General features: G+C 46.7%; 3 protein-coding genes across 5 annotated transcripts in view; 2 read left to right on the top strand and 1 right to left on the bottom strand.

Annotated features, from left to right (window-relative positions):
• SLC16A1 (solute carrier family 16 member 1) overlaps positions 1-2,867 on the bottom strand; it is a 15,559-nt gene extending 12,692 nt beyond the window's left edge. Inside the window, exon 1 of one of the 2 annotated variants that reach the window (XM_084220793.1) lies at positions 2,809-2,867. The gene's annotated coding sequence lies outside the window, so the exon portion shown is untranslated. Of the gene's footprint in view, positions 1-1,216; positions 1,238-2,808 lie in introns of those variants that run through there. The other variant, XM_084220794.1, reaches the window with a different exon arrangement.
• An 18,980-nt stretch (positions 2,868-21,847) lies between these two features.
• Positions 21,848-44,720, top strand: LRIG2 (leucine rich repeats and immunoglobulin like domains 2). The gene is made up of 18 exons (XM_084220476.1): positions 21,848-22,061; positions 27,104-27,175; positions 27,672-27,746; positions 28,238-28,372; positions 28,892-29,035; positions 29,166-29,309; positions 30,081-30,224; positions 30,458-30,601; positions 32,758-32,838; positions 33,660-33,731; positions 33,871-33,939; positions 35,409-35,572; positions 36,785-37,105; positions 38,165-38,446; positions 39,659-40,108; positions 40,583-40,732; positions 41,606-41,884; positions 42,774-44,720. The coding sequence occupies exons 3-18, from the start codon at positions 27,676-27,678 to the stop codon at positions 42,998-43,000; spliced, it is 2,877 nt and encodes a 958-aa protein (XP_084076602.1). The 5' UTR covers positions 21,848-22,061; positions 27,104-27,175; positions 27,672-27,675; the 3' UTR covers positions 43,001-44,720.
• Positions 44,721-66,865: 22,145 nt separating this feature from the next.
• Positions 66,866-121,749, top strand: MAGI3 (membrane associated guanylate kinase, WW and PDZ domain containing 3). 2 transcript variants are annotated; one of them, XM_084220836.1, is made up of 22 exons: positions 66,866-67,257; positions 91,980-92,096; positions 93,512-93,631; positions 95,056-95,265; positions 96,535-96,709; positions 97,497-97,576; positions 98,795-98,852; positions 99,896-99,990; positions 100,591-100,779; positions 102,141-102,740; positions 103,732-103,763; positions 105,505-105,658; positions 106,136-106,227; positions 107,725-107,917; positions 108,623-108,808; positions 110,555-110,740; positions 114,145-114,238; positions 114,327-114,447; positions 114,956-115,099; positions 116,538-116,676; positions 117,887-117,976; positions 118,387-118,524. In XM_084220836.1, the coding sequence occupies exons 1-21, from the start codon at positions 66,936-66,938 to the stop codon at positions 117,934-117,936; spliced, it is 3,357 nt and encodes a 1,118-aa protein (XP_084076962.1). In that variant the 5' UTR covers positions 66,866-66,935; the 3' UTR covers positions 117,937-117,976; positions 118,387-118,524. The 2 variants fall into 2 exon arrangements, with proteins under 2 accessions (XP_084076962.1, XP_084076961.1); XM_084220835.1 differs by lacking the exon at positions 117,887-117,976 and having other exon boundaries at positions 118,387-121,749.
• Positions 121,750-141,756: the final 20,007 nt, after the last annotated feature.

Genomic DNA, 141,756 nt, shown 5'->3' with positions numbered 1-141,756 from the left:
AGAGACCCGCAATGCCAGCCAGAGACAGCTCCGGGTGTCTTGGCAAAGCAGGGGGCTGCAAAATCACAAAAAGCCACAGCAGTTACCATCAAACTGAACTGGCTGTCCCTTCCCTAAAAGCAGGAGTCTGAATTTTGATCCCAGCCACTGCCATGTTATTGCTACCTTCAAGCCCTCAAACCACAGATGAGTAAGCACAGGGATGGAGGTGGGACATGCACACCAAGGACTCAAAAGCACAAGAGCGGAGGTGGGAGAGGAGGTCACACCAAGGACCCAGGAGTACACGGATGGAAGTGGGACACTCACACCAAGAACCCAGCCCTCAAACCAGGACCAAGGCAGCACTGGGATGGAGGCAGGAGAGACCACACCGAGGGTCCAGTAGCACTCCGGTGAATGTGGTTGCAGTAATTAACTACAGCCCCACACGAATTTTCCTCAGCTACAGAACTACTCTGCAGCGGCTCTAAGGACACAGTGAGTCATACCGATATCACTAGTAAGAGGCTCCCACTTTAAGAGCCTATTATAGACTGATTCCAGAGAAAGAAATGGGAAAAGCCAAAAAAGTGCAACAGTAGATTTGCACTACTGGGCTTAATGAGATGCACCTCCCAAGCCTATGTGCAGCTTTTCAACTCCTCATAAAGGAGATATAAAATGACAGCGTGAAAGTCACTGGGTATTTCCCACCTTAGCTGCCAGACAAATCAGGCCAACTGTGCCAAATAGGAGCCAAGAGAAAGCACATGCGACTATTCACACCTTTTGCAGGTAACACCTCCTGAAAGGGAACAATGTTTCACACCTTCCCAAGGAGCTAGGACAGCCACAGCCACCCCCACAGAGAGATTTGTCATACACTAAGACAACTTGTTTGTAATTGGGAGGTCCTTCACCCCAGCGGTTCATCTAAGACCAAGGAAGTTCCTCACCAACAAAGGCACTATCAAGAGCTTGGGGGAGTTCCGTTACACCCAGCACACCCCTGCTCCCTGTCCTGGCCCATTTCTCAGCACTGCTCCTTTCCTTCCAGATACAGCCAAGGAAACCTCAGCGCAAAGACACCCAGGAGAATCTAACAGCACTAAATTACCTCACTTAGCATGAAAATGGGATGCCTGTGCACCACAAAAAGACTTAAGGCTCACAGAAAGGCACAAAACCAGAATCATTATACCTGCTTCCTTGTGATGCAACTAAGAAAACCCACCTTTTTCCTCAGAAAAAACTTGAAGCTGGAGAACATGAGTAACCATTGTGCAAAAGGTCCACACTTAAGGGGCAGGGTGTGAGCACTCAGGCCATTTACTGTTTCAGGACACAAATCCCATCTCTCCTGCCGAAGACATAATTCACAATTTCCTTATGATCCTCCTGTTCACACTCATCCCCTCTGCCTGAGTCAACTTTCAAACCCTCCGGCATTGTTCATTTTCATGATGCATTTGTGCACCCTTCAGCTGCAGGACTCCTGCCCGACCTGCAACACCCACCCTGGGTGAAGCATTCCAGCAGCATGTCTGGAGCCCAGACCTGCTAAGCTCCCCGAGCATCTCACCCTGGGACCAGAGGGCACCAGGCTTCAACCAGAGCAGACCCCAGGACCAGAGCCGGTAGGTGCTGGCTCTAGGAGTGTTCTGACAGTCCCTTGCTGCCCAGCATGTGTAAACTACCACCAGCCACCACTGAGCTCTAGCAGCCCCAGCTTTCTACTTCTGGTCATCACAACGCCTCACCAGCTGACCGATTTGCACACCAGAGGGTGGATGCATGCCCCAAACACCTACGGGGCTATCATGACCTTACTACCACCTCCTCCTTGAGCAAAGCAGAAATAAGTGCTAAAGGCACTGTTCCTGGAGCCGGAGCACGGTTCCACAGTCTATCCTGCACAGACAGCAGGGGATCACGGTGCTGAACGCCTTGGGTGACTCACCCACCTGAGCAGCCTCGAATGCCCGAGGTCCAGCTCTGAGCACCTGCCAAGAGGAGTCACCTGAAGGCCGGTATGAGCGGCATCGTGATGCAGGGCTCACCCAGACGCTGAAGGCTGCAGGAGGCACCCCCGTGCACCCCAATACCGCAGACCCACTCCCAAGACACGGCTCCCACGCAGCTTCCAGGCCCTCCCTGCCTTTATCAAGAGCCACACTCACACAGTGACCACCTCCTTCCTGCGCCCCAGAGTTTATCGAGCACCCTCAAATGGTGCGGAGATTCCCCCGCGCGGCCCCACAAACACGCTGGGGGAGCGGCCTGAGGGGCCGGGCAGGGGAAACGAGGAGCTCCCCAGGACAGGGAACCCCCACCTCGGGGCACCTGGGCTACCCGGGCCCCCCGAGGCCACCATCCATCCTCACCGCTCGCCGGGAGAAGGAGGCCAGGGAAACCGCCACCCCAGGGCGCTACTGCCGGTAAGAAAGGACCGAGGGCGCTCGGGGCAGGGTACTGAGGGATCCTCACCACGCGGCCGTACCAGAGCGGGAACAAAACATGGCTCCCCCCTCAGTCCGGGGGCGGGGGAGACTAGAGCGGCGGTTCCAACGCAGCCAAAAACGCCGGTGAGGAACCAACCGGCCACCGAACGGACGGGCTGCGCGACCGGCCACAGGGGCGGCCCCCCGCCCTAAGAACGGCCCAGGACCACCACCGGCTCCAGGACCTCACAGCCGAGCCGGCAGCTGCGGAGCCGCCAGAGTGCGTGGGGCTGCCAGAGCCGGGGCCTGATTCCGGGGCCCCCCTCGCTCTCTCGCCCCCTCGCTCGCCCGTCCCGTCGCGCCACGTGGGCCGCCCGCGCCCTACCTGCGGGTGCCGCCGCCACCGCCGAGTGCAGCCGCCCCCGCCCCCGCCGCTATAAGGACGGAGGGGGGCGGGGGCGGGAGCAGGGCGTGCCCGGCCACGCTCCGCCCCCCAGGCGCCACGTGCGCCTCGCGGGCCCCCCCCCAACCCCTGCCCGCCTTCACGAGCCCCGCGGGCCCCGCGGGCCGGGCCGTGCGCTGCAGCACGTACTGCCCCGGCACGGGCTACCCCGGCACGGGCCGCCACGGCACGGACCGGCCCGGCACGGGCCGCCACGGCACGGACTGCCCCGGCACAGACCGCCCCAGCACAGACCGGCCCGCCACGGGCCGCCACGGCACGGACCGCCCTAGCACAGACCGCCCCAGCACAGACCGGCCCGGCACGGACCGCCACGGCCCCACGGACACCCGGTGGCGGCGGGACGGGCTTTGGGGCCGAGTGTGCTGGGAGGCCGGCCCGGATGACACTGCCCGGCGCAGCGGCAGCGTGGGACTTCCCTGAACTTGTCCCACGGAGTGACTCGGCGCAGGAGTTCCAGCCTCCCTGGGCAGGAACAGGGGGTCCCCTTGCCCTCATCCCTCCCGGTGGTCCTGGAGACGCTCCCGAGAGTCCTGACCCCACTCGTAGGGTTCCTGACCCCGCCATAGGGGATCCTGGCCCGGCTCCTGGGGGGCCCTGACCCCACTCCAGGAGTCCTGGCCCCATTCCTAGCATACCTGGCCCTGCTTCCGGTGGTTCTGGACCCCTTCAGATGCAGAATGCTGCACAGTGTCTGTATTAAAAACACAGCAGCACCTAAAACTCCATTAGAATAGATTGCCTGATGATTGTGCTTTTGTGTTCACCACAACATTTCTTAGCATTGCCAGCCCTTGCTGGCAGCTGTGCTCCCATGAAGGTAAGGACACACTGCTGGGGGGTAGGGGGCATTTGTGGTGATCACAGTTATTTCAGCTGGGCCTTTGTACCCAGAGATGTGAAGGAGCTGGATGCCCTCACCATTTCACTTATCCTGCACAGTTTGGTTCTGCAGGATGAAACAGTCCCAGGCTCTGCGTGCCAAACGGTGCGTGGGAGAGGTGCATGGGAGAGGCCCTTGCTGGCAGCATGTTCGATCCCAAGCAGAGCTCCTCATCTCTGGATGCAAACCAGCCTGTGGCAGCCGTGCATCCCATGTTCTTCACTCCCTGTCCCAAGTCCTGCACAAAGGGACTGTTACCTGGGCATGTTTTTCTCTGGCTGCTGTCTCCCAAAGCCTAATGATGTTACTTGACTTCTGAGTCGCATGTGTAATGCTCTAATTTGTTTCACAGCCAAAAGAAGAGTGGTGTAGTTCAACTATGAGTCAGGGAAGGGAAAGAAGGGAATAAACAGTGAGGCTCAACAGATGGAGACAGAGCAGCTGTGGGGAGGTACCAGCTCTTCCATATCAAAGGAACCACTGCTCCTCCATCACAGCAAGCATGGTCACGGGTGTACTCTGAGCATGTTGAGGCACTGAATGGACCAGGTGCACTCAATAAAAGGCCAGGTACTACAACCAACTCTTTCACCCACTTCTGAGGTGAGACACCATAACCCAAAGAGTGAGTGGGAGGATCTCTTGATCCATCTGTTCCTGTGTGACTGAGCAGGGAGAGGCCTGTGCTCTGTTTTGCTTAAACAACAAGACAAATAATAATTCAAAGGGGCAATTTTGGATCAAACTCAAAGTGCCACTTGGCTCTGCTGTTAAGATCCTACCTAGGCTCAAGTACTCTGCTCTGCTGGGGACGAGCAGTGGGAAGTCCTGTGGTAGATCCCAGATGGGACATGATCTTCCAGTTTCCTTTGAGAAGACCCAGTGCTGCTGGGATGAATAAAGCCAGAGAGCATGTCCTTCATCTGGCACTGATGTGCAGTGCCTCAGTGTATGGGTTTTAGAGCAATGTGCAAAACAAGAAGCCAGGGATGGCAAAGCTCAAGTGAGTAGGGAGCTGCCAGAGCAGTGATGGACTGGAAGGGTAGGTGAGAAGCTGCAGGACATCTCTGCTGCTCCTGCTTCTGCTGCTCCTGCTGCTTCTCCATCTTTCTGAAAATGGGAAGGAGTTCTTCCTGCTCTGTGTTGCTGCATTTTTGTCTCCTTTAAAAGATGGATTTAATAATAATCCTATTAGGATTTTTTTTCTTGTGAGGAAAACAGGATATTGTTTCAGGATATCGGGCAACAAAGCTGTCCTTGAAAAGCAACACTAAGCAGCCTCGCAGTCCTGTTTCTGACTGCATTTCTGGTGGACACTAATCAAGCTCAACATCCGGGACAGCCAAACCATTTCATTTCCAGAATGTGAGAGAGGCCTCAGCAGAGCAGTACAAATTCAGGTTTTCTGTTTTCCACTGTAAACATTAAGGACCTCTAGTAATCTCAAAACATAATCACTAGTTCTGATTTCTCTTGGAATTAATGTCTGTAGCAGATGTAGAAGTCTAGTCCTCATCTGTCATGAATACGCATGTCCTGCTTGATAACAGAGGTAACAACATGAGTCCAAATCCAGGAATTCTTGGAAATCTCTTCGGAAAGTCTGTTCTATTGAGATATCCATCCTAGTTTCCTGACTAGGCTTTGGAAAAGGGTTTTCTGAGCTTTTGGATTGACATTTCACTTCAACTGAATTTCCAGGCTCTGAGTTTACCCATAACAGTAGCAGAAGAGAAGGCATCAGATCACTGTCCTTACGGAATGTGCAAGTTCTCCTCCATGGATGATACAGGTACGACATTGTTCAGGGGTGTATTGGTGTAACAGCCTCTGCCATTGTTTAGAAAATAATCTGCCTTAGAAAGAAAGAGCCTGCTAAGATGTTCAAAATGGCCACTATTGCCATGGAAGACCTCTGTGGTTGTGTTCATTTTTATGCTCATTTAGATCAACACTTTTTACCTGCCTGGGCTCCCATTGCTGCATTGCCACCTGTGTCAGGTTCTCACATATGTTCCCCAGGGGTGCAGACCAGCATTTAACAAGATTGTGTCTCCCCAAAGATCCCCCTTGGATCCTGACACTTGTGGCCATGTCAGAAAGACCTGCATTTGCCAGCAGGAAGAACCCCATACTTGTTACCTAGTGGCAGTGGAGATAATTCTTTATCAAAATTGGCATTGGGCCACCATGTGACCAGTGAGTGGTGAGACATACAGTGATTTACCTCATGAGATGATGTGAGGCTAGCAGAAAGAGGATAATCTCCTGCAGTCTTTCTCAGAAGCCCTGACCAAAAGGAAATGCCACCTCACTGTGAGCTCCAGGGGAAGGGGAGTGAGGAGGATGGTGTGGAGTGGTGGCAGTCAGAAGCAAGTGGCAGCAAGTCAGCTGGTCCTGCTGTTCCAGATGGGAAGAGGGCAACTGTACCCTGTAGAGAGCTTTGCCTGCTACATTTGCTTTGACCTGGCTTTGCTGCATCCTGCCTAAGAAAGAGAAGGCTGTGCTGGCTCCAGCTGCATCCTGGCAGCTGCCAGTCCTGCTCTTTGCTGCCAGGAGAAGCATCCTTTCCTTGGAGGGCTTCCCTGGAAATTAGTGAATCTTGACCACATGGAGACCACATGGCAAAAGCTGAAATGTCACCATTGCTGTAGTCCTCCCTTGTCCCTTGCATTATGCCTCTTCCTCATGCTCTGGGGTAAGAGCTCCCTGGCTCTGTTCAATGGGCCCCTCATGCTGCAGCCTGCACAAGCACATCACCTTTTGCCAAGGAACTTATCTGGCACAAGAAATAGTATCTCTGTTCCTCCTGCCCCTCCGTTCCTGGACCAGAGGAGAGTGAGGCTGTTCAATGTTCTTTTTCCAATACTAATTGAATGCTCTGTGAGGACTCACTCATGAGGGTCTCTGCTCTCTCTTCAAGTAGTGTGTGGGTTGCTGTCCTTCCCTGATTGCTATCTCATATGTTCCCACTGCAGTAACTTGTTCTTTCCACATTCTCCTTGCTTCTTTCCCAAGTGCTGGCTGCCTGACTAGCACGTCTTGGCAACACCAGTCCTCACTCAAGCAGGTCCATCCTTCAGGGTCTGTAGCCAGTGCTGTCAGTGCCTCCAGGCAGGCACAGGAAGGGGCTGGTGTTTCCTCTGGTGTGAGGGACTTGGTGGGTGAATATCACCCCAGAGAGTGAGAGCTGACTGGAATGGAGCATCACCACAGAGGAGACACAGAGGTGAGGCTGCTGGATGAACACTCAGCTGCATCCCAGCCACACTGCTGTGTTTTCTTCAAGCTGGGGTCACCCAAACCAGTCTGACCAGCACAAGATCCTGTTCTGCTACATACACCACATGCTGGGATCATCTTTATCCAAAAGCCTTCTGGCAGAGCTGGGGACCCCTGAGGCAAGAGGCAAGGGTACTTGGTCAGGCCATGGTGGTGGGTGTATTTCTTGCTCTGTCCAGCTCTCCCATGGGATCTCCACTGTCCCAGAACATGCTGTTTTAATTACTCTATTCCTGTTCTTGGGGTGGGGAGGAAAAGGTGGGGGCTCAACAAATAATTTAACCATATCCTGCACCAAATAACTTCACATGTCAAAAACACTAGCTCACCTGCATTTCATTCTCTGTTGTATCCCTGCCCAGAGTGGCTGTTTCCTCCTGCATAATCCTGCATAATCTCTGGCTGTCAAGAGGTTGGTGTCATTCCTAGCCATGTCTCTTCATCTTCAAACAGGATTCAGCATCTCTTCCTCTCCACACAATGCATCTTTAGGATCAGTTTCCACTGCTGATGGGTTTGTTGACTGGGCTGCTTCTAGGAGGATGCTACTTTCAGTGAGCTTGGGGTAGTTTCACCATGGGGATGAGCTGGAGCTTGGGGCTGTGCTCCAGTTCTGTTTCTCCTTTGCAGCATCTGTAGCAACTGTTTTCTTGGAATATTGCACAAAGCCAGGCTTCTCTCTTGTAGTACTTGACATCTTTGGTCCTGCATCATCTCAGGAGAGCTTGGGGCACTCTTGTAGGTCTGAAGAGGAAGAGAAAGGACTGCAGGCAGCCTGAGAGCCAAGAGGTTTGATCAGCTGACCCTGACACCTGTGAAGATCTCTCAGTCTCTGGCCATGCTGGTCCCACTCCCCAGTTGCTCTCAGGCCACTCCTGCTTCTAAACAGGGCCGCACACTCCTGCCCCAAGGTACGCTGTGGTTGTCTGGCCTGACACTCCCCTCCCAAGTCACAACATGGCTGGGATGGCCATTGGGATGTCCCGACCCCACAAGTCCCTGGGGAGGCAGTGAGTGCTGAGACAAGTGCATGCTAAGAACAGACAAAAACACAAACCCCAGTATTTGTTGAGAAAGCTGCTCAGAATTGCTTTGGCCTTGATGAGCCTGGAGGATTATTTTCCTTAGGTATTTTTAGACTGGATCCTGGCAAGTACCAGATGAATGGGATTTCCTGGCTTGAGCATCCACCTGATGGACAGCATGAAGCCTGCTTCTGCCAGTCCACCTGGGAGCCCTGATTGTCAGTGCATCAGTGCCCTGGGATGGCCAAGATGACAAACACTTAGGAAGGAAGGCACTTGTGAGTGGGCCATGACGTCACCCCTGGGCCATATGTACAGTTCCTCAGGGCTGAGCACCTCTCCATCCTTGGGGAAGGCACTGAGCCCCCTCCCTCTGCCAGGCCAGCACCAGTGCAGATTCCCATGCTGCTCTGTATCCTGGGCTGCTCTGTGTCTGGAAGACTGTCAGGGAATAAAGGCAGAAGCTGCAGTGGGGAAGGCAGGAACATGCTCCCATTCTCCCGCACCAGCAAGGGGAGTGCAGAGCCCTCAGGTGAGCTCCTGGTGGTTCAGACTGGGTTTCTGAGGAGGACTGCCTCTGGAGTCACACCTGTGCATGTGCAGTGAACATGACCCCACTTATTGGGCCAAGGGGAGGCAGAGGGAACAATAGTCTGTGTGACTCTCCCCTGGCATCCCTACCCAGGTGCCTTGAACTCTCTTGCCCCCATGGATGGCAGCAGCCTGAGGATCCTTCAGCCCCATTCTCCCTCTCTGGGCTGGCTCAATACCTGAACATTCCCCCAAAATAGCCCCTCAGAGGCCATCAGAAATGAAAAGAGTGAGAAAGTGGTACCTGCACCATACTGCCAGCAAGGGCCCAGCTGGTGCAGCTGCCTGTCTCTTTAAATGCCCAGTCCCCAGCCCATCAGGCTGCATGGAGATGAGCAGGGAGACAGGAGAGCCAACACTGGCAGTTTCTTCGTGGCTGTGTGTGTCACTGTTTCCATCTTCCCCTTGCTGGCAGGGCCCAGTGGCGGGACGGCCACAGTGTGCTCACATCCCACACTATGAGCACACAACCTATTGTGTGCATGTGTAAATACATATTTGTGCTGCTTGTTTCCAAATCCCCTCTTGTTCTGTTCCCAAAGAGCCTGGACTGACAATGTCAGGAAAGCCTCTGTCTCCCTGGCTTTGTTTGACCATGCTTGTTTGGAGGAAAGATCCCCGGAGAGGAGCTCACTGCTGCTCTGTGCCCTGACACAGGTTTGCTCCTGACAGGGAGCGGGCCCCAGGTCTGAGCAGGGAGGACACCCTGCTGGCTCTGATCCCTCACAGGGCCAGCCCAGCATCATTTCTGACCCTGGGCAAAAGGGAGCAAGGAGCAGTGCCTGTGGCTGGCTCGCTTGGAGATGGTTCTTTCTGAAGTGGGTCAGGTGCCCTCCCTGCACAAACACAGGCCAAAGTCCAACACCACCAAAGTAGACTAACAGTTGGAGGCAGCCCTTGGCCCAGAACAGATTTTGGGGACTTTGCCTTTTGCTACCACAGAGATGGGATTTCATGCCCTCCTAGCAGTGAAGCTCAGGTCAGGATGCAGCTGGCTTGTCCTTGGGAAGCTGCTGCATCACTGCCACATGCACCCTCCCTGCCCATCCCACTAGGATGATCTCCCCACTCTGCTCACCCACCCTACTTCCTCTGCCCATTCTGCAGGTCATCACATCATAGAATCACAGAAGCATTCAGGTTGGAAGGGTTACTTACAAATAGTTTCATTCCACCTCCCCACAACAGCAAAGATGCCGCACACTAGATCAAGTCCCACTCTTCTCTCTCTGAAATAGTGTCATCCATAGTGGTGACCAGAAATAAGGTTGTTTTGGGGAAGAAAATACATTTACATAGCCCAAGTCCTACCTTCCAAGTCAATGTTACTGGAGATAAGCTTTGGACACTGTGAATTGTTCATCAAAACTAGCTCTCACCAGCAAATTCAGTTCCACCTTCTCCACGCGCTGTTTTGTGTTGGGTTTGCACACACTCTATAGGCAGGAGGAGTTACATAAAGCAATTGAATTAGTCTTTGGTGCAAGTCAGAACTTCTTCAACTCGGCAGGTACCCCATGAACTGACTTTTGACCCATTGTGGCGGTACAACCACCCATGGCTCAACAGTTACATAGGCACAGGATGGGCGCACCATGCTGGCTCCAGAAACTCTCAGCAGAAAATAGTGCAATAGCCCCAGTTAAAAATCCCTGATCTTCCATAATCAGAGAATAGGGTTAAATGTGCCTAATAAGCTCATCCTAAATTGCCATTACTGCTCTAATAATAGTTGATAAACCAGTCTTTTGTGGGACAACAAACATTTCTGTTATTCCCCAAGCCCAGCTTGGGGATAGGATAAGTAAAGCCAGCTCTTGTTTTAAAGTAGGAGGTCATGCTTCCTCTTAGGATAAAGGCACTGCTACCCTTTCCCTGGTTTACAGGCTTAAAGGAACAAAATTGAGTGCTACAAAATGTCAAAGAAAATTAGATTTTCAAGGAGGAACAGCTAAAAAGAAGTCAGACAGACTGGCAATGAGCTCCCTTCACATGTGTGTTTAGCAGATAATTTGTTATCATCCCAGTTCAAAGTTAACCTGCTGGAAAGCTGCTGCAGGAGAGTTGACCGATCTGCAGTGTTTCTGATTTTCATGTTTCAGTTGGGCACAACCAAAAAACACTCAAAAAGCTTGTTTTTGATTAAGCCTGTTGCTGCTGGGTACAAATACTTACTTTCTAGGTGGAAGTTCATTAGGGCACAAGCACCAAATGTGATTAATCACACAGTGCCCAGTGCCGTGGCTTGGGTGGTCACAGCTCTCGATGCTGCCCTGTGATTTTCACTTCCCTGTCCTGAGCTGGAGGGATGAGGGGGGAGGAGGAGGAGGATGACAGAGTTTCCTTATACACTCTGTCTTTGGGGGTTCAGGCACTAGCCCAGGTGGGCCAAAGTCTCAAACCCCTGCACCGGCCGCCCTCCTCTCTGAGCAGCACCATGAGTCCCCCCAAGTCCCCATTTGGCTCCAAATGCCCCAGTGCAGGGATTCAGGGACTCCTTCAGCTCCTCCTTGTTGGGCCTGCGGCAGGAAGCTGTGGTCAAGGCTGTTTGCCTGCCCCAGCTCATCGGCTATTCTTACCTTGCGGGGGTGAGCTGTGTTTTCACTGTCTCAGAGATGGGATTTGCCTGTTATGCTTTGGAAAAGCAGCCAACTGTGGTGCAGGGAGCGGGAGGGGAGGCACGTGGTCTGGGCTCACAGCAGATATTTGTCATAGGGCTAGTGGCAGCTGCAGACCTCGCTTCCAGGTCTCCTGCAGCATCCCAGCCCCCTTTGCCTTGTGGGATGCCCTGACCACGCTCCCCTAGGATGCCCAGGGCTCAGGTCTCACAGGAGGGAGAGTTTCCCTCTAAGTGTCTGAGCTCTGTCAGAACCAGCCCAGCACCTCTGCTGCATTCTAATCTGCATGGCCACCTCTTGCCTCTGCCTCAGGAGCCCATGCTGGGGGCAAGAACCTCAGCCCCAGGGCAGGAATGGCCACACTGCCACCTGCCAGTGTTCCTCCTGCACCCAGGGGCTCAGGTCTCTGCCATAAAGCCATGGCACCCTGTCCCAGCCTCTTGTGTGTCTTGGAAAATCCCAGATCCCAGCTGTCACCAGCCACCCTTGACTAAATGACCCCTCCTCTGCTGTCTGGTCTCAGATCAAGCCTAAGCAAATGTACAGGCTGGGCAGGTCCCCATGGGGCCCAATAGGGCTGCACATGCACGTGGCTGTGTAATGCCATAACGAGATTACCCTGCGACATGAGGGTTGTGAAATAATCCACAGTATCATTCAGTAAATCCCAGGATCCAATTACCTTTCCACGACACCCCTTCCTGGGCATGGGGAGTCTAAGAGGCCACAGCCTAGTGCCCTGCCCTTCCAACAGCCTCCTGCTTAGCTCCTCCACTCCCCTGCACCTCTCTACCTCCTTGTCATTTAGAATTATCAAAGTTTGTGTTTCTCTGCAGGAGCCCTGACCCTCTGCCAGGCTCTGCTGCATTTTCACAGCCTCCTGTTCGCTCTCCAGCACCGTGCTGACCTCCTGCCCAGCCAGCCCCGGCTCCCTCACCACCCCAGCAGTGCCCATCCTGGTTGAGCTGCTGCTCAGCTGGCTCAGGCAGTGATTCCAGCCTGCCCAGGGTGGGGCGAAGGGCCAGTCTGGCTGGTCACAGGCCCACAGTATGCGGGAGTGCTGAGCAGGCTGCAGTGTTGAACCCAGAGAGCTCCGGCATGCACCCTGCCTCCCACAGCAGCAGTGTTGTTTGCAAACATTGTTTTTCCAGGTCATTTTCCTTGTCCTGGCAGAGCTGCTCCCGGGAGCCAGAAGATCCCTTTCTGTGAGAATAAAGCCTGGGGCACAGGTACAGCTACACTGGGCAGCCCAGCAGTAGTGCCAGGGCACGCACGGTGCCCCGCGGCTGGCGCGGCGCGCTCCACTGCGGGCGCCACGGTCGCTCCTGGCCCTGGCAGGTGTTCAGACACCAGCACTGTTGCCAAGTCAGGCAGGGAGTGTGGCCAGCTGCAAATTTCAGCTTCGTTTTTGGAGCCTTTGAATCACTGGCCAGCCGCCAGGGTTGTTATTTGTTAGTCTAAGTATTTTTTTCCCAAGTGAATTTCAAGCTGGTCAGAGGAGCCAGACCGAGGAACTTGGCAGAGGGGCCTTCGGTATCCTCAGTGCCGGGGGAGTGGGACTGCGGGCAGGATACTGTGGAGTGGTCTGCCCTGCCCAAGAGACCCAGGCAGCAGAACAGCGGGCTGCATCAGTGCTGGCAGAGCCTTCACACAAGGAAATCTTTAGTTTCACTTCCCTTGTGGGGGAACTCAGATGAAACTCACACTTACGGGGTGGAATCCATGGATCAACCTGCTTGATACAGAGTCTGCACCTCTGTACATCCTTAATGCCGCACGGGTCTTGGTGAGGTTTCAGAAACTGTGACCCCAGGTGTGGATCCCTAGGGTGAGCAGGGGATTAATATCACCCATTTCTGTCTGAAGAAAACCAGAATGCCACCTGAGCCAGAGCTGAGGCCGTACTGAGGCTGGGGCTGTGTCCCATCTGGATACCAGAGCCCAGGAACTCTAACTCTGGCCCTGCTCTCTACTGCTATGCTGTCCATCCACTCTCTGGCATGGGGGGCTGCGCTGAACTGCAGCTTTGTGCTTGGCCAGCTTGCACTTGCTGAGCCCAGGGTGCAGGCATCTTGCTGGGAAAAGCACCTGGCTCCCACACCCATTCATGTGAAGGTTTGGGCAGAGTTCACAGGGAGCTCATACTTACTGGAGTGGCCCTGTGTTCCAGGGAGACCCACCACAGCACCAGTGGCAGCAGCCCTGGCTTCCAAGGCTGCTGTGAGGAGAGACAGGAAACAAAACAAAACAGGGGCAATTTTCAGGGGAAGAAATTGCTTTTCTGCCCTGGAAACGTGAGCCTCTGGCTTCCAGAGATTGGGAAGCAAAGACTTTGGGAAGGAAGGGCTGGTGGGTCCTTAGGAGAGCAGAGAGCCATGGGGCAGGGAGCTGTGGAGCAGGAAGCTGTGGGGCAGGGAGCCATGGGGATAGGGATGAGACAGCGGCCCGAGGGAAGTGCCAGCAGGAGGGAGCCTGCTGGGATCTGTCAGGGACAGCGCACAGGCAATTGGAGCGTGTCCTGTCATTCCCCCCACACTTCCCATCTTCCCATCACCTTTCCAGCCATTGTTCAGCAGCCCCGGGGCTGAGGCACAGCATGGAGAGGCTGTTTTTTCTCCCTTCCTGCCCCTTCACCTCTGCTCCCACCCCACCACCTTGCAGGTGATGTCTGAGCCCTACCACCAGGCCACATGCCACCAGCTCCTCAGGAATGTGGGTCTGGGGCACCCTGTGCTCTGCCTGCCCCAACACCCCACCACTGCGGGGAACAGCAGCTGGTTTATCCTAGGACAGTGTGGCAGCAACCAGCATCTCCCCAGGAGCACATCCATGGCTAGGAGCAGGGCCAGGATCCAGCTCCACACAGACAGAGACACCCACAGGAGTTAGAGGGGCTCCGTGGGCCTCTCCGTTTAGAGGGATAAATCTTCCATGATCCCATCTCCAGGAAAAGCCATTTCTGTCATGTTGCCTCATTGTCCTGACATTACATGATGGATTTTGTAAAGAGACCTTTCTGCCAAATTGTCTGAGTGTCTTTTCTGTGGCTCAGCAGTGGCCACTTGCTGGCCACTGCAGCCACATCAACCTGTCTCTTCTAAAGGCAATCCCAGCCCACCTGATGGCAGATTGAAAGGCTGTTCCTGCCGACAATGGGGAATGTCAGCGCCTACCCAGTACATGGCACAGTGGCCTGCAGCTCTGTGCTGGGGGGATACTCCAGACCCCTGGAGATTCCTCTGTGTGCAGGGACCCTGCTGACATTTCCCAGCACAGAGCTGGCAGCCCATGAAGCCTCACAGACAGCACAGGGGGCACTTGGGAGCCCCCAGCGCCACAGCTGCAAGTCCCACACGAGCCTGAAAGATTAATGACCTTTTTCTAGTGTTTGCTTTAGGCAGACGCTCGTGCTCCAGGGCTTTGCTCAGATAACAGTCTGGTATGAGAATAAGCTCCCCTGGTGAGGTGCAATTTGGAGAACTTGAATAGAGACGACAAAACTAGTTGCAAATAAAGAGATTAAGATCAGTATTTGTCCTTTTCTTTTCCTTTTTCCTTCCTAGTGGAGCAAAAATATTCCTGTTTATTGCTATAAACCCTTGGGGGTTGTGTGGTAAACTCCCTGTGGGAATTACTGTCTCAAGAGATCAGAGATCCCGAAAACATCCCCTTGCCAAATTTACAGTTATCGTTAGTTTTAATTAGCCTTGTTTATCTCTCCCTGCAGTGGTATTTGGGGAACTAGCTCAGGTCAAACACGGGGCAGTTCCCTTATTGTAACCAGATATTCAAAATCTCCTTTCAGGCCACACCAAACTGTCACAATCTGGACACATTCCTCAGGCCTCTCCTGGAGCCTGGCTCTGGGCTCCTGCATATCTGCGAGGAGGAGTAAATGGTGCTGAGAAAAGGCCAGGAGAAGAGGAGACCCTGTTATCCCACTCCCAGCATAGCTCCAGCAGCCCCCAGCCACCCCAGCCACTCAGCTGCAACGCCTGTGCACTCACACCCTCCCTGCTCTATATTCTTCCTAAGAAAATAAAGCATCACTGTCCTATTAATTATGTGAGTTCTGGAGCAATATTTTTCCCAGAGTCACCTACTGGTTCACGTATTCGTTTTCCAGGCAGCTTAGCCAGTAGCCTGGCAACACGGTGACCTTATGCTCTGCTCAGCTTTGAGCATTTTATTAGCCACACTGGACTCTCTCCACCGCTCCATATTGCTGAGCCCCTCATTAGTACAATTAATAAGCCGCTGCTGTCAATTCAATCAAATGCCAGGCTCGACAGCAGGAGAAAGGTTTGGCAGATCAAGTAGGGGAGATTCTGGGCAGCACTGGGAAATTGTAGGAAACCTTTCATCTCCCCCAAGGAGCCGAACAAGAATGGAATTGTGGGATTGGGATTCTCTCAGGTCATGTTTATTTATCGCTGGCTCGTTAGTATAATAAATCAGGTCCCCTGTCACTTTGAATGAACTCATAGGTTTGCTAGAAGGAACTTGGCAGAACACCTTGATATTATTAGTGATGGTGTGGACAAAGCCCCTTGAAAGGCGATGCCCTGGCTGGGGTGCGCGGGCACCTCACACGCACCCACTCAACCCCACACTCCACCAGGGACTGGCGCAGTCATGCCAGGGGGCCAGGATTGTCTTGGGACACACCACCCAGCATGTCCCAGGTACTCAATAGTCACAGGAATGGAGGATTCTCCCTGCTCCTGTGCTTGCTTCAGGAGACGTGCATGGTGGGAGACATCCCCGTCTTGGCCTGACGTGTGCCGCCAGTGCGGAGCGCTGGGCAGACAGTGTGGGTGACGTTCTGCGCTGGCAGTCACGTGGATCAGGCACACGTGACAGCACTTTGCCTTTCACACCTTTCTGTGTCCTGCCAGACTTTGTCCTGGCTCTGACGTCGGTGTGCTCTTTGGATCCCATGCTGGCTCCAGGAGCTCCTGCCACAGCAGTGGCTCCACCAGGAGCTCCACCTCACAGCAGTGCTGGGAGTTGCTGCAGCTGCAGGACAGATGGGTGGCAGGCAAAGGCCTCGTGCTCACACTGGTACTCGCTGCACCAAGGTGGCTGTGGCTCCTGAGCCTGATCCCTGTGTCCTCTGAGCAGGACGTACTAGCAGCAAGGGACCAGGAGGTGGCTTTCACATTTCACCTCCCCCTGAAGTGGGCACATCCAGTGGTTTGCCAGAAATGCTGGAGGTCACAGTCTCCTTGCCTTGATCCAGTGCTTTTCCACACCAGAGAAGGGGATGTGCAGGTTCGTTCCTGCATTGGAAATAATGCTGAGTGACAACAGGATGAGTTGTGACTGGTGTCATAGTCTGAGTATCCTAACAGAGCAGCATCAAAAGTGTATGTCCCAAAAGGCTTCCTTAAATAAATTCCCCAGGAAATCCTTTGATCTGGTCTGATAGTGAGAACATAAATTTGAGTATAGCTTAAAGGTTACAAAATAGCTGTTCTGGTTTATTGTTTAATATAAAATGGTGTTTAGTCTCCCTGATGTGATAAATATTAAACTGTTCCTAATTTTCTTTTCATAGACCTTCTCTATGAAGACCTTCACCTTTCACTTTCACCGCAAGTCAATTCTATAATCTTTGAACTGGACCTGCACCACTCTTGAAATGCAGGGATTCCCAAATCAGCTGTGTGCTGTTGAAGCATGCCCCATCTCCATCCCACCATGTTCCTAGTCCATAAGAGCCTGGGAAGTTCCTGGGGCCATGCTCCCACTCATTAGCTCTCTTGACTTCAGCTGACCTATAAATGTTAAAGGAAAAAAAACAAACTGCTGGGAGGGAGAGGAAGGGCTGTAGGTGTTGGCCACATGTCAGTGGAGCCAAGCCAGACTCCAGCTGAAGATGCTATTGTGTTGCAGTGATTTCCCTGGAAAAACAGGCCTGGAGATCTCCTTACTGTTCCTGGGAAGCACTTGATGACCGGGAGGGTGTGGATTAGGGGCACCCGGAAGGCTGTGGGGGTATTGGGGGCTTTTGACAACATTGTGAATGTGACCCTGAGCAGATGTGACTACAAACCTGCAGGACTGGACAAGGCACCAGTGCCCAGCTCCAGCACACATGTCTGGTAGTCCCAAGGATCAGCTCTGGTTCCCAGACAGATAGTGGGTGTCTGCAAAGACATGCAGGTGCTGCACTTGGAGAGGTCCAGGACACAGGCACAGCACTCCTGGGCTGCTGCCCATCAGCAGCTGCAGATTGGTGGTCCATTGGCCACCAAACCCATAGACTGGGAACCAGGAAGAAGATTATGGCAATGGGGGTGTCTCCCGTGTGTGCTCCAAGAAAGACCTGTTTGCCCTGGCCAGGCCCATGGCTACTGCTCTTTGGGCTTTGTCACCCCTTTCAAGGGCAAAGTTCAAAGTTCCTTCCTGGTTTGTTGACAGAGTGGATGTGAGAAGGTTAGTGTCCTGCTCCTGGAGCAGATGCACAGCAGACTGCTGCATCCCAGGGGGGTCCGGGGGAGGCAGTGCCACTAGCTCCCTGGCACTCATCCCTTCCTCCCAAAAAGTGCACTGGCCTGCATATTGGGGCCATGGGCAGACACAGCCAGGATCATCAATTTGCATCCCATCCCTCTGGGCTCTGGGGTGGTGCAGACACCCTGGGAATGGACTGGAGGAGACAGGAACATTCCAAGAACCCAGACAGACCTCAGCCATCTCTGTGCCGTGCAGAGGGTCCGTGGGTGATGGAGTTATCCCCAAAGTGCCAGCCCTCTCCAAAGCTTCACAGGCAAATCACTGCAATGTTTTTAAATGTCTGGCTTAAACCACCACCCAAGCATCCCATGCATCCCCAGTCACTGCACACACTCAGCATGGTACATGGAAAGCTGTCTGGGGACACAATGCTGTCCCTCTCCTGCACCACAGGGGAACCTCCTGTATCCGCCACCCCTGGACAGTCCATAAATGCCCCCTCCCTCCTTATCTTTCCCTGAGCAGCAGGGGTCTTGGCATCTCCTTAGCCCATTTCCTCTTCCAGCTCCTGTTGACACAGTGGCCATGGGAGAACAATGGGGCCAAGAGCAGCAGAGAGACAACCTGTCTGTTCCTCTGGCTGTCCGCTCACTTTCCTGGGCACAGCTGGGCCACAGGGGCCTGCGGCACAGCTGATGAGGTGGCAGCACCAGGGAGAAGCTGGGCAGGGTGACCCCACAGGGGGGCCCACAGCCTGAGCAGTCTGGCACTGCCCCATCCCACCACTGCAGCACTGGGCATCCCACAGCATAAGGCCACCCTGCACTGCCTAGATGCTGGTGGAGATGTCCCAGTGAGGAAAGGGATGCAGAGGTACCTCTGTGCAGATGAGAACAGGGCTGAGAGGGCAACAGGGGCAGATAGAAAAGTGGCTGGTCATGGATTTGGGGGAGAGAAGAGGGTTTTTTGTGAGTTATTGGCCAGGCTGGCATCCTCTGCCCTCAAGCAGTGTCATTGGCACAAAAATATTAAATAAAGAGCTCGTTTCATGCTACACTTGTCAAGGCCAGCAGGTTTAAAAACTTCCCCGAATTTCCAGCCTGCGAGGAGCAGGGAGGTAAGCTCAGCCTTATCTGGAGGGAGTGCTTGTCAGGAAGAAAACGGTGCGCTCATGAGGAGCGGCTGGACGCCCAGACGGAGGTGCGGCAGATACTGTTCAGCCAAGGTCAGAGTCCCGCTCCGACCCAGCTCCGACAGTCCCAAGGGCGGCATGGAGGGAGCAGACGCGAGGGGCCGGGCGCCCAGCACCTCGCAGCGCCTCCGACAGCCTCCGACACCCCCAGCCCGCGGCCGGCAGCGCTTGGCTGAGCACCCCGAGGCCACCCAGGCCCCTCTGCTGGGGCTCGTGTGCCATCAAGTGGCGAAGGCTGTGCTCCAGCACAGGCTGAGCCTTCCCACGCTGCCGCTCAGCGCCGCGAAGGAGAGGACCGTGCTGGGTTGGAGCCTGGAAAGCATCTCGCCGTGGAGGACCCGGTGTGGCAGCTGCAGACAGCAGCGGGATGCGCCGTCTCCATTGCCATCCCGCGGGGGAGGCATGCCCAGGCGAACGATGCTCCTGGCAGGGGCGGGGAGCCTCCTGCTGCTGTAGCGGGATCCCAGGCTTCCCCTCGAAATGCTCAGGAAGCAGTCCAGATGTTGGGAGGGGAGAGTGGCCCGAGGGGGATGAGCAGGGCTGGGCTGCAGCAAAGCCTCCTGCATTTTTCCTAGGGATCCAGGATCTGTCCTGGGGAGTGGGGAGACTCCTCATCTCAGGGAGATGTTCAAGTCCTTCCATGGCAAGTCCCTGACTACTCCATCTGTCTTGTCCCAGCCAGGGACAGGAAAAGGATTGAGTGCCTCTTCCATTTTAAATCACACTGACACCGATGGCTGGGCTGGAATTACCTCCAGCAGGGTTGTTTCAGCTGTTCCCTTGGTGCCTGCCCTGCCAAGGCTTGTGCCCACTTTAGCACGGTCAGCAGCAATGGGCTTTGGAACACCTGTGGGCAATCCTGGGCACACGGGAGGTGTTCTGTCTATAGCACTCAAATGGATTCCAGAGCCATAGTCCCAGAGAACCCTCAGAGGGATGTCACGTCTAAATGGATACTGTGGGCAGCTGCGCAGCTCTTGGAGCTGTGCTGGACTGGGACTGGCAGAGGGAGCAGGAGAGAGAGTTTAAGAGAATTGCCTGAGAAGGCAGGGCCCCCAGCAGTGGCAGTTGTAGCTTGGTGAACCACTGCAGGCTCCTTTCTGCTCCTAGCTGGTAGGAGCAGCTCAGCAATTAAGACTGGCTTCTATTTATATGCAAATTTCTGCTGCCATGGCAATAATCTTATAAATGCAAATTGCACTGGGAACTATTGTTGGAGAGACCTGTGCAGGGCCCTGGACTTTGTCTAAGCAGATTCTCCTAACCGAGCTCCCCTGAGCCTGTGGCAGCTGGGGGCAGCACTGCCAGTGGCCACCCTGATGCAGGCAGCAGATTCCCACCTGGAATCATCCCTGTCCTTGCTCAGCCCTTTTTGCATAGATCATAAAGAATATCCTGAGTTGGAAGGGACTCACAAAGATCATCGAGTCCAACTCCAAGCCCTGAACAGGACACCCCAAAATCCCACCCTCTGCCTGACAGCATTGTCCAAACACTCCTTGAGCTCTGGCAGCCTTGGAGCTGTGACCATTCCCTGGAGAGCCTGTTCAGTGCCTGACCACCCTCTGGGAGAACCTTTTCCTAATATCCATTTTAACTGTCCCCTGACAAAGCTGCGAACATTCTCTTGGGTCCGGTCATTGGTCACAGAGAGCAGAGATTGGAGCGGCACTTCTGCTGGCCGCGGGAGGAAGCTGCAGCAGATGCTGATGAGGTCTGACCTCAGAGCCTCTTCTCTGGGCTGAACAAACCAAGTGATCTCAGCAATTCCTCATCCAACGACCCTCTCACTCAGTATAACTCCCTAAGAGAAGGGTGTAGCCAGAGGTCAGGACAAGAGGAAGCTGTGCCAGGGGAGGTTTAGATGGGACATTAGGAAGAATTTCTTCGAAGAAAAGGTGATTAGACATTGTAACAGGATGCTCAAAGAGTCACCATCCATGGAGGTGTTTCAGGAACAACTGGATCTGTCACTTAGTGCCATGGTCTAGTTGACAAGGTGGTATTCAGTCACAAATTGGACTTGATGATCTTGGAGGTCTTTTCCAACCTAAATGATTCTGTGACCTTGGCGAACCTGGAGGCCATGGCCATGGCAGTGGGGTATGGGAGCAGTCTGAGACCCCCATTAGGATGTGAATGGCATGGAGGGGCTGCAGAGGGCACACAGTACTGGGCACACAGCCAGTGCTTTGCTCTGTGCCCAGGTGTTGTAGCCAGGCTGGGCACTGGTGATGCCCAGCGCTGGCGCTGCTGGTGTGATCCAGGCGAAGGCCTGCATGTCTGTTTGCCCTCGTGCTGGCTGTGGAAGCACAGATCCGGGCCATGGTGCCAGTGGAGCTGCACAGCCTCGGGTACACCTCAGCACAGGTGCGCTGCACCCACAGCCCGGGGAGAGCGTGACACCCTCGCGGCAGCACCTAGTTCGTGGGGGCACAGAACGGGTCCGTTTGGAAGGGCAGCGGTGGGCCATCGGACCCGTCCCTGCAGACCCCGACACCCCCGACAGGACGGGCTGCAGGAGCCACCGGAGGAAGCGGATCCCCGGAGCGCACCCGCCCCAGCCGACCGAGGCGTACCGGGCCCCTCCCGGCCCCGCCCCTGCGCCGCCGAGCCAAGGCCTGGTGGGAGGGGCTTCAGGTGGCACCGCCCACTCCGTGCCTGCAGGCCTCGGGCCCGTCCGGGCCGCCGGCCGTGTCGCTGCGCATGCGTACCCCCGCCCCGAGAGCCCTGTCTGGGGCGCTGGGCGGGGCTTGAGGTGGTGCCGCTCTCCCCTGGCCCCGCCCAGCCCGGGTGGGAAAATCGGCCGGAAGGTGGGGGGCGGGCTTTGTGCGCGTTGCGGTGGCTCCGGGCGGGGCGGCGCGGCCGGGCCGGGCCGGGCCGGGCCGGGGGATGCGGGGAGCGGGGCCGGCCGTTCGGGCCGCCCGCGGGCCGCCGCCGCGGGGCCGGCCGCTGTTCTTGCTGCTAGCGGCGGCAGCGCTGTGTGCGCGGGCGGCTGCCGCCGAGCCCTGCGCCGCGCCCTGCTCGTGCCGCCGCGGCCTGCTGGACTGCAGCCGGCAGCGCCTGCCCGGCGGGCCGGGCCCGCGGAGGATTCCGCCGCTGCCCGCCGGCACCACGGGGCTGTGAGTGAGCGCGGCGGGGCTGCGGGACCGGACGGGCGGTGGGCTGTGCACAGGTCTCGGCCTGGCGGGGGTGCGGGCCAGGGGCCCGGCGGCGGGGGCGGTGCGAGGTCCGGGCTGGAGGGCCGGCAGGGCTCGGGGCTCGGTGTCCTTACCTCGCTCTGTAACTCCTTACAGACGGATGCAGGTGGGTGGGGGTCGGGCTCTCTTCCCAGGTAACAAGCGATAAGACAAGAGGACCTAGGCTTCAGCTGTGCCAGGGGAGGTTCAGGTTCGACATCTGGAGGAATTTCTTCACAGAAAGGGTGATTAGGCATTGGAAGGGGTTGCCTAGGGAGGTGGTGGTGTTCAAGGAATGACTGGACCTGGCACACAGTGCCATGGTGTGATTGACAAGGTGGTGTTTGGTCATAGGTTGCACTCGGTGTTCTTGGAGGTGTTTTCCAACCTAATTGAGTCTGTGATTTTGTCCGTGGGATGTTCTTACAGAGTCTGGAGCGCTGCGGGCAGAGCGGCCCCGGCAGTGGTGCGCCAGGGTGGGTGGCAGCTCTGCAGGTGGGGGTCTCACCTGGGTGGGGCAGAGGGGCAGAATCGCCCCCTCCTTTGCTGCTCATGCTGGGGGATCAGCCCAGGGCTGCACGTTTCTGTTCAGCTTCTCATCCACCAACATCCACAAGTCCTCCCCAGAGCTGCTCTTAATCCATTCTGTGTCTGTCCTCTGTTGTGGCTTTCAGGATTTTGGCACATGAAGCATCGGTGATGTTTTTTCTTCACTAGTACTACTCTAGCAGTTCTGAATCTAAATGAGCTATAATGTGTACCAGCTGTTTTAAAATTAATCAAAGCCTAATTTTTCTCACATGATCAAGTCCCTGATGTGCTTTTCTCTATTAGTTCTGTGATACCATTTCAGCTGGCACTGAGGACTAAAAATTCTTCTTTTTCCTAATTCTCAAATTACTTGCAGGTGTTGCTTCCAGTGTGTGTGTGTGTGTGCGTGTGCAGTTTGCTTTTATTTTCACTTTTTGTTTTTAATAAAGCCAGCAGAACAGAACTTGGTTTTCATGATGGAAGTACTCAGGAAACTCACTTCATTTTTCCTCTGAAGTTATATATGTTTTGTGGCAAACCTGGTGGGTGATGAAAAGGCTTGTGAAGTTAGGGAGTTAGGAATTTTTTTTTTTGGTATGTCTGCCTCTTAAAACATTAGTTTCTTTAGAGCAAGGAATGACAGCCATGTGTGTAGGGGCAGAGAGAAGCACAATGCTGGTGGTCACTGCCTCTAGTCCCATAGTGGCATGTGTGTTTATATATCCTGGCAACCAGAGAGACGATGAATAGAAGTAGTTCAGGTGTCAGTTAATTAGTTCAGCAAGTTCTGTTCACTGTAGATTTTTTGGGTGAGCTCAACTGGCTGCCTGCATTCTGCATCAACACCTTTACAGTGCCACAGTGTGCTCAGCTTGGCTGAATTAGGATCATTCTTCATCATCCATAATCGGTTTGGTATGTGTGTTCTGTTTTATTTACTTAAGAGATGAGTACCACTTAAGCTCAAAATGAATGTTTAGATGATGTTGTATACAATACCAGATGAATCTCTAAAATACAAATTTTACATGTTTGCTCTGTATTCTGCACAGCTTGGGCCTCCCAGTTACAAAGGCTCCTTAAAGGATGGGTTCTTTGGTTTTGGTTTTTCCAGAACAAGGGAATGACATCTGGCTCTCCAGAATAGCAGGAATCTTAGCTGTGTGATTGAATGATCTCTAAACACAGAAAATCAGCCAATGTATTTCATTCTGTATTTTTAGATCAGTTGGTCTCTTTGAAGAAGAAAAGCGTTAGTAACAGAATGTAGATATAAATAATGTCAGAATCACTTTAAATATCAACTCTACCCAACTTCTTGAAAGAGGACTTATTGTAATGAAAACTTTGTTGTAGTTCAAGTCTGAGTAATTATAGAAAAACACTTGCCGTGTGCTTTCTGAATTGAAATCCTAATTTCTAACTCAGTAATTAGACAGTAGGCTTCTGCGGGGGGTAACTGGATATCAGCACATCCTCATCACCCTGGCCCCATGGCTGCTGGTGTTTAGGAGGAATTTGGAGGAATTCAGTGTCCTGAATAATTTTAGCTTTTGGTCAGTCCTGAAGTAGTCAGGTAGGTGGACTTAGAAGGTTGTTGTATGTTCCCTACCCAGCTAACGTATTCTATTATAGTCTTCCTGAAAGCCTTAGAAAAATCAAGTTTCAGTTTTCTATGTGTATTAATCTTGCTTCCAAGAACTATGTTAGCTCCCGCTAGCTGTGTCTGACACACAGGTTGGTCTGGCTCAGAACCTGTGGCCTGGTTTTGCTCATTAGTGGAGTATCTGCACACCTTGAGGGGTGCAGTGTTATCTTCCATGTCCATTGTCTCTTTCCTCTGTTGCACACTGGTTCTTTGGAAACAGCACGGCTTAGTACTTCCTGCTCTGCTTAAGCACTCTGCTCCAAGATTAGACTGCCAGTACTGGCTGGGTGCCTGCATGTTTGAAAAATTCAGGAAAGTCTACTGCTGGGATGTGGGATCATATTTCCCTCCACCTGTCTGTGCCAGGCTCCTGTGGGTGCCCTGGGGCTGGGGCTGAGCGGGGTTCAGGGGAATGTGGGCATCTGGAGAGAGTGTCTTGAGCATTCAGCCCCCTGAGGTGGGAAGCCTGCTGAGGAGCAGCTCATGCGTGGTTGTTTTTGTGCTTTCCCTAGTGTTTTGGGCTGGCTTGATTACCACATGTACTGAGGAAGCAGAGCTGCAGAACAGTTCTGCAACTGGCTGCAGTTCTCTCCAGGCTCTCTTGAGTCTTTTTTTTTAATTGTTTCCAAACCTACACTGCTCTATCTGTATAATTTGCATCTTGGTGTAATTAAAAGAATACATTAACAATTGCCTGACTTGCCATGATACCTAGGATTTTAATAATTCAGCAGAATTTTTACACTGAACCTGAGTGAAAGTTAGCAACTGTAACTATACTGTAGTCTGTCAATTGTCAGTCCATGTTGTCTTTTAGTAGGCTGTGGTCTTACAGATCAAAAATAATCTGCCAGAGCTCAAGGAGTGTTTGGGCAATGCTCTTAGGCACACGGTGGAATTTTGGAGTTGACCTGTTTTGGGCCAGGAACTGGACTTAATGATTTTTGTAGGATCAAGTTTGGCCCTTGGTGTATTTGGAGTCAAGCACAGGCCCAAAGCTATTGCAGGAACAGAGGACCGTGTGGATGCTGTGGCTTGTCCAAATCTGGTTGTCACTGGAAATATTTTCAATTATACTAATTTGCATTTTAATATTCATTTTAACAGATAAATACAGTTTTGGTTGCAAAGTGTGATTTTGTCTCCCATGTCAGCATAGCTGCTGCCTGTCTGATAATCTTAAAACTAACTGTAATAAAGACATAAAATGCTACTGCAGCAATGATGAAAGGATCAGTGATACAGGACCTTACCAGAGGAGCTCATAGGGAGGGGAACAGCTTTGCTGAAAATAGCTTGTTATAGCTCTCTCCTTGACATCAGAATTCGAAATGGGGGGGGAAGCATGATGCCTTGCTAGGCTAGAACATCTATCTGGTATAGAACATTCTGAGCTAGAAGAGACCCAAAAGAATCATTGAGTCCAACTCTTGGCCCTGCGTAGGACACCCCTAAATCCCACCCCATGCCCGAGAGCTTTGTTCAAATGCTCCTTGCGCTCTGGCAGCCTTGGTGTCCTGACCACTCCCCTGGGGAGTCTGTTCAGTGCCTGACCAGTCTCTGGGGGAAGAACCTTTTCCTGATATCCAACCTAACCCTCCTCTGACACAGCTCCAGCTGTTTCCTTGGGTCTTGTCACTGCTCAGAGAGCAGAGATCAGAGCTGCCCCTTGGGAGGAAGCTGCAGACCCTGGTGAGTTCTGACCTCAGTCTGTTCCTCTCCTGGCTAAACAAGCTGAGTGACCTCAGCTGCTCCTTGTATGGCCCCTTCAGACCCTTCACCATCTTCATAGCTCAGAGACATAAGCTGTGTCCAGTTATTTTTGCACTCACCAACAGATTTCTGACTGTGGTGAGGGCATCAGTCTTATTGTGCAAGCATAGTGGCAGTGTCAGGTCTGTTCAGACACAATGACTCAGGCTCTAGGCGTGATCTTTCGGAGATTCACCTCTGTGCTGGACTTGTACCAGCAAAAAAATGTCACATAGATGGGTTTGTTTCACCTTTTGGACTGACATCTGCCTGTCCTTTCTGGTGCGGCTGGGACCATGTTTCCATCGCAAACCTGATTTTCTTGGTCCATCATGACTAGAGGCAGCCTGTGCTCGGAAATGGATGCATCTGTTGCATTTATGCCCCAAGTCCAAGGCAAAAGTAAGATACTGTGTAAAGTTAGAGCAATGGGAATAGCACAAACACCAGTGTGAGCATTAAAGCTGGATTGAATGGCTTTTGCTCATTGAAAGAGTCCTACTCCTGCATTTGATTCTTATAAGTAAAACCAACTGGTGCTAAAGCATCTGTCTGTAAGATTCCCAGCCTCAGGGTTCTCTCCACTTCAGCTTGTTTGGGAGTTTCTTGTATATTCCTTTAAAATAAGCCTGCCTTGGCTAGTCAGCATCTTCAGAAAGCTGAGAAAATCGGGATCATGCTGCAGGAAGCAGTTGAATAACAGGCATTTTGTAAGAAATTACTCTCGTGTCCCTGCAAAGTTTTTCCTTCCTGTAGTGGACAAGTGTTGTTAATAAAGCTCTGGATTAAAGCCAAAATTCTCTGGTCAGGTACAATTTTTTTATCAAGAAGCTTTAACAAAAGTTTTTTGATTAAAACAGAGAAACGACTATTTAGACTTTTAATTGTGAGTGACCACTAAAACAAGCTCTTTTCTTTAGTGAAGGAGCAACTGTATAAAATACATAAATGCAGTTTCAAACTTGAGATTGCATAAAGTATACATGTTTTGTGATTGTTGAGCTTTTTTTATTATTATTCCAGGAACTAAATAACTTTTTTCTCTGTTCTCTAGGGATTTAAGTCATAATAATTTATTATCATCCAATTGGAGCATTGATTTGTCTGTCCCTACTCTCCAAGAAGTGTAAGTTGTTTTTTATGAGGATAAAGTCTAAAGATATCCTATGTAATTCTAATTGGAATGTTTTATTGCATGTCAAGATACCTGGTCTGTCTTAAAGAAATAGTCAGTGCAAGTTAATTAAAAATTGATGCTCCATGTCAGCAGCACATTTTATGTATAAAACTATTGTGTTGTGAGCAGAAACCTTTCCCATGAAAGATCAGAAGACCAGTATTTTTAAAGAGAAATGAGGAGTATTTGTTTTGGCTGTAGCTGATTTTAAGTAAAAGAGAAGTAATAGTATCCATGAAAATAAGAAAAGCTAGCATGTTTCACTGTTCAAATTGTTCAAATTATTAGTACTTAAGCTCTTGGGGAGTCTTTTTTGTCAACTACTAAGTATTGTTAATGCAGTAAAAATTTTAAATGCATTGATATGAATTATTTGTGCAGTATACAGAAGGATCTTTCTCCTCTTTAAAGTGTCAATAATTTTTTTTTTTGCCCTCTGTTTAAGGAAAATGAATTACAATGAGCTAAGTGAAATTCCGTATTTTGGAGAAACAACTTCCAATATAACCCTTCTCTCATTGTAAGTAATAGCTCATCTGCCTTTTTCTTGTTTAACAAATGGGAGAACCATGTTAGAATTCTGCTACCAAATTGTAGGAAAACATCTTTTTTCTTGAAATACTGCTCATGTGGAGAGCATCAGGGAATATGTAAACACTCTTTAAAGAAATACAAATCAGTTAGACAATCAAGTCACCCTAAATTACCAATAAAATGCAGTCAACCAAGGCAGGCAGCTTTGAAGGGGCGGGATTCAGTCCAGGAACTCCCCACAAGGACCAGTTCATCTACAGGCCTCAGAATTTGAATCTCTTTATATGTCATGGTGGCAAATAGCTCTTGGATTTGCGGTATTGCTTTAGGAATTAACACTTTTGTAAGCATGTCGTGCATGTCCCATTCATGAAGCTCACTAGTACTGTTGATATACAGAGTCCTGTTGCTGTTTCAGCTGTGCATCCAGAAGGATGAGATGTTGTGATAATCATATTTATTGCTGATCTTTTCCAGGGTGCACAATACCATTCCAGAAATAAATGCTGAGCAACTCCAGGTCTATCTTTCTTTGGAAAATCTAGATCTTAGTTCTAATCTTATATCAGAAATTAAAGCCTCTTCCTTTCCACGAATGCAACTGAAGTACCTGTAAGTATGAGTGATCTACTGTCTCTGGGCTTGCTGGCTGTACAATGATAGTGTTGGAGACCTCATTTATTCTTAAATTAGTGTCTTAAAGTTGACATCTTTACACAGCTTTGAACTGGCAGCAGTGCTTAATGGAGCTACAGATGTCCTTGAAACAAAATAGTTTTCATACCAATCTGTATTGTATTTTCCCAAATAATGCTGAAAACAGTACTTGCTGTTGTCAGAATGGAAGTACATAAGCCATCAGGGACAGGGAATGATTTCCTGTTTGAGTAGATCACTGTGGACATTGTGTTAACCACTTCTAACTGAAACATAGACATGCTGTAAAAATCAGCTCCTCACACCTATTCCTTTGGGAAAAAGGATTTAGCTTGGTGATTTAGATTCCTCATGTGACTTCACAAGGGTCTTGGGTTCTGTTAATCAGTGGTTGCTCTGAGGTGCTTGTGCCATTGTGTTCATCAAATTCTCTGTGTTCTGAAAGGCCTCCTTCCTTCTTCCTTTCTTCCTTAGGAATCTGAGTAACAACAGAATAACTACTCTAGAAGCAGGTTGCCTTGATAACTTATCTAGCTCACTAATGGTGATAAAACTGAACAGAAATAGGATTAGTGTGATTCCACCAAAGATCTTCAGATTGCCTCATGTGCAGTTTCTGTAAGTAACAGTCTTGAAAACATCCAAACAACATTTACAGTTGAGATGTTAATCTCAGCCTGTTCTTGACTTTCACACGGTGATGCTTGTTGCAAGGTGTCTTAATATTTGACTGTCATCTTTATGAAAGGGAACTGAAAAGGAACCGGATTAAAATAGTGGAAAGTCTTACATTCCAAGGATTGGAATCCTTAAAATCCTTGAAAATGCAGCGCAATGGGATTAGCAGACTAATGGATGGAGCATTCTTTGGCCTGGGTAATATAGAGGAATTGTGAGTATGCCTGGTTGTGGAATTTTTTAGCATAAAGAAAATGGCTCTGGGGAGTTGTGTCCTGTATGGTTTCCATTGCATCAAGGCTGTGCTGAGATTTTGAGGAAATCATAGGAAAAGAGTATTTTCCCATTATTTTTATGTCATGTCTGGTTACTTCAGAAGTGGTAAGATACACTTTCCCATTCCTGGAAGTGTTCAAGGCCAGGTAGAATAGGGCTGGATAGGTTGAATAGAGCAACCTGGTCTAGTGGAAGGTGTCCCTGCCCATGACAGGGAGTTGGAATTGCAAGATCTTCGAGGTCCCTTCCAACACAAACCAGTCTAGTGATTCCTTTGTATTGGTCTTCTTTCCAGCGTCTTCCTACATGCTGATCAAGAATGTTTGCCTCTGTAGTTGCTTTTGCTGGTTTGAATTTGCAGTCTCCATAACATGGGGTTGTTCTTTCCTCCATGGCTTTGATGGTGTGAACAAAAGGATGTATGATGCAGTGTTAGCAGAAGACTTCTTTTTAAAGAAGTTATTTTTGAGACTAGAGATTATAGTTTTGTTTCTGCCACTTGATCCCTGCAGCTGGTGTTTAGTTATTCAGTTCTTCATATACTTTAGTTAATTTTAAAAAATTCAACAGGATTGAAAGAATCGTGCATTTTGTGTTGTCTAAGGCTTAAAGTTAGTAAGTAATTTTGAGATCCACAAGGTGAAATTTTGTAAGTTGATGTTTCATTGATTATCTATTTGGCAAATGTTTTTTCTGTCTAATTCATTAGAGAACTGGAGCATAATAACTTAACAGAAGTAAACAAGGGCTGGCTGTATGGGCTGCGGACATTGCAACAACTCTATGTTAGCCAGAATGCCATCACCAGGATAAGCCCAGATGCATGGGAATTCTGCCAAAGACTTGCTGAGCTGTAAGTTCTGGGCTACTGTTCATTGGGGATTTTTGAAATGTTGCAATTATTAATTGGCAAGAATGAATTACCGAAGGAAGTACTCAATTTCCTTGCTAGGCCCATGGTAATGATGTAGTTTAATTATAAGTATTCTGTTAGAGAAATTAGAACACAATAGTTAATCAAGTCAGGTAGTATCTTAAAAATTAATCTCCCTGCATGCCTTTAAAGTGTGTGTTGAATGTTTTCAGAGACTTGTCATACAATCAGCTCACTCGCCTTAAGGAATCTGCCTTTGTGGGACTTGGTTTGTTGGAGAAGCTAAACCTGGGTGACAATCGCATTAATCACATTGCTGATGGTGTCTTTAGAGGTCTGACAAATCTTCAAACCTTGTAAGTACAGAAGACTTCAAACAGAAGTTTCAGTTTAATGCAGTTTTACTTTAAGTGGAGCTTTTGGAAGTAGAGACAATGGATATTGAACTGTGTGAGCCTGAGATCATTGTTGGTGCTGTCCTGCCTGCAGGTGTGGTAGGGCTGATAATCTTTTGGCATGCCAAGATGACAGAATTCCAGCCCAGGTAAAACAAGCCTACCACTCAATTGTGGAGGTAGTAAGAAACAATGACTTGGTGACCTTGAGTGCTCAGATGTGTGTCCTGCGGCTTCTGAGAGGTGTGGATACCTTGTGTGTCCAGTTGTGGAACAAATAGCCTGGAGCTCTTTTTTCTAGGGAGGTTCTTTAGGTTTGGAACCAAGAAACCAAGGACTGAACCCTTCTGTGCTGTAGAAGGTGTGGTTTAGCCTATCTTGCTCGTGTGCTGACCTCACAAACATAACAGGGGCTATAGAATTGCTTCTTGCTGTTGAAGGCACAGCTTTGCTCTTGCCAGGACCTTTTCTGGCAGATCTTGGATATTTCTGAAGAGACCCAGTCCTGTCCCAAGTAGATCTGAACAGTTGTAATTGTCCTAAACAACAGTACTCGAGAAAGGAGTGAAAATTTATAACCCCTCTGCCACTTCATTAAATGAATGCTTAAATAAGCAAATTCACCAGAGAGATTCATGTAAGCAGTCATACTCTGTTAACCTTAATACAACCTTTTAATGAAATAATTAAACCTAATTTCTTAGATTTAGAATAACATGAAAAAGAACAGGAGCAGATTAATTAGTAGGTTGTCCTGGGCTCTCAGGGATGTCAACAGTGAGGGCCTGGCCCTTTGCTTTGGGACTGGAATGTGCAGGATGGAGAGCAGTGGTGATTAACAAGGCTCCAAGCATTAGTGCCCAGCCAGGCATGAGGAGCCAACTCCTCTCTTACACAATGAGGGGTTTTCTTTTGGGCTGCTCACTCATTTTGCTGAGTGGTCTGAGTAGTGGAGTGTAAAAATACCTCAAAAAACAAGAGATACTGTGTGGTTTCAGTTCCATTGTTGGTTGTGTGCTGGTTGTTTGGTGCTACAGCTGGTGTATGTATTTCTGTGTGTGGTTTTAACAGGGCTTCTATATTTCAAAGTAAGAAAAATAAGAAAATTGTGTGTTACCACTGATGGTATCCTGGAGGTTGATCCCAGTCTCTTCCACAATGGCCTTCTACACAGTTTACAGTCTCACATAATGGAAAAATAGATGCTTCATTTTCCCCTCATTAGCACAGGGAAAGAGGTGTTTATATGAGTGGTATATACAGTAGCCTGTGTATGCAGCTAGTTTTGTGTCAGTTGACTTGTTTGGAAGCTTCATCTAGCTGTTGATAGAATATCAGGTAAAACACAGGGCAGACTATTTTTTATTAGCATGATTTCCTTTAAATACACACCTCTCTATGCATGGTGGTATCAAAACAGATGTTTTTGGCTCAGTCCATGCCATTCAGGCTAAAAATGCAAGTGGATTTATTTCATCTTCTTTCTGAAGAACATTTAATCCTCTCTAAACTGTATTGGCGTATTGGTTTTGCTGTTCAGACCTTTCTTCTCCATGAGGGGCTGAAGTGCTATGCTGAGGTCAGTCAGAAATACCATTAGCTGATAACAAGATTTGTGAGCAGAATATCAACTTCATCTTGAAAAGCCACTAAGGTGTGCCTGGCAGGCCTACGCTGTAGCCTGGGTGTAATTCCTTATTATGCTAATGCTGTTATTAGCCTGTTACTTGTGAAGATACTTGCTGCTGGTGTATTGGTTAATTCCCTTACATGAACCAAATTGCTTCAGGAGTTGCTTCTCCCAGCTCCTGGCATATAGTCCACATGCCAAAAGTCCAAAAGTGCTGGTCAGACTGGGGCATGTCCTTAAATGCCACATCAAGAAGTTGTGCTGCAGATTTTGTTTGTGGTGCTTACTGCAGCACTTGTTATGAAGTTTTCCCTTTTGCTCCTCTGCGGTGAGAAATTAATCTCCTGACAAGTTTAGTTTTGTAAAACATTTGAGACCTTCCCAGTGTGCCAGAGCCCCATACCTGGCCTGTCTTCCCCAGCTCACCAGCAGCCCTGGTCACAATGATGTTCCAAGTCTTCTTTCTGAGAAATGTCTTCTCCTGCAGGGACTTGCGGAACAATGAGATCTCCTGGGCCATAGAAGATGCAAATGAAGCTTTTGTGGGACTCAGCAGGCTGGATAAACTGTATGTATTACAAATTAGGGGAACAACGGCACTTCCCAGGCATGCAGAGAGGGAGAGGGCAAAATATTGAGAAATTTTCAGTCAATGACATGAGGCAGAAAGCCTTTCTCACAGGGTTTCCACTTGTGTGTAAGATGTAGTCTTGGGTTTCTTGTTCAGGAGCATTGGATCCATGTTGCACTGCATTTCCTTACAGCACCAGTTTGATGAGATTAAGCATAAGTATTTGACTGCATTTATTATTGAACACCTCGCTCCCTCTGTGTGGTGATTGTAATTTCTTGTGCTTCTTTGGTTTGGGTAAAAGTTACTACTTATCAAAAAAACAACCCCAGAATACAAAGTATTTTTGAGCAAATTTGAAACACTATTGCATTTTAAACTGCTTGATACTTAGACTGTACACTTTACATCCAGTGCCACGTGTTTTGTAGGAAGTTCCATCCTGTGTAGTTACAAACGTTGTTTGTAACAAAAAGCTTGATGTAAGGGTGCAGTCCGGGAAGTTGTGTGATGGTTGCAGATTGGTATTAGGAAGTTATTGCTTTATTCCCAAGTTTGATTTATTGCTGTTTCATCCTTCTGACTTAAATTATCTTCTGACACATTTCTAACCCAAATCTCTAAGTTGAAAATAGGAAAGAAGCGCTGTTCTCAGGAAAATTAGTTGAGCCTTTAAACTAAAAAGAATAGTATTTCATCCTGTATCTCAGCTAGAATTAGAAAAAAAATGTAGTTAAGCATCATAGGGTATTTCTTTTGGGTCTTGTTTGTGAACTCATATTGACATTCAGACTGGTTTCTGGGCCTTTTTTTTTCAGAATCTTGCAAGGAAACCAAATTAAGTCAATTACCAAAAAAGCATTCTCTGGTCTTGAAGGACTTGAACATCTGTAAGTATTTTAATTTGTAGAACTCCTAATTATTTGTCAACTTCAGTCTTGTGTTCTCTGTGAGATTTTCAAGTATTTAACTGAAGGCAGCGTATGAAATCACACTGACTCCTCATTGTGCTCTTTGCTTAACTTACAGAGATTTAAGCAACAATGCAATAATGTCCATCCAAGAAAATGCCTTTGCCCAGGCTCAGCTGAAGGAGCTGTAAGTTAATAACAATTATTTAGAGATTCTTTACAAGCCCTACCTTGGAAAGAATTCTTCAGCCATTGTAGGGTTGTTTGAAGTTGTCTGAAGTGTGCCTGCTTTCATCATGAAATATTTGCAGCAATGCTGGTAAAGTATCAAAAAGCTGGTAACAGAATATTTAGATTTAAAGTTCGATAAAGTCTTCAACTGCATTTCCTTATTTGCAGTTAGGAGGAGTTAACTTTTTCTTGCAGTACTGAACCATTAAGCTTTTCCTATCCTATGATTTCGCAGCAGGCTCAGCGCTGCATGTAGGCAGTGAACAAAACAAATAATTCATCAGGAATCTCTCAGGGGGATTAGGAAATCCTGTATTCTTCCTATTTTTGGGGGCTAGGGAAAAGGCTTTAAAATTCACATCTAGACAAGATTTTCTATGTGCTCAGCAGATGTTTAAGCTGATAGGGTCTCTTGTGGTCTTCAGACATCTGAAGTAGTATAATGTGAAATGACCTTCACACCCAAGACTAATACTACTGTAATGCAGTACTTTCTGTGAGATAAAGTCTTTGACTGTTGTAATCTGGTCTAAACCTGTTACTCCATTAGTTAACCTTGACCAGATGGACTTAGTCTGCAAGATCTGCCACTTTGAGGAGACAATTTCAGGTGTTAAAGTTGCCTTCTCTGATGTATTTTAAAAATGAGTCATTGATATGTGCAGGCAAAGAGTAGGATGGAATCCTGGCTTGTTTGGTGCCTCTTTTCTCCCATGACTGACTGCATCTTAGGACAGATCACTTCTTGTTAGATGCTAGACTGTCTCAAGTCAGTCAAACTCGTATTTCAAGTATGGCAAACAAAACTCAGCCCCCGATGTCTTGAAGTCAGTTCAGAGGTGGCATCTGGCACTCCAGTGAATGAGTAATAACACTTAGGAAACTTTGAAAGCAGACGGTAGGAAAGAGACCCATCATTGTTTTCTGTTGGTAGGTTTTCTGTGTAGCAGAGAAAAGGAGTGGTAGTTGATATCTGTATGAAATATTTAAGGCCAAAAATGATTTGTTTATCAGCTGGCACTAAAATAAGAATTGAGGCTTTTGCTCATTTCATAATGGCAGTTGTGTTTAGTTTGAAATATGGAGCAATGTGCTGCAATGTTATGTTCTTGTAATTGCTTTAAAGAGGAATGAGAAAATTGTAAAGACAGGCTTAGTGGTTTTGGGATTGCTTTTTTGAAGTTGAAACTCGGAGTTTATAGTCTCCTGGATTAAAATGAAATGTTAGGTTTTAATGCTGACATAGAGGGACTGATTCTAGCATAAATACCCAAGATTTTATAATAAATGCGCATAGATATTAAATAATACTGTAAATCTGATATGTCTGTATGTGTATGCTTTAAGTTGCTTTGCTGTGTGAAATCATGTGTATGCATGTGAAATAAACTTCACTCACCCTTTTGTTTTGCCCTGTTTCTGCAGAGTGTTGAACACAAGCAGTTTGCTTTGTGACTGCCAGTTGAAATGGCTGCCCCAGTGGCTCAGAGAGAGCCATTTGCTGCAGGCTGTCAGTGTCAGCTGTGCTCACCCTGAGTGGTTGGCAGGACAAGGCCTTCTCAGTGTGGACCCTGATGACTTTGTTTGTGGTTTGTATTTTTAGTGACTTTTGATACAAAAGCACAGTAACACAAGTCTTGTAGCTGAAATCAAGCTGTAGTTCTGAGGGGGTCATGGCCGTGGTGCCCATGTACATCCCTGAGTCTGCTGTGAGTCTGGGGTTTAATTCTGCATCTCTTTGCTCTGTTTTGTGGTGTTTGAGCACTGAAGTTAACCCAAAGGAGTAGTGCTGTTGGGCATTGTTTTTTATTATTCAGCTTACTAGTAAGAATGGATTATGCTTTCATTCTCCCTGCTTATGACTACCTTTAGCTTTGTGAGGTCTGTTTGACACTTTCTTCCTGCTTCTTGCCCATACCAGCAGAATATTGCAGAATCATAAATAGTTTGGGTTAGAAGGGGACCTTAAAGGGACCTAAACCTTCATCCAGTTCCTACCCCTGCCATAGACAGGGACACCTTCCATGAGAACAGGTTGCTCCAAGCCCTGCTCATTCTGGCCATGAACTTTTCCAGGAATGGGACAGCCACAGCTCTGGGCAAAAATTAGAGTAGTTCAGGCTCTGGCACATTCTCTGGTGCTCCATAACTTTGATGTGTATGGTGGTCTCAAACTCTTTGCCCAGAGTCTCCGTGAAGCCTGTGGCAGGCCTGATGTATCCTTTTCCTGGTGAGCAAATTTATAACAGTTATTTGTGTATGTGCAATTCTTTCATTGCTTTGGTGGCAAAGGCTACAATAGTAATCCTGTAGGTGGACGCACCCTCTTCTCCACTCCACTACAGAGCTCTGCATGTGTCTGTGGGAGTGTCTTTGGTGAATTGATGGATATGGAAATCAGTTTCATTGAGTGGGATGAGTTAGTGAAGTTCCAGCTCTTGTTATGCTTTGTGCTTGTAGAACTTCAAGGCTCTTCAGGGTATTTAAACTATCTGAAAGTAAGTCTCAGTCCTTCATAAAATGGTCTGGCTTTTCAGCTGAGCAGGATTTTTGAGTGTGATCTAAATATAGCAAGTTTCCAAAGTTGGACAAAAGGCAGAGCTGCTCAGCACCGCACTTCTACGCTGATTGTTTTCAATGCTGATTCTTCTGCCTCCTTCACAGCTTGACTTCCAGATCAAAATAGCTGAATTTGTGTCCCTCAAGCAGGACATCTGTGCCCAAAGTTTTGGTTTTGTTTACGTTGTCTTTTGAGTGAGTTTTCTTGCAATAGTAGCTGATCTTTGTGCTTTTCTTTTTAGATAATTTCCCTAAACCACAGATCAGAGTCCACCCCGAGACCACGGTGGCCCTGCGAGGCACAAATGTGACCCTGATGTGCACTGCTGTGAGCAGCAGTGACTCACCCATGGCCACGGCCTGGCGCAAAGACAGCGAGGTCCTCTATGATGCTGACATTGAGAACTTTGCCAGGTACCAGCAGCAAAGTGGGGAGGTGCTGGAATACACCACTGTCCTGCACCTCTTCAATGTGAATTTCACTGATGAAGGGAAATACCAGTGCATTGTCACCAATCACTTTGGCTCCAATTATTCCAACAAAGCCAAGCTGACTGTCAATGGTAAGTGGTAATGATAAAAAAAAAGGAGAAATGCTCTGAACCTAAAACTCCATTTAAGTACCTACAAGTCTGTTTTTCACTAAAGGTGGCCCAAAATACTCTTGCAAATATCAGTGGGATTTAGATGTATCACACATAATTTTATAAAGCTGGAAAGAAGTGATTTTTTTTTTTTTTTTGGTGGATGAAAAGCCTCTGTTCACTTTTTTGAAAGTGGCATTTATCTCCCGTGCTTTATTAGAACACAATTAGTTGTTCATCCCATTAATTGGAGGTGGAATTCTTTAAACTAAAAGCTCCCTCTACTGTCTCCTCAGAACTCCGCACCTTTCCCACATGTTTGTAAAACTGGGGAAGACTCATCAGAAAATAAGTGGTAAAAACTCTGAAAAGTCAAAAGTGAAGTCTTTTTTTTTAGCCATCATGATTCTGCTTTATTTTGAGGGAAGGGGAGGTAAGAAGACAATGTTCACATCAGTCAGCAGGCCACTGGTCCCCACAGTACCTCAGAGCTGAGGTGGTGAGATGGAAGTGTACCTTCCCTGTTAGCAGAGAAGAAAAATGTGGCAAAGACTTTTCACTTTATTCTTCCCATAAGAAATCATCTTCTTCACACATCTTAGAGGACCTTAATGGCTTTAAACTGAAATAGAGTATGTTTGCATTGGGTATTAGAAGAAATTTCTCCCTGTGGGGTTGGCGCAGGTTGCCCAGAGCAGCTGTGGCTGCCCCATCCCTCTGAGTGTTCAAGGCCAGGCTGGACAGGGCTTGGAGCAATCTGGGAAAGTGGAAGGTGTCCTTGGGCACGTATTGTCTTAAGGGTCTCTTCCAACCCAAAGCATTCTGTGATTCTGTGAACACTGTAGATACTGTATTTAAATTTTGGGAGAAAGGCTCTTAGAAATAACCATTGAAAGTTTGTGCAGTTCTTCAGAAGAATCTGTTGCTCTCTATTATGGAGTGTTTCAGATACGTTTTCAAATTTCCTCTCTGTTGTGGAGCTTTTGCTGCACTTTACCTGATGATAAAAATGCTGAATTGATGTCCCCTTTGTTCCAGAGCTCCCTTCTTTCCTGAAAACTCCCATGGATCTCACTATCCGCACCGGGGCCATGGCCCGGCTGGAGTGTGCTGCCGAGGGCCACCCCCCTCCACAGATCTCCTGGCAGAAAGATGGTGGCACAGACTTCCCTGCTGCAAGAGAGAGGAGGATGCACGTAATGCCTGAGGACGATGTGTTCTTCATTGCAAATGTGAAGATGGAAGACATGGGGATCTACAGCTGCATGGCCCAGAACATCGCAGGGGGACTCTCTGCCAATGCTACCCTGACTGTGCTGGGTAAGTATGACCGGCCTGTGCTGGCAGATGGATCCCTGCACATCTGCAGTGGAAGTGTAGCTTAGCTATAAGTAGCAAGTTGAAATGGTGGAGAATGAAGTTGAAATACAAAGAGCAGCACTTGGTGTGATGTTTACACAGTGAAGCTTTAGAACATGAGCTGCCTGGTGGAGTTGGAGTTAGGGTGATCTTTGCAGGGAGCTGAGGGGCATATGTTAGTCCAGCAGTGTAGATCAGGTAGGTAATTGTGTTGCTTTATAGCAAATTTTGTCGCAGGTAACAAACTTGCCACAAAGAAGACCAGTGGGATCTTGGGATGCATGAGAAGGAGCATTGCCAATAGGTCAGGGAGGTGATCCTGCCCCTCTGCTCAGCCCTAGTGAGGGACATCTGGAGGGCTATGTCCAGTTCTGAGCTCCTCAGGACAAGAGGGATGCAGAGTCCCTGGAGCAAGTCCAGAGATAATGAAGGGACTGGAGCATACTCTTACAAGGAAATGGTGAATGGTTGGACTTGATAATCTTAGAGGCCTTTTCCAACCTAAATGATGTCATGATTCTGTGAAAGGCTTATGGAACTGGGCTTGTTCAACCTTGAGAAAAGATGGCTGACAAGAGGAGCCCTTTCGTCGTGTGTCCATGTCTGCAGGGTGGGGTCAGAGGCTGTGCTTGGTGCTGCTCAGCAATGGGACAAGAGGCTATGGGCAGAAACTGATGCACAGCAAGCTCTGCATGAAAGTGAGGAAGAACTTTACTGTGCAGGAACAGGCTGCCCAGCATGGGGTCTCCCTCACTGGAGGTGTTCCTGGGTGCAATCCTGTTCTGTGTACTCTGGCATAACCCTGCTTGAGCAGGGAAGTAGGACCAGATGACCCACTATGGTCCCTTCCAAGCTGACCCATCCTGTGAACTATGCTGAGTAATAATGGAAGGTTAGTTCCTTCCAGAGTGCAGCTTTTTTTGAAGACACTGACTCTTAACATTATGGCCAAATTTAGAATTGGACTGGCATGGCTTTCCCAAAGCAGCTGCCCCATCCCTGGAAGTGCTTGAGATGCCTGGATGGGGCTTGGAGCAACTTGGTCGCGTGGAAGGTGTCTCTGTCTATGGCAGGGGATGGGGCAGGATGATCTTTGAGGTCCCTTCCAACCCAAACCATTATAGGATTCCATCATTCTTTAAAGTTATCTTACAATTTCGCTTTTTGTCCCAGAAACTCCTTCCTTCATGAGGCCTCTGGAGGACAGGACAGTGACCCGAGGTGAAACTGCTGTCCTGCAGTGCATAGCTGGTGGCAGTCCTGCCCCTCGCCTCAACTGGACCAAGGATGATGGTCCCTTGACAGTCACCGAGCGGCATTTCTTCGCTGCAGCAAATCAGCTCCTCATCATAGTGGATGCAGGACTGGAGGATGCTGGGAAGTACACGTGCATCATGTCCAACACACTAGGCACTGAGCGTGGCCACATTTACCTAAATGTCCTGGCTTCCCCCAACTGTGATTCTTCCCAGAATGCCATTGTCCATGAAGAGGATGGCTGGACAACAGTAGGGATCGTGATCATCGTTGTTGTGTGTTGTGTGGTGGGAACGTCCTTGGTGTGGGTTATTGTCATCTACCACATGAGGAGAAAGAATGAAGACTACAGCATCACTAACACAGGTTAAGTGTCAAATCAACAGTCTCTGGTCCTGTTTTTAGTCCAAAACACTTGAAATTTCTGCATTTATTACAAATGGATAAGATTAAAGAACTGAAGATTTCCTTCCAAAATCCCTTCAGGGTTTTGCTCAAATTCCTCCATTTTAGAAGTTCTTTTAAATACCAGACGTGTGCTAATTCCATTCCTTATAAACTAGGTTTGCCCTGCATTGAGGGAAAACAGTAAAGTTTGGAAGTAGATATTTGAATAAATTTAGAAATGTTTTCAGAGCCTGGAATAATAGGTGTAAAGTTTCTTTCTGGCCCTGTCAGCTTTGAACTGGCTGTCTGGATTTGTAATTACTGAGGTAGAAAAAAGGATACCTTCATGCAAGTTGAAATTCAGGGTGTTCTTTTTAATGTGGGGAATAGTGCTGGTAATACCTTGCAATCTTTGCACTGTTTAATGTTGCCAATGTTAATTCTGCCTTGCAGAAGAGATGAACCTACCTGCTGACATTCCCAGCTACCTGTCCTCCCAAGGAACACTGTCTGAGCCTCAGGAAGGTTACAGTAATTTGGAGGCAGGGAGCCATCAGCAGCTGATGCCTCCAGCTGGCAGCTACATGCACAAAGGCACAGATGGTAAGCAGAGGCCTCAGGTGTGTTGCCAATGTCTCATCAGGATGCCAATGCACAGTGTCATCCTCACAGCCTTAAGTGTCAAGATAGATCTTTATCCTGTTTCTTTCCTTTGGCATCTCAAGAGCCCAGGCAGAAGAGGTGGAAATAGATTTTGCCTGGAAGATGACTATCTGTGACTCCTGTCCTTGGTATAAGGTTGGCTGGTTGGTTTGTTACAGTTATAACTAAAGGGTCTGCACTGTTTCCCTACCTTGTTTGGACAATTTTCTGGATGTTCATGTCATTGAGAAATTTCAGAGATTTTTGAGCTTTCTTTATCATCAAAATGCTGAGGACTCTTCACTTGTTATATAGGCTGGCTTGAAAATTGATCCTCAGTGTAAATTTTTCACCCCTGTCCATGGTCCCTCCAGCCCAGTCCCCCTGCACTGTAGTGTGTATCAGGAAGGAGTTGAGAACAGCTCATCTAAGTGACTGGTTTATCATCAGCTCTGTGTGTGGGCATGCAGGGGCAAGTCAGGTCCAAGATGGATGTGGGCAGGTATCCCAGTTTAATCCCTAGGCTGTTTCACTCTGGTGCTTAAGCTGGCTGCACCTGCATTGAACTTTTTTGCCCATGAAATAGGGGAACATGTCTGTGGTTCCCCCAGTCAGCTTCAGAAGGGGACTGCTGGGGAGAATTTGGATGGGGGGAACCTTGGGGGGTTTCTCATGTGACCTCTCAAGCCAAGTACTCTTTTACTCCCTTAACTGTAAAAAGACACTTCAATCTGTGCTGCTGTAATAAATGATCATACCAGGACGTATAGCCTATGGAAATCTGGCATCCTCAGCCTTTTTGAGAGTATTCTATTTTTCCATTGTGTTCATCAGGTGGTGCAGCACCATTAGTGATCTGCTCAGATTGTTATGACAATGCCAACATCTACTCCCGGACCCGAGAGTACTGTCCCTATGCCTTCATCGCTGAGGAGGACCCACTGGATCAAACCCTCCCGAATCTCTTGGTGCAGATGCCCAAGGAAACGTACACAGCACACACCCAGAATGAAACCAGTGCTCTGGGTGATCTCTTAGCAGACAGAGATGTGCCTGTCTTCCTTACCAACCATGACAAAAAAAGTGATAAAATCTCTTCCCAGCAGATCATTGGTGAGTGTCCACTTTTCCTTCTGTTGCTTTGTATTCCCTGATAATTTTGGCTTTTGTTATGCTGCCCTTCATTATTGACACACAGCTTCAAGTGCCAGTAGTTTGTGAAATAACTCACATTTATTAAGCACTTGTTCTCCAAATGCCCATGTTGCATCAGCAAGCAACAGCTTGCATCCAGTACCTGAGATTGAAGAGGGTGATGTTAAAAAGATAGAATTTCTTAATTTGCAGGTTTAAGTTTGTGGAATGTGAGCCTTTGCTTATACTTCAAGGACATGTATTAACCAAAAGTTGGAGCTTCACTACAGCCTTTCTGTTTGAGCTGGCCATAAGTTCAAAGAACTCCCTAAATTGGTTATTTTTCTGTTGACTATCTTCCAGATCACCTTTTAAAAAATTCACCCTGAAGCTCTGTGTGTTCCGGGTTACTGTAAGAGATTGCTGGAAAAGGAGAGCATCTAGTAAAATATATCCTCAAAACCAGAGAAAATCATCTCAAAAGCATTGTAATTGCTGAGTCACAGAGCTCAAATCTTCTTAAAATCTGAGTGTGATTGATCTCTGCTCTTTGTGAGCAGTGACAGCACCTGAGGGAACAGCTGGAGCTGTGTCAGGGGTGGTTTGGATTAGGTGTCAGGAAAAGGTCCTTCCTCTAAAGGGTGGTCAGGCACTGCCCAGGCTCCTCAGGGAATGGTCATGGCCCCAAGGCTGCCAGAGCTCAAAGAGTGTTTGGACAACGCTCTTCAGGCACAGGATGGAATTTGTTGGGGTGTCTGTACAGGGCCAGGAGTTGGACTCGATGATCCTTGAGGGTCCCTTCCAACTTAGGATATTCTTTGATTCTATGAACTTGCCTTCTGTTCATCTTCTAATTTTTCTCCCTCAGAGCCCTTCCAGGTTCCTCTATGGGGAGGCAGCAAAGACCTGGCTTGCTCTCGCCCGCAATTCCTGCACCATCCATTGGCCCACGAGGCCCCGCAGCCGCTCTGCAGCAATGGTGCTGCCAACAGTGGCCGGGACCAGGCATCACCCAGGCCCTGCCACAGGCTGCGGGAGGAGAGTTTTGATTTTAACAGGACACGGAACATTCATGACCAAAGTGAAACCACATAAAACACTCGCAAAGCCTTGAAAGCAAATCCACACTGACTGGCTGTATTTACTACCTCAGTACTAACCCCAAGGCCAAAGATGCTTGTGTATGTGCCTGCAAGTACTAGAGAGTCAGACTCTCTTGGAGGAGATGGCACGTGCCCTTTTTTCTGCAATTTTTCCATTGGAAATGGGAATGTGCGCCAGAGAACACATGGAAAATTAGTGCTATCTACAAAAATAGCATTAAAACATGGATTGTGTGATGCTGGAAGCAGTCTTTGTGGTGGTACGTGTTTTGGAAAGCTCTCAAGAACGTGTGTAGCTATTTCACAGTGTTTTGTCTGCTTGGAAACAAACCATCAGGGCCTCCTCATGGAATTCCCGCGGAACTGTAAGTGTAAAACTCTTGGCCAGCTTTTCCTTCCTTAGACTGCTGGCAGGTGTCTGTTGCCAGTCTAAATTTGGGGCTTGTTTTCTTCTATGAATAATGGACTCTAGTTGTAAATAAACTCGCATTTATAAATATTTTGTATACACTAAGCATATAGATGTGTTGACTGTAATGTAAATTATTTTTTATTATGCCAAAGTATGCATCATACTGTTAGTCTTGACAGCTGCATATCAAGCCATATGGGGAGCTTGGGGGGACTGAAAGCTTGTTTGTGGGGGAATAGAGCTGTCTTTGTTTTGAAAAGCGCATTTACTTATAGATATGTGGTAGAACTGTGATATTGATGAATTTCATTGTTGCCTACAACTGTGTGCCTGGCTGCAAGCTGATCCATTTCATGATAGTAGCAGAATTTCAAGGTTTATCTAAGCTTTTATCTATTAAAAACCCCTTTGTATTTTATCTGCTGAGGGGGTCTCATATGTTTTCTAGCTGGCAGTTAACTGAACTTTTAAAAAGAATGTGGTGATGAAAAGTATGAGGTAAATTGAGAGAGCACTTGATGAATACTTATTTCTTCTGCAGAGCCAAAGGCATATGTAGTTTAAAACACTGGTCCTTTTCTGTTGTAAAATATCAGGCTACATTGTTGAACTAATAGTTCCCTTAAATCTTGGTGTGGTCAAAATGTTTAAATATTTGACAGGTGAGTAATGATACAATGCAGGGAACCCCTCACTACTGAAAGGTTTTGTGACACAGAGGAAGCTCAGACTCCTTAGTTTCAGTGAGATGTGCCTGAGAAAATGAGGAAGACAAATGACATTATAAAGGCTTTCTGGGAAGTTGTTCTTTTTGGGGGAAAATGCCCCTTTTTGTAGAAGGTGTTAAAAGACTTCTCAGGGATGGTTTTTGGCCCAGCTCAGTTGTAGGTATGTGAGAATTCCTGGACTGAAAGGTTTGCGACTCAATTGTCAGGTCTAGTTGTGCAGAATCACAGTGGAATTTAGAGACTGTGGTGAAGTATTTGAGTAAATGAGTGGGGAAACACTGGGACTAATGATGCTTTTCCCATGGCTCTTTGGACAGGAATAACAGTCCAATCATTGCAAATGAGTAAATATTTTTAAGGCGTCTTCGCATGCTCTCAAAGCCAGCATGGCTGCTTTGGTAGGCAGCAGCTTTAGTGGGAAGGGGATGCAATTGTGCTTGACCTTTCATGAAAATAGAGAGAAACAGGTGTGTGAATTTTGAGATTCTGACAGGTGAAATCTTTATTTTAAAAAAAAAAGAAAAATTATCAGTTAATTTCTTTCTAGTTTTATTTCCTCCAGACTTTTCCTTCCCAGACAGCATTTAAGGCACAGCACTTATTCTGAATCCAAAGTGCTCCCTGCTGCAGGGACCCAGCACTGTCAGTTTAAATCCAGATGGAAAAGGTCATGCCATGAAACTACAGCAGCAGCAAAGCCTTATCATTTTGGGCTACTCTCTCAGCCAGTAGTCACTCAGGCTACTGGGACACGCTGCTGCTGGCATCTGTGATTCCCAGCAGTGGGAAAGCCACATCCCTGCTGCTGCTCTCTCACTGCCGTTTGACAAATGCTTGTTCCTCTTTCTTTCATTCCTCTCTCCCTTTGTAGGAGCTGAGCTCGCACAGATCTGTCACAGTGCATCTGGCATCGTCCAGACCCTTGAGAGTACTTGGGGTACAACTCCCTGGAGCAAGGCAATTCCGTTTAGATGGGTGAGACCTGCTTGTCCTAGGTCAGGGCTTTAAAATCACTGCTGTCTGTACCAGGACTATGCTGGCTGTCAGAGAGTGCAGCTAAAGCTGCTCTGATTTCTGTGAGAGAGTGGTCTATAAAAGCTGAATCCTGAATTAAAACATTTACATCTTTCCACGAGCATTTAAAGTCCATAAGCTGGTTGTAAATAGCTGATGCTTGTAAGTAGGTGACACTTTGCTGCACTGTGGAAAACCTTCTTTGATAGACTTGGAGGAGCAAATCATGTGTCTTGTTTCTCCTTTGCAGAGGGACAGAGTGGCCTTTCTTTTTTCAGTAAAAACAAGCAATTGCCTCAATCAATGCCAAAGCACTACCGGTACAGGAACTGAGAGGGGTCAGAAGCAGTAAGAGCAAAGCTGCTTCTGTTCCCTCTTGCTATTTCCTATTGTCTATTTATATTTTTTTCACAGCAGAATGTATATTTTGTATAGCATATGTAATATATGTTTGTCCATTGTAACATATGTCCAAACAATAAAATGCTGTATACATTGAGCATTCAGTGTAACTCTGTTACTTTGCAAATTGAATAATTATATTTTGTCCTATGGTATTTAATTTTCACTGAGGGAAGAAACAGTAAACTTTGCCAAGTGGACATGGTTCTGGGACTCTGAGGTTTGGACAAGGTGACCTCCGAAGGCTGTTTCCATCTCAATCATTTTCTGATTCTGTGATTCTCATTTCAGTTTTCCTGCAGGAAGTACCTATACCCTTTTTGAAAATGGAGGCGGGGTGGTTCTTCCATGGTAGTGTTAACTCTGGGCCAGAAGCCTTGCAGATCACTGTGCTCCCCACGCTTTTCTCCTGCTTTTCTAATGCTGCCCTCCTGCTCTTTGGATCCTCTGAAAGGATGATTTTCTTTCCAACAATGAACTGTCAGCACAAGTCAGTGGGAGCATTTTCCACCTGCCAGCTGCAGGAGGTGCTGCTAGCCCAATGCCTCCTAAAAACCAGCATGAGCTTTTTTTCCTTTGAATAACGCCCTCTCTCTCCTCCTGCTTTCTTCTGCTGGTTCATGTTCTTATAATCACCTTTGTTTTCCTGTGTTCTGCCCTGTGTTCTTCACTCTTGTACTTGTTCCCCGATCTCAGCACCGACTAGCTTTTCCCAGGTTAACTTGAGCTCCTGCAGCTGCTTCATCCCTGACTCCTGCTGACAGAGATGTTTACACCCAGGGAAAGGGATCTCACGAGCTGCATGTGCCTTGTTCCCCCCACCCTAGACACACTGCCCTCCATGTTGCTCTGGAGAAGGACTTTGCACAAGGGCATGCAGTGTCAGGACAAGGGGGAAAGGCCTTAAGCTGAGGGAAGGCTTAGAGTAGACATTAGGAAGAAATTCTTCCCTGTAAGGGTGCTGAGGCCTTGGCACAGATTTTCCAGAGCAGCTGTGGCTGCCCATCCCTTGAAGTGTCCAAGGCCAGGTTGGGCAGGGCTTGGAGCAACCTGGTCTACTGGAAGGTGTCCCTGCTCATGGGAAGGGGGTGGAACAGGATGAGGCTTTAGGTCCCTTCCAACCTAAAACATTCCATGATTCTGTGATTTATCAGCTCACATTCCTGATAATCAGGGATTCCTTCAGCCTCTGCCTGGACTAGGACACTACCTGGCTGGGCAGGGGACAGCAGAGTCACCTGCCAGCTCAGGAGGACCCCCTTATATTTATAAACCATATTGAGGTTTCCCTGGACCTGAAGCGTTCAGTGTCCACAGCATTCCCCAGATCCCAGCTTTTTGTGTCCTCCTAAGTATTTTCAAGCTGCCTCAATTGCAGGAGAATGGCCTCAATGATGCTAACCAGCCCCACAAGCCCTGATTTATCCAGGAGTGTTATGGAACCCCACCCCTGTGATCATTTCAACAAGATGCTCAGGAAAAACCAGCTACTGCCTTCCCAGGCAAGTTCAGCTCTCCCTAGAACAGTGTCAGAGCCAACAGCTATTGCAGATAAGATCATGAATAGTTAATGTTCTCAGTTACCCAAGCATATTTAAAAATTAACACAAGCCTGGTGCTGATGAGAGTAAAAAACTGGGTCATCAAAGACAGGAAAATAACAGAAAGCAATTGCATTTACCCTTGGGCTTCACTAATGACTGGGTTTTTCAGGAGGATCCTAGTCCTTCCTTTCTTTAATCCTTCAGTGCTTTAATACTGGATGCTTCATTAAAGCACCTTCCCTCTTGCCTGCCAGGTTCTCCTCCCCTCCTTCCATCCCACAGGAGTTTCTGGCCCCTTTGAATGTGTCTCCAGGCTCCGGTGTGGTGGCTGGTAGCATGAGCCTGGCCACGGCAGAGTGAAGGAGCTGATGAGTGCAGTGCAGTGGTCAGGGCTGTGTGACATGGGGATGTGAGCAGGGGCAGGGGGCTGGGTGAAGTCCACTCTGGGAGCAGCCCCATGTGGCCCTGGGGTATCTCCTGACACCCACTTGGAAAAGTTACCCCCTCATTTGTGGGTTGATGTCTTCACCTTCTGCTAAATTGAGCCCCAAGTCCCTCAGGTCTGGGCTTAGCAAGGGAATAAGCAAATAGCTGAGTTGGAAGGAAAAGACAGTCCTAGGGTCCATGGGACCCCCAGCCTTGGGGGCTTTGGACTCCAATCCCAAGGCAGCCATAGCCGTCACCTGCATTGGGAGCCCCACGAACTCCAGATTGCTGTTCCCTACACCTAGGAAGCTGGAAGATACACAGGGTCCTTTTTCAGAATGAACCCACATATTCATAGGCAGACAGGAACACAGGGAACAAATAAACTCCAAATCCTGATTTTTATGACTTTGGCCTTGAAGTGGCTTACTGGGAACACCAGCAGCAGCGATCACCACCCCAGAGAGGATCAGCTGCCTTCAGCCAGACACTGGTGGCATAGGAGCACCAAGTCCCAGCAGCATTGAGCAGGATGATCACACAGGGATGTCTGCTGTTGCAGGCAGTGATGGGCATGTGAACATGCTGTGACTGTTCACCTGGACTTCCCCAGGTTAGAAAAGGGGTGGTCAGCTCCCTTTGTGCAGTGGAGATGAGATTTCCAACACCCTTTAGGAGGATGGGTGAGCTTGTCCCCTCCAGGTTACAGACACTGAGGGAGGAAGGGAACAGCCCCCTGGAGAACTGGCACGCACCAAGCCCTAGGCTTTCACCCAGTGCTTCTTTGTGTGTCTGACTCAGGTGGTTCTGGATCTTCTCTTAGCTGACTAGGATGGAAATGGGCTGAAAGCAGAGAAGGACAACCTCAGAGCATGTCCGTTAATCCAAGGGCCTTTTCCTGCTGTGCCCAGAGGTAGTCCTGGCTGAGCTTGCTATTTGGAGGGCAGTGAAGCACTATTAAGGCCACTGTTTATCTCATTTTCTCCTGGTGAGTTGCCATTTATCTGCTCTGTGAGGGACATGGCACTGATTGAACTCTGAGTGGTTACTGACAGGCGCAGCCACAGGGTCGCTCCTGCTCTGCCCTCTCCATCTCCTGGTGATGTTTCACATCAGGATTTCTCTCACACGAGGCAGAGTTGGGCTGAGGGAATGGTTAAAGCTCCATGCCAGGAGCCCTGACCAGAGATCAGAGCATCCTCTCTCTTGGATCCGGGCTCTATTTCCAGCTCATCTTTCTTGGCAAAGGCAGATCTATGAACAAGACCCTTTTGCACATAACTTGCATATAACACAGGATAACTGCTCTGCTCATCACAGAGGGTTTGATTTCACATTAGGTTTAATGTATCTTCTAAAGACTTACCCATGTAATTTTCCCCAGCAGTGGGAAACATCTCTTCTGTCCTTGCACAGATTTATCAATGACACCATTTGCCTGATGCTGGATGCTGTGGGAGCATCTACTGAGCAGAGTGCTGTGATTTGTGGTTTGCCAAAGGGGATTTTGAGATGCAGAAATAAATGTGCCCTGCTCCATTAATAGCTAACAGCCTGCTGGCAGCATGTGGGGCTTGGTCTGGCTGAACTCGGTGAGGAGCTGTTCTGTAGAACAGGACTGATCATGTCCTGAAAAATTTTAATTAAAATAAATGCCCAGGAAAGGGCCAACCATTTGTGCTGTTGCTTCCTGAGCCTCATCCCTGCTAATTAAGTAGTGTGTCAATGCAAGTGACCTACAGCTAATGCAGCACACAATTCGCATTTAAATAAAAAATTATATTTTTAAAATAAAGGTTTCATTAAGTCCTGTCAGTCTGTCTGTCCAGGCATACACATTAGCAGCAGCAGCAGCAGCAGCAGCAGCTCTAGGAGCCTGGGTAAGACAGGAGGTGTCCTCTTTCCCTCAGATGCTCCGACATGGCCAGATCCAGAGAAGTTTTGGCTGAGCCTCTGCTTCCAGAGCTCTGGTGTCCGTGTCCAGGCTGTAAAACCTCAGGACACTGTTTCTGACAGTGAGGGGCTCTCGGTGTCCTTCCAAGTGGGATGTCATTTTTGCATCTGGTGTTTTTCTGCCCTGTGTTGGCACTGTCCACAGCTGCAGAAGTCTGCAGCTCCTTGTTGGTGCTGGGGCCGTGCCAGTGACTTTCTGGAGAGGTTTTCCCTCTGCTGCTTCCCAATGCAGCACCTGCCCAGGCCAGTTGGGCTACCCAAAGCAGCTGCAATGTTCATGAGTGGGTTGCATAATGGGTATCATGACCCCACAGCAACTCATGCTAAACCAAGTGCCTGGAGGAAGCAGGAGCATCCATCCTGGGAGAAATGAGCATCAGGCTCTGCAGGGGCCTGGCTCCAGAGTGGACATGGACTTGCACAATTGTTGGCTCCATGTGGAGGGGGTAACCTCAGGCAGACAGCAGGATATGTTGTTCCTGTGTGGCCTCATGATGGGGATTACAGTCTTCATGTGTGCTCTCCCCCAGTCCGACCCTCATTCCAAAACTGGGGGATCCCTAAGGTCCTTAGCAAGAGTCAGAGACACCCTCTCTGGAGGAGAAGGTCTGTGTGAGGGGATGGGATGGAAGCATTTCTGGTTAGTGGGAAGCCCTCACTCAGCAGAGCCCAATAGCTCATTGAAACACTCCTGCAGCACTGTCTCTCTCCCAGGCAAGTTCTCAACCACACTTGTGGTCATGGAGCTGGCAAGTTTCTGAGCTGGCTGAGGTGACATCAGGGTCCTCTCATCCCCCTTGTGGCCACATCCTAAACCTGAGATCCTGTGGTGCTGGGATGCCCCATGGGCAGTGGTACCTGGCTCCTTGCTGCACTCCTGCCCTCCCTTTCAGCTTCTGCTTGGGTCTGACTGTTCTGATTTCTTGCTCCTGGTTAAGGAACACAAGGTTTTTGACAGATGCCTTTGCCATTATTCCCTTAATGTTGTTGTTTTGTGTTACTGTCAAATTGCATCTTCCCAAAGTCCTTCCCATCTTGTCAGCTGCAGATGAAGTGCACGAAGGGCTGAGTAATCTCCTGGCTCTGACTGGGGAAATTGCCTTTTATTATTGATAAGGCAGCGCTGCCTTTGGAGGACACAACTCCACTGTGAGCTGGAGCAGGAGCTGGGGAGCAATGCTGAGCCCTGCCAGTGCCTGTGGGTGCTCCCAGGGAAGTCAACCTACCCCTGGCCTGAGCAGGTGGCAAAAAGAACCAAGCAATGCTGCAGCAAGGTGGATCAGAGGCTGGGAAACTCCTGTCGGGCACCTCTCCTGGAGGAGAAGCCTGCTGCAGGAAAGAGGCTGATCCTGCTTGGAGCATCCCAGCTTCTCTTCCTGCACCTCACAGGGAGTAAGACAACCATTTTTCCACTTTGTGCTTGTCCCCATTGCAGGTGAGTAGTGTGGCACCTGGAGGCATGGCTCAAAGACAAGCCCTGTGAGGATGGGACAGTGGCCAGGGAAAATGTGCCATCCTGGCTGATTTGGGCTAGGGGCTGCTGTGCATAGAGGTGAGCCATGCACGTCCACATCCGAGCTCCCATTTTGTTCAAACCCCTTGGATCCTGGTGGGGCATCAGGGGGAAAGAAATCTGGGTCATGGTAAAAATTCTCTCTCTGAAGAATAAATATTTATGTGGGTTTACAGTGTGTTCCTCCTGCACAGGAGAGGCTGCAGTGCTCGGAGCAGTGCATGTCCACACACGTGTTGTGGAGTGAAGATGTAGGTGTGACAAGGTGGCCATGGGCCCCTCGGCCATGGGTGACACAGACATGACTGGCCCTGGGCCTGGCTCTGGCTCCTGTGCCCACGGCTCTGCTGCTGTTCTTGGAGGGCCTTGGTTTGTTCTCACCTGAGATTGGCACTGGCTAATGGCCCAGTGAGGTACCAGGTCCCAGGAGGTGGAGGAAAAGGGTAGAGGGTGCTGGCTGGGAGGGGAGCACACAGGGGAGGGACATCACTCCTCTGAACACCAGTATCCCCTTTCTAGGGTGGATCTTGAGCTGCCAAATAGCTCTAGTTACACTTCACTCCATGAACAGTCCCACCTTTGCAAAGTGACTGACACTTCCCATGACGTGCTAAAAGGTCCTTGGCACCAAAACAGTTCCAGCAGCATGGTTCAGCTGGTGTGAGCTGCTCCTACCCCCAAAGCTGTGTACAACAGACCTAGACTGCTGCAGAACAAGAGGAGCAGGGCAGACCCTGCTCCCAGGTGTGGGAAGTGGCAGCTCGGAGATCCATGAGGCACAGGGCAGGTGGTGTATTCCAGGATGCAGCTTTACAAGAACTGCCTGGATCTTCCCATACATGTTTATACCCTCCTGTGCCGCATAGGAGCGTGGCCAATGCTCAGCTGTTCTTTTGGCCTTTCTCCCAGACAGCCACAGAGGGATCTGCCAACAGTGGGCACAGGGATGACACCCCTGGTGCCAGTGCTGCATCCTGGGACCCTCCACCAGGACCTGCTGTCACCACTGGTACATGTCACAAACTGTGTTAACCCTGCTTTGTGGGTGCTGTGGAGCAGGACAGACTGATGGTCCCTTGAGCACACATCCAGCTGCCCAAACAGGATCCAGGCTCTTTGTAGCACTGAGTTCATTGTGCTTCCAGGAAGGTCATTGGTGTGGGCCTCCTCCTGCTTGGCTTGCTGGTGGAAGTCCAAAGTCCAAGGTGGTCCATATTCCAGTGGTGCTGTGAGCAGAGCACCCAGGCTGGGAAGGGGCTGAGGGCTCTGTGCTAATGCCCTTTGGTGATGAATTGAGCAGAAAACTGCCGAGTCAACACATGCCCAGTAAAATACTCTTGCTGGAAGCCACCATAGCAAGCACTACTATTTTGCTGATAAATCTGATTTTTAAATGAGCTGCGTGTCAGGCTGGTAAATAATGCATCTTGTAAATGAAGAGAGCTGGAACCAGGCTGGAACAAGCAGCCGGTGCTGCAGGTACAGCAAGTCCTGCACAGCAGGGAGAGCAGTGGCAGCTGTTATTGGGAGTGCATTCCCTGCATTGCTTTTCAAATTGCTTTAAAAAGTCATCAGTTCCCATTCCATAAGCTTTTCACATAAGCATAAATCCAGGAGTAGCATTGATGGGAACAAAAAGGTTTTATATATATGAACTTCAGAGAGCAATAGGGAAAGCAGGAGGTTCTTGAGGCAACAGTCCTTGGGAGAGATGGATCTTTTTCACTTCAGGAGCATTTGCAGCCACATCAGAGCCATTCTGGTGGTCTTCTTGCTCCGGATTCTGACAGACAGCTTTTCCTAGACTCTTACCACCAATACTTGAGTAGAACAGATTGTTAATTACCATAAAAAGTCCCAGGAGCTGCACAGTACCGTGTGCTTCCTAGCTGCCTGGAAGAGATGGGGCAGAATCTCCCTGAGGTCTTGGGTATGTGTGACTTTGCACTGGATAAAACTCTCTGTAACCTCCCACTTTTTGTGGGGAACTCCAGTCCTGAGTGGGCCGTGCTGGGGGGGGAAATCTGTCCTGGGTGCAGCCCTGAGCTCAGGGTTGCCATCTGAAGGGTGAGAACTTCAAATCACCAGGCTCATCGGTCTTGAAAACCACTTATGCTAAGGGCTGTGACTAGCTCTAGCTGCTCATGGCACAGCCCTGTGCACATGCTAGCCATACAGAGCCCCAAAGTTGTCCTGTTTGGGTTCCAGCTCCTCCACAGATGTTTCAGGATCAAGAGATCTGTGCAAGGGAAGGATTTGGAGTCAGAAAGCACTTGGACTGCATAGCAGCTGGATGAACACGTCCTGATGAACACGTTTCCTCAGGGCTGCAGGGGAGTAAACCTGGGGCAGATCCCAGTTTGTTTTGTAAGTCCTGTCCCCATCACATCTGGTGGGGACCTGGGACTTTCTGCAAAGCAGGAGCACTGGCACAGAGCAGCACCAATGCAAACACCCCAGGAGTGGGTTTGGAGCTTGGTTTGGTGGTAAAGCTCCAGGAATCATGACTTCCCAGGAAAACTGCTGCCCATCTCTGGAACAGGCAGTGACACAGGCTGCTCAGAGAAGCTGTGGATGCCCCATCCCTGGAAGTGCTCAAGATCAAGTTGGTCAGGGCTTGGAGCAACCTGGGCTAGCGAAAGGTGTCCCTGCTCATCCCAGCGGGTGGAATGGAATGAGCTTGAAGGTGCTGCCAACACAAACTGTCCTGTGATTCTATGATCTTTGGGCAGGCTGCAAGGAGCAGAGTTGCTCAGTGATTAATTATGTGCTATTGGAAGAAATTACTGATCAACAAAGTGCCTTGAGGCAGCCTGAGGCTGAGGGAGGAGTGTGAAACCAGTACAATGGTCTCCTTGAACACTGCTGAATGTGTAGGGTTAATGGCCAATTAAAACTCTGGATGATTTCCAGGGTGATAGTCAAGGTGCTTGTGAACTGGTGTTAAAAGACAAATTCTTCATTGCCAATCCATTTCTACCATCCTTGCTCAGTTAAACTCTGCAGCAGATCTCCCACAAAGGTAATTTTCTGCTTCTCTGACTAAATTCTATTCATATTTTAGAGGGTAATTTGCATCATTTGGTGTCCGTATATGCCCAACTGAAACAATTGCACCTAGTTTCAGGAGTGAAAGTGAATCCCTCTCCATGTAGGTTAGTGCCACAATTTATGATGAGGGCTGGGGCCAAGCAGAGGTGGGGACCATGGCACCATTGCCACTGCTGCTGCTGCTCCTGCTGCTGCCAGAAGCCTGGTGTTTGCTCCAGAGCAAAGATTCCCCAGTTTCCATTTGAGCTGTTTTCTGGATGCTGTGGCTGGCAGCAGTGAGCCGACAGTGCCAGTGGCTGCCTTGCTACTCAGCAATGGTCAGAGGGGTGCAGGACAGACCTGTTTGCGCCAGGCAGTGTGTGACAGCAGAAGGATGCCAAGGGCACCATGGCGCATGTGGTTTCAGACTCATAGGGGACAGTGACAGGGCTGTCACCTGCCACACAGTCAGAGGGGCTCAGCCAGCAAACAGTGTCCAGCAAATGGCAACCAGACATTGTGTTTGGAGGCCTCATTTATGGAGCTGCCAATGAGGCATCAGTGACTTTGATAATGTCAAGGACTAGAAAGTAAATGCTTCCACTATAAATCTTGTCTGCTTTAAAAGTAGGTTATACTTTCAAAGCCCTTTAGTTCTTAGGAATTTAATATTTCTATGTCAATTGTAAGACAAGTAATTGGATGGTGAGAAGGTTGTTACTGGAACCTGAGATTAAAGACAGGATTTGAAATGCTGTGTTTTGTGCAAGTGGGTGTTTTTGTTCACTGCAAATGTGACTCTGGAGGTTTTGATGACACCATTTCTGTTTGAAATCATGGAAGCACAGGATATCCTGAGCTGGAAGGGACCTGGATGGATCAGCTCCTGGCCCTGCACAGGAGAGCCCCAAAATCCACCCTGTGCCTGAGAGCATTATCCAAATGCTTCTTGAGCTCTGTCAGCCTTGGGGCTGTGACCATTCACTGGGGAGCTTGTTCCAGTGCTCAACCACCCTCTGGGGAAAAATCTTTACCTAATATGCAGACTAAACTTCTCAGCACCCATGGAATGGCCCTGGCAGAGAAGACCACTCTCCCAGCACCTGCCGTGCCTGGGGTACTCATCCACAGAGTGGGGTGTCCATGAAGGGAGCAGCTCCAGACATGGGCTGAATACTCCCTGGGAGTGGGCCATTTTAATCGCACCAAGCAGTTTATCTTGAGGATATCAAAAGCTCTTTTGGTCCATGCTGGGAGATACTTGGGCTGCTTCTAGCAAAAACTGTGCCTCCTCCTACCCTCGTTCACCCCTCCCTGCCTAGGAAGGAGTTTCCCACACCACATGAGCACCATTTCCCTGGTCTGTCCCTTTTCAAATTGCAAGCTGCACTACTGCAAGCTGGCATCAAGACTCTGAGGTGAGCACGAGCTGGCTGAATCCAAGACCTCTCTGTGGGGCCACAACCCCAGAGCCCCTTGACATGGACCATAGCTGTAACACCTTGACCATGGATTTCCCTGAAGGGATGAAGGAGCACTGGTGAGGTTCAGGGGCACCCTCTGTGAAATTGCTCTGCCTGTGCCACGCTTTCACCTGAGGGGTGCCAGAACTGTGCAGCCCTGTCAGCCCTGTCCCAGAGCTCCATGCCCAGCCTGTCTGAGTTGAGAGGAAAATGGGCTCCTTTTAATGACAAGACTTTCATATTCCAGCCTTAAACTGTAAACCAGCTGCTGCTGGACAGGTGAGCTGGACTCCTGTGCCTAATGTAGATTGATAGCAGATCAACTTTTCTGTCTTAATTTGCTTATGACCTAGAGAATTAGCAGAGAGGATCTGTTATCCTGCCAGTGCACTAATGACTCTGGCAAGAGAAGGGCTCCCCAGGGAAGCAGTGGTATTTGCTAACCTTTTCCCAGTTTGCTTTACATAATAACACACTCCTCCAAATGTCCTCAGCGTGACTGGCCATTCCCCTTCGCCCGCACATGCCTTGATATTTCACTTTTTAAATTTCAAGACTATTGCACAGTAAGGAAAGGTGCTGAATGCCTCATGTCATTCATCTTCCCTCTCCCTTCAGAGGCTATTCTTAGCCATGCCATCGGTTTAGCAATGCAAAAGGAGGTACTTTTCCTTTTCAAGGTCTCTAAAGATTTCCTGTATCCATATGTCCAGCTAGAAAAGAAAAACAACCTGAATGGGCCTGCCAGTCTACCCTTCAGCTCAATGCTTTCCTCCAAAATGGGTTGCAAGGCTGGGAGCATAGCAAAGACCCTCTCCAGGGGCATTTCTAAAGGTAGTGGGACAGGTGAGCACACAGTGTGCTGAGGATCAGGCAAGACAGACACTCCAATGTGTCTGTGTTTGAGTGTCACTGCAAAATATCATGGAGTAGCCATGGAAAAAAGGACCTGAGGGTACTGGACATGCACTAGCCACATGTGCTGGGACCCAGAAACCACCTGAACCCTGTGGGCAGCAGGGGAGGGGGGATTCTGCCCTGCTCAGGTGAAATCCCACCTGCAGAGCTGCTTCCAGCTCTGGGAACCAACCTCAGAAAGATGTGAAACTCCTAGAGCAAGGCCAGAGGAGGCCACTGAGATGCTCCAAGGGCTGGAGCCCCTCAGCTCTGGATCCAGGCTGGGACAGGTGAGGGTGTTCAGCCTGGAGGAAAAAAGGGGCTCAAAGGGAGCAGCTCCAAGGCTCCAGGGATTTAGAGTCCCTTTCAGAGCCTAAAGGGGGTCCAAGAGAGCTGGGGAGGGACTTTGGACAAGGATCCAGAGGGATAGAACAAGCGGGAATGGCTTCTCACTGCCAGAGGGCAGGGATAGTTGGGATATTGGGAAGGAATTCTTGGCTGGGAGGGTGCTAAGGCCCTGGCACAGGTTGCCCAGAGCAGCTGTGGCTGCTCCGGGGGTGGCAGCTGTACAAATGGGGATGACTGGAGTTTGTCCAAGCTGCCACCATCACTTCATGCAACAGGTGCGTGCAGACACCATTCTCAGCTCTAAATTCTCCCTGCACACCCACCACCCACCATGCCCTCCCTAGGAATCAGTTCATTCCTCACCCTGACGGCCCAGTCCAAGTGCCAGCAGGTGCAGCTACTGCTGTTGCATGCTGCCATTTATGAGTGCTTTCATTTCTACAGATTCTTCACCTTAAAAGCCCATAATTAAGATAATTATAACAAAGCCTTGAAATCAGCATGTATTCCAATAAGATGTTTTAATTTACAGGTGAAAGTTCTGAACTTATTATTTAAATAATGTTATCTTTATTGACAGTATGCAATATCGATCTGACTTGCTTAGGGTATTTATGATACTCATTTCTTTTTAATCCCTTTTAATTTGATGAACACATATCAAACCTCCAGGAAATCACAGAGTAGATCCTCAGGGAAGCCAGGCAGTGCTATGTTGATGGTGCCTGGGATTGCCATGGGGAGGCTCTTTACAGAGCCACAGCTAGGTTGAGGCACTGCAGTGATCCCGGAATCATGCAATACTGAACTGGAAGAGATCCACAAGAAACATCAAATTCAACTCCTGGCTCTGCACAGGACAACCCCAAAATCCCACCATCTACTTGAGAGCATTGTCCAAATGCTCAATGAGCTCTCTCAGGCTGTGACTACTTCCCGGGGAGCCCATTCCAGTGTCCATGATATTCTACAGCATGAAGTTTGGGTGGCCTCTCCAAAACACTCAAGAGAGAGATTCTGGCTCTGAGAAATGATTTCTCACTTCACTGTGTCAGAGGCTGTTGAAAATAGCTGTTGTCAAAATCCAAGAGTTCTTGTGTGCCAGCAGTGGGGTGAGACGTTGGAAGAGGCTGGTTGCTCATCTTGCCAAAGGAGCTGGAGTATCTCCTATGCTTTGCTCTCCATCCCTTGTCCCTGGTGCAGCCTCACAGGGAGCTATCCTTGCCCTGCCCCAGCAGGTGCAGGATAGTCCTGCCTGCCCGTGCCTCCATTCCATCTGTGCCTCCATCCCGCCCGTGCCTTCATCCTGCCCACATCTCCATACCACCAGACATGGTCTTACAGAACAAGCAGCAGCAACAGCAGACCTTGATCCTCCTCTAGACCTAGACACTGCCTTTTTTCCCCCAGCAATGTCTTTGGGAAGGTTTTTTGCAATGATGCTGTCCCTATGAATGTTGGTGCCAGCCCAGTGTGTGCAGTGCCACCTGCCAGGACAGTGCCTGCAGCCAGGTTCCTGTCAAGGACAGGGATGGGGAGGATGGTGTTACTGATGTGCCCGTGCTGGCTGCCGGGTAACAATGTCTGCTCTGGTTCACCTGACAGTGCTCCAGAACACAATGCACCTTCCCTCCAGAGCGGGCTGCAGCTGGCAGCGCTTCATTTCTTAGGCTTAAAAATAGTCACAGGAGTTATAAACAACCTTGCACAGAGCACAACAGAAACCTTGTTTTTCATCCTCTCCCTGTTCCTTGTGGGAACAAATGCTCTTATCTCCTTTCTGTGCTTGGTTGACTGCACTGCGCAGGAGAGAGACATGAATGATACAGCACATCCAGCACCTCGCCTTGTGTAAAGGAAATTATCTATTTATTTATTTCTGCTTCTGTGATGCTCCAAGTTCTTCAGGGGAACCAGGATGAAGCAGCAGCTCAGAAGCCACTGGAGAATTGTTCAGAGACTGGTACCCACCAGCCTCTGAGCTTTCAAAAAATCTGCTTACAGAGGACAGACTTTGGCTCTTTCTCAAGAACTCCTTCAAAATCCAAGAGCTGTCTGGAAGACTCACATTAATAAACAGTTGCACACTAACAGTTATGAACAGTTATCGTCTGCTATAAAGGTGTGAAATATTCAGCAGGGAAATACATGAGCTAGTAGTGTGTAAAGAGCTCAGAGCAGCCCACGGATCCACTGTGTGGAGGTGCCACAAGCCCTGCGGTTCCCCTTCTCTGCCAGCCCCATTCCGGCTGTCAGCAAGTTGGTGCACAGGCTCTTGTCCCGGTTTGGTGCATGCCGGTTCCCAGGCTGGCCTGGGAAGTCTGTGAGCATGTCTGGCTCTGCTCTCCCTGGGAACCACACAGCTGCCAGTGCTGGTCCTGCCCTTGCCATGCCACCAGCTTCACCACATCGGGCTTTCCCCACAGAGTGGTGGTAGTGAAAACCAGAGCCACAATATTTTGCTGTAATAAGGCATTTTCTGTAATCTTTCAGAGCCTTCCCTTCACTGCCACAGGGGAAAGCTCTTGATAGTGGCTTTAAGTCTGGCAGTAGGTTTGGTTTTTGGGGACCTGACTAAACAGGGCTGGGTGGCTCATCCCACCCATGTGCTGCAGCTATGGCAGCATTGCCTTCCCAACCTTGTTCCCTAAATCAGCTGCTATTAAGGCTTTGTTTATAGCTCTGCTTAAGCAACAGATTGTTGCATGTAAGGGTTCTTATTTATTATTTGGCAGACAGGGGTCTGTTAAATTCCACTTGGAAATGAGTTGTGGGAAGATCAGGCTCTTTGCAGAAGCTTCCTTCTAAAACAATGGAATGGGACCAGGGACATGGAACTCATGTACTCCATGGCACTGCCTTGGGAATGAGGGACAGCAATTATCAAAATTAACTTCATAGAATCATGAAATGGGTTGGATTGGAAGGGCCCTGAAAGCTCATTCCCTCACCTCTGCCATGGGCAGGGACTCCTTTCCCAGGCCAGGTTGCTCCTCACCACAGAGGATTTTGTGCCACAGCTCCCAGGTCCTGTTGCGCCACTCACGCACACGATGCTCTCCTGCTTTATGTGTGCTGTAAATCCTGAGAGATTTCCTGTCTTTTTTCTCTTCCTTCTCTCCATGCACAGCCCCTGAATAGCCACCTCTCTGCTTACTGCTCTGTATGGAATATTTACTAGTGTAATGTATGTTTTAACAAGGATTGTGAAGGCCTGAGTGTGACAAATACTAACTGCACACTGAATCTTTCACTCATTACTAGGACAAAGCTTCTCATGAAAGAATTCAGAAGTGGAAGAGATGCTGAGGAAACTACTTCTCCAGAATAGTGTCCAGGCTCCCATGAGCTGAAGGAGTTACAAATAAACAACAGGCAAACAGTTTGACAGAGTTTTATTTTCTCCCAGCACCACTATGATCTCTAAGCCATAGCAGGCAGATCTTTCCAAAGAAGCTATAAGAACTCATTAATATTCATGCTGTTTAATCATGAGGCAGCAATGGCGCAGCAGCGATAATACCCAATGAGTTTTGATGCACTGAGCTCACATCCCTAGAGGCTCCAGCTCTGTCAGCTGGCTGCTAGGTGATGGACAAGATGCTCTGCTCCTCTTGTCTTGCTCAGGCTTGTCTCCCACCAATCCAGCCACTGCTGTTTTACATCAGTCTGCATCTCAACCAGAGGCTGTGCTCTAGAGAAAAACCCCGCTCCTGTGTTTACCCATGCAAGACAATCCTTGGAACCTGCTTCATGACACCAGGCAGCATTCACCATGAACCTGCAGTTAATTACGCATTCTTGCTAAAATAGACGAGTAGCCTACATTCTGATCACTGTAATTGCATCCTAATGAATTTAAATTTCATCTTGTTACATGCAACTTTGGTGTTCTGTAAATACCAAATTAAGTTGATCGTTCAGTCTTGAGGTACCTGAGGCACAAGTAGTCCACAATCAATCTCCCAAATGGAGAAGGCTGGACTTGATTATCTTGGAGATGTTTTCCAAATATAATGATTCTATAATTCTATTCTATAGTTATTCCAGGAGCTTAGATGGGGAAGGGCTCAGTGCCAGACATTGCCAGGGACAGAGTTAGGCTTTGCTGGGCAAACAGTGGGATGTGTGGTTCCAGTGCCAGACCAGTGCTGGGCACCCCCTGCCACCGGCCCCAGCTGTTGGAAAATGCTGCTGATGTTCTGCCAGTCCATGAAAGGGGTTTCTGAAGAGTCAGAGAAGAAGTTACAAAACCATAAATTAACCTGGAGAACAGAAAAGTGTAATCCTATTGACTTCAGTGAGAGTTAAAAGCAAACAGTTCTGTTAACTATTAATTGTTATAATTGAACAAGATCAGAAGCCCAACCTGTGAGCTATGAAAAAAATGGAAGCTTCTACAAAAGTTACCAAAATGATCCCATGCTTCCATTATGGCTCTTTACAGAATATTACTTATTGTCAATGTTTTTTATGTTTGCTACCAAAATACAAACAATAGCTCCCTACAAAACTGTGCATGCTAGTTAACCTCATTAAATCCTAAAGGCTTAGTCAGCCGTTCCTCAAAGTTATGTGGCTTGGAAAGTGATTTTCTAATATGCAGACTTCAAAGGAATTTTGAAATCCTGCAGTGTAAGCGAGATAGACAAATTTTAATCCACTGGAGTGCTGCTTAATGGCCCGTTTAATTTTGTCTTGTTTGGTCTCTGTAAGCAGCTGGACATGAAGGCTGCTTGCAATTCAGCTTCCTCTTGTATCACCCCACTTATCGGACACAGATTCCTCTTCCACATGGATGACAGTGCATGCAGGTATGGCCATGCTCCTGCGTCTTTTCCCCAACCTACAGCTATGCATGGACACAAACTCACCTGGGGAGAGCCTCCTCAGGCCCACTGGTTAGTGATCACAGACTCCGGGAATGGTTTGAGTTGGAAGGGACCTAAAAGCTCATTCCAAACCCCCTGCCATGGGTCGGAAACTCTACCACTATCCCAGGTTGCTCCAAGCCATGTACCACCTGGCCTTGGATACTTCCAGGTATGGGACAGCCACAGCTTCTCTGGGCCACCTGTGCCAGGGCCTCAGCACCCTCACAGAGAAGAACTACTTCCTAATAGTTAAAATAATTGTTTCCTGTTTTAGTTAGTGTTAGGGAGGACAGGCACTCTGTGCCTGCCTAGCATATCATGTGGAATTGGGAACCCACCATCGCACAGTCTTGGTGGGGACTACCCTGACTCAAATAAATAATGTTATTAACTGGGAAGTAATGAAGGAATTAAACACACTGAATTTTGAGAGCACAAAGAACTGAAGCTCACAAATTAATCAAGGTTCAAAGCCCCCCTGTGTGATTCAGAGGTAATTGCTCAGTTCATGGTTCATGTGGGAGAAGAGGGAAAGGAATGTGGCACAGTGGTAGAAGCTCCATAATGTAATAGTAGAAGCACAAGTGGCACTTCAGCGCCAGGAAGCTTCTCCTGCCTCCCCTGCATCTCCCAGGACTCGCAGGGGACTGGAGGAGCTGGTTCTTGTGTGCTACGGGGTTGTGAGTGGAGTCTGGACAGAGATCCCTGGATCTGGTCCCATCCCATTGCCTTTCCCCATTAAGCCCTGTAGCATCAGCCACGTTCTGCAAGGACACTCAGATGAATCTTGCGATCCCTCTCCATAAGAGTTGGAGGATGTTGCTATAATGGAAACAGCCAGCAATAAAGTCAGCAATCCAGGCTGAATAATGTATTCACTGCTGTGTTATCAGCTGGGAAACCTGTTAGTAATAAAAAAACATGAGCAGAAGCAAGAGCACATGAATGTTTAAAGGGACAAGGCCATTCTTGAGGATGACACTTAGGCAGGCCCAGAGTGAGTCTGGGTGTCAGACGCATCAAAAGGCTGCTGTATGGAAGCATTTCAGCATGTCTAACATGCAAGAAGCACAGCTTTGCCTAAGGGATCTTATTTCATTCAGCTAAAAATGAAAAGCATCACACCATACTCTGGAGACCAGTGAAAGATCCTGACATTGGACTCAAGGATCTCAAGCCTTTTCCAACCTGAATGATTCTCTCCTCTTCCAAGTGAAGCAGCAAGATGAGAGGGAATGGCTTCAAGTTGCACCAAGGGAGGTTTACATGAGATACTAGGGAAAATTTCTTCATCAAAAGGGTTGTCCATCATTGGAACAGGCTGCTCAGGGCAGTGGTGGAGTAACCATCCTTGGAGGGATTGAAAATATATGTAGATGTAGCACCTGAGGACAAGGATTTGTGGTGGTCCTGGCAATCCTGGGTTAATGGTTGGACTTGATGGTCATAAAGGTTTTTTCTGACCTAAATGATTCAATGATTTTTTGATTCCTGACCCTTATGTCAATAAGAGATAGCATCCAAAACCCACAGAGCCATCTAACAACAGGACATGCTCTTTTTTTTCTTTTTTTGCAAAACTGGTTTTGAGGGCTGACATTGAAAGATGAAGCACTGTGTACTCCCTCCCCTCATCCTTCAGTGAGGTTGAGCCAAGCAGTGGGAATTGAGAAGCGATATCTGTAAAACAGATGCATCAGCAAAGAAAGAAAAGTCCCTGCTTTGTGAGAGGGAAATTAACTTTAACATCTTCGTTATAAGTCAGAGGAAAGGTTGGTGCTGGAATGGTGAGCTTTGAAGATTATCATATTGTCATTATGCATTAATGACTACAAAAGAAGCTGCCTATAAATGATAATGGTGGAGTATAATGGTAAACCTATGAAGCTTCTGTTAGATCCCACTTACTCCCAAACAGTCCTTTGCAAATAACTTATTAACAAAACCCAGCAATATTAGTCAGGTTTTGGCTACAGTGACACGTGTTGCTGTACAAACACTGCCAGGAGAAAAAAGAATCTAGAAAAACTCTTTCCCTGTATTTAGAGCAATAATTTAATAACTAAATTATAATAGGACAGGAGCTCCAGAATTATGGATGTCATAATGTAGTGGGAGGATTTTTGTCTGGCTGATGCAGGAGGAAAAAAATAACAAAAAAATAACATAGAGAAAGATGTGTCACCAGTGTTCCCAGAGGAACGGTGACATTGTACATAAGCTCTGGTTCTGAGACTGCCTCTGCAATGTGCTGAAAACCATGCTGAAAGGGAAGGACCCAATCCAGAACTGGACACAGTGAAGTGGGAAGACAATTTATTTCTCAGTGGATGCTCAGCCGTGCACTTCTCAGCAAGAGTGTTGTGGAAGTCACAGAAAATGAGGAGACTTTTACATCTCAAGCACGGGGAGCTCTAGGTGAGTTGCCATGTACAGCCTCAATCCAAGGGTCCTCTGAACCCCAGGTGTATATTTTTTCCAAAGTTCTGCTTCTATTGTAGCCACTGCTGGATGACCTCTACCTTGAGGTGAACTTTTTTTCTGTCAGAGTGCGTTATTCTACTTCCTGTACTAAAATGTAAATTAACTTAAAGCCTTTGTAAGCAGCTTATTCAATATGAGCTGTAATTTCAGCTGCGGCTGTAAAAAATTCTCTCTGTAAAACTTTTGTCAAAGTTATTTTGTGTTATTATTGCTTACTGTGATGTGTCTGGATTTTCTAAACAGCAAATAATTCTGCACTTATCTTGGTTCCTTTGATAATATTTTTTATGACAGATCTACTGAGACTCTAGCTACATTATTAACATTTAAAAAAAAGAATGGGGACATTCTTTTCTAAATAACTCTGTGTAAACCCTTGCATGCTGCTGCTTAAATACTAATCATGGAAAGACAAGGAATGTATTAATCATATAGATTTATACAAGTAATGTAACCAGATCTCCATGAGCTGTTTCTCAGAATAATGAAGGCAGTCGTCCTTATGCTGGGCAAGGTTGATCTGCTCAAATGATGCTTTCTGGAAGGTACAAGCAGTTGGAAGACTGACAAAGTGATGAAGTCAGTGATGTCAATAGCAGTCAAAGAAAGGTTGGCTGTGCCAGTCTGAAATCACACCTCAAACACCAGGGAGCGATCCCAGGAGAAGACTGATGCACACACAGGCAACCCTAGTGCTCCCTCCTAATGTAGAGGTGGGGAAGGAATCTTGTTTTTCATTTCCTAACACTCCATTGCTCTTCCTTCATCCTCTTTTCTAGAAGTCAAGAGAATTGTTAGTGTGTTGTTGCAGCTCAGACCCCCTCTCCTCTGTCAGTAGGGCTAGTGGAACTGGAGAGGGCAGGATAACGCCTCAATCCTCTGTCACTGGTTCCAGTCCACTCAGATATTTCAAGGTGTCTGTGAAAGACAAGCTCAGACCTCATGTGCAGGACTCAGGCTGGGAGGTGATGACTGACAGGAGTGGGCATCAACTCTCAAGAAAATTGAGTTTCCTTTTGCATTCACCAGAGAAGTTTGTGCACAGACACAGAGGGCTGGGAGTGCTGCTCTGTGAGCTTTGACTGGTCCTCCTTGTTTCCCCAGGCTGCTCAAGCAGCTGATATTCAGTGAAGAGAAAGAAAGTGACTGATGAAAAGGAACAGGAATCAGAGAGGTGCTGGGGGTTACTTTTATGACACAGACTGGGACAGGCTTTTGGACCATGCCAGCTATCCCAAATCCCTGTGAACAGGGTTATAAAACTTGACAAGGCTGCTGCAGATATTTCATATCCTATTAAAGATGTAAAACCACTGACAGAGATGAACTGCTTACAGATGCTAACTCACTACTGGTGAAGGAGGCTGACAGCAAGGGGAAGGTCAAACAAAGGATTTTAGTGGGTGATGATCAGAAACACACCCAAGTGGAGAGAAATGGCTGAATGGATAGCAAAAATTATAAAACGTCCACAAACCAACAGCTTCTGCCATTCCTAATAAATGGATGAATAGCATACTTTGCCAGTCAGTTCCACAGGCAGAGGAGAGTCAGCCTGTGACACCCATTAGCCAGGGTTTTATCCCAGCACAGACCATTCCCAGTCATTAAATTTAGAGCTACAAAGTTGATCAAGAGACTGGAGCATCTCTCTTATGAGGAAAAGCTGAGGGAGCTGGGCCTGTTCATCCTCAAGAAGGGGCAACAAAGAGGGGAGTTCATCCATGTATATACGTGTTTAAAGGAGGGCTGCCAAGAAGACGGACCAGGCTCTGCTTGGTGGTGCCCAACAGTAGGACAAGAGGCAATGGGCAGAAACTGATGCACAGGAAGTTCCACCTGAATATGAAGAACTTCTTTATATGTAAGTGACACAGCTAAATATATATGTGAATCACAGCTAAATAAGCAGGCTCATGTGAAGAGAACCCACTGGATTTGTGTTTTCCAGTTGAAAAAGTATCTGCATCTGTTTATATTTAAATTGTACCCACTGTTCTGAGCTCTGCTTTGGCCTGAGGTGCTCAAGCTACTTTGAACGAACTGGTTCCAGTGGCAGTAGCCATGGGAATGCTGGGAATACACAGGAGTGGTGTGTCTGCCTGTCTGGTTGCGCAGGCACTAAGTGCAAGCATGAGAATGGATCATGGACGCCCCACCTCAGCTCTCACACCTATCTCGAACCCTGCTGTCAAAGGGGTCTCCTGGCTAAGGGGTGACCCTAGCTGAAGGTAAACTCTTCCTTAGGTGGGAGCTGACTGGGGGCTCTTCGCTGAGTAAGGCTCTGGCTGAGGGGGGCTCCCGTCTGGGGAGAGATCATGACAGAGATGCTTGCTGACAGGACACCCTGCCTGGGATGGGCACTGACTGAGGAGCTCGTGGCTGAGGAGAGATCCTACACAACACAAGCCCTCGCTGAGAGGGGACCCTGCTGCAACGGGCGCTGGCTGGGGAACTCCTGGCTGAGGGTATATCCCGGCCTAGGCGGGGATTGCCTGCCGGGTTCTTTCCGGGGCAGGGGGCCACATCCGGAACGTGCCGCAGCTCCTAGGGGGTCCCGGCGGGGCCGTGTCTAAGCCCCCTACATGCCCAGTCCCGGCCCGGGCCGGCCCCGCACGGCCTGTCACCGGCCGCACCCCGCGCCAGGAGCGCGTCCAGAACGCAGCACGCCGGGAGGGGCGCGGCCAGTGAGGCCGGCAGGGCGCGGCCGAGACGGGAAGGGCCGAGCCTGCAGGGGTGGGGCCGGCGAGGCGGGGCGGCAGTCGGGCGGCAGCCGCGGCCGGGGCGGGAGCGGCGGCAGCGGCAGCGCGGGGTGGGTAGCGTCGCCCCGTGTTGCGGCATGTCCAAGACGCTGCGGAAGAAGCGACACTGGCTGAGCAAGGTGCAGGAGTGCGTGGTGTCCTGGGGCGGCCCAGCGGGCCCCGACCCCGATCTGCTGCGCGGCGGCGCCGAGCGCGGCGAGTTCCCGTACCTGGCGGGCCGGCTGACCGCGGGCGGCGAGGGCACGCCGGGCCCCGCGCTGCTCTCGGGCAAGGCGCCGGCACCGGGGGACGTGCTGCTGGAGGTGAACGGTACCCCAGTGAGCGGCCTCACGCACCGCGACACGCTGGCCGTGGTGCGGCACTTCAGGGAGCCCGTGCGCCTCAAGACCGTGCGCCCAGGTGAGTGCCCTCTGCCGCCGAGCTGGACCGAGGCCCTCCCGCCGCCGCCCAGCCGGCCGCGCGTAGGCCCGGCCGCGCCGGCGCCCTGCGGGGCGGCGGGAGGGCCGCGGCGGGAAGCGGCGCCCGGAGGCAACTGGGCGGAATCCGGGGCGCGGGTGCCCCGCTGGGAAAGTTTCCGCGGGTTTGGGAAGGCGGCACTGCCGAGGGGGATGGTGTAAGGGGGGAGGCGGTCCCGGAGTCCCGGGGCGCCCCGGGACGGTGCTCGCTCCTTCGTCCCGTCCCGGTGGCTTCTCCCGAGGGTCCTCTCCCCGCCCGGAATGCCCGACTTGGCGCCGTTCCGATGCGGTGTTTGTGCGGGTGTGACCCTTGCGGGCCTCCGGGTGACTCATTGGCCCCCGGAGGGTCCGGTGACTGCGTCCTCCTCTCGGAGGTGCAGGAGGTGCTTTCCGTGGTGTTTACATAATCCGCTGCTTGCAGAGGTCGAGGGTGGCTGGGGAATGGCTGGGATGGAGCACAGGACTGCCATCGCTTCGTCCTGTTGGTTTCCCATTTGGCAGAGATAAAAACCCTGAGAACAAACCCCGGCTGTTCTTTTTTCCACAGATTTGTATTATTTTTGAGTACACTTCAATTAACTAATGCTTGTCGTAAAATCATATTTATCAACAACGTGCCTGTTAAAATGTCAGATTAATGTTGAATAGTGGCACCTGCAGCTGCATGAGTTAATTAATGAGTTCCCGAGGTATCTACTGCTTTCTTGGTCAGGCAACCCAGAAGTGAGCATGCTGCCTTATAAGATGGTGTCTTGGGGAAAAATTATTTTTCTCTGAATCCCCGAGGATATCAGTATTTCTATGATTGGGGTCTGTAATATTTCTCATAGAGCTTCTTTGCTGAACACTTGTCTTGTTCTTCTTTGCTAACTGGTGGGTGCTATTTGACTTCACGTAATAAATATTTTAAGTCGGGTTTTCTCCGTTTGATCACTGATGGGAAGTCAGTTTCCATATAGAGACTGTGATGTTGGTCCTGATTCATATAACTTGCTAAATTAGAACAACAATCAAAAAAATGAAACTAACACACATCCTAAAAGCACTTACAGAAGCCTGGTAGGTTTTGAAAAAGGTCTTAATTTGCAAAATTGGAAATCCTTTCTGAAGGGAGAAAATGGAAAAGAACAAACAGCTGCAAGTTAGATGTGAACTAAGAGGATTTTAAAAAGAGGCACACATTGTTTAAGATAGAAAATAATCTCTTTTTAAAAGAGAAAGCTTGAGGAAGATGAAACTATAGTTCAGAGGGATTTCTTGTATTTCCTATGGAGGGAAATAGGAATATTCTTGTGCTGGGAATTTCTATAACAGCAGTGTCAAACTGTCAAAACTGGTAGAAAAGATTTAGAAGAAATTGCTGCAATTAGCAGTTGAAAATGGCAAGAGCCAGATGATGTTCATGAAGACTTCCAGGTATCAAGTATTAATGGTAGTGTGTTACCTGTTCCTTAAATTCTGGGTGGTGTGGAAGGAATAGGAATGGGGAGTATAGGGTACTGATGAGAAGAGGGTCCAGAAGATCAACAGAGGCTGGTTGGTGATTCCAGCAAGTTGATTAAAATTTGAGTTTTAGAAGAGAAGGAGAATATTGGGCATGTGAACCTCTACCACTTAATGAGGAGAGCGGGCTGCTTTCACTGGCTGGTTTAATCAAATCCGAGTATTTTGGTAAGGTAGATTTTCAAGTAGGCTTTCAGTAAGGTATTACTGCCTTGGATGAAGATCTTGCTGAGTGAGCATGGTGTGGCAGTGTAGCTGCCAAAATACAAGAGCAGAATTCTCCTGTGGCCTAGTAACTGGTTAAAATGGAGGAATGGTTTTTTCAACAGCAGAAAACTGCTGCTGGAGTCTTGTAAGGACCTGTGCTGTTTAGCATAGTCATCCAGAGCTTGTAAACCCAATGCTGGTGAGTTGTACGAAGAGAAGTAGTATTTTTTTGTGGATTTTTTGTAACTTTTGGAACAGATCAAACTGAATCTTCAGATCCAGCAATTTTTCCCATACTGGAACATATGTTCCACATCAGATGATTTTTGTAGTCCTTTGCTCTGTTAGATTTAGTGTCCTTGAATACAGTATTTTAAAACATACTGGTTTTTGGTTGTTTTTTGCAAGGCTGCCACAGCTGCTCAGTGGCAACTCAGTGGCAGTTTTCCAGTCTGGGTATATGTAATTAGGAAACTTCTTGACAAGGCATTCTCTATGAAGACCTATGACTTTGAATTTGGCTTCCCTTTTGATCCAGAGCCATCCAAGCCTGCCAAGTTTTGGAAGGTGTCTGTGAAGGTGCATGGGACCATGTGGGTGGTTGAGACGAAGGGAGTGAGGGCCAGGAGCTGGTGGTCCCTGGTAGGCACGTAATATGTTTGAATTCTCAAGGACATGTAATTGCATTACTGCATTTCAAGGTCCTGTGTTTCATGATTTTCCTCAGTCAAAACTGAAACCATAATTTGAAAGGCATGGAGTGCTCTGCCAGCAGACCTTTGTGTGCCCCATGGCTCTTCAGGCTTGGGTGCTATTGGGACAGAAGTCTGAGGGCTTTAGAGTGTCACGGGTTGACCAGTGTCAGGGGTTGTTGACAGCGAGGGATTTGTCTCCTTGAATCTGATTTTGTAGGGTGTTTTTAAGATCTTGATGCTCACAGTCTGCCTGTGCATTTTAAAGGGTGAGTTTGGTGCTCCATCTTCCAGGTGGAGTCTGTGCAGGTGACCTGGTGACCTCGGACAGCAGGATCTGGACTGCTTTTAGTTCAAGTCATGATGTAGTCACGCCCTCATTAAAGGCAGTAACAGCTTTAGTTGACACCAGTAAAATCTGTGATACTACTTGCAAGCTCATAGAAAATTTAAAATGGAAATTTCAAAATGCTGTTTAGTCTTGTTTGAGAAGACACTTGAAGGATGTGAATGTTAATTCGAATGCCATCTGTTAACTGAACATTATAAATGATGGACCATTTGGTTGATTAAGAAATTTGTTCTTCCCGTTCTTGTTCTGTCTTTATTACGGAATTACAAAATCAACTAGGTTGGAAAAGACCTTTGAGATCATCAAGTCCAACCTATGACCTAACAGCGTCTTGTCAACCAATGCCATGGCACTTAGTGCCACTTCCAGTCTTTTCTTAAACACCTCTTGCACCACTTCCTTGGGCAGCCTATTCCAATGTCCAGTCACCTGTTCTGTGAAGAAGTTCTTCCTAATGTCCAACCTGATTAGCTGAGGAGGGAGAACAAGACCAGTGTGCCAGGGCCGAGTATTGTGTCCCACATGAGGATGGTCTCAGGTGTGTGCAGACTAGCCAGAAAATCCACAGGTCTGTTATGGATAGGGATTGACTCAGCATAGTCTGTGGAAGGCCAGTGTTGAGTACTCTGCCAGTGGCACTTGGGACTGATGCTGGGATCTAAGCTGTCTAAATAAAACTTAAATTCTAGATGAACTTTGAGATGATAACCATACCTCTGTTTATGTGTAGTTCATCATTATCATCTTGATTAGATGAGCAAAGAAGCCAGGAGAGAGCTGGGGCAGCTTGTGGAGTGGGATATCTGTATGGATGTGCACGCAAGCTGCCAGGGGCCAGCTCATCCTAATGAATCCATTTGTATTTTAGCCATGCTTGGGTAGTGCTGGTTTTCAGCTAATTGCCTGCTTATGTGCATTCAAACAACCATAATTCAGAATTAGGCAGAAAGATGTTTGTATGTGCAAATGGGATTGCTAAAATACTCATCAGAGCAACCCTGAGTGCTTTCTTTCTTCACAGCAGCATGGTAACTAAAATACACCAAAACTAGACTGGAGACTTAAAGTAAGAAAAACTACTGATATCTACAAGTTCCTCTTTCTGCAGGCTGAGTTGCCAGATACTCTGTAGGAAGGAATGTGTTCTCCTTCCAGATTAAGTAGCTTTGATGAATACAGCTACTCTGTGTCAATTACTATTCTTTCATGGCCACTATAAGGAGGATGTGGGAGGAAATGGGCAGTCTTACTGCTCTTCCACTTCAGGAATGTTTCCAGAGCACATAGTTTGGTTCCTTGGTTTTGGAGTGAATGTACCTTGTCTCCATTGTGTCAAAACTGATCTTCAATCAAAAAATGCAGCAAGATGTAATTTCCTATAGTTTTGTTTCAGAGTCTGTTCAGTTGTGGCTGGAGCTCTTCCTCCAGCTGGTGCATTTATTCTGTGTCTCCAATCAGGATTGCCTGGCCTCAGGCGAGTGTCAGTTTGTGCTTTGATTTTTTTTTCCAGTGGAACACGTGGAGGACATCCCAGCTCATACTGACAGAACTGATGTGATCTTTTTCCAGTCCTTCATGCAGTTTTCAATAGGTTCAGTACACCCCAGTCCAAAGCAGATGTGTGTTGCTGCTCTGTGTTCACTCAACCATTGTCTGCAGTTTTGTGATGTGACAGCTCTGAGTGCTACACATCTATTGCTTTATTTGAGTTACAGAACATTAGTGCAGAGGATGAGAGGATTGACAGCTGGGTGTACTCATATCAAACTGATTTTTTTTTAGGTCTGTGGCCTTATCTTCCCAAAGAGCTTTCCTAATCAAAATCTAATAGAAGCTTACAAGAAGACAACTTATTGCTGGATCCATTTTTTCACATGACCATGATGAATCCCTAATGCCTGGATCCCTAATGCCTCTGTTACCAGCAGGAGTTAATGGGAATGTTATGACTCGGTTTGTGCATGGTGGGAGGTCTTTTCTCTGAAGGTGAATGAATGAAAATGGTGACAAATCCAGTGACTCGCAGCAGGATTCAGCACTTGAGACACAATATTTGAAGCCAAGTATCTGAGGTTCATTTACATTTCCTCTTGTGCTTGAGGTAGGCACAAAGCCTCCATGTGGGGGTAAACATTTGCATGTGTAGCAATTAAGGCAGAGAGGAAGGCGAGCCACACTCCGTGGCGGTTTTCACAAAATCGGATGACTTTTAAAGGTGCCATGTTGAAACAGAGATCAGAATACATATCCTAGGATAATTTTGTCTCTCAGAGGAAAAGCGTTACCCTAATTCTGTGTTTCTGGGGGAGCTGGCAGTGGTGTAGCTCTATGATGGAAGAGAGGAATGTGTTACTCAGGAAGCTCAAGGAGCTGTGCATCCAGCTCAGGTCCCACAGCCCTTGGTGGGTGTTGGGGAGAGGCTACTGAGTGCTGCTGTGGGAAACTGCCCTGCCTGCTTGAGAGTTAGTGGGGAATCGACTTGTTCTGGATGGCAGAGGAAAGCTTGAGTCATTTAACCATGCTACGAAAAGCCCAGAGCATACAGGTCCGCTGTAATGAATGGAAGCATCCCAGTTTCATCAAATGATGCTGTCTGAAATTATGCTGAAAAAGAAAACAGAAGGGGAAATGCTTTCTGCTGGAGGCTGTTGTCTCTCTAAAACTGTCCTGTATCAGTCTGGGAGCTGCCTTGCACAAAGAGCTTGCACCTTCAATGTATGGATGCAGAGGACTATTAAGCACTATTACCACTGGATATTAGGACGTTCATGTAATTTATAATCTTGCTTCTAATATTCCTCTTTATATAAATGTACTCTTGACCAAGACCTTATTGCCTTTCCCTTTCACATACTTCCTTGTTTAAATTTTACTGCAATGAGCGCTGTGGTAATGATCGCACCAGTGATGCCCTGTAATGATTCTGCTCTTTCTTAGTGTGGTCATTTCAGATGATAAGGAAGCCTCATATGGCTTTTGTGACTAATTTGTACTTTGTTGTTCCTATCAGGAGAACAGTTTTCTTCTCTGTTTCCATCCTTGATGTCTCTCAGGAGAGACCCTTTAGGATAGTGCATTTATCTGGAACTGGTGGTGGGGCAGGTGGTGCTGTCTGTTTTCTCTAAATCCACCTCTTTGGGTTCCCCGTTTCAGGGGAATCAGATTTTCACCGGAACTGTACAATCAAGTACTTGTATTCCAGATATTCCTGGAAAGAACTTTTCTTGTGTAAGTAGACAGTTTCAATTGAAATTCTTCCATATATATTTATGTTGGGTTTTTACTGAGCCCCCACCAACCTTAGGTGTCCATGCCAGCAGAGATCATGCTTAAAATCCCTGAAGAGTAATTTTGCTGCTACTCTGCAGTGGCAGGAGGTTTTTTTTAATCTGTGAATGAAGTCAAGAGTGAACTAAAGATGAACCTTTATTAGAACTCATGATTTCAACAGCAGATTCAATCTCAATGACTTTTGTCTAGGTATGACTCTTCAGTTCTTGTCTGAATTTAATGAAATGCTAATCAGTTGTGGAAAATGGCCTTTTTTTAATCTCAGAAGATACAATATCCTTAATTTTTTAAAGAAAGTTTCATTTTTCTTTGATAAAGCAATGACACTTTGAAACTAAAGTCTTTTTGAAAACTTCCTAAAGTAAGCAAGTGATGCTCATATAACTTGCTATACACTGTGCTCTTTTATTATTTAAGCATCTGCTTCAAGTTATGTTTCAGCTGCAAAACTTTAAAAAAAGAATCTTAAAATGTGGCAAGGATTGTACATTCAAATTGACAGGTGAAAAAATTATTCTAGTTTTCATTATTGCTCTGTTTGAAGATCTTTAAATTCATTCTTGTGGTTCTTGTTTTTAATTCACAATGTTTCCTTTTAAGAAATATCTTGTGTTCGTGGGCTGTTAGTTAAATTGCTTCTTGTTTCCTGAATGGGAACAATTTTCTTCTTTAAAGCAACCGTATTCTTGAGAATACTAGATTTGAATTCAGAAAAATAGGAGCTCTTTGTATCTGCAAGTAAATTCCTTATGTAGTTCTGCTGAACAGAAGGTGAGATGAAAAATGCAATAGGAAGATTGCAGACTTGTGTTGATCTGCTACATCATCACAAAAATCAGAATTACTAGTAATTTGTCATCTCTGTTAATTGGTGTTTGAATTTGTGTTAAGTTGGTCTTCTTTTGGGCTCTCTGTGGATCATGATGGAAATGGGATCTTCTCCCAGGTGCCATTTCAGCAGAAGTTGAATAACATGGCTTCCAATCTGATCAGGAGCAAGTACTTTAGGTGGAAAGGGTGGTATCTTAGGAAGGGTGTTTGTCACGGAGTCACTAAAGGCACTAATGGTGACAAGGGTGTTGTAAAACCTGTGTAAAGCTGTCCCCATTTGTTTAAGCTGCGGATGCAAGTAGTTACACACAGCCATGTTCTGCCACTAGTCCAGGTGCAGCTTTCAATATGAAACACAATCACAGCAATCTTTTGTTCAGGCTTATATCACTGTGCTCATGCAACCTGTTAAAGTAATGGTTTTGTGTGGAAATGTGATTCTGTTTGCAAAGCACAGCCAGGTTGTTAGTTGTAACTCTGACAGGAAGCTTTTAAAGTGTGTTCTCTGGGCTATGTTTAAAAAAGCTTGCTTAAAGCTACTTTTCAATATGTATGAGTCTCAAGCCTGTAATTTTTTATGAATTGGTGATTGTTCTTAGTTGAACGCAACATCTTCAAATTGAAAATCCCTAGTGTGTTTACTATCCATTCTGTATTGCTCTTCACTTGCAGAATAGTGTAGTTCATATAACTTGATCCATTGTAAATTATTTTCTTGAGATACAGTTAAAAAGTGAAATCATTTAAGTTCTGAATTACCATGTCTCTTCAGTTACTTGTGAAAAAAAAAGTAAAGCTTGAATTGTAGTACTATCAGATCATGGTGCACTTGAATGGTGGTTCTTGCTGTTTCATTATTACCTTTGGTAATAAATACAATCAGCCTGGCAGCTGGTAACTGATGAATATGGATTGAGGGTGCTATATAAATATCAGCAGTATTCTGGGTTTTGGAATCTGGAAATGCATTTTCCATCAAAATGGTAATGAAGTATTATTTCGAAAAGGTGGTAGAGGCGATTAACAAGGTTAATGTTATCGTGTGAATTGTCTGTTAGTATTTCTCTTCTTATATCCAGCGCATTTGGAGCTAGTGAAGATGAAATCCAGACTAGTTTGCCCTGATGTGAGAGCCTAACAAAATCCGACTACAACCACAGTTGTTGTGGTACAAAACTGGGTTGGTTTGGTAAGGCTGTGACTATGCAGGACCATCTCTGGCACTGGTGGGAGAAGCTGGAACCATCACTGCCCTCTCAGCAGTCTTCCAGCCAAGGCAGGAGCAGGGCGCAGTGGCATAAACACCAGTGTTGTGTTTAGGTAGAAGAAACATTTTAAAAAATAGCTCTTTCATGTTGATGAGAGAGCAGATGAGAGAAAAAATTCTCACTGAGGCATCTGCGTAATTACTATTGGATACAGTGATGTAGTTTATGAAATTAAATTCTTAGTTGAAGTACTGTTAGGATAGAAAGTTTTTTTTTCCTCTGGAGCAGTAACTTTAAACTTGTTTGTCTGAATTTTCCAGTGTGACTAAGTTTTGTGTTGCAAACTTAAGCCTGCTTGAAATCTGTCTGCTCCTCCTAAATGTTTTAATTAACACCATGAGAGTCACTTGGGGCATCTCAGTCTTCAGTGGCCTCAAAACTGGGATCCACTGCTACAGGGTGTCTGACAGTGCTGCGGCTTCTGACAAATGACCAAAAATATTCCCAGAAAGTAATTTAAAATATGGTGTTTAAGGTATTTGAGTAGGTCTTAGCTCATGAAATCAGGCAACTGGGTGAATCCAAATAATTAAATGAGTTTTAATTCTTGGTATTCTAAGAAAAGATTACCTGATTTGGTGTCACACATAGTCTTGTAAGTCATTGAGAATGAAATTGCTGTGGTGGTGAAGACTGTTAGTAAAAATGATAAAGAAATAGACAAAGCAGCAGATAGGTAACTTTGTGCTTTTCTTTGTGTGGTGTTTTTCACAAAGTTAACTTAAAGATAAGAAAATGAAGTGTGTATTTGAGCATGGTCTAGTGGAAGGTGTCCTTGCCCATGGCAGGGGGTGGAGCTAGATGAGCTTTAAGGTCTCTTCTGACCCACACACTTTCAGGATTCTATGGTGTGACCTTTAGATAACTGGGTGGTTTGTTGTCTATTTTAGTAATCCCTGTGAAAGTATTGTGTCTCTTCAATAGTTGCTGTAGTTTAGTCAAACTCTAGGAAAAAGCATGCATGGTGTTGGGTGTGCCCTCTGGGTTCTGGACACATAACATGTATCAGAGGAGGGATGTTCAGCATAGAACTTAGTGAGTCTGGGCAGGAAAATCACTCTTAAATCACTCTCTTTAAAACTATTGAAACACAAAGCAGAAGTGCTTGTTTTCATATAATATTTCCTTTTCCCTGCAGGAGTTTTTGGAAGATCACAGCAAAAGTGTAACTGAAGCAGAAGTGAGGGCCATGTCTGGCAGAAGTGAGGGCTGGGTCTGGCACATTTCTGGTATTTGTGCAGCTGGTTTTGCCTACCAGCTTTGTCCTGCAGCTGAGTATAGAGGTGCATGTATGTAACTTACTTCTTTTGCTGACATTATTAAAAACCAAAGCATAAACCCATTGATAAATAATTTGAACTTGATGTAAGTTGATATGCTGATTAAGTACTTCCCTCTTCTAGGTGATTTCTATGAAAAACCTATGAAATGTTTCTATGGATTTAAAAATTATTTTGACCCTTTTTTTTTCCCCAAATAGGCAACAATAACACCCAAACCACTTAAGCCAGCCCCCTCTTTGAGATTTCATTGCCTGGAGATGCAACTTTGCTTTGGTTATACACGAGGTTTGCCATGACCTTGTTGCAGCAAAAAGCAGCAGAGTGTGCTGGTGCTATTCATTAAATGGAAGAGGATTAACATCCAGTTTATTTCCTCTAAAACCACAGAACTATCAGGAAATAACTAAGCCTTAAAGTTTTAGGTTTGTAGAAATGATTTCCTCCTAATGCGTGTACTTGGGGGGGGGGCAGTGGAGGAATTTCAGAATCCTGTTATGTAAAAGAGAGTCAGAGCCCTGGGAATTATGTTTAATGGCTTGTTTCATCCTTTATTGCTCTAAAGAATTCCTCAAAAATCAGCTGACTAAAAGTACCAGGGAAGTGTTTTTACCTCTGTTGCTGCAACTATTATCTCTCAGTAATTTCACTAATCTTCTTTTCAGTGAGATTAGATTGGAAATGCTTTGGTGCAGGGAGGAGTTGTTTGTGAAAATTGCTTGGTACTGTGGGTGCCATCGAGGGAAAGTACCAGTAAGTAAACAAATGTGGTGTTCCAGCGCTAAGTAATGTATTGAGAGATGTATTCCTTGGCTTTCCTTCTAGTTGACAGTGCTTCCTTGGAAGATGATGTTTGGAGCATGAACTTCAGTGAATTGTATTTGGCATATTAAAAAAATACTCATGACATAAGTTTGACAACAAAATTGCTGTGTTTTTCTTTCATCGCGAGTGTTGGTCCCTGTTTAAAAAAAAAAAAAAAATTGTTCTAACCCAGACTGTGCTGTGATGATTCTATGGTTCTATGACTTAAGATCTGACATACGCAGATGCCACTTATGCATGTACTTTTTGTTTTATATGGCAATAATATGCCATATATACAACTAATATATTTTTAAAATGTATTACCTGCTAGATAAGGTACTGTCGGGACGAAGGGAGACCGGACATCATTTGATCATCTTTGTCTCGATTTATTAGGTGAATACAGCAGGTTAAATACATTTCTTAATAAGCCTCATACATATTGCAAAAGCTGAGCTCAGGATTGATTAGTTTACTTATCATCCAGTTACACCTACTTCTACAATCTTCTAGGTTTTTATTGTAAACTATTGAAACTAATCTCCCTATTCTGGCAAGGCACTATCCTCCTACCTCTTCATGTTGCAGTAAGGTCACGATGACCCAGCTTTACCATTGGACACTGACTGATGACTGTCAGGCCTGTATACGTGCTCTCTGTCAGCTAATCCTCCCTGCTATGTCCCTTGCTCGCAAGCCAGTCCTGCACAAAATCCTTCTACAAGGTATGAACTGTGGATGGGTGTGTGCAGCTGAGTGTTAAACCATGCAGAACAGCTGAGGTAATAGCTTGTGCTGTGTCTTCTTACACATTTTGAAAAAGGCGAGTATTTATGTCCTTGACACACCTGGGTACTTTTATTAAACCCTATTTAGTGGTTTATTTACAGGCAGCAGGAAAACAGTTTTACTCAATCCAGAGCCTGAAGTATTGGTCGTGTTGTGGAATTATGGACTACACAACTTGACTCTCAGTTGCAGGCTTTCCTCTCTGCCCTAGTTACTCTAAAAAAAACGAATCCTGTGGATTTTATTTACGTCTCTGTACAGCAGCAGTGAGTAATTACTTTTCTGTGGTGAAGGTAGAGATGCTGGAAAACTTTAATTAATGCTCATTAGGAGAAGCTGCTAGTACCTAAAGGAATTCATTAGGGCAGAACTCGTAATGTTACTCATAATAGCAAATAAATGCTGTGAAGTGAATGTTATTTACGCTGTACTGTGTGGTATATTTTTCTGTTCTGCAAAATATTTCAGAATATGTGGGTCCTCCACAGCCAGTGATGTCTTTTAACCTCTTGAAAGTGTCCAGATTAAAAATGAAGTTTAGGTTTATAGCAGAAATCTCTTAAATCTCCTGTCACTTTGTAGATATGGAATTGAGGAACTTAGGAGAAAAGTTACGTATGTCAGCTCAGCTGTAAGGTACCACACTGGGAACGCTTGACTGTGACTTTGTTTGGGTGGTTGAATGGCCTTATTAACTTGAATTTTTCATGTTATCTTTCTGCCATAGTAAATAGCTCACAGGAGGTGTTTGAGAGGACGGTGGCAATTTGTTTTGTGCCCCAGGGCCCCTGCGTAGTGCCAACAGGAGTGCAGAAATAAAATCACCTGTAATCTGACATGCAGGTTTGGGTGTCTTGAGTTGGAAATAACCTTGAACTTCCCTCCCAGAGCAACCCAGACAGCAGGTGAGATGCCCTGTGGCCGCAGCTCAGGTTGGCCTTTGGTGTCTCCCTTTTGGTGGATGTTGGTCAGATCTGGTGGCTTCAGGGTCTGCCCTGGGTTTATTTAAACTCAGTTTGTGGTTTGAACCTGAAGCTACAACTTTTTGTAAATTGGAGGCATTTTTATTGTTGAAACGTTGTTCTTAGCACATTTTTTAAAACTTTAGTTATTTGCACAGTTCTTAATTTCCAGCTGTTAGCTGTCTGACACTGGAGCTGGCACTTGCCTCATAAAAAAGCATTGGAAGCATTTGCGTTACTCCAGCAATTCCTTATCCAAAATACTGAGAACTGGAACTCTGTGGATACTGGAAAACTCTGTTACCATGCTGTGATTTGCATAGCTTTAATAGATTTTGACACAGTCAGATTTTACCACAAATTCTGTGACAAAATACAGGCGAGACAGGTGTGTCTGGTACGAAGCAGGAGATTATTTACTTTCTCTGGCCTTTGAGGAGGAAGGGAATCTGAAATGAGGGAGCAAGAAATCTATTGTGTAGATAAGCCTCTATTTAAACTGTAGTGTTGGACACTGCTTAAAATGGAGGTTTTTTTTATCAGACATTGGCAGCCAGTCAGGGGCAGTGGGGGATGGGATCTTCAGGGTATTCCTTAACCTTTTCATCAGTGTGTATTTGTACACAAGTGCGGGTAGTGTATCCACAGGGAAGTTCCAAAGTATTCAGAACTGCCAATTGTTCTCTCAGTGAAAAGCCTACTAAAAATAGGGTATTTTCCATTCAGACATCAAAACCCAATCTCTAATGTGAAGTGTCATGCTGTAGGAATAGTAAAAAATCTTTTACATGAGGAAGTATGCCAGTGCAGGTCATAAAACCAACTTAAAATGCTGCCTTTCTGTGGAAATCATGCATAGGCTGAGAATGTCTACAGATGTGCAGTGGGTGAAATGTACAGTGGGTGAAATGCAGCAAAAAGAAAAAGGACTTGAGTCACTTTCTGCTTTATTGAATTACCTTTTGGTGGCAGGAAATTTGTTTGAAATACTTATTTGTTGCCTTTTGACAAATACATATGAGTTTTTCCTATTTGAACAATGTTCTTAAGAGGTCTGCTGCTCTTCCTGGTGTGGGGCTACAGAGATGTTGGATATTAAGGAAACGACAAAGACAGAAACAGTGTTTTCCAAAAAACACCCAGTTCTTTGACAGAACTTGGTGTTATCTAAAGAATTTGAAATTGGGACGTGAGAACTGGGTGTTCACTTCATACTGCAGTGATCTGAAAAGATTCAGCGTTCGTTGTTTCTTGGCAGTCTTAAGTTTTAAATGCCGAATGCCAGGCTTTTCTCAAATTCTAGGTGCAAAGTGCGAGGCTTTTCTTATTTAACGAATAAGCGGAGATAAAAATAAAATCTGCTTTTTGAGGTAACAACATGCATCTGGTTCAAGCGCAGAAAGTTTGAGTGATTCATGCAAACTTAGCTGGACCTCAGTGCTGTGGCAAATTATGTTAAGAAGCAGAGAATATTTGGAATTTTGCTGTGCAAAGACCATTCTTAAACTGCATGCTGGACTTGCACTGTTATTTTTTAGAGTAACAAATGATGCAGTTGGCCCTCTCCAGTCAGACCCTCCTGGCACCATAAATCTTCCGGGTGCCCTGTGCTGGGCAGGTGAGGATGTGCTGCACACACACAGTACAGCCTTGGTGTGTGTGCAGCACAGCCTTGGCTTCACCTGATTGCTCTGACAGTGCCTCTGGGAAAGCCTCCTTAAGTCTCTTAATAAGAATCTAAACTGGCAGGTAAAGACAAGCTAATCTCTATTTCATCCCATGATTTATTTGAACAGCAAGATGTCTATTTCCTTTTCTTTGCTGTTGCCGTAGATCTGCCAATGGGGACTGAACAATGAATTTGGGAATTTAAATGGATTTATTTAGTAACAATCAAGCGCTCACTATGTAATTGCTGACTGATTCGGACTCAATATGAAGAGTAAAATTGGGAAGGATATTGACTACATTCCTGTCACAGTTTTGTGAAATGATTAACATTGTTAGGACAGGTGCCTGCTGTCAGCTTGGCCCAATGTAATTCTTACGCTTGTAGGTGCAGGATGGGTTTTCATTACCTAGCTGAATGTTTTATCACATTGGTCAATTGATATATAACATATACTGGTATTCAGATAAAAATGTAACCTTTTAAAACTATCTTCAGATTCATGTGTGTCCTGGAAGTGAGGAGAAAAGGGAGCATTTTAAGAAGAACCATCTACTGAGGGTAACAAGATCTGTGCTCTAGTGATTGTGGAGCGTTTCAGAGAGATTACTGCAGATCCTATATGGTCAGACAAGGATGATAGTAAAGCAATGGTGCAATAAATGCAGGAACAAACTTTGTGCTGTTAGTTTGAGGGTGTCCCTGTTGGGTTGCAAAGCCATAGCTGCCTTCTGGTTGATTGCGAATTGTGAACAGGAATTGGATTTGGCTTTCCCTTCAAAGCTGTCTCTTTATTTGAAGTGCTTTCTTTCAAGGATTCCATTTCTGTGTCGGTCTTTAATTTAGTGAGCTCTTTAAGCAAATATAAATGACTCCAGCCTTTGGATACAGCTCCATACAGAGCTGGTTGGCGAGTTTCCCTAGTGGAACGCACTGCAGTCTGAATGCATTGAAACTGCTGTTACTATAACTGAGGATTCTTTCTGTCTCGTGACCTAGACAAGATTATTATTTTGCTTACAACATTCACCTTGTGCCAAGCATGGTTGTGCAAAAATTAAGTTATAGAATTGCGGAATTGTTAAGGTTGGAAAAGACCTTTAAGGTCACCAAGTTCAGCCATCAACCAGCACCACAAAAACATGTCCTCAATCAAGATGTTTTTTAAACGCCTCCAGGGATGGTGACTCTAGCAGTTCCCTGGGCAGTCTTAATTGAAACAATGCAACTGGTGCAAGTTAATCACTGAATTTAATGGCATATCAGCCAGACAGTTGTCGCAGACATCTGCTGGGGAACAGTTGTTTGCTGCCCTGTTCTCTAGACTTTGATTCTTGTTCACTGCTGAAATGTTTATTTTGTCATTTATTGTACTTGGAGAAGGGGTAGTAGGTATCTTTGAAGCTGGCCACGAGTGATTGTACCATTTGTACCCTGACTACAAACATGGCCCTGCAGGATTTTCTAAAATCAGATGGTTTAGGTTTTTGAAGTGTCTTTGTACATGGCTTATGCTGGAAATCATAGAGTGAAAATTAAGTTACTGTGGATTTTGTTGCCCATGTTATTTTTCTCTGCTTCGAGTAGTTCTAGTTTATTGTACAGAGTAGTGGAAGAAGTTTGCTCTGAAGTTACAGATAATTGGAAATAGAGCTGTGGTGTTCCCCATGTGGAATGGCCTCTCCATAGGTTAGGAAGTACTGACACATGCTAGATAGAGCTGAATCTGTTATGCAATTGACCACTGAAAGAGCAAGTTTTCTTTTAATGTTCAGTAAATACCGATTATGAAATTCAAATTTGACCTTTTAATGAATAGGTTATTTGCCCATTTTTAATCTGCCAATCTCTTGAATGCAGGTGATTTGAACACTTTATTGTAGAAGTATTTCTTGAAAGGAGATCGTCTTATTGCTGTTATATTGGAGTGGTTGTGTGCATGGTCACAACCACTCGTGATCCTTGTTGGTCCCTTTCAGCTCAGGATATTCTGTTATTCTGTGAGTTGGTTATTAATATGAAAGTTTATGTTTTAATAGCTGTTGGTTCCCAGCTTCTTTTTCCACATACTGACATCCTCCGTTGAGACACTTCTGTTGCTAACTACAGATAGATAAGAAAAAGAAATGCTGAGAAACAGATGTTGCAACACCAAGTACCCAGCTGTGTGCTAACAAAATGAATATCATGGTGATTAGTTAACAATTCCTTGGCAGGCAGAGGCATACGTAAAACAGTAAACACAGCATGCAGAAATAAAAATATTAATTTAGGGAAAAAAAGAAGAAATTTCTGAACATTAAACATTGGCAGCGTCAGTTCAACCACCTGTGTTCCTGAAGAGCTGACTGTATTTTGGTAAGTCACACTAAGGTCAGGCGAGCTGATTTTAGAACTGGTTTTAGACATATTTTCCTGCAAACTGGTGATGGGGAAGTGCATGGATTTTTCAGCTTAAATGCTGCATCAGTAATGAGAAGAAGTCTGTCAGCCTCAGCTGGCTGGGTTTGTTTGAAATTCCAGTGACTGTGCCAAATAGTGAGGTGGGCATCTCTGGCAGCTCTTTGAACGAGCTGTAGCTGTCAGTAGGATCCTGCACCACTCCCAGACATGCTTTGGAGCTCATCAGTCAGCACCTCTGGTGTATTTGTGCCAGGTTGGCTGCTGTGACCTGGGTTCCTGCAGGGAAGGGCTGTGGTGGGATGTGCCAGCACTGCCTGGGCAAGTCCAGCATGCTTGTACTTCACTAGAAAGCAGCTGGATCTCAGAGGCCGAGCAGTTCCTCTATTGCTGGTATCCAGTTCCTCACATGTGTACTCCTTGGAGAAAGCACTCTTTCATAGTTAATTGAAAATCCTGGGTTCCATAACTAAAAATAAGTCTTATAAAATGAATAGTGATGGAATAAGAGGATATCTTGTGCAAGCAGAAAGAGAAATTCCTTTAATTTTTAGTATTATGTGATGATTAACTGAACATGTAGGGAAATGGTCTTTTCTTACTTGATTACTTAAACAACCGCCTGTGATAAAGATTGCAAACAGAGGCTTCCCTGCAAAATTGGGTTATAATAGAACTGTTCATGCAGTGACACCAGAGGGTTTCATGGGTATGATAGATTAGCGTGGATCAGTGTCTCTGCTCTTTGTGGGATGCTGTGCTGCACACTGGTGTGCCCCTGGCCCTTGGGTGGTGCAGCAGACTGAGTAAAGCATCCCTTGGTGTAGAATTGCTGTAGAATTGCCGTGTGAACTGTGTGAGTCAGGCACTGACATTAGTTATGGCTGGTGCCCATCTGGAGTTACAGTGATTTCACTGACTGCCCGTGTTGTGCAGTGAGCACTGTGGGGAGGGGTTGTTTTCCAATTAAACTGTGAGATGTCTCTAATCAATACTGCTGTGACACAGCACTTCTATGGGTTTGATCGGAGGAGTGCTGCCCTGGTGCATATATCGTGGTGATTCCAGGTTCCTGAGAGTCCTTCAGAGTGTGGTGAGTCACAGCAGTGCAATCTGCAGCCATAAGCATCAGCTGTCCCTTGGGAATGCTGCAGCCCACCCTGCAGCAGTGCTGGGATTTCCCAGGCTCCTTGAAAAGCCGGTTTCAGGAAGCTCTAATTCCTTCATAAAGGTTGCATAATGACTCATGTTTGTCGGAGCAGGAATTGCTCCTTTACCCGTGTGCTCAGGGGGCCTCTGTGGTGGTGGAACCTTGGGGAGGGTCTCATGGGAAAGTGGCCACTAAAATGCCCTTGGGTGACATTCTTGTATGGAAATGATCTGTTACAAGAGGTGTTATACTTGCAGGCAGTGCAATGTTGAGGATGGGGCTGGTACTTAAAAGCCCAATTTGCTGTTGTGTAAATTAGTTTATAGGTCCAGCTATGACAGTCCACACACTGCTGCTCACTGGCACAGCTAGAGGACACCTCTGCTGGGAACATTTTCTGTTTTCCATGGTGGATGGTCACTCCACAGGTTTGTCTGCTCAAAGGAGAACAGAATGCAGTATCTTTCTCAATAGATTATATTTGTCAGACTCCTGCCCTGCTAAAACTCCATACTGAAATAGGTTAGTGGACCTAGAAATTATGCAGAGTGTAATTGTGTATCTTGCTTCCTATGGAAAGCAGGCTAAAAATAAACCTGTCTGTTATTTGCATAAATTCTATTCTGATCTGAACACTCAAAAAAGGTCTTGGCATGTGAACACGTACCCTTCTGTTGGGAAAGCAGTGCCAATTCCCAAGTACATTAAATGGCTTGTGTAACAGAGAGCAGCTGCAAGGACATTTTTCTTTGGGGATGTGATTGAAGTGTGTCATTCTGTAGAGCTGCATGCTGTTTAAGCAAAAAGATATGGTGTGTTAGACATACGTCACATCTGAAACATGCTGCACTCTCTCGACAGACAGAAGCATTGGCAGTTTCTGCCAAGCACTATGACAGGTTAACCTGCACAGGCGCGCTGTGTGCGGTCCCTTGTTGCGGTGTGACATGGAATAATATTAAATGTCAGTAAGTTTGAGTTTGCACATAAGCTGGAGATTTCCAAAGGGAAGCATTAATATTAGAACAATCTGGAGACTCGAGTAACATTTTGTTCAGTTGGATATGTTAATTGTGCTTTCCAGACCAAATGGGTTTGTTTGCTGTCTCAGTAAAGCATTTTCTCTAGTGTGAATAATTTAAAACCTCACATTGTAAATTTAAGGGAATGAATGGAAGATTATTTATGAATTGGGAAAAAGAAGCCATAGTTAGCCCTAGGAAAATCATCTCCGTTGTTCAGGTTACTTGTCTTTGTTTTGGTGCTCCACTTTTCAATTAAGAGCAGACTAAATGATTTATGTATTACTGTAACCTGTGACAGCTACAGAGGACTCTTATTTCATGGCTGTAAGTGTCTGTGTTGGACTTCACAGTGCAAGTGTTGCAGCAACAGATACTACTTACCCAGAATAGCCTCTGTAGTGTATTGAGCTGCACAATGATTAAAACTCAGCAAGGCCTTGAGTGCATAATCAAGAAGTTTTAATAAAGTGCTATTGTTAAAACAATTTTGTTTTTTAATTTTTTTTCAACATGTCTGTGTATTACAAGTTCTGATTGTTGTTTTGACCTTTTAGAGTGTCGTAACATCCTTTTAACATGTTTGAACCCATTGGTGTGTTGCTGTATCAGCTGCATCACTTGCATGGTGGTTTGAGTAGATCATGATCAGGAAATGGCCTCAGGTTACACTGGGACCAGGGTTTATGTCAGGCTTTGGGACATTGTTTATAATGCTTTGGAACAGGCTGTCCAGGGAAGTGGTGGAGTAACTATCCCTGAAAGCATTCTAAGAAACACATGGATGTGGCACTTGAGGACATGGTTTAGTGGTGAACATAGTGGGTGCTGGTTGATGGTTGGACTTGATGACCTTAGAGTTCTTTTCCAACCTTAACAATTCCGTGTTCTGTTCTGGTCAGTGTATTTGGTTCATCTGCTGTTGTGGTGTCCAAAGTCTGTTTCGTCTTGTGCTTTACGTCCCTTTGTCACTTTGAGAGTCATAATTAGATCTTGCAAATCACATTTGGTTTTTGTGAGGTGTTTCAAACTCCCAGGCTGGGCTCAGTGATTTTTCCATGCATCTCTGTAAATCCTTTTCTCTGTCTCAAACCTGACAGTGGCAGAGGCTCACAGGGTGCAGTTTATCTGGAATCTTGTTCTTTACCATCGCTGTCAATGCATCTGACTTGAAATGGAAATCATGGGCCAGTTTACCCCATTTTTGGAAATACAGCAAATCTTTATAAATAGGCAAAACATTGTTAATCTGTTCAGTGTTTTTTCACTTCTCAAGAAAATATCAAATTAAAGGGAAGAAAGGGAAGTCTTCATATATAACAAAAAAGGTCAAACTTCCCTTGTGTAAAGTTCTTTTGCATTTTTCTTCCCCACTATTAAGTTGAAGGAAATGGTTATGTTTGCATTTTATTTGAAACCCATTCATTATTTTAAATTACTTGAGTTCTGAGTGTATCTCCTTCAGTGTCTGATCTTCTATCAGAAGCAGCTGCGCAGACCTTTCAGCCTTGCTGTTCTCCTATTTAATAATAGAGTATTAAAAGACTTGGCATTAGAGTAAACCCTGGTCACTGGTAATTCTCCTGACTGCATTCCCATAGTTAATGGATTTTTGTGTGTGTGCAATGTATTACTGTAATCATATCTGATACTGGTGTGTGTGAAGCTGGAGTCTGAAAGTTGAAACTACTTTACTCAAAAGAATTTTCATTTTAAAAATCCTTAAGGTTGTAGACAATTCATTAGGCTGTGCAAGTTTTTTTACTGCCAGTGCAGGGCATAAAACCAACTTAAAATGCTGCCTTTCTGTGGAAATCATGCATAGGCTGAGAATGTCTACAGATGTAACAAGATATAGAGAAGAAAAGTAGAGACCCATGCTAGAGCCGTGTAACTGAGTAGTATAACTGCCCTACATACGGGTTTCCAAATGCAGCTGGTCTCAATTTTCTACTTTTTTCTTAGTTCCGAAGTGGTGCATGACCCCGCCCTGCCATGCGCTGGCTGGGGATGCCCTGCGGAGGCATGGCCATGTCCCAGGAGCAGATGGAAGGGAAGGGGCAGGCATCTGCCTGCAGCTCTGCTGATGCTCTCCCTGCTCAAAATGTGTTCTGTCATGTGAGCTGAGTGCTTGTGCATTTAGGTGGTTTTAAAAAAAGCTGTTTGTTGCTGGTTGTGCTTAGACCAGAGCTGCCCTCTGTGGGTGCAGGAGAGTGTCCCCCCACCCTGCCCACGGATACGCTGGAGGAGGCAGGGAAATGAACTCAGGGTAGGTGGCAAAACTGTAAGTTTTGCAGTGCTGGATCACAGAATCCCAGAATGGTTCAGGTTGAAAGGGACGTTAAGGATCGTCTCATTACATAGGCATATGCTTCTAACCCACAAAATGAGGAAGCACCTGCTGATTCAGTTGGACATTCTCAAAAGGATCTAGCCTCTTTTCTGTATTAGTTGTAATAATTTGAACCTTCCACCTTCTCCTTGTTCTGAGAGCATAGGTGTGTATTTGCCAGGTCACAGTGAAGTACTTGCAGGTGGTAGGTACTGACAGCTACGTCACACTGGGTCTTTCCAGTCTCTCCACATTTCATGAATAGAGTGATTCTCTTGCGTGGCTGGAAGTCATTCATTGTCCTCAGTGAATGCACCTGTTCAGATCTGGAATTTATGCAAAATCATCATATGTTAATAGTTGTTGGGGAATATAATAAAGCTAATGTGTTACACACTAATTCTAGCTTGGGTTTCCTAGCACTGCATGCCTGATTTGTGGAGCTGAACGTTTCTTTAAATGGCTTTTGCTTGGTCACATCAAAAATCACTTAATCTCAGTGGGTGTATTGACAGCCCAGTTTAATTAAACAGTAACTGTTTTCCACTTCATGAGCCCTGAGAATTCCTGTTTTAGTTAGACTGTGAGTGTTTAGTTAGACATGGAGCTGCTTTATAGCTCCTAACGTGTTTCACTGGAATTTTCATAGTCAGTGGCCTATGGCAGCCACAGCTTATGTAACACATCATACAGCTGAATGGAGCCGGAGCCGTTGGATACTCTGGGATTCTGTTCACAGTGTGGAATTCTGAATGTACGTGATGATACTCTGGTTACATTTCCCCTCTGCTATGTTCTAAGTGAGAAAACAAAATTGCATGTCAGTGTGTAATATCTGCTATTTTCACCCTGTGCTGTTCAAACTCCCCTGGGGAGGGGAGTGAGGAGACATGGGGAGTGGAATTAAGGGGATCAGCAGGAGGTGGCGGCAGATCACTGTGGGCTGGGCCGGGAGAGCTCTTCCCTGCCCGGTCCTCGAACTGTGGGGGCTGTTTCTTGGTGGATGAGAGGCAGGACATGCCCTAGCTACATGCACTGGTACCCAGATGCCAATCCTACCCCCAGCCCCCTTTGTCCCCTTAATTTGTCTCCCTAATTCATAATGCTGTGGTTTACTGCAGTGGTACTTGAGCCTTTTTTTTTTTTTCTGCAGTCGCTTAATTCTCCTTCCCCAACTCCAGTGTGCATATCCTCATTTGATCAGTCCTTTTTGGTTAATTGAAATTAAAACTGAAAACAAGAGGCTTGTGCCTGTTCATCTGGCAGAACCTGAGTGGTATAAAGTATATTATTCCTCTTGACTGGTCCCTGTGTTGCCGGTGTCATCCTTTAGAAGCGGTTCAGCAGCACAACAAACACACCGACCCAACATTTATCAGGTCAGTTTGAAGAGGCTGATACATGAGGTTTTCCTAAAAGCCTGTGTGAAACCATGTAAAAGAAGCATGTTCAGCTCCTGGTGGGAAGATAATCTGACTTTTGCCAGAGGTTGCCTAAAGCATCCTTACGATTACTTTATTTTTCTGCTTTCTAATGCACACCATCCTCTAGGTGAATTTCTGTAGCTTTTCTTCTGCCCACTATTTTGTTTGACTTTCTCCTGTTTTCCCCAAGCAATCCTGTCAGTCTTCAATTCAGTCATCTTGGTCTCACAGTATAGTGTAGTCTCTAAACTTTTCATATAAAGATTAACCCCTCAATATTGGCGTATCCTTAGTAGCAGCCTTGCCTTTAGTTTGTCTTTAAACTGAGTTAATATTTATTGAAAAGGGTTTATAAGCTTTTAAAATTTTAAACTTGAAGAGGGAAAGATCACTGAGTAAATAAAGTTTGTAATTCTACATCCAGAACAGATTCTCACATTTTGTCTGGTTTTTCCAATGTGCAGTACTCTGAAAGTAGCTGATGAACAGATCCATCTGCCTCCGTGAAATATAAGTGTTTTGATCTGCCTAAGTGAAATATGCTGGGATTGCTGAAGTGCATATCTGGCTTTGACAAGGAGATGGATGGACCATTTTAGCAGCAAAACATTTTTTTAATGTTGAGAAACTATCTTGTCTACAAAGAGTAAAGTGATTTGTAGTAACAAATGGAAAATACTTTTCTTGCTGGAGATTACTCCATTTGTTTCCATATTCCTTGATGTGTTGTGCTCATTATGCTGCAGGAAGCAAATCCAGAGTTTTATGGGGAACAGTTCATGCTGGTAAAATTGGGAATTGAGGTGGGGATTGTGGAGTTGCTGTGCATTCCTGGGAAGGGGTTGGTTGGAGAACTGCATTAGTGGGAATTGCTGTTGCTTGTGTAACTGCTGGACAGCCATGAGGACAATGCTGAGGTGTTGCCTAATACTGCAAAATGCCTTTGGTGTGTTTGGAAGTAATTGTAAAATAAATGATGGTGTTTAAGGAGATGAGAAGTTGATTTCATTTGGAGCTCAGAACTTGTGTTCAGCATAGAATGTGCTGCTTGTTCAGAGGGTGTGCTGGGCTTATTGTCTCCTTGCCTGAGGGTTTAAGGTGATTTTGTGTGAGTTTTGCTTAATCTCTGAACATCACTGACCTCTTTGAAGGGCTGATAGGTAATCTTGGTTCCACTTTGAAATACCCATCATGGCATGGTTTTGTTTGGAGGGAAAAGGGCGCAGATTGAAATTCAGTTTGCTGGTGGTGAGTGGTGGTTGCTGAGGGTATGTTTGGGAGTTGAGAACAAGATGTGGAACGCACTCACCTTGGCTAAAAGGGAAGGGGAAGTATAAACTTGCCACAACCAAAGCATGCAACCAGCTTTGCAGAAGTGACGCATGGTTGGGAAGACTTGGTTAGTGGTGGGAAGGTTTTGATGGTTTGGGATTTTTTCCAAATTTGATGTATATGTATAAGTACAGTAATTGGTTGAAGATGTAGGTGAATGGGCCTTGTATGAGGACTGCTGTGGGGTCTGTGATCTGTTTGAGGTGGTCTCCTCAGCAACTTTGAGCTCACAGGCTTCAAAAGCTCCTGTCAGAAATGCTTCTGGGGCAGGTTTAGGCATTTCATAACCTGTTGGTGATGTAATTTTACAAGAGCAGTTGTCTGTTCCAGCCTTTTCCCCTGCTGTTGTGCTACTCCAGCATCCATCTGCTGCTGCCCATCTCCTTCTCTAGCTTTGGAGACAAAGGTTGAGCTTTTTCCCTAAAGCCCTGAGTGTTCTGCTGTAGTGCGTAACCTAAATTTACCAAGGTCACTGAACCCTATTTACTGTGTTTTCTGGGAGGCTGACAGAGTACAAAAGATTGGTTTGTACCCTCCTGTCTGAAGGATGAGGCTGTAATACAAGAGCTCAGTTATTTGTGTGCTGAAGGGGCCATGGTTCTCCAGTGATGTGACAGATTCACTAATGATACCTGACAGAAGTATTGTAGAGGAGTAATTGTAAAAAAACCCAACTCCCTTCTATTATGCAATGTTTTTAAGAAAGAAATATTTTCTTTTTATAATTTGAAGAATGCAAATTCCCATGTGACAAAATATTGAATTCAGGTGACTGGTGAGTAGGTGTAAATTGAATGGAAACTACTTAAAAATACAGTGAAATAGTTTCTTGTCTGTAGAAACTTTGAATTCTGGTAATAGGTTTTGTATTTTAATACTTTGTATTGATTTTCAAACAATTCCAGACTATTGTCACTGTCCTGTTCGGGAGCTGAGGGGGAATGGTTGTTAGTCAGCTCTGCTTAAAACCACTGTGCCAGAAGAAGTTCTTCCCTGTGATGGTGGTGAGGCCCTGGCACAGGGTGCCCAGAAAAGCTGTGGCTGCCCCATTTCTGGCAGCATTCAAGGCCAGGTTGGTTGGGGCTTGGAGCAACCTGGGATTGTGGAATGTGTCCCTGCCCATGGCAAGGGGTGAAACAAGATGAGCTTTAAGGTTCCTTTCTGACACAAACCATTCTGGGATTCTGTGATTTGATAGCACAAAATGGTATTTTCCGTCAAGGTTGTTGTAATTAAAAGAAGGCAACGCTTCCAACTGTGTGCTTTTTCTGAAACTTCTACAGCAGTGAAACACAGTTCATATTGTGAGATCCTGCTTTACAAGTTATTCTAATTTATTCTTTTTTCTTTCTAAGGAAAAGTCATCAACAAGGACTTGCGCCACTACCTGAGCCTTCAGTTCCAGAAGGGCTCGATAGACCACAAACTCCAGCAAGTGATCAGAGACAATCTCTATTTGAGAACCATCCCTTGTAAGTATGTAAAGATCAGCCTCATTTCATCAGTTCCTGCTAACTCCCACATAATTTGTGAGCTTGAAATGCTTTCTCTCTTAATCTGATTTAGAGTTTTACCTTGTAGCGGAGACTTCTGGCTTTGCTACAGTAGCTTCACATCTGAAGTTGCCATGAATTGGTGCAGCCAGTATGGACTGAAAACCAGCAAAAACTTGAGAATTCAAAGTTCAGATTATTCTAGTAATATCTGTGTGTTGCTCTTCACAAGTTTGTCAGTAGTTGTTAGAATGACCCCAGCCACCACAAGAAATCTTAGCATGATCAAGCAGTGCCAAAACATCCTGAATTTTGTCAGTGTATTGGGGTTTTCTTCTTCACAAAGAGCAAACTGAGACCTTGAGTGTCAGGTGCATTCGGCAGAGCAAGGCAGCTGAAAGGAGGGTGGGAGGAGGGGTTGGGTGTAAAAGGGGTGACAGTGGCAGAACGTACAGGCAGACTGTTTGCTCATCCTGAGAAGACTGATTAAAAAGGCTCATCGTTGACTGTTTAAATATTCATTGCACTAAAAACTTTGTCAAGTAAAGTTTTTGTATCTACAGGAATTCTGCTCTCCTCTCTCTGAGCACACCTGAGAGTTAGTGGCTTTCTTAAACTGCATTTCACTATTACTAGCTTTTATTTACTAGCTCTTGTTCATGATACATGCTTTTAAAATGCTATTAGATTGTAGACAGTAATGAATAGTAATGAATCAGTGAAGTCCTTTCAGGAGAGCTTTAATTAAGTTGTTAGAACTGTGGGAGGCCTATTTTTATAGACAAAACACTTTGAGAACCTCTGCATTAACACAGCAATTTACTGATAAAGTTTACCTACAGCCAGGGGTTGGCGTGTGGCTGAATTACACTCTGAATTGTAGGTTAAAAAATAAATTCTGCGCCGAGTTATGGATTTGGTGGCCCAAAAATCAAATGTGCTTAGTCATGATGACCTCATTGCAAATTAGAGAGTTGGTGCTGGTGGAAATAGGGAAAGATGCAGCACCCTTACAGCTGGGTTAAAATAAAAATAACACAGCTGTTCCCAGAATCCCAGAACTGCGATTGCGTGGCCCAAGTGTCGTCAGCTGCCACAAAGTTGGTTTTGGTTTACTGACCATAAGAATGAATTCTCTCTTAATTGCCACCTCACCCAGCTGCTTCTCTCCTCCTCTCCCAATACCAGAAATGTCATTCCTATGTAATTTACTGGCTCAGTTTTTATACGTTGTTGTTCACTTGCTTACCAGTTGTTTTAACTCTTACTGGAGTGATATCATCTTTGTATAAAGATTTGCAAAAACATTGTTTTTACTGAACTGTACAGCAGGCAGCATTTGGTAACAAGCAGCATTTAACTGTCTTACAAGAGTGTTTTCTCTGTCTTTGCAGGCACTACAAGGGCTCCCAGAGATGGGGAGGTCCCTGGGGTAGACTATAATTTCATTCCTGTTGAGCAGTTTAAAGCGTTGGAAGAAAGTGGAGCCTTACTAGAAAGTGGAACATACGATGGTATGTCGGTGATGTTTAATGGAATGGGAATTAGGACCCAGTACTTGTGTCCAGGATCTTAGTCCAAGCGTAGGTCCTTGTGGTACCTCTTTTCCTGCTCACTTGATGGTCATGACAGTAGTAGAGAGACCATAGTCTGTTTTTGGGTTACTGTGAAGAGGAGGAGCAATCTTGTTTAAAAGCTTTCTAATAATCTGCAGATTGTCCTCTTAACCACTCTCAGTCCCACCAGATTATTTTCACCGTTGCATTTTTAGGAAGCATTCTGAAAGGGTTTGTCTGTGCCTGGTACAAATTTAAAAGAATTTAGTCAATTTTGTGTACACCTTAGAGAACAGAACCATGTTCTTTTCTCAGGTGTGCATCAAAAAGACAAAAGGCAAGAGAAATTCTGACCCAGCCAGAAACAAAAGCATTTTTCAATGAAAAGTTGAACAGCACTAGACCAGATTGACCAAATCTGTAGGAAAGTTGGGTTTGTTAAATGTGGTGAGGAAAAACATTGTAATGGAGATGGTGAAAAAAGAAAAGTTGTCAAAAGTAGACAATCCTGAGAAAGGCTCTGTACCTCTTGTTTTCCTTATCCCATACTATCTGTTAATATTGTCCAGTCTGTGGAAATCTCCTAAGCAAATTTAGGCTAAACTAGTAGGTTTTTTTTCTTTATTCCTGAGCTGCACTTTATCTGGCTGTCCCTGCTCTGAGCCTTGCCTTTGCTTGATATTTGCAGAAGGGTTTTCTTTGTATAGGTATTTACATGGTCAAAACCATATCCAGGCACTGAAAGTTACCCCACCAGGAATTCTGGGAAGCTTCCTTGCTTTGTGCTCAATTCCCTAATAAAAATCATATGAGCAGTCAGGAGAGAGGTCAATTGCTGAAATTCTTTTCCAGAAAACAGCAGATGATTCCTTTGTACTTTAGATTAAAATATTGAAGAAAAAATGTGTTCCTTTTTCTGAAGTAAAAATATTGGCATATTGAAATGAAGATGTTGATATGAAGCCATATCAACATCTTTGTTTTGCAAGTGTATTGTCAGTAGAAAATTGCAAGTGTTAAAAATCAATTACTCATTAACTGGTTTTATGAAAATAAATACCTCTGCATAAAATTAATTTGCTTTTTGACTTCAGTATTTTTGTTGCTCTAAATCCATCTTTTTCTTGAGAAAATTTGTAGCAGGATAAAAGTTTTCAGGTAACCTCTTGTTTTCTGACAACTAGTGCTGCATTAGCAGGAAGTCAGTGTATGAATAAATAGGCTTTGACTGTTGATTGGGTTTTGGTAGTGCTGATGTCTTCTTTGAGGCTTTAAAATTTCACCAAAATACGTCTGCGTGGGCACTAAACTGGTAACAGCAACTGCTAGTGCCTTCAGCAGTATCAGTGCTTCAGTGATCCTGATTTCTGTCTCATTTTCAGGTAATTTTTATGGTACTCCAAAGCCTCCAGCAGAGCCCAGTCCCTTTCAGCCTGATCCAGTGGATCAAGTTCTTTTTGACAATGATTTTGATACTGAATCGCAGAGAAAAAGAACCACATCTGTCAGCAAAATGCAAAGGATGGAAAGTTCTCTCCCTGAAGAGGAGGAAGAGGAGGAAAAGGAAGCAGTTAATGGCAGCGGAGGGATAGGTTGGTTGACAAGGGGAGAAATTCCCTGGAGTATTGTATGAATGGATAAGGGCTATACAAAAAACATTCGTGCTTCCTTAGTTTTGGTGAAATATGAAGGCAGTTTCTATTCAGGCGGGTGCTTCTACTTGATTTTGAAATGACCTTTTAAAAAGAACAGCTGTTCTCCCAGCCAGATGTGCAGTTGCATCATAAAATGCACTGCTTGGTCAAGAACATGCATATGGGCCAGTTACACAAGCAGGAAGGAAAAATTTATCCACTATTGAAATAACAGAGTCCTTCACAGTGTAGAATACATACCCTGCAAATATTACCGTTGAATTTTGAGGCAATCACTGAATTTGTACACAGGAGATTTTAAGGAAGGGATTGGTTGAAGGGGCATCATTGGCTCGTACTGTAAAATTTTCAGATGATTTTGCATAGGGGAACTATCACGCAACCTGAAACCACCCAAAGGGGAGCTCGTGGGGAGAAACAAAGCCAAGAGTGTTGATGCTGGAGCGGTGTCCAGCAGGACCTTTCAGGGATTGGCAAGATGCCCTTTTCCTTTTGCTGTCATGGTTACTCATGTGGAGGGGGGAGAATTGATGGTGGAGAGGAACTATCACAATGCATTTGCAGCTCATCCTCTGTGTGACTGTTTAGGACAGAGTTACACTGACCAGACCAGACCTAATCTTGTCATCTTCAGGGCTGGCAACACCACAGAGGGGCCAATGGTCAGGCTGGTGGTTGGGCGAAGGTCACATACATCATCATGTCACAGAGGGTATCAAGCATAACCTCGGTTCTGAAGGGTAGAGGCTTCTATTTAAAGTCTCCTGCAGGAATTTTTGGGGTCTTTTTTCTAGTTGTGGCTTGTAGGAAGGTGTTTATTTTACTGGCAGTTTGGGTCTTCTCTAGATTTCCTTCTGATTCTTTGAGTAATATTTTTGGGGTTTTTTTTATTGTTTTATGCATTACAAACACTGTTCTCTCTGTAGAAATGGCAACAGAGCATAGTCAACTTGGATTTCTGCCAGTGTTGATTTTTCAGAGTAGGCTCAGGCACATAATACAAGGTTAATTCAGTTTGGCAGGGGAAGAGTAGAGTTCAATCTTTTCATGTCAGTTTTTCAAAGTTCACAGTTGAAAAAAAAAGTGAAAAAATGCACATTACATACAGGGACGTGTTTGACATCCACTCGTAGCCAGATTAAGAGGGTGGTCCTTTGTGAGAAACAACATAGGCATCTGACAAACACTTTCCCTGAACAACTGCAGAAAACAAAGAAAAACATTCAGATTCTCCTGACTGGATGAAACCTGTTCCCAGCTACAACCAGACAAGCAGCAACATGGACTTCAGAAATTATTTGTCAAGGGATGAGACCCTGGAACCACTACCCAAGAACTGGGAAATGGCCTACACGGACACTGGCATGATCTACTTCATTGAGTGAGTAACTCGCTCCTTGGAGGAGAGAAGTGCTGGTGGCTGCAGTTTGGAAAGCTTGCTCTTTCACCTCTCTTCTTCTCTTGCTATTTCTATTTCTTTATGAAATTTACTATCTTCCTACTGTTACATTCCTTACTCATAGTCCTCAGTGTTGCACGCTCGGTACAATTGCCATTGTTCAGGAAGACCGTATGGTTCCACCTGCAAAGTCAGTTTGTTTCTTCTAAGTTTTGTATCTCACAAATAGAAAGCTGGCTGAGTATTGCTAAGTGACATAGAGACCTTCTCTCTGTCAAATTTCTTTGAAATTTGAGACCTTGTTTAGCTTTTTTCTCTGCTTGTGTTCTTTGGCTGGGAATGGATGTTTCAAAATACAGATAGCCCAGATGAACGCCCAGGATCGGAAAGTAGCTTATGTGTGTGCATGTAAAATTGCCTCATTTATGAGTTCTAAGGTAAAAATGAAACAAAAACCTTCCTGAGAGTTTAGCATATGAGGAGGCTAAAAGCTTTTTTTTTTTTTTTTTATATCAGGTAGAAACAGCTGCTGTTCCCGTATGAGCTTTTGGGGGCTGGGGGGAGGATCTGTGCCTCTAACACTTGCTGTGTGCCTTGGAGAGTCTCCAGTGTGCTGGTGCCTTTTCTTTTTAGTATTTTATGATGTGACTGAGGCACAAATAAAGGTTGTATTATCTAAAGTCTACAGTTTCCTGCAATAATAAATACTTAAAGGAAAGTTTCGTCAGTGTGAGGGAGTTCTCTTACTGGCATGTGTTCTGCTCCACAGTCACAACACCAAGACAACCACGTGGCTTGATCCCCGACTCTGTAAGAAGGCCAAAGCTCCTGAAGATTGTGAAGATGGAGGTGAGATGTTCAGAAAGTCTGTGGTGTATTTTCCCTGGAGTAGTAGAATCTGGCCAAACAAAAGGTTTATCTGTATTCCTGAGCAGAATATGAGATGTTTTGTTCCAGTAAGTGTCATTCTTAAGGAGAAAGCTGCACGTGAGTAATGATCTCACTGGAAACTGTTGTATAGGTGGAATATGGCAGAAGGAGAATGTCCATAAGTAACAGAATATAGGAGTAACAAAGAAGATATGGCAAAATACATATTGCTAATGGTAATTATTGCATGTGACCTAGCATTTGAATGCAGAAACTATGGGAACAATCTGACTGATTTAAATTCCTTCAAGACTTCCAGGTCAGTAGCCTCCAGGCAATTTCTGCAACCATTTCCTACACAGGTGGGCAATTTAGTCTGCTAGAAAAGAGTATCAGGTAGCTCTGTCGTCAGCAAATGCCTGACATGTTCCAAAAGCTGAAGCAGGCTCAGAATGACCTGTCATCCTCCGAAATTGCCCAGCCTAACAGCCATGTGTCCATAATGAAGCCAGCTGGAGCAATGGCTGCATACTGCTGCTTATTAAACATACATGCAGCTCTTTAAACAGGGATGCAGGATATCCAAATGAACAATACTTAAATTAATAGACCCATTGGGTCTTTAGTCAGACCCTGTGGAGCAATGCTGGTATTAGTAATTGGTAACATGCTGTCATATGCTAGGGAAATTCCTGTTATTGTCAAACTTAGGGCAGCCTCAAACAAGATTGCAGGGCAAATTTATCCTTAAAATGTCTGTCTGACTATATTCATTATTCTAATATTTAAATTTCCATGGTCAAGATAACTATAACAATAAACTTGATAAGCTGACCTCTGTGGTAACTGCTTATTACCTTCAGTCAGTCATGAGCTGCTGGCACCCTCTTACCAGATGCTGAATCTGCCATAAAAAGGAGGTTTTTGTGTGTAATTTTCAGTACAAACAGGTCTTTTAAGTTTATTATATGTTTGAAGTTGTGTGATTTCATTGAATACAAGGCAAGAAAGTGCAAGAAAGAGTAAGAGTTACAGGGCTTCAGATTCCTTGAAACAGGCTTTTACCTTTCATCAGGGAAGAAAATGGGACCCCTATTTTCCTCATATTTTCAAGAGCCTAGGTGTTCTTCAATAAAAACTCCGATATTTGTGGTTAGTTTTCCCCTGTAATGGAGAATTCGGTCTTTCTGATTGCAGAACTTCCTTATGGATGGGAGAAAATAGAAGACCCTCAATATGGGACATATTATGTTGAGTAAGTGCTAATTATTGATTTGGCATACATAAAAATTGAGCATGCAATTCTGAAGTCCTTTATCCCCAGTAAGCAGAGATTGTAATGCAGTGAAAGGCCAGGTTGGACAGGGCTAGGAGCAACCTGGTCTAGTATCCATGCTCGTGGCAGGGGGTGGAACTGGATTAGCTTTAAGGTTCCTTCAAGTCCAAAACATTCTGTGATTCTGTGAAACTATTAAATGTATCCAGGAAAAACAGTTCTGGGGTCGCAAACTCATGGCACAAACTTCTGGTAGCACTGGCATGTGGGAAAATCCACAGTGTGACCTTAAAGACTTAAGGACTGTTTTTCATTTGGGGAAGGAAAGCAAGTTGCAACCAAAATAATTTATAGATGGAAATGAGCTGATGTCATTTTTCTTAGCTTAACAAAAACAGAGTCACTTGACTTGAGATCAGCACCTGATAACTTTAAAAGAGTAAAAATAACTTGTAGATCATTGCTGTCTTCAAAGAGCCAAGTCAATAACCACTAAACTGCTGCAGGAGATCTTTTGTATCTCCTTCAGGCCGGAGGAAATTAAATCTCTCCTTAACCATGGAGAAGAAAAATGGTAAGAGTTGAAAATGTAGCTTCAGAGAACAACCAAACATTTTTCACTTAGCGAAGCCAAGGTATTTGAATTATGCTCAAATTTGTTGGTTTTCCCCTCCTATGCCGTACTTCTCTATCATCTACTAGGGAAAAGGTGATGCCTGGGTTTGTAAACAGTATAGGTAGATGGGTCAAGAGAAAAAGCAGGTTCGCTCAGATCTAAACTATTACAGCTCTGCCTGGTGATTAAAGGAAGTAAAATTTTATTTGCCTCAAAGTAAGTAAGCTGCTGAAAGAATGAGCATATTTTCAGTATTGGTTATGAGAGGTTTTTTGTTCATTTCTCCAGAGCATTCATCTGACATAAGAAAAAGTAGTGTTTGTAGATGTGGTTTTTTGTGGTTTTTTTGGGAAGTAGTCAGAATGTTTTCTGTTGAAATTCTGACCTACCTTTTGTATGCCTGCAGTCATATTAACCAGAAAACTCAGTTTGAAAATCCAGTATTGGAAGCCAAAAGGAAAAAACAGCTAGGACAGACTGATGCTGGCCCTTCCAAATCAGGTATCCCTGAATATTGTGTTCTTTGTCACATATATCTTTATCTGCAAGTATGCTTTATAAAAATCCAATTCTGGGATTCATGAAGGCATCAGCCTTGTCTTTTTGCTAGCCATTACAGTGTTACCCTCCAAGATCTTTTGGGTTTTTGGAAGGATTTTTTCATGTTAAAATTGAACCGATGCACTAAGACTGCTTTTAAATAATTTTGGTTGTTCTGAAGCTGGTTGTCATAAACAGCTTTGGAATATATGGAGGGTTAGAAGAGCCATCTGGAAGTGCAGGTAAAGCCACACCTGGAGTTTTTATGCTTTTGATCTACTTTAAGCTTGGTATTCAAGGATAAAAATTGGGAATTCGAAGTGGGAGGTTTGCATACAGCTCTGTTGTAATCTGTTCAGAAAAACTCTTTTCCATTCACTGAATTCAGCTGGAAAATGAGTGTAGCACTTTCCTATCTGTTTATCTTTTAAAACCTGCTTCAGAAGCTGACCAACAATAAACAAATCATTAACCTTTGTGACACCTTAAGAATAAACAAAAAACTTACCGGAAATAACCCAGTTTCCTGCCCTCCTGTCTCTCTGTTCCATAATTCCAAAGGACCGGAGAGGTCTGTCTTCACTCGAGATCCATCCCAGCTTACTGGAGCACTCATAAGGACATCCCTGAAAAAAAGTACCATGGGATTTGGCTTCACAATCATTGGAGGGGACAGGCCTGACGAGTTTCTCCAGGTGAAGAATGTGTTAAAAGATGGACCCGCTGCGCAAGATGGAAGAATTGCTCCAGGTTAAGTATTATTTCTGTAAACTTCCATTTTCTGGGGTACTTTGGAGAACCTAGCATGAGGCGCAGGAGGTTGGAAGACTCCATCCACATCCTCACTAAATTAAATATTTTCATATATGTGAAAGATCTCTGCAAAGCAGTGGCTGAAAAGGAAAAGAAGCAGCATTCTAGATAGAAATTGATTTTAAGGGCACTTCTGAAGATTTCAATATTTCTGCTTTAGCAAAGACACTTGTCTTCATGTTTATTTATAGAATAGTTTCTCTTTCTGTAAGTGAAGTAAAAATAATGTGTTTGAATCCTGGTCTATTTTGCCTTGTTGCTGCCAAAAACCATGACATCGATTATTAAAACTGCAAAAAGCCCACAGCAGCAGTGAGGAAGTAAAGTTGTGTGAGCTGGACAAGTGAGGAGAGAAGAGGGATGAGCGACCCATGAAGACTTGTGCATTTTTTCATGGTTATTACATGTGTAATTAGGTTACCTGTAACCTTACCATAATCTCTGGTTTGCATATGAGAAAAGGCAACATGCTTCTTTACGTATAACATAAGCACTTACTCTTGAGCGAATGAGTAAAAGAATTCATACTTTGAATGATAAATACTATTTACTTACAAAATGGAACATTTTCCTGTTTTGTTGCTGATGTATTGTTTGAACTTGTTTGTATGTGGTTCATTTTTCACCTCTGCAAAAATGTAAACAATCCTGCAGAACTGTTGGAATGAAAAGATGTGTAGCTATTCTGATTGTAGTTCATGGAATAAGTGAGATCCCGTTTTTCTGGTGCCTGAGCATTAAAGGGATAGGACAGTTTGCAGGACATATTGTACCTCACATGCAAAGTTTCATGTCAAAATTATGAAAACACTAAACAAGGTTTTGGGATCTGAAGCCCACATAAGTTCACTTTGAAAATGTATTCTTAGCCACGTGTGGCAGCAGTGTAAGACTATGGAGCTTGTGTGTGTGCGCAATCCTAGCTTATGTTCAGCTAGTCCTAAAATAAACACGGGGCCAAAAAAATCCGATTTATTCTGCATTGGGTTTAGGATGCTCTGCAATATGAATTAAAGTAGAAGACATCTGCTTGCTGTAGTGTGCGTGCTCTGCTTCATCTCCTGTGGCTGTACAGTATCATTTTTTAAATCTGCTGCAGATTAAACTTTATATATTTAGTGCACTGTGTCCTGAGATGAAATAGAATAAATGCAAAGAGGAAATCCTTTATGCTTTTTGGCAATATTAGCCATGAGGTAATATCCCAGACATTAGTTATTAATTTGAATACAGCAGTGTGATTTTTGTTGAAGGTTTCGCTTCTGTTTTTGACACCGTCAAAATTTCTTTTGCAACAGGCGATGTCATTGTGGACATAAATGGAAGCTGTGTCCTTGGCCATACCCATGCAGATGTTGTCCAGATGTTTCAGCTCATTCCCATCAATCAGTATGTGAACATGACTTTGTGTCGTGGGTACCCTCTTCCTGATGACAATGAAGACCCCGTGGTGGATATCGTGACAGCCACGCCTGTCATTAATGGTCCGCCGGTGTCCAAAGGAGATGCTTCCATGTCCAGCCAAGATTTAGTAGCAGCAACAGTTGTGTTGGACCAGAATGGGAAAGTGTTGGTCAACGGTCGCCTGAACGGCCCTTCTGTGGATTCAGCAGAGCAAAGGGTCTCCTTTGCCTCCTCAGGAGGCTCTCAGCCGGAGCTGGTCACCATCCCTCTGGTCAAAGGGCCTAAAGGCTTTGGGTTTGCCATTGCAGACAGTCCCACAGGCCAGAAGGTGAAGATGATTTTGGACAGCCAGTGGTGCCAAGGCCTACAGAAAGGGGATGTCATCAAGGAGATTTGCCATCAGAATGTGCAGAGCTTGACCCACTTGCAGGTGGTGGAGGTGCTCAAGCAGTTTCCGGTAGGAGCAGAAGTGCCCCTGCTTATCTTAAGAGGAGGTACATATAAAAGTGCCATTGTCATATTGGTTATAAGCTTTTAAAAGTCCTATTTTAGTGTCCAGTCTTGACAGATAAGCAGCAGTTCATTATATCTCTGAGCCATTATGTTCTAAGTTTGATTTATACCCTTGACTATTTAGGGTGAGAACGTGTTGCTGGGGTTTTGTTCGAAGTTTTAGTTAGGTTTTTCTTTGGGTTTTTTTTCTTCAACAGTTATGTTTATGCACTGTCTCTTCCAAGTCTCTGGGGAGTGCTAAAGCAAACATGTGGTCTCCAGTATATTGCAAAGCATATGATGGACTGAGTTTTGTTAGGTTCTCCAAATATATTCAACCATGACTGTAATGAGCAGGGGATTGCAGGAGATGGGAAGAAGCATTAGCAAAGAGGTGGGGCTGATCACTGGGAATAGCAGAAAAAATTGTTTTTTTTTCTTTGCATATTCAAACTTCTTCCTTGATTGTCAGTCACACACCAGAATGCATCTTCTCCCCAAAAACTGTAGTAGTTAGTGTATGTTGTCTTTCAGAGGAAGCTGAATCTGAATGGATTATGAGGCAGCTCATGGCTTCTCAGTGTCCCTTCAGGCTTTATTATAACCCCGACTTCAGCCACTGGCATTTGCAAAGATCTCTGGATCTTTTTCTGTATAAATACTACTATTCCTTAATCAGCTGGGGAATAATTAGATTTGTCTGTGGCAAATGAATTTGTCCTTCAGACAAATTAATAAGTCTACTTATCCCGTGAACTGAGGGGTGACTTGGTTGACCAGGTTCTAGCAGAAAGAGAAATATATATTTTTCATTGCTGTTCAGCTTTCAGTTCTAATTGAGACTTCTCTAAAGCGATGGTTTTGGTCACTTTGCCATTTAAAAGCACAGTGAATTAGTCACTCTTATTTTCACCCCAGGGGCATCTGATTATGTTGCTGAAGTGTTGAAACTTTTTGTAACCTGCTATTAAAGTTACTTTCTATTTTCTTCAGGTCCACCCTCCCCTACTAAAGCTGCCAAAGGAGTGAGTATTGGTGATTGTATTTAACTCGTTTCTGACCTGCTTTGTAATCTCATTTCCTCTGGATTTTAGTCCCTGTGATAACCTGCAAGATGGTTTAGCAAAACCCCATCTGCTTGGTAGGCATAAATTCTTCGTCTAAGTACCTGGTGTTACAGTACTCATTAAAAGGGAAACAAACTACAGCATCTATTTTTTTCATTCCTAAAGGAAGTTTATAATCCTTTGATTCTTTTCAGTCCTCGCATAGAATTAATGGACTGGTTAGTGCTCCCTTCTGGAAATGCTTATCTTTGGATCCATATTTTCAGCAAGTCTCTATGGAGCTGTACATTCCTAGCTCCATACTCATTGCTCTTGGAAGTTTGATTTGTCGGGGCATCTTTAATAAATATTAGCTCAGCAAAGAATCCTTGGTCTTAATAGAACCTCTGATTTAATAATGCTTGTATTAATGCTTATGTTTATTATGAAGGTTTCTGTTGTAAATTGGACTGATTGAACACAGATGCTTCTTTTAAAATGCTTCTTGTACAGAACAAATCAGGGCAATTTATGAAAACCCCATTACCAGAACATAGCTGTAACTTCTCTTTCTATCTTTATCCTGCAATTTGAGTGCAACCTTAGTTGTATCCCAGCAGTAGAATGAACAAGCACACGTGTTCACCATGCTCAAAGATGACTGTGCTCAATAAGATCTTCAGATTCAGTTCCTTGCAAGCATCCACCTGCCTGTACTGAATAAATCAGAGCAGAAATCCCTGCAGTTGGAGGGCCCTGGTCCTGTCAGCATGGATCCCATGGCAATGTGCTAAAAATAGTTTGGACTTGGGGACTGGCATTCTATTCCAGCACACATACAGCAGCAAAAGCCCACAGAGTGCTCGATGCTCAGTGGCATTAAGCAGTGTGGCAAAATAATTCACTTAAAAAGGGCAAGTTCTTGTGTTTATAAACATACAAGAAGTGTCAAACTGCTGAATGGCTCTGGGCAGTTTCTTCTGCTCTTGGTTGAAAGGGCAGATCTATGTCTGTTCTGCTCCTGCTGTGGTTTAGCATGCACTGCCACGTGCCAGTTTTCCAGGCTGGGTTTCAGCCCAGAAGAAATATTTATTTTGTTGCATAATTGACTGGGGATTTAGATGAGGGACCACAAGGATGTTTGGGGTCCTTGTCTCATGAGCAGGAGTGTTGCAGCTGTCAGATTATGAAAAGGCAACAAAAGTGAGTTGTTACTACCTACACTACCCAGGTGTGACCTCCTGCCCCGTATGTATATTGCTCCAGCAGACAGCTCACACTGGGAGCACCCCTGGTGCTTGTGGGGAGGAGTTTGGCAAAGGACAGGAGGCAGTGCCTGTGGAACACCATGTGCCTGTCGTGCTGGATTGTGGCCCAGAGCCAGGCAGGCGCCTGACAAGGATTCGGTGTCTTCTCCAAACACGATCGGTCCTTTATGCCCCACTTCGTCCCCTGTGTTGGTAACTACCAGCATCTGCCCGTCTTCACTTCGCTCTGAGCATCATTCACTTCAAATTCTTCCCAAGCCTAGTCTCCAGTAGAAACTCATGTGCCAGTGAGGAAGACTTTAGTACTCTGGTCAGACATATCCACTGGAAAAGGTGTAATTTTCTTCCTTTCTTCCTGTCTATTTCTTCTGCATGGTGTTCATTGTCTTTGCACCCACAAGTGTAGTCATGCCTTTATTTCATGTGGATTTTGCATCTGTGGGCTGTTTCAGAAGGACAAGCAGGACAGTTCCGGGAGTTTGGAAGCTCTCAGCGATACCATTCCACAGCCGATGCCCTTCCCACCCTCTGCTGTGCGACCAGGCTCTCCTAAACTGGACCCGTCTGAAGTCTACCTGAAGTCTAAGACAATTTATGAGGACAAACGTAAGTGCATCATCTTCAACTTGAAAATACTCAATTATGAAGGAATCTTTTCTTTTGTTGCATGTGCAGTAAAACTACTGAGACTTTTTTGCTAAGTTTGTTAACCTGCTGTGGATAAAACATTTCAAGTAATGCATAATTCAAACAGCAATCAGAAAAACAAAAAAGATAAAGTATGTTTCAACTGTATTTTCAGGAAAACAGTTAATTGCAGAAATAATGAAAAGGATCGTTCTGAAGTAAACTGAGTTGTGTTACAGAGTGGCTTTTATCCTGGTCTGCTACACAGATGTGGTTGAGATTTCTGCTTTGAAAATTAATGATACCATTTTAAAAAGAGAATATCACTGTATTTCTGGTTGCTGTGTTTTGTCACTAGAAGACTCAGAGTGTACCGCCAAAGCATAATCCTTCAAGAATCCCTCAATAATCCAAGATAGCTCCTTACATGTTTTGAAATACTGTTTTTTTTCTTAGCTCCAAACACAAGAGATTTAGATGTTTTCCTGAGAAAACAAGAGTCAGGCTTTGGTTTCCGGGTGCTTGGTGGGGACGGACCAGATCAGCCTGTAAGTGAAACTGCTCACAGTTATCTCATAGTATTGCTGTTGGAATGATCCTACTCTGTCATCCTCATCTCCCATCATCCTATCCAGGCAGCTCAGTGATGGCAAAATTGATTGGTTCGAACCTGCCTTTCAGAGGTCAGGAATTAGTCCCTGTTATCTTTACTTTTTCCGCTCTTCGTGGACACCAGTGTCCAAGGTTTTGCGCCCTTCCCGCTACTGAGCCCGTCTTTGGCCGCAATTTTCTGTCGGGCCGAGGACACTGATGCTGTTTCTACAGCTGTTGCTGTGTCTCGGAGCCCTCGGAAGGGCCCCTGGCCTTTGCCCATTGTCACCTGATCCCAATCAGTCATTGGTGAACTGTGCACAGCAGCGCATCCTGGGAAGCAGCTGAGTGGAAGGAAGGGGTTGCTCCTTCTGTCAAAATTTCATTAGGCTGGTCTTTCCTTGCAGCCCAGTGAAACAAGGTTTGAGATGGTGACACACCCCTTTTATTCCCTGCTTCTCCTGCCGGATTTTTAAGCAAGCGTTATGTTGGAGGCAGCTGGGCAAATGCCAGAAGCAGACACCCCTGGATGGTCTGTTCTCCAAGGGCAGGTTTTAGGAGACTCCCCTGTATTTCCAAACATGCATACATTTCTCTTTGGGAAGAAGCTCTAAGACTTGTACTATATATCAGGGACCTTTCTTTAAGCTGTTTAAGTGGAGAGAAAAAGCTTTTGGAATGGATCTGCATAGATTGTTTTCTGATTACAGTGAAGGAATTCAGTTTTTTCATTCCCAGCTGTGATCCAGTGCTAGCCTTTTCTTTTTTAATTCCTCCCTCACTAACCTGCATTTAAAGTAAAGAGCAAACCCAGAGAATGATTGTAGCGTATGAAATTGAATGTGGTGTTCTTCTCTGTATTATATTTAGTAGCACTTTTAGAGAGGGGGGTAGGCAGAACTGTTGGTGTTTGAATTCATTATCTAATTACCAAAAGCTGAGAACTGAAGCAACTTGAAATGTGGAACTGTCTATAAGCAACTTTTCAGAAATAAACTTGAGTTTGTTCAAAAGCTTTTATTTCTTCCCCAGTCATTCCTCCTCAGCCTTGGTAAAAAAAAAAAGAAAAAAAAGTAGAATGAATGTCAGAGGCTTTTGTGTCATAAATGTCTAGGAAATCATATCTATAATAAGTACATGGTATGTGCTAAATTTCAAAAACTTTACTTTCTAATAAACTGGCAAATATGCTCAAGAGAGAAGAACTGACAAAAATATGGATTAAAGATTTTTTAAGAATTTAGTGAATGCATTGAGAGTCCAGATTGTCTCCACTAGATCAGTGTGCGCAGAGTATGCCTGTTGGCTGCATTTCTGCTAGAGCTGGACAGTGAAGTAATCTTTAAAAGAGTCTTCCCCAAAAGATCTCTTCTGTGCAGATTCACCTGGATTCCAACCACTGTGTGTTCTGATGAACTCACGTTCCCTTTCAAACCCCTGGACTCTGCTCACAGATTTATATCGGAGCCATAATCCCATTGGGAGCAGCGGAAAAGGACGGGAGGCTGCGTGCGGCGGATGAGCTGATGTGCATTGATGGAGTCCCTGTGAAAGGGAAGTCACACAAGCAGGTTCTGGATTTAATGACCAGTGCTGCACGAAACGGGCAGGTGCTGCTCACTGTCCGGAGGAAGATCTTCTTCAGTGGTAGGTGTCTGCTTGCCTAGAAAGAGGACTTAGGGCTTGTAATCAAATCCACTGAAGTTGCTCTGGAACTTAATTACTGCACTGGGGCTGAGCAGCCTGAGATTGAGGAGGGCTCTTAAATGGAGAAAAGCAGAATTTAATAGGCGTGGGCTGTGTTGCTCGCTAGCTTGCACTGCTCACACAGGTAAGGCTCTGAAAATTATGATGCAGGGGTGGTTTCTTCAAACCTTTTTGCAAGTAGTAGTTAGAACAGCCATTAGTGCTATAGAAATTGCATAATAATGCAGTCTGTTTTCTCAACATCCCAGAATGGTTTGGGTTGGCTTGGGTTGGCAGGGACCTTAAAGCTCATTTTGTCCCACTCCCTGCCATGGCCAGGGGCACCTTCTATATGCTGTATTCTCAAGTCTTTTGGCATTAGTGTGTAGGAAGATTAACTATATTCAAACTGGAGCTGTTTCAGAGCAAGATCTTGAGATGCTGCAGTTTTGGATCAGTGTCCAGATCAACACTTTAAAGAAGATTAGTCTGTGACTCCATGAATGACAAAGCTGGGGTGGGATTTACAGCTGACAAGGGCCCCCTGCTCTGATTAGCAACTGCTGTTGCTGTCTCATGCTGGTACTGACAACTGAGCTTCATGGTTGTGCTGAAGTTGCTTTGTGTGATTTGTTCCTTATTTGTTGTTTGTCTATTCCCTGAAAGGGGAAAAGCAGGCAGAGGGGGAGGAGCCGCAGCCTGTCCTGACACAGAACGGTTCTCCTCGGCTGAACCGTGTCGACTTTGCTAACCAACCATGCCCAGAGGTCTATGACATCCGTCTGCAGCGGAAGGAGAACGAAGGATTTGGCTTCGTCATCCTCACCTCCAAGAACAAACCTCCTCCTGGGGGTAAGTGCGATGTCCTGATGGCTCTGCCTCTGCCTGACCTTGCTGCGGCTTCTCCACAGATATCTTATCCTCTGCAGTGCTGGTATTTCCCTCATAGTCAGCTTTCACTCACACTGGCACAGCCCAGCCAGTTGAGTGTTGGTCTGTCTTTCTTCATATTTATGCTCTTGTTCACACAACTGTGACATAAATGGGGAAAAGGGAATTTATATGTCACACAACACATACCCAAGAGGGTGCACTTGTCCCAGGGCAAGTATTTGGGATGTAGGTATTTGGCAGGCCGTAGTGATGTTGCATTAATTCATTGGCATTTTAATGGAAGCATAGTTTCAACCTTGGCTTTATATTACCTAATCAGGCATAAATTCTTATTTTGAGGATCTGAGGAAGTAGAGTGTACAGTATTTGGTGGAAAACAATGAACTTGTTACTGTCTTTGAGTGTGTTTGTCTAGAAAGATCATCAAAATTAAAAAGTAGTCTGGTCTGGTATTGCAGTTGTGAGATACAGACGCGGCTCAGGCATTGTTGTCTCCAGTTCTGCCTCTGTGCTCGTCTCTGGGAAAAGAACTGAAATCGGTCTTTTTTCCTTCTACTTCTCAGAACATTCCTTCTGTTCTCCAGTCTGTCCGTTCTGGCCACATAGCTTTGGTTTCTGGAGGAGTCTGTGCAGGGCACGGTGTCACTCTGGGGTGAACTGAGGGAACTGAGCCAGGAGAGCTGGATGAAATTTGAGACCATTATTACAAGTGCATATTCATCTCAGAGACCAGGAAAAGCAGTCAGGTCTGTTCAAAGCTGATGTAGCACCCTGCTGGCCTTGCACAGGCTCCCTGCTCAGGTCCTCACCTGACTGAATCAGTCCCCAGCAGGAGAAGTTTGATATATTTTTAAAGTGTGTTTAAGGGTTAATTTTTGTTTGCAAGTAGGAAGAGTTTGCCCATGCATCTGAATCTCTGTGTTACAGTGGATGGCCATAACTCTCTCTGAGCCCACACTGTCAGGGTCGATGCATTAAATGGAAAACTACATTATATATGGTAAAACCAACTGTTTTGGTGCACTCCAGGGCCACACATTCTCACTCATCCCTTTGCAGACGTGATCCATTTCCTCCCCATGTTTTCCTTCAGGCACAACACCCTGTATGTGACAAGGCCATGCTGTGTGGTTGGCATCTCCATTCATTCACAATGAAGCATTCCTCTTTATTTGCAAGATTGACCTGTACAAGCAGTTTCACCCTTTGGAGCAGGAGAGGAGAGATGAACACTGATCTCTGTTCTGTGGTGACCAGAGACAGGACCAAGAGAACAGCTGGAGCTGTGCCAGAGGAGAGTTAGGTTGAATATTAGGAAAAGCCTCTTCACCCAGAGGTTGGTGGGGCGCTGAACAGGTTCCTCAAGGAAGTAGTCACAGGCCCAAGGCTGCCAGAGCTAAAGCAGTGTTTGGACAACACTCTTCAGGCACAAGGTGGGATTTGTTTGGCTTTTGGGATGTCCTCTGCAGTGCCAGGAGTTGATGATCCTCGTGGGTCCCTCTAATTCAGCATATTTTGTGATTCTGTGACTGGCAATTCTGGGTTTATGTGACGCTTACCTGATGTGCACATGGTAGGGTTCTTGAGGCTGCCCTGTGCAGGGCCAGGATTTGAATTTTCATCCTTGTGGATCCCTTCCTGCTCAAGATATTCCATAATTCTGTGAATACTTATAGTGTTGCTGTGCCTGTTCATGTTTCTTAGTGATTCCTCACAAGATCGGGCGAGTTATCGAGGGAAGCCCAGCTGACCAGTGTGGAAAGCTGAAGGTGGGTGATAGAATCTCAGCAGTAAACAGCCAGTCCATTGTGGAGCTCTCCCATGACAGCATTGTGCAGCTCATCAAGGATGCAGGCAACGTGGTGACCCTCACAGTGGTGGCTGAAGAAGGTAAGGAAGGTACCACACTATCAAAGTTGGGTATTTATCACTGCTGAAGTTTATTGGCTTAAATGGAGCATTTGAAGATGTTTGGAAATTAAGGAGAGTAAATCTTAGAATATCCTGAGTTGAGTGGGACCCATGGGGATCATCATCTCCTGGAAGTTGAATAAGTTGGAAGCTCGTGTGTTTGCTCTAGAAGAGCTGAAGGCAGGTGGGACAGAGAGAGGAGCTGCCACAACAAGGTGCTTGTACCCAAAAAGGAGCTAAAATTAGTAACAATGCAATGAGGAGTGAGAGAAATTCTCATGTGTGAGAGAGAGAAAATGCTGCTAACGTAGAAACATCCTGTCCGGACCTTGTATTCTCCAGCCAAAGAGAAATGACTCCTCAGGGGGCTGTGGCAGCCACAGGATCATGCTTAGTGAGGAAATCTTCTCTCCCCAGCTCAGAGGCCCAGGTCCTGCCAGAGCTCTGTTCCCAATGAGGCCAGTGCTGCCAGGATGCTCTGTCCCTGCTCTAAGGCCACAGGGACTCCTGTTTTCCAAATCTCTCCACTTAAACCATGAGTTTTTGCTTTCTCCCATGTTAAAACACACAAATTCTCTAATGCTGCATCCCTGCAGCAGAAACATGCTGCCGTTCTGTCTGCCAAAGCTCCCCTTTGGAAAAGGGTAACATACCACCACAAAGGGAAAAAAGCCTTGACAGGGTTTTCCTGCCAATCTTGCAAAACCTGCTGTGTCACCTGAGCAGCAAAGTGAGTCCTAGGTACTGCAAAGTCCCATCTTCGGAGACTGTGACGTAATGACAGCTCCCATGTAACACTGCATGCACTGTGGTATTGTTTCTAAACAAAAATGTAATATATATAAAACCCAGTAATTTGAAGAGAAAAGCTGTTTTCCTGCCCTGCATTTTTCTTGAATGCTGCCTAATTAAACCCCTGTCATTATTTTGTTAGAAAGTTGGCTTTCTTCACCTTTGAAATAAAAAATACCTAGAGCCAGGCTGTGAATAAAGCCAGCAGATGATTGTCTAATTTCACGTTCATTGCAAATATTTAACATGCCATCTCAGCCTGTAACACAGAATTTCAAAGACTTAATATTCCTTTTTGTTAATGCTTGAAGTAGAGAGACCTCTATAAGTTGTTATTTTTCTATTGAGATTTTTATTTTTATCAAATCTGGTTCATTCCAGTTTGAAGGGACACATTTCAAAGCAGTTGCCATGGGTGATGTTTATAAAGCAACTGAAATTTGAGTTGGTTGAATTAGATCTGTTTTCTCTGCAGCTTTTAGTCATCAAATACAGACTAGTTTGGGTTGGAGGGACCTGAAAGCCCACTGGGCTGCCATGGACAGGAACACCTTCCACTTGTTTTCAAAATAAGTTTTCTGACGATCATATTTCTACCCATTATTTGTGTATGACCTTACATGGACTTTGTGTAAAAATGTTTCCCACTGCCTCAATTACAGATTTGGAGCCAAAAGACAGAGAGAAAAACACAACCTGGGGAGACTCAACAAGAGAGGAAAGAACCCTTTAGTAGCAGGTGGTAAAACCAGAGAAAAGATCAGTCATAAAAAATCTGTGGCTCAGAGGAGCTGAAGTTGGTGTGTTTGAGATGTAAAGAATTTTGTGACAATGAAGGAGAAAGAAGCAGAACCGGTTCCACTGGAGTGGGAATATATCTCCACTTTAAAATTCCCCTTGATGTAGCTGAAGAAATAGACTTCCGCTCACGGTAGAGCCCTGTGTAGTGGGGGAATCCAGCATGGATGGGGGTGAGTCGAGGCTTCAGGCACTCAGGGACAGAGCTGAGCCTCACAAGGCTGGTTCACACCAGGAAAATCCAGAATACAGCTCCAAAAACACAAAATGCCCTTTTTGCTGGAAGCTATTGAGCCTCACGAGGCAGAAGCCCTGATAGAGTTTGCTGTTCCCTGGTTTTGTCCTCTGAGAGTGGCAACAAAATCTTTGCCTGGTCCCCTTCCCTTCCCCCAGGCTTTCACAGGCCTGTGATCTTTGCTTTCCATGGGATTAAATGAATTCCCTTCATGAAGAGATTCTTTAACATTTTTCACAAAAGCAGGAGCCTGTCAGCTTTTGTCATGAATTAGCTGGGAACACACTAGACGAGGCTGCAGAGAGGGCTGCAGGATTTGTACAAACAGATGGCATTTTTCTTGCCTATGCTTCTAAATTAAAAATCTGAGGATAAACCAGGAGTAAAAGTTGATGTTTTGTCTCTAGAAAAAAACCTCTTTAAGGCATGTCATGAGGACAGCATTAAGCAGATGTGTGGAGGGCTTGGGAGGTCTCACATACCTGAGAAATTCAGTGTAATATGCTTTAAATTTTTCTTCCCTTAACATTCTTGAGCACTTTTTTGTATTTTAGTGGAATTTGTTTGTTTTTAATTAAGAAATGCAGTGATGTGCTGCACCTAATGGGGCTGGAACATCTCTAGTTCTGGTGCTGGGAATGATTGTTTGGTTTTTTAACCCTTTCAGGGAAAAAGAGTTAATAGTTTATATTTCAGCACAAAAGTCCATCTTGGGCCACTGCTTGTCATTCAGATTCCAGCTAAGAGGCAGCTTTTTGCATAGACTGTGGTTCTTTAATCTTAAGCGAGAGTGTCATTTTTGTATCCTGAAACATGGGGCTTTTTCCAGAAATGCAATGGATTTATTGTAAAGTGCTCACTAACAGTATTTTCCCAGGAGGAGAAAATAATTGGAAGTTATTTTAAATGGTTTTATCAAAACCTTAGTTTTTACTTAGCTTTTGGGAGAAGGCAAAAGACTTTAACATTCCTCTTGATTGCCTGCCAGTGAGCTCCTTCTCCCAAGAAACCAGTTCCTCACCTTGCCTGGAGCTGGGCAATGGAAAACTGTTGTCCTTAAATGAGTTGGCAATTTCCCTTTATTTGATGGGGCCTTCACCTCTAATTCCCCATTTCTCCTGCAGATGCTCATTCCCTTACCTTTACAGAGGGGTATTTCTCAAATGGGCATTGTTCTTCATCTCTTAATAAATCTTATGATAATGAATATCTGAACCAATTTCATGGATCTGCTCAGCCCTGATCCCCTCTGGCATTTATCAAGTTGCAAACAGGCTAAAACCCTTCTGTTCATGTCAGGATCCATACAATTGTGTTGGTATTTCCAGAGGAAAAGCAGAGTAAAAGAATAGAAATAAAGAATGGAATTCCTAAGAATTTATTCCATGGAACTTGTGTCCCTGGCTTGGAAAATCCTCTCTCTGTTGTGCCCACATGAGCTTGGCTCAAGGTGTCGTGGCTGCAGTTCTTTGGGAGCTGTAGCCCCAGCACTGGTGGTGACCATTGTCCTGGCTGCAGATTTGTGAAGTTGTGACTGTTGATTTTGTTTGGATTCTAGAGCAACGGGGTCCTCCATCAGGAACAAACTCAGCCAGGCAGAGCCCAGCCCCACAGCACCGACCACTGGGATTGGCACCGATCAACCCTGACAGGTTGGGAAAAGGGGCTGGGAATGGTGGGAGAAGCTTGGCCAGAGGGATTAATGTGGAGGCAACACCATGTCCTTTCACCTTTCTGTAGGGGAGCTACAGAAGGTGAAGCTGGAAGAGAAGTTTCTAATAGTTACCGGCTGTCCTGGCCTGAGCACAAGCACATGGCACAGTTGGATGCTGCTTCAGGTGTTGGCAGCCGTCATTCCCAGGTATAAAAATCCATCCAGAGGGTGTGGAGACACAGGGAATACTCATCCATCAAGGCACTCTAGTGGCATTACCACAGAGTTCTCAAAAGCAGAATGTTAAAACATTTCCCTGTCGGATACAGGTAGAACAGTTGTGTATAAAAACATACTGAAGTGTCTCAAGTGTTTTAAATGTGATTATCTCCTATAGGTAGTTGAACACTCATAGCTATGAAAGAAACACAAAATGCTGGTAATAGAGTGACTATAGACCCTTTGGCAAAGTTTCTTCAAGAATTTTGTGCCTATCTCAGAAGGAAAGATGTTTGGACTTAGACTAAAACCATTACCCTGAGTCACCCCAAAGTTGGGATGAATGCTGTTTAAGTGCTCAAAACATAGAAATATTGGAATAATTTTCTAGAAAAACAGAAGGTTAAATCTGCCTACAGGTCCTCATCTCTTTTTTTTTTTTTTTTTTTTTTTTTTTTTTTTTTTTTTTCTCTCCCGCCTGTGACTTCCTGCACAGAATGCTGGCTGTTTCCCAGTGGAGTTGGAAAGGGGTCCTCGAGGGTTTGGATTCAGCCTCCGAGGAGGAAAGGAATACAACATGGGCTTATTCATCCTCCGTCTGGCTGAGGATGGGCCAGCAGTCAAGGATGGGAGAGTCCATGTAGGTTTGGCTTCTCTAATCAATTTGTTGATGCAGTTGATACATTAATTTGCCCAGAGTGGCAACAAACTTGGATTCTCACAAGCACAGGGTCCCAGAACAATATCTGGGCCTTTGCCCTTCTTCCAGCTGTCCCTGTGGCAATGGACTTTTGGATGAGACATCCATGAACATCTCTGGCCATGCCAAAGGAATTGTCTGCTTTGCTGGGGTTACAGTAGTATCCCTGGGTGTGAGCAGCAGGTACTCCCGGGTATTTTAGGACCCCCAACAAGAGATTGCGCAGTGCACCAGAGAGCTGGGAAGAGAATCACTGTCCCAAGTCAGTTAATTTTTGAGGAATGTTTGTCTGTACATTTGTGCTGCGGCTGTTCTATGCCATTTCTGGAGATACAATCCTGGTTTTTTTCCCCAAATATTATGTTAATTCTTGCCTTTGTGTAGGGAATTAACTCTCAAATTTTGTAGTAAAAGCCAAGTACATGGACACAACAGAAGGACTGATGGTAAGTGACAGTCTGTGGCTGCTGCCCAGGGTTGGATTTTCAGAGGCTGGAAGCATCAAGGTGACCCAGGTGCCCATGAGATCCCATCCCCTGCAGTCCTTGTGCTTCCCTGTTGCTGGCACGTGGCTCTGCCTCTCTTTGTCCTGTATTTGCAGAATGGAGCTGGCACAGATACTTGCTGTGAGGCTTAAATGGATGTGGAATTCTTAGTATTTTTAACTTCTCTTACCCTGTTCTTCACAGTAATTAGTATTTTTCCCCACATGCTTGAGAGACAGCACAAGTTTAGCATTCAGTGCTAATATTTTTTCTCATAGTCCTCCTTCAGGTGGTGTCACACTGAGCTCCAGAGCTTTGCTTTTTGGACAAAGCAACCAAAGAAGTTGTTCAGCCCAGAGAAGAGGAGCCAGAGGTCAGACCTCACCGGGGTCTGCAGCTTCCTCCTGAGGGGCAGGACCAGTGGCAGGCCCTGGGGGAATGGCTGGAGTGGTGTCAGAGGAGGGTTATGTTAGATATTGGGAAAAGGTACTTCCCTCTGAGGGTGGTCTGGCAGTGGAGCAGGCTACCCAGGGAATGGTCACAACCCCAAAGCTGCCAGAGCTCAAAGAGTGTTTGGACAATGCTTTCAGGCACAGGATAGGATTGTCTGGGTGTGTTTTACAGAGCCACATCTTTGATAATAAATAGAAGATGTGGTTAAGATCTTTGGAATCTTTTCCTGAGCAGACAACCTCTGTGCACCTCTGAACCCCCAAACCCTGGGGTAACATCCTGCTTGTAATCCATGGAAGGGTGTCACCAATGCCCACTGGATTTTAGCACGAGAAGGAAAACAGAAGCATCTGCCTCTGTTATTTTTTCTGTCTAAATTAAAAACCAGTTCACAGTGTCAGAGATTCCCAAAAACTAATCTGCTGCTCTTTCTTCCTCAGGTTGGTGACCAAATTGTGGAAATTAATGGAGAACCTACCCAAGGAATCACTCACACACGAGCCATTGAGCTGATTCAGGCTGGAGGAAATAAAGTTTTGCTGCTGCTGAGACCAGGGACTGGATTGATACCAGATCACAGTACGTTGTCTCAAGGGCTTTTTGGTGTTTAGGGCACAAGGCAGGGAAGTAAAGTGGGATAAGAAGATTCTGCTGCTTGTTCATTGCAGTAGTTGGCAGTTGCCTTTGTGACAGCTGTGCATTTATTATTGAATTAAATTAAAATTTAAAATTATATAAAACTAAAATTACAATTATTGAATTAAATTAAAAACTAAAATATAAAAATTGAAAAATAAAAAATGTATTTTCAAATACAAGGAATATTTGAGGTAAAATTAACACATGACAGTATGTAGGAGTATTGCACAATCTGAAATTATTCCATATTTCTAATTAGTTTCTCAGCTCTGTCCAAGCTAATCAAGTTTTTCTATACAAATATGCTGATTAACCCTGATTGCCTTTTAATTTAAATGAAAATTCTCTGTGCTACAGTATTGTTAAACGTTTGTTTCTGTACATATTTACTTCTGGTTTTAGCCTTCTAAATTATGAAATGCTTTGTTTTTCAAAGCCAACAATTCAGGAAGCAGGAAAGGGACAGCTTTACTCTCCAAAGGCATTCAGTTTGATTTAAGGTGATTTCTCTGTCTACAAAAGGAAACCCCAACTTTGTAGGCCAAAAAAAAAAAGCCAACCCAAAAACCCAGAAAAGACAGCAGAGCAAAGAACACATAACTTCCTAAATATGCGGTTTAGTCTTTGTAAGCCCTGATGCTGACACCAAGGTGCTGATGGCTAAACTTCCTAAATTGTAGGGTCACTTTTTCTAAAAAGGAGTTTTTCAGTCAGAGTGACCAACCCCAAGCTTATCCTTTCAAAATCCCAAACACCAAGTTTGAGCTGCCAAATACTTAGTGTGCTCAGTCACTGACTGGCATTCACTCAAAGGGTAAAATCTGCTCAGAACTGTCTCAATTTCTTTCCTCCTGAGAGCTAGAAAAGAGGCCTGAGCATCACTACTAGCCCTGCTGGTCACAGAAATTCCCTGAGCTTGAGGGAGAAACAGAATCAGACAAAAGGGAACCTCTGGAGCATGTCCAGGCCAGACCTCTGTCTAGAGTGGGGCCTGGGATAGGTGAAGGAAATGGTGGAGCGGGGAATGGTTTATGGCCTCTTGCCTTGCTGTTAATGCTACATTTCTGATTGAAGTCTTGCTTGCTGTACTCTGTGATTTTTTTTTTTTTTTTTGGTATGTACTTCTGGGCTTTTTCTCTTCCTCCTTCAGGTTTGGCTCCTTCCAGTCTGTGTCCCTACGTGAAACCTGAGCAACATTAAGGGCTTTCAGTGCTTTTCTTGGTTTTTCCTTAAAGACTTGGTAAATCTGCATGTCTTGTTTCATCTCTTCCTATTTTTAAAGTGCAAAGCTATGAATAACCCCAACTTTTCACTGTTTCAGATTTCTTTAGGCATAACAGTTCTGGTTTCTTAGGTTTTATTAGATAGTGTAGGTCAGGGACTTTTTAATTTGAAATTTTGCTGTGTAGGCTCTAAAATTGTTTTGATTCAAGACCGTGTCAGTCCTGCAGGGATCCAGCATTCTGACCACTAGATATTTTTTTCCAAAATCACATCCTCAGGGTTGTTGTAGAACAACACTATACAGAAAGCTGGCTAAATAAAGCTTTGAAAGTATGCTACTCCATAATGTTTTTTGAATTGAACTCAGTAGTTTGCCAATTATTACTTTTTGTGTGTTTAATCAAATCTCTTGCCCTTTGCTTCCAGGTGATTGGGATAGCTACAATCCTGCTTCATCAAATGTAATATATGAAGAACAGTCACCATTATTATCTTCATCTTCCCATTCTGCTTCCCCGTCTGAAGTGTGTTATTTAGCAGTAGCAGGAGAAGCTTTAACCAGAGTTCAGCTGTCTGAGGAACTGCAACAAGCAGAGAACACCGTGCCTGACAAGATAAGCACTTTAACTGAAAACCTGTGTGAGAGGAAGCCTCAGTCTTCTCCCCAGAGAACAAAGAACAGATGGGAATGTCCCTCAAGTCCTGGGTTTGGAATCACTAAAGGTAGTTCTGAAGCAGGGACCAAAAGGGGCAGATCTGCCAGTCCAGCAAAGTCAGGGGCTGCTGTAGGATACCGTCACATGGGATTGCACAGCCCCAGGAAAAGAGATCCTGAGAAAAACAATCTCTCACGTAAATCTGACAGTTCCAGGAGTGAGAGTAAAACCACAGGAAAAGGGATGAAGAATAATGACAAAAAGGAGTCATCCCATGGAAATCGAGGAAGGTCAGCAAGTCCCCAAAGGCATCTCAGCAAGCCAGGAAACACAGAAACAGTGGGAAGGATCCAAACATCTTGTTCTGTTGAGCAGTTGAAAGGTGGGAATGATATACCAGAAGTCACCAGGAAAGAAATTAAGCAGAAGACCCCGGGAAAGACAGAAGGGTGTTCTGCAGACCAACATTACCCAGTATTTGGTGGGAATAACCTTCCCTTTTGGGACTCCAAGAGAAATGGTTCTGAGGATGATTTATTAACCAAGTCCAGCTCTGGAGACACAGGTTCCAGCAGATTCAAAACCTCCAGCCTTTCCAATATCCCACTGCTTTCCATGGAGAAACAAAGGAGGGTGGAAACACAGGAAGCTCTTCTGCTGAACAGACACCATGGAGAGAGACACATGGAGCTGCCCAATGAAACCAAAGATGGAATTTCCCAACCTGAGGAGAATTCTCCAGTAAGGAAAACACTGATAACTCCTGGGCCATGGAGGGTCCCCAGTGGCTGTAAGGCCACCCCAGCAGCAGGGGTCCCTGGAAAACGGGTGTGACTGACTGAGAGACATTGGTTTTTAGAACATGTTTTGATCAATTTTCCAGTAAGAGTAATTTAAAGCATTGGTTTGTCTCACACAGTTGTCCTTTTTTTTTTCCCCCCCAGGAAGTATTTGATTTGTTCTTAGAGTTGTTTAAGCTCCATGAAGGACTTCCAGATTGCTTCAGTGAAACCCTTCCATGAGCTGCTGTCCCTATGTCCCTTTGCAGGCCATATCTGCTGCTCCCAGTGTTGCACTGCTGCAGCTTCCCCAAGAATTGTGAACTCTGAACAAAGTTCTTTATTGCCTCTATTGCCAATGTGATCTTGACTCACTTCCTGTTGTTGTGCCAAGCTATCTACTGAATCCAGTCAATCTAACCCTTCCCACATGCATTCCATTCAGAGACAAGGCAGGTTTGGGTGTTTTCTCTAGAGCAGGTTGCATGTTTACATTAGGAAACCCACGTGTTCTTGCTAGGTCAGGGAAAACACAGGCAAGTTGGTTCTCTCAGTTCCAGGACAGCAAATGAGCTGCTGCATATGTTTCCCAGAAGTTTTATACCTAATACAAAACCCTGGTGTATGTATTTGGCACAATTTCGTAATTTTGCTTTTTCTGACACAGCAGAATCACTTGAGTTTCTTGATTCGCTGGGATTTGGGTTGGAAACATCTGTGAGAGGAAAGAAAATTCTGGGTTCTGTTAAATAACACAATTCCTTTGGTTTCACTTGTGGCACCATGACACCCTCAGCCTCAATGTGGACTTCATACTAAAGTCCCATCTTGAATTATTTAATGCTAGTTAGGAGTTGGGGTTTTTTTCCCCTCTGTAGAGGTAAGAACAGACCTTAGGACAGACTCAGCTACCAGAGCAGCTTTTTCAGTGAAGTTCTTGCCTGTATATTTTAGAACTCTCCCCTATTTACTATGGATGTGTGATCAAGAAGCATTGATGACAAACAGGATACAGGAGACACACCATCTATGGTTTGAACTGGCAGAGATTTTTTAAAAGAGCGATGTTACCACCAAAACCTACTGACACATCAGCCCTACAGCTGTAAGAACAACAGAAATGCAAGCGGTTTATTTTAGTCACAGTTTTAGTGATTATTTCCTGACATCTGAGATTTTTAATGACTGTAGAAAAGCGGTGAAAGAAGGCCCTTGGTCCAGTTTGCTGGAGAAAGAAGAGTAAATCATTGAGCTTTACTTACTTAAAATACAAACATGATTTGCTCTTTGCAAGTGACTATCTCATTTTGGCTTTGAAGTGTTAAATGTTTTTGAAGGCTAACAAAGCACAGTGAGGCAGTTCTGAGAGGAATTCTTCACAAGTACAGCTGAGTGCTCAAACAGCTTTTAAACAAAGACTTTGGGAATTCAAAAGGCTTTAAAGCAGCTCTGAACTGTGCTCACCTGCTCAACATCAGGTGAGCCACTGACACCAGGGTTGCTGTGTAGCATAACACATACAAATACTCCCTAGGTGGAATATGACTGTGAAATATTTAATACTCTGAAGTAGCCTGTGTAGATATTGCCCTGTGTTCTTCCCCAGAGGTTGGTTGATGTTGAGCTGTATGCGCTCGGCCTGACCACTGAGTACAGTGAAAAATCCAGTCCTTTAATTCCAGATGAATTAGCCCCACTCAAATTATTTCCCTGCCATCAACTCCTCTCTATTTTTCTATATGTTCATGTGACCTGATAATGTTTTACCTGTGTGTGATTTCTCCTTCCATAGGCCTTGTATCTGTACTTCCTGTATCAGACTTAGCCATGTGGCCTTGGAATGCTACACAATGTATGGATGTACTGGGTGTAAATGTTTATATATTGTACAGCACCTTTATACAGACTTCTGAGGTTCTGACTAGAGAGAGACCTGTAAATCGCTCATTATTTTTTATATAGATATTAAAAACAAATTCCAGTTCATGGCCTGTTGATTCTGCACTGTCTAAACCAGCTTCTGGCTTGGCTTCAGGGGTGTCATGCAGGTTTTACCCACAAACATGCTACTCTTCTGGAAAATGAGTACAGTTTATCATTGGAAGTCCTTGATCCCCCATTCAGAAAACAAATGTTCAGCAAAGACGGTATAAAAATCATTAAGTCCTGTCAAAACAGTACAGTGATGAAGTACTCGTCCTGTAGGTTTATTTGTACATTTTGCTGTATAAAATTGTCATCTCCTTTTGCATCTTGCAAATTTTCCTTGTACAGAAAATAGCTGTAAACAATTTAGTACCAGCTGCAGCTCTTGTATGGCTTTAGTGCTTGATGTCCCACACCAGTTCCTACTGGTTTCAGTGCTAGCTGCCAGGATTCAGCCCCATTGATCCAGTTTTTCTGTGCATGGCATGGGATGACATGATGAGGCCAGTGCATTCCGGATATTGTAGAACAATAAAGCAGAAGGAAAACTTCTGATACATACACTGAGAATCTGTTTAAAAACCGAATGTCAGTTCTTGATGTCAGTTTGCAGGAGGCATTTGGCACTGCCAGGGCAACCAGAGTTTTACTTTGCTGTAGCTTTGGTCTGGGAGATATGGGGTTGCCCCCTCCTAACCCTCATCTCCTCCCCTCAGCCCTCTTCTCTAATGTCCCCTTCTCAGCCTCTCACCCCTACTCGAACTTCCAGCTAGTCCAGCCCTGCCCCATCCCTCACTCTGTCCTTCACCCCTCCCTGGCCTGGCCCTGCTCCATCCCTCTCTTCCCCCCTCCATCCACCTGTGGGAGCCCGAACACCGGGACAGCGCCCAAATAAGACAGGTAGGGACAACATCTGTGGGCTGCAGGGTGTCACCAGGGGCTGGGGGCTGAGGGGGGGGGGGCTGGAGGGTGACACAGAGCATGGGGGCTGAGGAGAGGGGGCTGCAGGTGTCACCAGGGGCTGGGGAGAAGGCTGCAGGTGTCACTGGGGGCTACAGGGTGACATGGGGCAGCTGAGAGGCAGAAGGGGCCTTTAGGAGCAAAGGGGGGCTCCAGGGTGGCACAGAGATGCTGAGGGGCTGCAGTGGGGAACTTGAGGGTGACACAAAAAGGCTGAGGGGCAGGGGGTGCCTTGAGGGGCAAAGTGGGGGTGCCTGAGGGTGACAGGTGAACCAGCCCTCACACCACCCCTAACCTCATCCTAAAAAGCACTCCTAACCAGGTGGAGAGTGCACCGTGGAGGTCAGGGGGCCAAGGGACAATGTCGGGGGGCTTGGGGTGACACACAGACATTGCGGGCTGAGGGGCAAAGAGGGGGGGTTGACAGGTGGAGAGCTCACACTGAGGGTTAGGGGTGCAAAAGACACAGGGTACCAGGTAGGGTTAGGGTACAGGTGCAGCAGCCCTCACCCCAGCCCTAAGGTCACCCTAAATAGCACCCCTAGGACACCAGTTTTCCCCAACAGCAGCACAAGGCAGTGACCCTAATGCTGGGACAGCCCCAGACTTCTCCCCCCTCCGCCCCAGCAGCTGCAGGCAATTACCCCAGTTAAAAGGTAGGGATGATGTTTGGAGACTAGAGAGCCACCGCAAGATTAGGCTGCTTTGAGAGTCCCAAGCACCTCCTGTAAATCCTACTCCTTAAGGGTTTGGATTGAGGGGACAATCCCTCCTTTTCCATTACTGGGAAGAATTTAAAAGTGAGGGGAACTCCTCTTTTCACAACATTTTAGGAGATGAAATTAAATGGCAGAGGCCATTTATTTGCCATTTTATCAGTTTCAGTGGAGGTAACTGCCCCATTTTCTCCTTTTAAGGGGTTCACTTGAAGGAAGCTCTGCCTTTTTCAGGATTTTAAGGGTTTAAATGTGCATTTCAGGGCACTTCATTCTGTGCCTTAGGACCAGGTATCTCAGAGAAGGGTGAGCCTGGCATGTACTTGACTCTTATGGTGTCCAGGAGGTTTTTTTTTTATAATATAGACAGCCCTAATTAGAGGTCCCATGGAGACTTAGACTATTCCTATCATTAGTATTCTTCTCCACCCTACTTAGTTACACATGAAGTACTCCTTAGTAACCATCAAGGCTACCTGTAGGAATAATTTTTAAGTGAACAGCAAATTACCCAATTTATCTAGCTATGCTTCCTAAACACAGAGTTTTATTTTTTACTAGTTTTCTGCTCTTCTGCTCCAAGTAGTTGTAGCAAAAAAGAAAGTGCTGTCATTTCTCTGAAGAGCTTTTTTCTCTATCAAGCCCTTTACCCCCTGGAATCCAAATCAGAGGAGCCAAACCAGCTGCAGCTGCTCTGAGGGCTTTTATACCCGGTGGGATTTGCCCCCCTCCCTTTACCTGGGTGTCATGGGAATGAGAGGCGGGCCCAATCAGGGGTATATTAACCCCAGCCTTGGCTGGGGGCTTCATTCCTTCTCTGGGCTGTGCTGGGGTAACTACTCTCTTTTTATTTCAGTAAAGAGGCTTTTTCTGCTTGTTTTCTGCAAGTGCTTTTGCTCATCAAGCACCATCACCAGCCCCCACGCCCCTCCACCACCCCACCATATCCCCTAACCCAGCTCCCCCTACCCGATGCCCATCAGCCGCCACCACCAGCGCCTCCTGCTGTCCCACACACCACATTGCATGAGCAGTGCCCCGTGCACTGCATTCACAGCGCCCCCTGCCGTCCAACGCGCCGCGTTGCACTCACAGAGCCACTCAATGACGTCAGAATAGCGACACGCCCCAGGAAAGGCCCCAAACACGCAGTCGTCCAGCCAGCTGCCAGACCAAAACACCGACACAAAAACCGCGCCCTAAAAACAACATCCCGCGTCGCCATTGCGTGTGGTTGCACCGGAAGAGCACCACATCCACCCGGGAGGCGTGGGAAGCAAGAAAAAAGCCCCAGAAACGGAGGAAAAAAAACCCGCCCCGGGCGCCGCCATTTTAAACCGGAAGCACGTGTTTTTTCGCATGCACCACGATTTTAAACCAAAAGCACGTGTATTTTGGTGGGCGCCGCCATTTTGAACCGGAAGCACGCGTATTTTGGCGGGCGCCGCCATTTTAAACCGGAAGCACGCGTATTTTGGCGGGCGCCGCCATTTTAAACCGGAAGCACGTGTATTTTGGCGTGCGCCGCCATTTTGAACCGGAAGCACGTGTATTTTGGCGGGCGCCGCCATTTTGAACCGGAAGCACGTGTATTTTGGCGGGCGCCGCCATTTTAAACCGGAAGCACGTGTATTTTGGCGGGCGCCGCCATTTTAAACCGGAAGCACGTGTATTTTGGCGGGCGCCGCCATTTTGAACCGGAAGCACGTGTATTTTGGCGGGCGCCGCCATTTTAAACCGGAAGCACGTGTATTTTGGCGGGCGCCGCCATTTTGAACCGGAAGCACGTGTATTTTGGCGGGCGCCGCCATTTTGAACCGGAAGCACGTGTATTTTGGCGGGCGCCGCCATTTTGAACCGGAAGCACGCGTATTTTGGCGGGCGCCGCCATTTTAAACCGGAAGCACGCGTATTTTGGCGGGCGCCGCCATTTTAAACCGGAAGCACGCGTATTTTGGCGGGCGCCGCCATTTTGAACCGGAAGCACGCGTATTTTGGCGGGCGCCGCCATTTTGAACCGGAAGCACGCGTATTTTGGCGGGCGCCGCCATTTTGAACCGGAAGCACGTGTATTTTGGCGTGCGCCGCCATTTTGAACCGGAAGCACGTGTATTTTGGCGTGCGCCGCCATTTTGAACCGGAAGCACGTGTATTTTGGCGTGCGCCGCCATTTTGAACCGGAAGCACGTGTATTTTGGCGGGCGCCGCCATTTTGAACCGGAAGCACGTGTATTTTGGCGTGCGCCGCCATTTTGAACCGGAAGCACGTGTATTTTGGCGGGCGCCGCCATTTTAAACCGGAAGCACGTGTATTTTGGCGTGCGCCGCCATTTTGAACCGGAAGCACGTGTATTTTGGCGGGCGCCGCCATTTTAAACCGGAAGCACGTGTGTTTTTTTTTTATGGGCGCCGCCATTTTGAACCGAAAGCACGTGTTTTTTTATGGGCGCCGCCATTTTGAAGCGGAAGCATGTGTTTTTAGGGTTATTGTTAGGGTTAGGGGGTAGGGTTCTGAAAACTAAAAAGCCCAGAGCTCCAGGAACACTGCAGCTGCAAAAGGCATCCCAAGGGCATCGCAAAACTGCCACAACATGGCCTCTGCGATGCCTTTAATTGTGGCACCTGCCTTAACCCTAGGCTGATTTGCTGCCCGGCCTAGGGTTAGGGTGGAGGGTGACACTGAGGGGCTGAGAGGCGGCTTGAGGGGCAAAGGAGAGGGATTAAGGGTGACACACAGGAACTGAGGGGGGGCTGAGGCGCATGGCGGGGGCTTGAGGGTGACAGACAGGAGCTGAGGGGTGGCTTGAGGGGCAGAGGGAGGGCTAAAGGTGACACACAGGAGCTGAGGGGACGTTTGAGTGGCAAAGTGGGGGCTTGAGGGTGACACACAGGGGCTGAGGGGCAGCTGAGAGGGGGCTTGAGGGGTAAAGGAGAGGGGTAAGGGTGACACACAGGAGCTGAGAGGGGGCTTGAGGGGCAAAGGGGGGGCTCGAGGGTGACACACAGGAGCTGAGGGTCAAAAGGGGGGCTTGAGGGGCAAAGGAGAGGGATTCAGGGTGACACACAAGAGCTGAGAGGGGGCTCGAGGGTGACACACAGGAGCTGAGGGGCAAAGGAGAGGGATTCAGGGTGACACACATGAGCTGAGAGGGGGCTTGAGGGGCAAAGGGGGGGCTTGGGGGTGACAGAGGCTGAGGGCTGGGGGGCAAAGGAGAGGGAATAAGGGTGACACAGAGGGGCTGAGAGGGGGCTTGAGGGGCAAATGGGGAGTGGCTAAGGGTGACATACCGGAGTCGAGGGGCAGCTAAGAGGAGGCTTGAAGGTGACAGACAGGAGCTGAGAGGGGGCTTGAGGGGCATGGGGCAGCTGGAGGGTGACACCGAGGGGCTGAGAGGGGGCTGAAAGGCAAAGGAGAGGGAATAAGGGTGACACACAAGAGCTGAGAGGGGGCTGAGGGGCAAAGGGGGGGCTTGAGGGTGACACACAGGAGCTGAGGGGGGGCTGAGGGGCAAACGGGGGGCTTGAGAGTGGCAGAGGCTGGGAGCTGAGGGAGGAGCAGGGAGAAGGGACAGTGGGTGACACACAGAGATGCTGAGGGTGGCAGGGGCAGCTGGAGGGTGACACCAAGGGGCTGAGAGGGGGCTTGAGGGGTATGGGGGGGCTTGAGGGTGACACACAGGAGCTGAGAGCAGCTGAGAGGGGGCTGAGGGGCAAAGGAGAGGGTCTAAAGGTGACACACAGGAGCTGAGAGGGGGCTGAGGGGCAAAGGGGCAAAGGAGAGGGATTCAGGATGACTCACAGAAGCCGAGAGGGGCCCTGAGGGCCAGCATTTTAAGCATTTAAATGTGCATTTCAGGGCACTTCATTCTGTACCTTAGGACCAGATAACTCAGAGAAGGGTGAGCCTGGCATCTCCTTCACCCTTATACTGCCAAGGAGGCTTTTATTTATTTATTATTTTTGTTCACAATATGGATAAACCTAATTAGCAGTCCCATGGAGGCTTACACTATTTCACATCATTAACATTCTTCTCCTTCTCAGTAGTCATCAAGGCTATCTGGGCGACACCTGTAGGAATAATTATGTAAGTTAGCAGCAAATTACCTGATTCACCTAGCTGTGCTTCCTAAGCACAAAGTTTCATTTCTTACCAGTTTTCTGAAGTTTTATTTCTTACCGGTTTACTGAAGTTTTATTTCTTACCAGTTTTCTTCCCCAAGTAGTTGTGGCAAAAAAGAAAGCGCTGTTATTTCTCTGAAGAGTTTTTTTTTTTCTCTATCAAGCCCTTTACCCCCTGGAATCCAAGTCAGAGGAGCCAAACCAGCTGCAGCTGCTCCGAGGGCTTTTATACCAGGTGGGATTTGCCCCCTCCCTTTTCCTGGGTGTGGTGGGAATGAGGGGTGGGCACAATCAGGGGTATATTAACCCCAGCCTTGGCTAGGGGCTTCATTCCGTCTCTGGGCTGTGCTGGGGTAAATGCTCTCCTTTTGTTTCTGAGATGAGGCTTTTTCTGCTTGTTTTCTGTAGGTGCTTTTGGGCATCTAAAGTCATAGAGGCTTTGAAGATCCTGGAAGAAAGCAGCATTGAACACAGGGAGTATTTAAGTTCATCATTTTGGGTTGTGTGTTCAGGGGTGGTAAAGTGCTTTTGTAATTCCTGGTTTTGTTCTTATTTTGTTGTTTTTTATTTATTTTTTTCAGGAGGAGTGCAGCTTCCAGAAACTCCAGGCTGGGTCAAGTACAGCACGTTTTTCAGCAGATTCGTTGTGTCCCAAAAGGCATCTGCCCAGTGCCAAAGATGGTGTTTGAGATTGAGGCCTCAGGTGAGTTGAGGATTGTGATGAGGAGAGGGAGGGTGAGCAGGTGTCTGGTTAGGAGTTATTGGGGGGGGGGTTGAAGGCAGCAGGGTGAGAAAGGGTGTCTGTTTGAGGGGCCCCCAAAGTGTTTTTACATGTGTAGTGGAGATATTCCCAGGTCTTAGAGCACACAAACTCCTCCACTGCACTCAGATGAATGCCATCTAATTTTCCTTTCTCTAACCCAGGTGCCACTCAGGATAACAGGCACAGCCTTGGAATCAGGATGCAGCTGGAGACTCAAGACCCAGGCGCACTCAGGTGAGGGTAAGTAGCTGACTTGCTGGGATCTGGCCCACATAACCCTGAACTCATACATTGTTCTTGGTTTTCTTTATTGTAGCTGAGCGAGAGGCTAAGAGGCCATCACGGGGCCCTCTGAGGCAGGCTCATTTCAGGTCCAATTCACATCACCAGTCATCCAAAAGATAAGTTGGGGGCCACGGCCTGGAGGTGGGAGGATGGGAGAGTAGTGGGTTGGAAATTCCTGGGACAGATTTAAAAATTAGTAGAGGGTGAAGAGATGTCCTCTAAGAGGCCCCTTAGGACAGCTAAAGGGAGAGGCTCTACTTTTCATTGCAGCTGTAGGGTATGCGGTGCAGAACAGCTCCAGTCTGTGTTGTGTTGTCTGGTGTCCTGTGTTACCTCGTGTGTCTTTGGGGTACCTTGGATCAGATATCTCTGCCTTTTCCTCTTGAGGCCCTCACCATGAGTATCAGCCATCATCTCTGGCTTCTCAAATGCTCGCACTTCTCGGCACAATGCCAATATAATTTGTTCTTTTACCTGTGGGCTCGGCCACATCCGAGTCACATCTCAGCAGCATCGAGTCAGGTGTGTTTTGAGGCTTTGTTTCCAGGCCTATCACTATCCATCCTTTCCAGCTGTGAGCTGTACATTCAGGGCCTTATAAGATGGTATGATATGGAGAGCATTTTAAATGTAGCATTGTCTAACAGGCATCTTGGTCATCGTGACCAACAGTTCTTAGGTCACTCTGTTCCAGTCTCTTCTTCTGCTCCTTAGTGGAGCTTCCTCCATCCACTGTCATCTTAGCATCGGTCATCTCCTTTTGCATCCTCATGGTCCTTGCCATTATTAATCCTGCCAGGAACTCTTCCCTTATCCTTGTGTCCCTCTGTTTGTAGCATAATGTGTTGTGTTTACTGTCTCCATGTTTGTCATGTCCTGTGTCACGGGTGTCTGCACATATTTGTGCCGGAGCTGTTCTGCCCTGCTGCATAGCTTGGTGGAATAGAAGTCCCAGAGACTTGATATTTGTAGTGTGGGGTTTAGTTGGACTCTAGATGGGATTTGTAGATAGACACAAGATGTTTGCAGCTGTGAAGTTATCCTGCAGCACTTTGACTTCTGTCCTCACTTTCTTTCAGATGCAGAAGGATAAAATCCAGGGCAGCGTGCCCCATCGTGGGTGAGGAGGTTCCCCCGAGCAGGTCAGTCAGTGTTTGTCTCTGCAGGGGGAGTGTAAATGGTGACTGTGTTACAGCACTGTTCTTTTTCTCTCTTTTTAGGAGGCAAATCTGGATATCAGCAGTCAAGGTGAGCAGTGGAGAGAAGCGGTTGTTATTGCTCAGGTCTCTGTTTCTGGTGCAGCTCTAAGTTTCCATTCTCATTTGTGCCCTTTAGGCAATCCACTCTGCCAGGCTCCCAGCACCGATCGGGTTTGCTGCTCCTGTGAGCCCTGTGGATGTGTTACAGGACTTGGTGATGAAGCCTCAGCCTTTTCAATTTACAGGTGCCACCCAGGTAGCCTTTGGCAATTTCCTTAGAGTTGTGGTGAGTCGGGGAGGTCGGGAGAAGGGGTGAGGCTCAACTCAGGTTTCAGCAGTGCCGCATCACCTTGTCTCCCCTTAACCCAGGTGCACCCTGCCACAATGGTGTCGGCCTCTGAGCAAGCCTGAAGCCTGGGGCCCGAGGAGCTGGGCATTCTCAGGAGAATGGTGAGTAGCAGAATTGTGTTTTGGTCACTGTGCTGCTGAGGTTGTGCATTGATGTTTGGTTTCCTTTCTCTTGGCAGACTCAGAGACAACAGCCTGGTGTCAGCAGCAGCTTCCTTGACGGCGTGCACCTGAGAGGGACTAGCATCTCCAGATGCCTGAGAGATAAGTCAAGGGCTAGAGGGGATGAAAAGGCACCTCTGGGATGGGGCTGGCTGCAAGGGGTTTTGAGTCAGCTGTGGAGATGAAGATATCCAATAAGTGTCCTCATAGGCCACATAAAGGGAAAGTGTCAGTTTTGATCAGAGTGCCAAGGTGCCCAGGGCAGAGCAGTCCCGGTGTCTGTTGTGTCACTTGTCTATCGTGCATTCTGTGTTGTTTGGGTATGTCCTGTCTTTTACCTTAGGCCTTTGAGGGGCCTATCAGAAACCATTCCTAGCATCTATGATCTGTGTTCTTTATCCTGGCACCAATGCCATAGGACTGTTGATTCAGGAGCTCAGACAGGCATCAGAATCTCTTCTCTCTTCAGAAGCATCCACTCCCATGTCTTCTGAGGTTCTTGTTCTGAGCTGTATGGGAGCTGCGCTCTGCAAGGATCTATTATGGCAGGTTAGGACTTGTTAGAATGTGAGGTCAGGTAGAGGAGTCTGGCTGTAGGATTCTCAGGCATCCATCTTTGCAGTTCTTGGAATAAATCATTCAGTTAGCATCTTCTTCCTCCAGGGTTCTCTGAGCCTCATCAGCCCACCATCAGTCTCATCTCAGTTATCTCATTTTGCATTCTCTCAGTCCTTGCAGTCATTTTCATTGCCTCGTGCTTTCTGTCCCTGTTGTGTCTCCATTGTTTGTTGTGTCCTGTCCTGTGTCACGGGTTTCTGCACAGGTTTGTGCTGGAGCTGCTCTGCCCTGCTGCATAGTGTGGTGGTATAGGAGATGTCCCTGGGCCTTGAAATTGGTAATGTGGGGTGTAGTTGGACTCCAGGTGGGATTTGTAGATGGACAGAAGATGTGTGGAGCTCTTAAGTTATCCTGCAGCACTTTGGCTATTGTCCTCACATTTTTTTCAGATTCATATGGATTAAATCTGTACCAGAGGGTGCCATCCCAGGTGTGGGGGTATTCCCTGAGCAGGTCAGTCGTTGTTAGTCTCTGCATGGGGGATGTAAATAGTGACTGTGTTACAGCGCTGTTCTTTGTGTCTCTTTTTAGGAAGTAACCCTGGATACCAGCAGTCAAGGTGAGCATTGGAGAGAAGCGGTTGTTATTGGTCAGATCTCTGTTTCTGGTGCAGCTCTAAGCTTCCATTCTCATTTGTGCCCTTTAGGCAATCCACTCTGCCAGGTCCCCATCCCCAGCTGGCCGATGGATCGGGTTTGCTGCTCCTGTGAGCCTTGTGGATGCATTAGAGGACTCCGTGATGAAGCCTCAGCCTTTTCAATTCACAGGTGTCACACAGGTAGATTTTGGCAACTGCTGAGGCGATGTGGTGAGTCCGGGAGGTAGGGAGAAGGGACGAGGCTCAACTCAGGTGTCAGCAGTGCCACATCACCTTGTCTCTCCTTAACCCAGGTGCACCCTGTGACAATGGTGTTGGCCTCTGAGCAAGCCTGAAGCCTGGGGCCCGAGGAGCCGGGCATCCTTAGGAGAATGGTGAGTAGCAGAATTGTGTTTTAGCTACTGTGCTGCTGAGGTTGTGCATTGATGTTTGGTTTCCTTTCTCTTGGCAGACTGAGAGACAACAGCCTGGCGTCACCAGGGATTTCCCAGATGGCGAGGTGGCCTTCTTGTGCACCTGACACGGACTGGCGTGCCCAGATGTCTGAAAGATAAGTAGAGGGCCAAAGCCTCAGAGGGGTTGAAAGTGGGGTGCTGTTGGGACCCACTTGGAGGGCATTTTGATTTGGCTTTGGAAATGGAGGTGTCCATGAAGTGGCTCCTTAGGGCACATAAAAGGAAAGTCTCACTTTTGATGACAGAGCTGAGGTGTGCAGGGCAGAGCAGTCCCAGTGTCTATGGTGTCACTTGTCTGTCATGCATTCTGTGTTGTTTGGGTATGTCCTGTCTTTTACCTTAGTCCTTTGAGGGGCCTATCAGAAACCCTGGCATCATTCTTAGCATCTGTGATCCCTGCATTCCTTGGCCTGGCATCAGTGCTATAGAACTTTTGACTCAGAATCTCAGACTGGCATCAGAATCTCTTCTCTCTTTAGAAGTCCATGTCCCATGTCTTTCCAGGTCTTGTTCTGAGCTGTCTGGACAGCTGCACCCTGCAAGGATCCACTGTGGTGAGTTAGGACTTGTAAGAATAGTGAGGTTAGGTAGAGGATTCTGGCTGTAGGATTCTCAGGCATCCATCTTTGATTTATTCTGAGAACTGCATTCAGTTAGCATCTTCTTCCTCTGGGGTTCTCTGAGCCTCATCATCCTGCCATCGATCTCATCTCAGTTATCTCATTTTGCATTCTCTCAGTCCTTGCAGTCATGCTCCTTTCCAAGAGATTTCTGTCCGTGTTGTGTCCCCGTTGTTTGCCGTGTCCTGTCCTGTGTCATGGGTGTCTGCACAGGTTTGTGCTGGAGCTGCTCTGCCCTGCTGCATAGCTTGGTGCAATAGGAGAAGTCCTGGGGACCTGAAAATTTGTAATGTGGGGTGTTGTTGGTCTCTAGATGGACACAAGATGTCTGGAGCTTTTAAGTTATCCTGCAATACTTTGACTATTGTCCTAACTTTATTTTCAGATTGAGATAGATTAAATCTGTTCCAGCGGGCCCCATCCCGGGTGAGGGAGTATTCCCTGAGCAGGTCAGTCATTGTTTGTCTCTGCAGCACAAGTCTAAATGGTGACTGTGTTACAGCACTGTTCTTTGTCTTTCTTTTTAGGAAGTAACCCTGGATACCAGCAGTAAAGGTGAGCTGGGCAAGGTGAGTAGTGTACCGAAGCAGTTGTTATTGCTCAGGTCTCACTTTTTGGTACAACTCTAAGCATCCATTCTCGTTTGTGCCCTTTAGGCAATCCCCTCGTGGTGTGTCAGGCCTTGTCACCAATCGGCCGATGGACCAGGTTTGCTGCTCCTGTGAGCCCTGTGGATGTGTTACGGGACTTGGTGATGAAACCTCTGCCTTTCTGTTGAAAGGTGTCACCCAGGTAGCCTTTGGTAATGGCTGAGGAGTTGTGGTGACTCGGGGAGGTCTGGAGGAGGAGCGAGGGTCCACTCAGGTTTCAGCAGTGCCCTGTCACCTTGTCTCCCCATAACCCAGGTGCACCCTGCCACAATGGTGTCTGCCTCTGAGCACCCCTGAAGTCTGTGGTCCGAGGAGCTGGGCATTCTCAGGAGAATGGTGAGTAGCAGAATTGTTGTGTTTTGGCTGCTGTGCTGCTGAGGTTGTGCATTGATGTTTGCTTTCCTTTCTCTTGGCAGACTCGGAGACAACAGCCTGGTGACAGCAGGGATTTCCCAGATGGCGAGGTGGCCTTCTTGTGCACCTGACACAGACTGGCATGCCCAGATGTCTGAGAGATAAGTAGAGGGCCAAGACCCACAGAGGGGATGAAAGTGGGGTGCTGGGGTGGGACCCACCGGGAGGGGATTTTGATTTGGCTTTGGAGATGGAGGTGTCCAAGAAGCGGCCCCTTAGGGCGCATAAAAGGAAAGTCTCACTTTTGATGACAGAGCTGAGGTGCGCAGGGCAGAGCAGTCCCTGTGTGTTATGTCACTTGTGTATCGTGCATTCTGTGTTGTTTGTCTATCTCATGTCCTTTACCTTAGGCCTTTGAGAGGCCTATCAGAAACCATTCTTAGCATCTGTGATCTGTGTTCTTTATGTTCTTTTTCCTGGCATCAATGCCATGGAACTCTTGACTCAGGAGCTCAGACAGGCATCAGAATCTTTTCTCTCTTTAGATGCATCCAGCCCCATGTCTTCTGAGGTCTTGTTCTGAGCTGTCTGGACAGCTGCACCTGGCATAGATCCACTATGGCAGATTAGGACTTGTAAGAATGGTGAGGTTCGGTAGAGGATTCTGGCTGTAGGATTCTCAGGCATCCATCTTTGCAGTTCTTGGAATAAATCATTTAGTTAGCATCTTCCTCCAGGGTTCTCTGAGCCTCATCAGCCTACCATCAGTCTCATCTCAGTTATCTCATTTTGCATTCTCTCAGTCCTTGCAGTCATTTTCATTGCCTCGTGCTTTCTGTCCCTGTTGTGTGCCCATTGTTTGTCATGTCCTGTGTCACGGGTGTCTACACAGGTTTGTGCTGGAGCTGCTCTGCCCTGCTGCATAGTGTGGTGGTATAGGAGATGTCCCTGGGACTTGAAATTGGTAATGTGGGGTGTAGTGGGACTCTAGATAGGATTTGTAGATGGACACAAGATGTCTGGGGCTCTTCAGTTATCCTGCAACACTTTGACTATTGTGCTCCCTTTTTTTTCAGATTCATCTGGATTAAATCTGTGCCAGAGTGCCCCATCCCAGGTGAAGGGGTTACCCCTGAGCAGGTCAGTCCATGTTTGTCTCTGCAGCAGAAGTGTAAATGGTGACTGTGTTACAGCACTGTTCTTTGTCTTTCTTTTTAGGAAGTAACTCTGGATACCAGCAGTAAAGGTGAGTAGTGTATAGAAGTAGTTGTTGTTTCTCAGGTCTCAATTTCTGGTGCAGCTCTAAGCTTCCATTCTCATTTGTGCCCTTTAGGCAATCCACTCTGCCAGGCCCCTGTCACCAACTGGCCGATGGATTGGGTTTGCTGTTCCTGTGAGCCCTCTGGATGCATTAGAGGACTCTGTGACGAAGCCTCTGCATTTTTTATTCGATGGTGTCCCCAAGGTAGACTTTGGCAACTGCTGAGGAGTTGTGGTGAGTTGGGGAGGTAGGGAGGAGGAGCAGCGAGGCTCCACTCAGGTGTCAGCAGTGCCACATCACCTTGTCTCCCCTTAACCCAGGTGCACCCTGCCACAATGGTGTTGGCCTCTGAGCAAGCCTGAAGCCTGGGGCCTGAGGAGCCGGGCATTCTCAGGAGAATGGTGAGTAGCAGAATTGTGTTTTGGTCACTGTGCTGCTGAGGTTGTGCATTGATGTTTGGCTTCCTTTCTCTTGGCAGACTGAGAGACAACAGCCTGGTGTCAGCAGGGATTTCCCAGATGGCCAGGTGGCCTTCTTGTGCCCCTCACTCAGACTGGCATGCCCAGATGTCTGAGAGATAAGTAGAGGGCTAAGACCCACAGAGGGGATGATCATGAGTTACCAGGAGGGGTTTTTGATTTGGCTTTGGAGATGGGGGTGTCCAAGAAGTGGCCCCTTAGGCCACATAAAAGGAAAGTCTCACTTTTCATGACAGAGCTGAGGTGCACAGGGCAGAGCAGTCCCTGTGTGTGTCATGTCACTTGTGTATCGTGCATTCTGTGTTGTTTGGATATGTCATGTCCTTTACATTAGGCCTTTGAGGGGCTTATCAGAAACCATTTTTGGCATCTGTGATCTGTGTTCTTTATCCTGGCATCAATGCCATAGAACTCTTGACTCAGGAGCTCAGACAGGCATCAGAATCTCTTCTCTCTTTAGAAGCATCCAGTCCCATGTCTTCTCAGGTCTTGTTCTGAGCTGTATGGACAGCTGTGCCCCACAAGGATCCACAATGTCAGATTAGGACTTGTTAGAATGTGAGGTCAGGTAGAGGAGTCTGGCTGTAGGATTCTCAGGCATCCATCTTTGCAGTTCTTGGAATAAATCATTCAGTTAGCATCTTCTTCCTCCAGGGTTCTCTGAGCCTCATCAGCCCTCCATCAGTCTCATCTCAGTTATCTCATTTTGCATTCTCTCAGTCCTTGCAGTCATTTTCATTGCCTCGTGCTTTCTGTCCCTGTTGTGTGCCCATTGTTTGTCATGTCACGTCCTGTCCTGTGTCACGGGTGTCTGCACAGGTTTGTGCTGGAGCTGCTCTGCCCTGCTGCATAGTGTGGTGGTATAGGAGATGTCCCTGGGCCTTGAAATTGGTAATGTGGGGTGTAGTGGGACTCTAGATAGGATTTGTAGATGGACACAAGATGTCTGGGGCTCTTCAGTTATCCTGCAACACTTTGACTATTGTGCTCCCTTTTTTTTCAGATTGATCTGTGCCAGAGTGCCTCATCCCAGGTGAAGGGGTTACCCCTGAGCAGGTCAGTCCATGTTTGTCTCTGCAGCAGAAGTGTAAATGGTGACTGTGTTACAGCACTGTTCTTTGTCTTTCTTTTTAGGAAGTAACTCTGGATACCAGCAGTAAAGGTGAGCTGGGCAAAGTGAGTAGTGTATAGAAGTAGTTGTTGCTCAGGTCTCACTTTCTGGTACAACTCTAAGCATCCATTTTCATTTGTGCCCTTTAGTCAGTCCCGTCGGATTGTGCCAGGCCTTGTCACCAATCGGCCGATGGACCAGGTTTGCTGCTCCTGTGAGCCCTCTGGATGTGTTACGGAACTTGGTGATGAAGGCTCTGCCATTTCTGTTCAAAGGTGTCACCCAGGCAGACTTCGGTAATGGCCGAGGAGTTGTGGTCAGTCGGGGAGGTCGGGAGGAGGTGCGAGGCTCCCCTCAGGTGTTAGCAGTGACACGTCACCTTGTCTCCTCTTAACCGAGGTGCATCCTGTTACAATGGCGTCACCCTCCGAGGAAGCCTGAAGTCTGCGGCCCGAGGAGCCGGGCATTCTCAGGAGAATGGCAAGTAGCAGAACTGTGTTTTGGCTGCTGTGCTGCTGAGGTTGTGCATTGATGTTTGGTTTCCTTTCTCTTGACAGACTGAGAGACAACAGCCTGGTGTCAGCAAGGATTTCCCAGATGGCGAGGTGGCCTTCTTGTGCACCTGACACAGACTGGCATGCCCAGATGTCTGAGAGATAAGTAGAGGGCCAAGACCCACAGAGGGGATGAAAGTGGGGTGCTGGGGTGGGACCCACCGGGAGGGGTTTTTGATTTGGCTTTGGAGATGGGGGCATCCATGAAGTGGCTCCTTAGGCCACATGAAAGGAAAGTCTCACTTTTGATGACAGAGCTGAGGTGCACAGGGCAGAGCAGTCCCGTTGTGTGTCATGTCACCTGTCTGTCGTGCTATCTGTGTTGTTTGGGTATCCCATGTCTTTTACCTTAGTTATTTGAGGGGCTTATCAGAAACCCTGGCATCATTCTTAGCATCTGTGATCCCTGCCTTCCTTGGTCTGGTATCAATGCTGTAGAACTCTTGACTCGTGAGCGCAGGCTGGCATCAGAATCTCTTCTCTCTTTAGAAGCATCCAGTCCCATGTCTTCTCAGGTCTTGTTCTGAGCTGTATGGACAGCTGTGCCCCACAAGGATCCACAATGTCAGATTAGGACTTGTTAGAATGTGAGATCAAGTAGAGGCTTCTGGCTGTAGGATTCTCAGGCATCCATCTTTGATTTATTCCAAGAACTGCATTCAGTTAGCATCTTCTTCCTCTAGGATTCTCTGAGCCTCATCAGCTCAACATCTCTCCTCGCTCGGTCATCTCAGTTTGCTTTCTCTCAGTCCTTCTGGTCATTTTCCTTGCCCAGAGATTTCTGTTCCTGTTGTGTCCCCATTGTTGGTCACGTCCTGTCCTGTGTCACGGGTGCCTGCACAGGTTTGTGCTGGAGCTGCTCTGCCCTGCTGCTTAGCCTGGTGCAAAAGGAGAAGTCCCTGGGACTTGAAATTTGTCATGTGGGGTGCAGTTGGACTGTATATGGGATTTGTAGATGGACACAAGATGTCTGGAGCTTTTAAGTTATCCTGCAGCTCTTTGACTGTTGTCCTAACTTTATTTTCAGATTCATCTGGATTAAATCTGTGCCAGAGTGCCCCATCCTGGGTGAGCGGCATGCCCCGAGCAGGTCAGTCACCATTTGTCTCTGCAGGGGGAGTGTAAGTGGTGACTCTGTTGCAGCACGGTTCTTTGTCTTTCTTTCTAGGAAGTCACGGCAGAGAGCAGCAGTGAAGTTGAGGTAGGCAAGGTGAGCATTGAATAGTGTGCTGAAGCAGTTGTAAGTGCTCAAGTCTCATTTCCTGGTGCAAGTCTAAGCATCTGTTCTTGTTTGTGTCCTTTAGGCAATCCACTTGGAGTCTGCCAAGCCCCGTCACGAACTGGCGGATGCACGAGGTTTGCTGCTCCTGTGAGCCCTCTGGATGCATTAGAGGACTTGGTGATGAAGCCTCAGCCTTTTCTATTCGCAGGTGTCACCAAGGTAGATTTCGGCAACTGCTGCCCTGCCTAGGGTTAGGGTTACGCCTAGGGTTAGGGTTCCGCAAACTAAAAGGCCCAGAGCTGCGGGCACACTGCAGCTGCAAAGGGCATCCCAGGGGCATCGCAAAACTGCCACAACCTGGCCTCCTCGAGGGCTTTCTCCTTGGCACCTGCCCTAACCCTAGGCTGATTTCCTGCCCTGCCTAGGGTTAGGGTTACGCCTAGGGTTAGGGTTCCGCAAACTAAAAGGCCCAGAGCTGCGGGCACACTGCAGCTGCAAAGGGCATCCCAGGGGCATCGCAAAACTGCCACAACCTGGCCTCCTCGAGGGCTTTCTCCTTGGCACCTGCCCTAACCCTAGGCTGATTGGCTGCCCGGCCTAGGGTTAGGGTTAGGCCTAGGGTTAGGGTTCCGCAAACTAAAAGGCCCAGAGCTGCGGGCACACTGCAGCTGCAAAGGGCATCCCAGGGGCATCGCAAAACTGCCACAACCTGGCCTCCTCGAGGGCTTTCTCCTTGGCACCTGCCCTAACCCTAGGCTGATTGGCTGCCCGGCCTAGGGTTAGGGTTAGGCCTAGGGTTAGGGTTCCGCAAACTAAAAGGCCCAGAGCTGCGGGCACACTGCAGCTGCAAAGGGCATCCCAGGGGCATCGCAAAACTGCCACAACCTGGCCTCCTCGAGGGCTTTCTCCTTGGCACCTGCCCTAACCCTAGGCTGATTTCCTGCCCGGCCTAGGGTTAGGGTTACGCCTAGGGTTAGGGTTCCGCAAACTAAAAGGCCCAGAGCTGCGGGCACACTGCAGCTGCAAAGGGCATCCCAGGGGCATCGCAAAACTGCCACAACCTGACCTCCTCGAGGGCTTTCTCCTTGGCACCTGCCCTAACCCTAGGCTGATTTCCTGCCCGGCCTTGGGTTAGGGTTACGCCTAGGGTTAGGGTTCCGCAAACTAAAAGGCCCAGAGCTGCGGGCACACTGCAGCTGCAAAGGGCATCCCAGGGGCATCGCAAAACTGCCACAACCTGGCCTCCTCGAGGGCTTTCTCCTTGGCACCTGCCCTAACCCTAGGCTGATTGGCTGCCCGGCCTAGGGTTAGGGTTACGCCTAGGGTTAGGGTTCCGCAAACTAAAAGGCCCAGAGCTGCGGGCACACTGCAGCTGCAAAGGGCATCCCAGGGGCATCGCAAAACTGCCACAACCTGGCCTCCTCGAGGGCTTTCTCCTTGGCACCTGCCCTAACCCTAGGCTGATTGGCTGCCCTGCCTAGGGTTAGGGTTAGGGTTAGGCCTAGGGTTAGGGTTCCGCAAACTAAAAGGCCCAGAGCTGCGGGCACACTGCAGCTGCAAAGGGCATCCCAGGGGCATCGCAAAACTGCCACAACCTGGCCTCCTCGAGGGCTTTCTCCTTGGCACCTGCCCTAACCCTAGGCTGATTGGCTGCCCGGCCTAGGGTTAGGGTTACGCCTAGGGTTAGGGTTCCGCAAACTAAAAGGCCCCGAGCTGCGGGCACACTGCAGCTGCAAAGGGCATCCCATGGGCATCGCAAAACTGCCACAATCTGGCCTCCTCGAGGGCTTTCTCCTTGGCACCTGCCCTAACCCTAGGCTGATTTCCTGCCCGGCCTTGGGTTAGGGTTAGGCCTAGGGTTAGGGTTCCGCAAACTAAAAGGCCCCGAGCTGCGGGCACACTGCAGCTGCAAAGGGCATCCCAGGGGCATCGCAAAACTGCCACAACCTGGCCTCCTCGAGGGCTTTCTCCTTGGCACCTGCCCTAACCCTAGGCTGATTGGCTGCCCTGCCTAGGGTTAGGGTTAGGGTTAGGCCTAGGGTTAGGGTTCCGCAAACTAAAAGGCCTAGAGCTGCAGGCACACTGCAGCTGCAAAGGGCATCCCAGGGGCATCGCAAAACTGCCACAAGCTGGCCTCCTCGAGGGCTTTCTCCTTGGCACCTGCCCTAACCCTAGCCTGATTTCCTGCCAGGCCTAGGGTTAGGGTTAGGCCTAGGGTTAGGGTTCCGCAAACTAAAAGGCCCAGAGCTGCGGGCACACTGCAGCTGCAAAGGGCATCCCAGGGGCATCGCAAAACTGCCACAACCTGGCCTCCTCGAGGGCTTTCTCCTTGGCACCTGCCCTAACCCTAGGCTGATTGGCTGCCCTGCCTAGGGTTAGGGTTAGGGTTAGGCCTAGGGTTAGGGTTCCGCAAACTAAAAGGCCCAGAGCTGCAGGCACACTGCAGCTGCAAAGGGCATCCCAGGGGCATCGCAAAACTGCCACAACCTGGCCTCCTCGAGGGCTTTCTCCTTGGCACCTGCCCTAACCTTAGGCTGATTGGCTGCCCTGCCTAGGGTTAGGGTTAGGGTTACGCCTAGGGTTAGGGTTCCGCAAACTAAAAGGCCCAGAGCTGCGGGCACACTTCAGCTGCAAAGGGCATCCCAGGGGCATCGCAAAACTGCCACAACCTGGCCTCCTCGAGGGCTTTCTCCTTGGCACCTTCCCTAACCCTAGGCTGATTTCCTGCCCGGCCTAGGGTTAGGGTTACGCCTAGGGTTCGGGTTCCGCAAACTAAAAGGCCCAGAGCTGCGGGCACACTGCAGCTGCAAAGGGCATCCCAGGGGCATCGCAAAACTGCCACAACCTGGCCTCCTCGAGGGCTTTCTCCTTGGCACCTGCCCTAACCCTAGGCTGATTGGCTGCCCTGCCTAGGGTTAGGGTTAGGGTTCCGCAAACTAAAAGGCCCAGAGCTGCGGGCACACTGCAGCTGCAAAGGGCATCCCAGGGGCATCGCAAAACTGCCACAACCTGGCCTCCTCGAGGGCTTTCTCCTTGGCACCTGCCCTAACCCTAGGCTGATTGGCTGCCCTGCCTAGGGTTAGGGTTAGGGTTACGCCTAGGGTTAGGGTTCCGCAAACTAAAAGGCCCAGAGCTGCGGGCACACTTCAGCTGCAAAGGGCATCCCAGGGGCGTCGCAAAACTGCCACAACCTGGCCTCCTCGAGGGCTTTCTCCTTGGCACCTGCCCTAACCGTAGGCTGATTTCCTGCCCGGCCTTGGGTTAGGGTTACGCCTAGGGTTAGGGTTCCGCAAACTAAAAGGCCCAGAGCTGCGGGCACACTGCAGCTGCAAAGGGCATCCCAGGGGCATCGCAAAACTGCCACAACCTGGCCTCCTCGAGGGCTTTCTCCTTGGCATCTGCCCTAACCCTAGGCTGATTTCCTGCCCGGCCTAGGGTTAGGGTTACGCCTAGGGTTAGGGTTCCGCAAACTAAAAGGCCCAGAGCTGCGGGCACACTGCAGCTGCAAAGGGCATCCCAGGGGCATCGCAAAACTGCCACAACCTGGCCTCCTCGAGGGCTTTCTCCTTGGCACCTGCCCTAACCCTAGGCTGATTGGCTGCCCTGCCTAGGGTTAGGGTTACGCCTAGGGTTAGGGTTCCGCAAACTAAAAGGCCCAGAGCTGCGGGCACACTGCAGCTGCAAAGGGCATCCCAGGGGCATCGCAAAACTGCCACAACCTGGCCTCCTCGAGGGCTTTCTCCTTGGCACCTGCCCTAACCCTAGGCTGATTGGCTGCCCTGCCTAGGGTTAGGGTTACGCCTAGGGTTAGGGTTCCGCAAACTAAAAGGCCCAGAGCTGCGGGCACACTGCAGCTGCAAAGGGCATCCCAGGGGCATCGCAAAACTGCCACAACCTGGCCGCCTCGAGGGCTTTCTCCTTGGCACCTGCCCTAACCCTAGGCTGATTGGCTGCCCGG

This window comes from Fringilla coelebs (genome assembly GCF_963513975.1).
Source record: "Fringilla coelebs genome assembly, chromosome: 23".
NCBI classification, from domain to species: domain Eukaryota; kingdom Metazoa; phylum Chordata; class Aves; order Passeriformes; family Fringillidae; genus Fringilla; species Fringilla coelebs.
The sequence above is the reverse complement of the archived record's forward strand: the minus strand, read 5'-3'. Positions and strand labels throughout refer to the sequence as shown.

What these genes read in the sequence shown, in the direction of transcription:
- LRIG2 (XM_084220476.1), top strand. Translation starts at nt 27,676, where the DNA reads ATGAATTACAATGAGCTAAGTGAAATTCCGTATTTTGGAGAAACAACT. An exon ending in CTGGGTAATATAGAGGAATT is followed by an intron (nt 29,310 to 30,080) that starts GTGAGTATGCCT and finishes CTAATTCATTAG; the next exon opens with AGAACTGGAGCATAATAACT. An exon ending in CCCTGATGACTTTGTTTGTG is followed by an intron (nt 35,573 to 36,784) that starts GTTTGTATTTTT and finishes TTTTCTTTTTAG; the next exon opens with ATAATTTCCCTAAACCACAG.
- MAGI3 (XM_084220835.1), top strand. Translation starts at nt 66,936, where the DNA reads ATGTCCAAGACGCTGCGGAAGAAGCGACACTGGCTGAGCAAGGTGCAG. An exon ending in CTACTAAAGCTGCCAAAGGA is followed by an intron (nt 103,764 to 105,504) that starts GTGAGTATTGGT and finishes GGGCTGTTTCAG; the next exon opens with AAGGACAAGCAGGACAGTTC. An exon ending in TCAAGGATGGGAGAGTCCAT is followed by an intron (nt 115,100 to 116,537) that starts GTAGGTTTGGCT and finishes TTTCTTCCTCAG; the next exon opens with GTTGGTGACCAAATTGTGGA.